The sequence below is a fragment of the Heterocephalus glaber genome, unplaced genomic scaffold, assembly GCF_053883595.1.
Source record: "Heterocephalus glaber isolate CG9 unplaced genomic scaffold, H.glaber_assembly_v1.0 deba00001733, whole genome shotgun sequence".
In the NCBI taxonomy this organism is placed as follows: domain Eukaryota; kingdom Metazoa; phylum Chordata; class Mammalia; order Rodentia; family Bathyergidae; genus Heterocephalus; species Heterocephalus glaber.
In genome coordinates this window covers 18,555,001-18,665,371 of record NW_028258444.1, presented here as the reverse complement: position 1 = coordinate 18,665,371, position 110,371 = coordinate 18,555,001, and the positions used below count along the sequence as shown (strand labels likewise).

General features: G+C 39.7%; 1 protein-coding gene across 14 annotated transcripts; it reads right to left on the bottom strand.

The window, feature by feature from the left end:
• Positions 1 to 274: 274 nt before the first annotated feature.
• Positions 275 to 94,565, bottom strand: Spats2 (spermatogenesis associated serine rich 2). 14 transcript variants are annotated; one of them, XM_087200125.1, is made up of 15 exons: positions 94,187 to 94,564; positions 59,523 to 59,678; positions 58,408 to 58,670; positions 57,717 to 57,771; positions 44,343 to 44,422; positions 37,909 to 38,017; positions 36,530 to 36,579; positions 33,385 to 33,646; positions 32,030 to 32,209; positions 29,374 to 29,509; positions 16,857 to 16,915; positions 7,529 to 7,638; positions 4,439 to 4,541; positions 2,583 to 2,797; positions 275 to 1,351 (listed from the first exon to the last, which is right to left on the bottom strand). In XM_087200125.1, the coding sequence occupies exons 5-15, from the start codon at positions 44,352 to 44,354 to the stop codon at positions 1,043 to 1,045; spliced, it is 1,545 nt and encodes a 514-aa protein (XP_087056251.1). In that variant the 5' UTR covers positions 44,355 to 44,422; positions 57,717 to 57,771; positions 58,408 to 58,670; positions 59,523 to 59,678; positions 94,187 to 94,564; the 3' UTR covers positions 275 to 1,042. The 14 variants fall into 14 exon arrangements, with proteins under 14 accessions (XP_087056251.1, XP_087056254.1, XP_087056252.1 ...); XM_087200128.1 differs by lacking the exon at positions 94,187 to 94,564 and adding an exon at positions 46,471 to 46,539 and having other exon boundaries at positions 59,523 to 62,541; XM_087200126.1 differs by lacking the exon at positions 59,523 to 59,678.
• Positions 94,566 to 110,371: the final 15,806 nt, after the last annotated feature.

Genomic DNA, 110,371 nt, shown 5'->3' with positions numbered 1-110,371 from the left:
CTCATTTAAGCACAGAACAGGCTGTCCAACAGACTTCTACCTCATGAGGCCCGGAGAATAACAGATAATGAAATGAAGTCACTTGCTGCTGTGAAACAAATGTGGGAATATTTATACAGTTATTTTTATTTATTCATCTATAAAGACTGCAGCAATTTTTGATGGATAACATCTTAGATTAATGCTAATTATATTGCTATAAATTTGGTTCAGAATGAGAACAGGATTCAGGTAAGGGGGCGAACAATAACAACAAAAACTCCAAACACTGAAATAAAGAAATATGTTTTTTATAACTTTTAAAAAACTTTAATTAAATGCTATTTTCCTATAGACTTCCTTAGAGTAGTTTGCAGCCTAAGATGTGGCCTAAGGTTACAGGAAACAAGGTTTTGGACATTTTGAAGAAACTGCAGGTTAAGTTAGGATGCCAAGCAGGAAACTGAAACTCTGATTTAAGTGTCAAATCTCAGACACATTCTAGGACACAGGCAGATGCTCCAATGTTTCCTAGTGTTCTCTTTTTCACCAATTAATATTTCTCTTTTCTGGCTAATCCACTACAATATACAATCCCCTCACTGCCTCTCCTGGTCAAACTGTTGTTTAGAGGGAACCTGGCAAGCATTCATGGCTTCTACTTTTACTAAAAAAGTGACGGGTCTATTTCTGACCCACTCCTCTTGAATCATCCTCAGCAGCAGGGGCTTGTTTGGTGAGGCCTCCTTAGGCAGATGGAAGACCTAGTGCAATGTTGCTTACCCTTGGGAAACCTGGCAACAGTTGCTCCTGATTCCTGGTAGGAAGAACCAATCAGAAACAGTCTATATAACTGGGAAAGGTCAAGGGAAAAAACACCTTCCCCTCCAAAAATGACAAAGAAGAAATAAGGGCAGAAGAAACCAAAAAATATTTAGAATGGCACAAAAGGTGATATACAAAAAATTCTTTTTGTTATTAAACCTAACTTACATATTTCCTAAAGTCCAGTTATCATGTTGAATTTTATGAGGCAGAGGAGCGAGGCCAACTCCAAGTTCTCTCAAGAGTTCACAGCTTTGGGCTGAGAGGTCCTGGGTTTGCGCTGGGGGAGCCCCTTCCTGAACAAGGGTTTAGACAGACTAGGCTCCATGCTGGCTCCAGTTCCACTGGTCCCTGTAGAGTGAGCCTGGCCCCATTCACTACTGTTTCCTGGTGCCTGGGGTAGAACACTCTGATACCTGGAACCAGATGAATACCATGAGCTATTTCTGTAATGACCCACACTGTCATGTCGTTCTTGATTTGTAGAGTCATTGGACTTTCGGCCTTGTGGCCTATAGCCTTGTCCTCGTCTGTTCCCTGGCAATACCTAAGGATAAAAGAACATAATGTTTAAGGTACTCTGGCATTTTGATCTCAGTTTAGTTTATGGATATTCTGAAAGCACAGTCCTAGTATATCAAGTTTGGAACTCAGAATTTTGTCAGCCAATCTGACCTAGCCACTATATCACACTTAATGCATTTTCTACAAATCTTTCCCTAGCTTCACTCCTAGGTTCTTCACTGAAGAGGAGTTTACTTCTCTTTAGACAGGCACAGGAAGAAAGCTAACAAGGAAGACAGAAAATTCTTAGGGCTGTTACAAGATCTTTTTTTTTTTTGGGTACCGGGGATTGAACTCAGGACCTTTTGCTTGCGAGGTAGGTGCCAGAATCACTGAGCTAAATCCCTGGGTCTTTGTTACAAGCTCTTAATTGGACATATATCTTATATGTCTCAATTTTATAAATCATAAGCCATTTGTAAAGATAATGGAACATTTGGAATAATAAAATAAGCATCATTATGGTCTGCTTTGCTATACTGGATGAACCACAGGTTAAATCATGTTTCTGTGACATTTAGTACACTTGGACATCACAATCCAAAAAGCATATGGCTTATGGGATTTCTTTTTTGTCCTTCACTTCCAATGCCAAACCAGTCCTAAAGAATTACTGACAGCACTGAATGCTATTATTCTCCTCCAAAACAAGGAAAAGAAATCACAGATTATTCTTCCACTTTCTAGAGTTTGTTCCCAACCCCTACAAGGTTCACTTTTTCTTCCCCTGGCATATTTGCACTGAGCTTCTAGGGAGTTATGCTTTCAGATGCATGCTGATGAACTCCCAGTGTTTGTCTATCTTGAGATGTGTGCATGACTCTCAGTGTGACTGATTACCAACCAATACTACCTATAAAAGTGAAGATTACTGGGCCAGGGATTTAGCTCAGTGGTACCACCACCTGCCTCACAAGTGCAAGGTTCTGAGTTTGATTCCCGGTACAAAAAAAAAAAAAAAAAAGGTGAAGATTACTGCCAACATAAGAAAATTGGCAGTTCTTGGCAGTTCTTGGCTACAGGAAGGCTAAACTGTCTGGTGCTTCAGAGTATTGTATTGAATGCTTTCTCAGGAACTACTTGGCACTAGAGGGATGCAAAATAGGTATGGAACAGGAATAAAGAGGGGAAGGTAATACTGAGCTATAAGTACTTAAACTTTGACAATCAGGTGCCTTTTCTCTCTCACATGTTCAGTGTGGAAGCCAGATTACCTCCCGATGAGGCTGGCAGGGCCGGCTGCCAGAGTTTGCTGTAGCTGCAGGAGCTTCTCCTGGTGCAGAATTTCTCTTGTTAGCACTGGAAAGGCTGGAAGCAGAGGCACAGGTGGAAGAGGAAGCAGCAGAAGCATCACTTGGGCCACTCAAGGACACAGATACAACTGAGCTACATCGGGATCTGGTCGAATAGCTGTTTTTTGGGTGGGACACTGAAACAGAAATATGAGGAATATGTAATCATATGCTGGAAAAACAGTGGAAAAAGTTTTCTCTATTTTTCCATTTCACAGTGAGCAATTTAAGATAAAGTATTATCTACTTGAATAGTTATAAAGAAAAACCTGTAAAATGGGGGAAGGGAAATCTCCTCCTGCCCTCTTTTTCTGCTCTCTCCAAACTCCCACTGCTTTATAAAGGAATTCTTAGAGACAGGAGAACAATTTAAAATCAAGTTACTCATTCTCTCTTCTACCACCACTGACTAATGACTTCTTGGCATTTCCTACTACAGTACCTAAACTCCTGGCTCTGGCTCCAGCAGCTGAATAAGCCTGGGAACAATAGTACAGGCCATATGTTCAGTTTCCTATGCAAGGAACATTCTAAAGTACAGACTTTGTAAAGAAAGAAAATGATAAACAAATTAAGTCTTTTGCTAAATCTTTTTATTTATTTATTTATTTTTTGGGTACCAGGGGCTGAACTCAGGGCCTTGCACTTGCCAGGCAGGCACTATGCCACTGAGCTAAATCCCCAGCCCTAAATCCTTTTTAAAAAGTTTGAATAATTCAAGGTAAAAATAATCAAGATCAGTTTAATATGAATAGAACTAGTCTTTACAACAAATGTGTATCTTGCCAAATTTCTTTCTGCAAAAATAACCCTAAACCCAAAATATCAATCTAACTGAAAAATACTAATATTTTCAATTCAAATGTCAGAATTCAGTGGTTTAAAACTACTCCCCAGACTTTTTTGTTGGCTTCAAGCCTGGACTAATGATGAGTTTACAATCAGGGTCCTAAGGCTAACATTTCACTTAAATTTTACTTTATTTTATTTTTTGTAGTGTGGGTATCTAACCCAGGGCTTCACATATGTAGGCCTATGCTCTGAGCTACATAACCCCTGGTCCAACATTTCACTTTTACATGAGATAGAACAGTGGAGCTGAGCTCAGAGCATGGTTGACCACAAATTCTCACTCTGAGACACCACACCCTCCCCCATCTTTAATGCTATTATTTAAAAGCCCACCAGCCAGATGCAGTGGTACATGCCTATAATCTCAGCAGTCTGGTAGGCTAAAGCCGGAAGATTACAAGTTCAAACCCAGCCTGGGTAACTTAGCAAGTCTCTTTCTCAAAATTAAAAGTTAAAAAAGGACTGGGGATATAGCTCACTGTGAAGGCCTGGAGTTCAATCCTCAGTATCACAAATACACAAACACATACATGGGGCAAAGACACAGACACACAAACGCACATGCACATACAAAAAAAAGGACTATTATGTGCCAGGCAAGGTAAGTATTATCTCTTATCTCCATTTAAAGAGAGTAAAGTGAGGTTCCAAGATATCAGTGTCCAGGAAGGATTCAAACTTGGTCTGATTCCAGAGTCCCATGTTCTTTAAACTATATATCATAACCACTCAACTCAGCAGAGAATAGTAGAAAAAGAGAATTTTATACGAAAAGGAGCTTGGTAAATATCCTCAGAGTTTAAAGTACACTCAGAGTTGCTTTTCATAAAAACAGACAAGAGGCACTGAGAAGCTCAGAGGAGAGGCACATCAGTCGCTCATTAACAGTGGATGGCTGCATGGCCCAGAACCTCTCACCACCTCACCTTGTCCAAAGGAATCAATGCTCTTCTTCAGAGTCTCCACATCACAGGTAAACCGAGCTACTCGTCCCAGATCCTCATCATATTTACGTTCGCTAACAAAGTGCTGGAGAAAAAGCAAATAAATGTCTCCAGGTTAGACAAACACTGTACAGTGAAAGTACAACTTACTTTATACAGGTGAAGCTTTTTTTTTTTTTTTCGGGGGGGTGGGTGTGGGGTCTTGCTATGTAGTTCAGGTTGGCTTTGAACTCACTATCTAGCCTGCACTGGCCACAAACTTGCTGCCTCTGCCTCCTGAGTACATGGATTAAAGGTGTGTGCCACCACAACAGGCCTAAAAACAGCATTACGTATTTTCAAGTTTCTTTTTTCTACTGCTTCCAAGTTTACTAAGTGACTGTCACATTACCAATGCTGAGTGATCAAACAAATTCACTCATTTTCTCAAGGGCCCAAAGATAAGTTTGGAAATATTATGGAATGGTACATGATGGTCAAAGCCCAGCAGGTATAACTAGAAACTGTAAGAAAGGCAAAAGGAGAGAAAGTTTATAGTAGCAAACCAGCCTCCCACTATTGGCTATTCTCCATATTGTTGCATTTTATACAGAAGCAGGGGCGGCAAGATGTTCATAAGCTATGACAATGATCCCATTTAGATAGCTGATTTGGCGTTATTCAATAGGAACTTCTTTAGGAAACTCACTTCATGTCTATCAAGTAGAATTTCATAGTCTTTGAAATAGGAACAATTTCATGAGATGAAAAATTATTCATGTGAAAAGTCAACTTTGCAAACAAGAAGAGTATATGCTGCAAGTGATTTAATCCTTTTAAGCAGAGTGAGTTGAGAAGTAATCAAACCCTTGGGTCAAAAGCTATACTACAGAAATTGTGGAACTAGAAATATGTCAGGAATAAAGCGCTTCTGGGATCTATTTCAATAAACAATGCCTAAGGTAGTTTGGAATCATTTTTCAGATGAATCAAATAGAAAAGTTAAGGGCCTAGATATAATTTGGAAGAACTGAACTGCTCAGAGCAGTCCTCTTAACTGGGGGTGGTGTACTCCCACACTGAATGTATCAGAATCCTTGGGATGCATCCAGAAACGCTGACAGGGAAAGGGGAGAAAATTATCTCCAGGCCTTGAAGTTCTAAAGCTTCTGAGTATACTGAGGCTATGAAAGCACAAGAACTGCTTATAACAGCCTTCAGACATGTAATATCAGTCTGAGATTAATTCTGAAACAAATTCTAGGATTTGTTGAGCCAAAGACATAATAAGAGTGATGGAAATAAAAAAAAAAAAAAAAAAAAGAGAGAGTGACGGAAATAAAATGATCTGGAAATAAGACATTTAAATTGCACAGCACCCACTTTAGTATGCTGAAAACATGGGAGAAAAACAGATCCTTAGTCAGCCTGCAGAAATATTTCTAGCAGCTTTTCAGTCACGTAGGAAGGAAAACAGATGAAGCCTATGAGAGCCAGAATTCTCATCTAATTCCAAAGGGGTTTCCGGTTTCTCCCAGATAGTTGAATGAGACCAACTGTCATTAATAGGAGGAAGACAGTCTATAAAATTTTGTAATACAGTTTTTTTTTTTTTTGTAATACAGTTTTAATTAAACGGGAAATGGTAATTTAAAATTAGTGTTGTTTGGCATGGTGGTGCACACCTGTAATCCCAGTATTCAGAAGGCTGTGCAGGAGGACTGCTGTGAATTTGAGACCAGACTGGGCTACATAGTGAATTCAAGGCCAGCTTGAACTATATAGCAAGAACTTGTGTCAAAAACAAACAAATAAACAAAATTTCTTTTCTCCTTAGAATCTATTTTACCCCAGTAGATTCTAAAGGGAAGGAGTGAGAGGACAGTAAAACTCAAGAGGTTTGTATTGCACACTGGCTCAGTGACAAGGACCCCTGAAAGATTCTAGGTGATTTTTCACCTATGTTTATTTTTAAAAAGCTATTTGAAGTCTTTGTAGCAGTGTTCCTCTCAAATCTGGCCATAAAGCATATGTATTCAGAAAGATCAGAAGCCAAGGGCTCAGGGGTAGAAAAGGCCAACTCCTCTTGTTAATACAGTTTATGAACAATTACTTACACCTCCAGTGTCTATAACTATCCATTAATACCCCAACATCTTGGGTTCACATGTTTAGTCTCAGTGACATTGTTCTTTTTATAAGAATTTTAAAGGTATAAATGTAAGCTAGACATGGTGTGTACTCCTGTAATCCCAGCACACTCTGAGAGGCTGAGGCAGGAGTTTCAGTGAAAACTGACAACTTAATGACTTTAACAAGACCATATCTCAAAAAAAAAAAAATTAAAAAAAGGGACAGGGATGTAGACAGTGTGAAAACCCTGGGTTCAATCTCCAGTACTGCAATAAATAAATAAATTTAAATAAATAGTATGAATGTTAAATCCCAGTAATCTTTATAGATTATATCTCAAATTGTTAATTTTTCCTATAAAAAAAGAAAAACCCCAACCAAAGAATTATAGCATATGCCTGTAATGCCAGCACTTCAGAGGCTGAAGCAGGTGGATCACTGCAAGTTCAAGGCCAGCCTGAACTACATACTGGGACCCTGTCTCACCCCACACCAAAGAATTACAGTATTTACCCTAAAAACATAGGGAGGTTTGAAGCAGGTTATTATAGCGTGAGGAACAGAGGTGTGGGAAGGGTGGAGTAGTGGTAAAGTGGATGGAGAGAATCAGGTTAAAAGTTATACAGAAATCCAAGCAACATATGGTGGCAGCTTGATCATGATGTGCTGGTGGAGATGAAGAGAAAAGGTCAGAACTGAGCTGTAGGAGGAGGTCAAATGGACAAGGTCTACTGATAGATTTAATGTGGGAAATGGAGAAATGTCCTAAGGTTTTCAGCTTGGACAACTGGACAGATGACAGTACCACTTATAGAAAGAAAAGGAACCTGGAAGAGGGCCAGGTTTGGAAAGGAAAGATCATGAGTTCGATATATTACATATGGCCATGAATTATGGAGTTTTGCTACTTTACTTTAGTCCCTGAGGGTGAGAAGAAAGGCAGAGAGAAGGAAGTTCTACCTTTATATCAGCTCTGAGCTCAACCAATTGCTCCTCTGACATTCGCACAGCCACATCGGTCATCTTCTTTAGAAGCTCTGCTTTCTTTTGTCGGCTGAGTAAAATGTCCACTGTAGAGGAAAAAATATGCATCTTATGTTGCTACTAAATAGGATAAAGAAAAACTAGAAGTCTAACCCTTATAGTATCTGTTTGGATACCCAAGGATTTAGTTGACCATCCATCCAGAAAATGAAAATACCAAAAGCCCAGTTTCCACCTTCTGGAGGGTCTCTGAAGGCAGTTTTTATGAATCACAAAGACTCATAAATCATTTGCCATTTTTATTTATTCTCAGTCAAAAACATTTTATCAGGAAGCGTAGAAATTAAGAGAGGAATATGTGCACATGGTAAAAATTCATCTGGAATAAATGGGTATAAAATGAAATGAAGTGTCCCTCCTACTTCTGATTTTGTGGCCACTCCTCAGAGGGAACCACTGTTACTAATTTCTTACACAAACTTCACTTTCAATATTGATCAGTTTTTTGTTGCTGGGACAAAATACCTGACATACACAGGAGGAAGGGTTTATTTTGGCTCAGTTTCAGAGGTTTCAATCCACAGTCAGCTGGCCCAAGATAGAACATCATGGTGGAAAGGTGTGGTAAACAAAAGCTGTGGACCTCATGATAGGCAGGAAGCAGAGCACAGAGGAACCAGAGAGGAAGGGACCAGTGTCCCCAAGGTTACAACCTCACCGCCTCCACAGCCACCTCTACAGAAGTGTGCTTAGATGTCTCTCAAGCCAATCAAGTTGACAATCAAGGTTAACTATCACATTATCTATGTATATCCCACATACTGTTCATCTCTCTCTTTTCTCTCCCTCCTCATGAGTCGATCAAATACAGGATTCTTACTTTACTTTAGTTTTTTTCTTGAGACAGGGTCTCACTTTGCAGTGCAGGCTGGCCCTGAACTCCCAGAAACTCTCCTGCATCAGCTTCCCAAGTGTTGGGATTACAGGCATGCAGCACCATCCCTGGCCTTCTTTTACTTCAGTTATTTTTACTCCTATCTTGACGTTCACTCCTTATTCATACATCTGGATCACCTTTATTCAGTAAACTACTCTGTGGACACAGTACAGGTGTTTATCACATTCCCTAATGATGGATATTAGATTATTACATTCTGTGTATGTGTATGTATATGTTTCATTTTACTCCCCAGGTTGGTCTCCAAGTCCTGAACTCAAGTGATTCTCCCACCTCAGCCTCTCCAGTGTTGGAACTACACGAATGCACCGCCATTCCTGGCTTATTACACCCTTTAAAAATAACCTTCTCTGGCATGCTACCTGATGTAGTACTCAGCTATGCCCATGGTAGACATCAGAAAAGAAAAAGATCTCCTGTAGGCAATCAGCAAAAGAAATACTCCTAGGAAGCAGAACCAGGGGCTATAAGATGAATCACCCAATGAATCTTTATCACCAAATCAGACTCTGCTATTCCTGTTCAGCAGGATTTGATCACCGCTTTTCCAAGTGAAATTTTTACTTAGAATTATTCTCTTCTTTCTTCACCTGGAGGTAGGGGCATTTAACCACAACATTTACTCACAACATGAAACCTGATGAAAGATCTGAAGTTACTCAGAAGACTTGGCCTTTGAGCCCAATAAACTAACTAGATGAGACTTTGCAGATGCTGCCATTTAGAAGAAGGTAGGTATGTTCTCATTTTAGAAAGAAGAGAGATACTGAGTAACTGAAGGGGAGGACTGTAGCAAAAACTTGTTAGTTGACATTCTCCTTTTCTTCCCATCAGAAGTCCAATGTTGCCAGGTACTAATGTGCTTAGTAAAAACCCGCATTTTCTATAGATAGGTCATGTGTTCAACCACTGGGATATAAGCAGAACTCACAGGGCAGGAGGTTACAGGAAACCTCTTTTCAAGGAGTATTACTTAGCAAGTATGTAAGATTTTGCCCTTTGACTGAAGCCTTCCCAGTTAGCTTTTCACCAGAAGCACATTAAGGATGGCTGAATACAAGGACAGAGGAAGCTGGGATCCTAATTCATCTCAGAGATGTCTTAGGCTGAGGATTTAGCTCAGTGGTTTCGTCCTCTGCTGCGCAAGCGCAAGGACCCGAGTTCGATCCCCGGTACCAAAAAAAAAAAAAAAAAATCTCAGAGATGTCTTACCAAGCTTTGGATCTTTTCACTTTTCACCTCTAAATAAACACATTTATTTAGGCCCCTCTGTTGCATGCACTCAAACTCATCCTCTAACTGATAAAGATAGAAGCCTATATACTACTGAGAAATTAGCCAAATTTACGTTGGAAAAATCAAAATTTTCAGAGCTTCATGGGGTATTAAAAAGCTGAGTTCAGGGGCCGGGGATTTAGCTCAGTGGTTTTGCCGCCTAATGCACAAGTGCAAGAACCTGAGTTTGATCCCGGGTACCAAAAAAAAAAAAAGCTGAGGTTGGGCCGGGGATTTAGCTCAGTGGCATCACCGCCTGCCTCGCAAGCGCAAGGTCCTGAGTTCGATCCCTGGTACCACAAAAAAAAAAAAAAAAAAAAAAAAAGCTGAGTTTGCTCAGTAAGTTTGCTTAGCCCACCTGCTACACATATGCCACATATGGGTTGCCCGTACCTATGTCGGGTTAACTAATCAGGCCACACTTTCCCAGTAAGTCAGGGACATGCCTACAAAAGTTTCTTACCACCAAAGTCCAACAGCTACAGCTGCCGGCTACTGGTCTAGTTCCCAAGATAAAAACCTATTTGCTATTTGGATCAACTTCAGTTTTTCTTAGCTCCAGCATCATGAGATTTTATGATGAAATTAAGGAAGTGTGTTGAGTAAAGATTTCTGCAAAGTAATCAGATAACTTAAAAGACTTACTTATATGATACTGGAAAAATCACATTTTTACCAAACAACAAGTATTTTTAAAGTGAGATGTGGTGGTACACATCTGTAATCCCAGCACTCAGGAGGCTGAGACAGGAAGATCTCTGTGAGTTCAAGGGCAGCCTGGGTTACATAGTGAGTAAAAACCAGCCTGTATTACACAGTGAGAACCTGTCTAAAAAAAAAAAAAAAAAAGAAAATTAAAAAGGAGGAAGAAGAGGAGAAGGAAGAAGAAAAGAGGAAAAGGAGGAGGAGGAGGAGGAGGATGGGAAGAAGTATCTTCATTTATGAAAAAAAGTTTCTTCTTTCAGATAAGACTTCCCTAGATTGCTTACAATGTCTTTTTACTGGTATATTTTACATATACATAATGATAACACTCATCATAGGGAATTGGTACCTGTACATGATATATCTTGCTTCTTTTTTTCCCATTCCCCTCTCCTCCCTTCAACCCCTCTTCCCTTATTTACAAAAACTTTACTTCCATTTTTTTCCTTCTATTTTCTTTTCTTGTCCCTTCTTTCCTTTCCCCCTTCCTCCTCCCTTGTTCCCCTTCCAATCTGAGTATTTTCTTCTCATTTCCCAATATTTATTATACATTTTGGTCCTTATTTACACTTTTGATTTCTCACACCAGAGAAACAATGCAGTATTTAAACATGCGTGTCCAATTTATCTCACTTAAGAGTGTGGTCTCAAGGTGCATCCATTTAACTAGAAATGTCTCAAGCTTATTCTTCTATATGGCAAAGTAGTACTCCATTGTATTAAAAAAACCACATCTTTATCCTTCAACGATTGATGGGCATTTGGGCTGTTTCCAAGATTTAGCTATAATAACTGTGCCGCTATAAACATGGGTGTGGATATACAGCTGTGTATTGGTGCTTTTAATACTTTCGGGAAGATCAGGTTGCCTACAATTTAATATATACATTCCTATTATTACCTAATTCAGAACTTTGTTTTTTTTTGTTTGTAGAAGAATCTTCACTAAGTGTCTGTAATCTCTTAACCTAGCCTTTTTTTTTTTTTTTTGGTACCAGGGATTGAACTCAGGACCTTGCGCTTTCGAGGCAGGCGCCAGAACCACCGAGCTAAATCCCCGGCCCTCCCCACTTTTTGGTTTTTTGAGAGAGGGTTTCACTTTGTAGTGCAGGTTGGCCTTGAATTCATGGCGATCTTCCTGCTCAGCATCCTGAGTACTGGGACTACAGGTGTATACCACCATGCCCAACTCCTAGCCTATTATTTCTATTCTTACCAATTTAAGGGCAGGTGAAAAGAAGCTGTCTACCTCAAAGGGTTGATATGAAGATCATATATGAATGTGTATGAAAAAACTCTGAACAATGAAGTACTATGAACATGAAGATAACTTAATAAAATGCTAATGTGTAACGAAGATCCACCTTCTTCATAGTATTTCGAAAGGAGTTACTGCATTGTATCACTAAAGACCAGCATTTTCAGGGAGAAAGGACATAAAGAAATAAAACTGATGAAGTCCGGTAAAACTCTGTAGCTCTGAAGACTGGCCACGTGTTGATAACTAGTTGAAGCCAATGAAAGCTCATATCAGCCTATTTGAAATGTTTGGAATTTTATATAAAAGATAAATTAAAAAAAAACCTCCTCAAAAATGAAGACTATAGGGCCAGGGATTTAGCTTAGTGGTTTCACCGCCTGGTGCGCAAGCGCAAGAACCTGAGTTCGATCCCTAGTACAAAAAAAAAAAAAAAAAAAAAAAAGACTGCATTCTTACTAGGTTTAGTTTACTTGATGCTTCATTTTCAAAAAATAGCTGAACCTATCAAATTTAGAAATTGCAAGATATACTGCTCAATGTAAATGCAATCTCCCCTATGAATTAAACTTACAATAGGCCACAATGAACTCAGCTCAGAGCTTCCAAGCTGTCTTTCTGGCCATGACCACAGGCACAAATGATTTAACTGAGTTATCATCTCAACCTGGCCTATTATTTCTATCCGTATCAATTTAAGGGTAGGTTAAAAGAAATAACCTTCTTAATTCTAAATCTGGCATTCAATATAGGAAGATAAAACTTGCTACCGAAAAACCCTGTCTATGACACGGTTCAAGTTGCAGCTGGTATTTTTCATGTAGCTGCATACATTTAACCTAACAATTAACAGAAATAATGAGTATTAGATATCGGGTTCTTCCATAGAAAACCCCATAACTCACCCAAGTTAGATTCCAGTCCTCCAGACTAAGCTTTCAAGGACCTTTGGTCATGATGCCCTAAACTCTCACTTCACTGCCTTTTCCCTTACTCGCTGATTACAGACACTGAGTGAAGACGAAGTACAAATAGAAAACAAAGAAAGTTCTGAGTTAGGCAATGACAAGAATGTATATATTCAACTGTAGGCAACCTGGTGAAGTCTTACCTGATTATGGTAAAGGTTTTTTGGCTATCCAGACAGAAAAAAAGCCCCAGTAGAACTGTTTAATCAGCAGCTGGGCATGGTCACGCACACCTGTAACCCCAGCACTTGGAAGGCTAAGGAAGGAGGACTGCTTTGAGTTCAAGGCCGGCCTGAACTACACAGTGAGACAGTGTCAAAAAACCCCAACAAACTGTTTAATCTGTGGAGGGAAAAACAAAATAAAACGAGACTCAGCCAGGCCTGGCAGGGCACAGCTGATCCCGATTATTTGGGAGACAGAGGCAGGAGGATCACAAGCTTGAGGCTAGCCTGATTTAACTTAGTGAGACTTCTCAAACAAAATTAAAAGGGCTGGGCTGGTGATGTAAAAGCATTTCACTAATAGCACTTAGTGGCAGAGTGCTTACTAGCATGTTTGAGGCCCTGGGTTAAATACCCAGCAATGTAAAAACAAACAAACAAACAAACAAACAACAAAATCAACAAAATCCAAGCACTTGTAGGATACTTTATTTTCCTAAGGTTGATAGTTTGGTGTCAGACACCAGGAGGCAATCTCTTAGGTTGAACTCTATATTCAAAATATTTTTGAAATATTAAAAAAAATTTTTGTTTAGGGGCCAGGGATTTAGCTCAGTGGTTCCAGCATCTGGCTTGCAAGTGCAAGGTCCCGAGTTTGATCCCCGGTACCAAAAAAAAAAAAAAATTGTGCGTGTGTGTGTGCTGGGGATTGAACTCAGGACTTTGCACTTGCGAGGTAGGTGGTGGCACCACTGAGCTAAATTCCAGCCCTGAAATATTAAAATTTTAAAGGGCCAGGGATTTAGCTCAGTGGTGCTGCTGCCTGCCTCACAAGTGCAAGGTCCTGAGTTTGATCTCTGGAACCAAAAAAAAAAAAATTTAAAAATATTTTAAAAACAGATTTTTATAAAATTTTCTCCTGGAATGACTCAAATGCCAGCACAATATAGATGCTCAAAACTGACTAACTAAGCCTAGCGTGGTAGTGTACACCTGTAATCCCCATACTCTGAAAGGGTGAGCCCAGGGGATTCTAAATTTGAGCCAGCCTAAGCAATAAGTAACTTAATGAAATGCTGTCTCAAAATACAGAATAATCCAACATCTATTTATGATTAAAAAAAACCCCTCTGAAATGGAGAAAACTTGAAAGTTCCTCTAAAATTGGGAATAACACAAGGAAGTCCACTATATCGCTCCTGTTTAATATTGTACTTGGAACTTCAGCAAGAGCAATCAGGCAAGAGAAAGAAATAAAAGGAATATATACAGGAAAGGAAGAAGTCAAGCTATCCTTATTTGTGAATGACATGATCCTTTATATAGAGGGCCCCAAAATTCCAGCAAGACTACTAGATATAATAAACAAATTAAGTAGGCAGCAGGATATGAAAAAGCAACATACAAAAATCAACAGTGTTTCTGTACCCCAATAATGAACCCATTGAGAAAGAAATTAGGAAAACAATACTATTCATAATAGCTTCAAGAAAAATTAAATACCGCCAGGTGTGGTGGCACATGCCTATAATTCCAGAACTCAGGAGGCTGAGGCAGGAGGACTGCTGTGAGTTTGAGGCCAACCTGGGATACCCTGTCTCAAAAAAAACCCACCTGAGCAATTGGTCTAACAAAAGAAATGAAAGATCACTATAATGAAAAGTATAGTACTCTAAAAAAAGGAGGTGAAAGGCAATAGAAGAGAAGGATATCAGAAAATGGAAGATATTAACTTTTCCTGCATAGGCAGAACCAATATTGTCAAAACAGCCATACTTCCAAAACTGATACATAGATTTAATGAAATCCCAATCAAAATACCAACAGCCTTCCTCACAGAACTACAAAAAACAATCCTAAAATCATACAGAACCAGAAGAGACCCAGAATAGCAAAAATAATACTGGGAAACAAGAGCAAAGCAGGAGGCATCACAATTCCAGACTTCAAGTTATATTACAAAGCTACGGTGACAAAAACAGCATGGTACTGGCACAAAAACAGCCATGTGGATCAGTGGAACAAAATACAGAATTCAGAAACAAGCCTAGGCATTTAGTTATGTGATCTTTGACAAAGAGAACAAAAATATACACTGGAGGAAAGATAGCCTCTTCAAATGATGCTGGAAAAACTGGCTATCCACATGCAGAAGATTGAATTTAGACCCTCTATCTTTTAGCTTCTACTAAACTAAAATCAAAATGGATCAAAGATCTAAATGTTAAAATGAAAATCTGCTGGAAGATAAAATAAGTAAAATTCTTTCTGGATGTGGTCGTGCACATCATCATTCAGGAGGCTGAGGAAGGAGGATCACCATAAATTTGAGGTCAGCCTGGGCTACATAGTGAATTCAAGGCCAGCCTGAACTACATAGAGAGACCCTGTCTCAAAAAAAAAAAAAAAAGTTAAAACTCTTGAAGACAGGCAACATGGGCAAGGACATTCTGAACAGAACCCAACTGCACAAGAAATAATATCAAGAATCAACAGATGGAATCATATAAAATTAAAAAGCTTTTGCATAGCAAAGGAAGCAACCAACAGAGTGAAGAGATATCTTATCGAATGGGAAGAAAATTTTGCCAGCTACACTTGGACAGAGGATTAACATCTAGAATAATATAAAGAGCTCAAAAAAATTAAATCCCTTGGGCCAGGGATTTAGCTCAGTGGTGCCACCACCTGTCTCAAAAGTGCAAGGTCTAGTATCAAAAAGAAAAAAAAAATCAAATAAGAACAAATGGTTGAACATGGTGTCACACACCTGTAATTCCAGCATTTGGGGGACTGAGGCAGAAGGATTTGCCTTGAGTTTGAGATCAGTCTGGGCTACAAAGTGAGTTCAAGGCCAGCCTGAACTACATAGCTCCTGTCTCAAAAAAAAAAAAAAAAAAGTTGGAAAGGCTGTAGGGTAGAAATCAGTATGGAAATTCCTCAAAAACTAAAAATTGAAATTCCATTTAACCTAGCAATTCTACTTCTAGGTATCTTTCCAAAAGAGTTAAAGATATCATATTACAATGATACATGCACACCCATGTTTACGGCATAATTCATAAAAGCTAAATCTTGGAAGTAAACTCTATGTCCATCAGATGAATGGATGACAAAACTGGGGGTATTTATACATAATAGGGTACTATTCTGCTATAAAGAAGCTTAAATCTGAGTCATTTGGATGAAAATGGAAATATCCTGAGACCATAACGTTAAGTGAAATATGTCAGACACAACAGTTTAATTTTTTGTTTTGTTTTTTGTTTTTTTGGTACCGGGGATCGAACTCGGGTCCTTGTGGCTTGCATAGCAGGCGGCTAAACCACTGAGCTAAATCGCCGGCCCAATTTTTTGTTTTTTTTAAAGAAAAATCTCACTCTGTACTTCAGGCTGGCCTTGAACTCATTATGTATTCCAGGCTGGCCTCAAAACTGTGGCAAAATTGCAGTGATGCCAGTGATGCCTCAGCCTCCCAGGTGCTGGGATTATAGGCATGTACCACCACACCCAACCAAAAGCTTAAATATTGAATAGTTTCTGTTATATGAGAAACCCAAAGTACAAATAGAGAGCAAAATAAAAGACAGACAATAGGAAACAAGGAGATAGACCTTTTTGGAAATGGGAAAGGGGCCAAAAAAATGGAGGAAAAGGAGAGGAAGGGGATAAAAAGAATTAAGATACTTTATGTACAAGTAACAACTCCCTATGATGAATGCAATCCTTATGTAATGCAAATATGTCCAAATAAAAATTGAAACAAAACAAATAAACAAAAGAGCTGGGGATGTAGCTCAGTGCAAAGGCCCTGGGCTCAATCCCCAGTATGGCAAAGAAAAAAAAAAAGACTAAATATACATATAAATTCTTATAGTAGTATTCATACTGGGCTTCTGTTAAAAAGGGCTGGGAGGCAGGAATCTACTATTTATATAACAGCTAATTCCTTTAATTAAAGAACAAATTATCTTACTTGCTTCAGTTTTCACTTTGTCCATTTCAGCCAGCAATGCCACTTCTCGATCCATTAAACTGGAAAAAGATGACAAAGGAAAAAATTTTTAATCAGAAATTCCAACATATTCGATCCCCAGTACCAAAAAACAAAAAGAAATTCCAACGTAAAAATAGCACATTATTGGGCCTGGGATTTAGCTCAATGGTGCCGCTGCCTGCCTCCCAAGTGCAAGGTCCCAAGTTTGATCTCCGGTACCAAAACGAAATAATTAAAAATAGTACATTATTAAAAGTGAAAGAAGATTGGTGAATTTGTTCACTAAACACATACTACAAAGTAACGCTATGGATCACATGAAAATTCTGATGTCTTACTTTCAACATGGACTATTTTAGGGATTTCCAATAAAATTAGACCCAATTCCTCTTTATTGCTATGTATTACATAAACCAGTTGCTAGAAGTCCAAGAGTTGAGAACCAGTAGATGGCAGCAGCAAGCTACAAAATGTTTCTTAGTTTTGCTAAACCAAGTCCTTGTGAAAATTACTTTTCCACATAGGTAGTCACATACTTAGTACATTTTGGTTTCTAAAATTTGGCAATTTTGCTTATAATAAATTTTATCAGAAAATATCCCTGATAGGGTAGTGACGGTGAACTTTTTAGGGCTTTCAATAATAACAAAAAGCCAGCTGTGGCGTGGGTGCCATAGGTTCACCACCACTGTGCTAGGGCATATTTATCCATGATTAGGATTTGTGTATCTTCAACAGCTAATCATAGTTGCATCAAGTTAGAAAAGAGTCAAAGCTGATTTCTTCTTTTTTTTTTTACAAAGCTGATATCTGATAAACATTTAATATTCATCTGGAAAGAATGGAATCAGAAGTTGTTGGTAGGGTGTACAGAAAAACATTAAATGGGAAATCAGAACGTTTTCTAGTGCAAATGTAAATGATTTGTAGGTAAAGCTTTTTCTGTGTCCTTATAAAAAGGCCCACAATCTTCAATGCATACAAAGATAGCTGGCAACCTTAGTATGAATTCTCTGGATGCAAATAATTTTCCTGGGTGATGTGAGAAAAATATCTAAAAGTCTGATATCTATACAAACATGAAATATTTCCACTTTCTTTAAATTATGAGTTCATTCTGATTTCTCCTTTTGAATGGAACTATTATCACAGTGTTAACAAAAATCCACTCTTGCTTCTGGTTGTAAAAGCAATTATACACACATATTAACACCAATTCAATTTAGCTCAGTATGTAGTTATGTTAGTAGTAGTAAATACAAACACTACAGTATGAAACATACAAAAATACGTAAGGCAGGGTCATTTCCTCAAGGAGCAAAATTCTTTCTAGAGAAGTGCCAGAGAACACAGTATTGATAATCATTATGCATGGCATTAATAAAGACTTGTAATAAACAAATTTCACTGGTATGTTAATCCAAAAGCATCAGAATGGAGAAAAGACACAACTATTGTGGGGTAGCCATACTTTGCTAAGAAAGTATTCCCAAACCTTGCCAATATTTTGCTCCAAGAACTCTAGCAGCATTTGGAATACCTAAAAGGAAAAACAAAAGCACAACTGAGATAGGAGCTGCCAGGCCTACAGTTTTACATTACTTCTCTTCTGTTGCCAAGTCATTTGAAGATGTGTCCACCAGATGACAAATTCTTTGTCTCCGACAAAGCTTGTAAAATATTAAAAGACTTCAACAAATACACACTTAAGCTGTTTGCTGCTTACAATCTTTATTATTCTTTTTTTTTGGTACTGGGGATCAAACTCGGGTCCTTGCACTTGCGCAACAGGCGGCAAAACCACTGAGCTAAATCCCCGGCCCCTTACAATCTTTATTATAAAAAGTGGCATATCACATGAGCTGTTCAGCAAGTAAATTCTGCATAAATACAATCACATTTTTGTGACATATGAGCTAATTTGTTATGACTCTTTTTCCCTGTGAGAATGAAAAAGTAGCATCTATATCAAACTTGTGCTTCTTGACTGACTTATAAGTGATCACAAGAAACTCATAGGGCAGTGCGTAGGCAACATATGAGCCCTCCATTAAAAATAGTTTACATTTCTACACTAAAGATGAATAAAAGCAATAACCATTCTATTTCTGCTTGTCATGTTGCTATCTACCATGATGTTGGCCCAGCATTAAATAGAGGACCTCCTGGTTAACTGGGGGTGTTGGGATATTTTCTCTGTGAAAAGCTTGGTCAGTATTTATAATTTTCCACTACAATTTTCACAGGTCTTTAAAACACAAAAATGAAGGGCCAGGGATTTAGTTCAGTGGTTCTGTTGCCTGCCTCAAAAGCCCAAGGTTCCGAGTTCAATTTCAGATACCAAAAAGAAAAAAAAAGCTGGGGATTTGGCTCAGTGGTTCCATCATATGCCTCACAAGTGCAAGATCCTGAGTTCGATCCCCGGTACAAAAAAACCCCCACAAAAATGAATAAATGTTCAAATGTGATAATGACATTTTTTTGTTTTGTTCTACAGTACTGATGATTGAGCCCATGGCCTTTACAATGAGCTATATCCCCAGCTTTTTAAATTTTAAGACAGGGTCTTGCAAAGTCCCTAAATTTTCCAGGCTGAGTTTGAACTTGTGATCCTCCCAACTTCAGCCTACCAGAGTGCTGGGATTAAGGCAAGCACCATCATGCCTGGCTAAATGTAATAATAACTCTTAATAAAAAATATAACATTGCTGGGCATGGTGGCATATGTCTGTAATTCCAGCACTCAGGAGACTGAGGCGGGAGTATCACTTTGAGTTCAAGGCCAACCTGAAGTACACAGCAAGATCTTGTCTCAAAAACAAACAAACAAACAAACAACAACAACAAAAATATATATATTAGTGTACACCTGTAATTCCAGCTACTTGAGAGGCTGAGGCAGGAAGATCACAAGTTTGAAGCCAGCCTAGGCAACTTAGCAAGAACCTGCCTCAAAAATGAAAAAAATAGGGCCGGGGATTTAGCTCAGTGGTCCCGCTGCCTGCCTTGCAAGTGCAAAGACCCAAGTTCGATCCCCGGTACCAAAAAACAAACAAACAAACAAACAAAAAAATAGGGGCCAGGGATTTAGCACAGTGGTACTGTGCCTGCCTTGAAAGCCCAAGGTCCTGAGTTCAATCCCTGATACCAAAATGAAAAAAAAAAAAAAGAAAGAAAGAAAAAAATAAGAGGTGTGGGATATAGCTTAGAGGCCTCTAGGTTCAGTCTGCAGTACTTCAAGGAAAAAAAAAAGCATACTGAATTAATACTTTTGTGGTTGTATAGCAGTGCGACCTGTTATTACGGTTATTTGTTGTTGCTTGTTTTTTGTTTTTATTTTTTTGAGACAGGGTCTTGCTATGTAGTTCAGGCTGACTTTGAACTCACTATGTAGCCCAGGCTGGCTTTGAACTTGTGGCAATCCTCCTGCCTCAGCCTCCTGAGTGCTGGGATCACAGGGATGAGCCACCACAGCCAACCATTGTTTTGGTCTTTGAGACATGGTCTCACTATGTTGTTCAGGCCGGCCTTGACTCACTGCAATCCTCCTGTCTCAGCCTCCCAAGTGCTAAGATTATGGGTGTGCACCACCATTACAGGCTGGTCATCTGTACTAATAAAGCAAAGCATTCAGGGATGACACCTCATCATGTCTTCCAATTTCAAACTGTTCCACCAAAACACACACACACACACACACACACACACAGAGCAAATACATACAGCAAAAAAAAAAAAAAAAAAAAAAAAAAAGTACCTGTGGTTTGAAATAATAGTTTTTTGTGGTTTTTTTTTTTTTGGTATCGGGGATTGAACTCAGGACCTTGGGCTTTCAAGGCAAGCCGTGGAACCACTGAGCTAAATCCTTGGTCCTGAAGTAATAGTTTTGAAATGTGGTAAATGCAAACACACTCCAATAACACAGGGAACTAAGCTTCTCTGAGACTTTTCCTGAATGGCAATATGCCACAATAAACGTGATAGACCGGATTGTGAAATTGCTAATAAAATTCACTTGATATCTCTGTGAACGTATTTGGAAAGATACTAGGTCTTACGAAGCCTGGGTTTTGTAGTGTAGAGAATTTCTGTATCCTTCCTATATCATGAAAGTGGCTTTAGGATGACTAGTCACCGTTACAAGGGAGAAAGACTGGTACTGAATGGTCTATTTCTTTTCCTTCTTATAAGGACGACTTCTTACCATCCTTAGATTTGCCCAAGTTTTTCTAAAGCTTCTGGATAATTTAGTTGTTCAGATTAGCTGTTATCACAACATTATCATTCACATCTCAAAGACATATTGTGCTCCTATCATTTGAAACAAGCCCTTTAATTAATATATCTAACACACAGCTACTGACTTTGATTCTAGCTCCTGCCTTCAGCAATTCCTTGATGCCAAAAAATTTTTAATTACCATGTTTATGGTTATTGCATTAGAAAAATAATATATTAGAGTGGAAATCCAACTCTGGCAATTTCATAGTCAATTTTTTTTTTTTTTTTGTACCAGGGATCGAACTCGGGTCCTTGCGTTTGCGCAGCACGCAGCCAATCCACTGAACTAAATCCCCGGCCCCATAGTCAATTATTTTAAGGGATAATATTCTAAAATACTCAATAATGCTCAGAAAGTATTTGTACTTGATTTTATTTGCTCAAAATCTAAAACGTATTTATTCTAATTCCATTAGCCAATCAAGGCAGAAATTCAAGCAAAGGCAATGCAAACACTTTTTTCCTTTGAAGAGTCTTTTTCCCATACAAAGCAACTATCCCAAAGTTTTCCAATAGCTTTATTTATTTAATTTATTTACTTATTCATTCTTTTTTTGGCTTTTTGAGACAGGGCCTTGCTACGTAGCACAGGCTGGTCTCAAACTTGTGGCAATCCTTCTGCCTCAGCCTCCTGAGTGCTGGTATTATTGGCATGCGCCACCACGCCCAGTTCCAATAGCTTTTAGTAGCAGAAAATTAATGATATGTCATGTGTCTGTAAGAGTATGTACTCCTAACACCTTGACCTTGTTTGGAGCATAGTATACCATCTCAACTCAAAGTAAAAACAAAAAACACTATTTAGCTGGGCAATTTAGTGACTTTCTCAGATTCTGTCTCAAAATTTAAACCAAAACCCCACCATTTGAGTGGCCAGATGAGCCAACCAACTATAGCACAAGTAAAATGAAAGAACTAGTTTATTAAATCAAATTTGAACACTATGAAAATTCTGATGGGTCTTTCTTTGTATAGAGTCCCTTTACAAAGTAAGTGGACATGTGATTCCTTAAGAGTCTGAAACAGCTTTTTGTTTTTGTTTTTTTTAAATTAAGTTTATTGGTACATTTTAGGTATACAGTACAGTTACATTCATCATTGGGATCTTATACCTTTACATGATATATCTTGGTTTTTATTTTTAGTTTTTGTTTTTTGAGACATGAGTCTCGCTATGTAGCCCATTTTCAATCTGAGATCTTCCTTCAGCCTTCCACGTGCTGAGACTGAAGGGCCCACCACCATGCCTGGCCTGAAATAGCTTTTAGGAAGTTAAAATATAAACTAGGATGTGTGGGTGGATGGGGCGAGATACAGAGAATTTAACCACTTAATAGTTTATCCCAAGTGTCACTCAGGTAGGGGATTTGTTTACCTACTGACTATACTGAGCAGTATCAAAAGTTTTAAGATATACCACACACAGAAAAATTAATTCAGAACCTTTGAACTGAGCTACATCCTCAGCCCTTTTTAAGAATAATTATTTATTTTGAAAGCCAGGTGTGGTGACACATGCCTGTGATCCCAGCACTCAGGAGGCTGAGGCAAGAGGACTGCCATGAGTTCGAGGCTAGCCTAGGCTACAGTAAGTTCAAGGCCAGCTTGCACTAAAAAGTGAGACCCTGTCTCAACAAACAAACAACAAAAAAGTTATTTTGAAGTAGGATCTCACTAAGTTGCCTAGAATGGGCTCAAATTTGCAATCCTCCTGCCTCAGCCTCCCAGAGTGATAAGTTTACAGGTGAATGCCACCAGGCCTGGCCAAAATATAATCCATGGTTCTTATGATAGGTCCTTAAAGGGGAAACTTTTTTGTGTGTTCTTTTTCAATGGTCAAGAGTATCTCAATTCTAAATAATTCTAAGAGATCATATGACTTTGAGGATATTTTATAATCTGTTGAGGAAAAAAAAGAACTGGTAGCAATCAATCTGTATAACCTACTGAGCAGTACACTGTTAGGTTTCTAAGCAGCAAGGGAAGATGGTTGGAATGTTAAGCCCACATGGTATACGACTGACCAGAGATTCTCATTTGAAATCATGACTTGTTTTTTGAATCTTCTCTTTGGAAATGATACTCATGTGTAAAGCTCCAGAGACAGGGGAGACACCGGGAGACTAGGAAAGTAAAGACTGCAGAATAAAGCGAACAACGGATGCCTGGTGGGACACAGAAAACAGAAGAATAGTGGAATAGTGTCACTTAGTACCAGGAATGACTTCAGCAACAGAAAAAATAAAAATCATGTGTGTCACAGTGGAAGAACTATATCATTTTTATTTCTTTTTCCTTTTGTTTTTAGACAGGGTCTCACTATGTACTTCAGACTGGCCTTGAACTCAAGGCGATCCTCCTGCCTCAGCCATCCAAGTGCTGGGATTACAGGTGAGCGCCACCATGCCCCTCTCTTTCTCTCTCTCTTTCTCCCTCCCTCTCCTTCCTTCCTTCTTTTTAAGAGAGAATAATGTAATCTTTAGAGAAAGAAAAACAAAATTCACATTCCTCCATCAAATGCTCTCATTCTACCTTTCTACCTGAGTCTGACTTTATTCCTCACTTCTTCGAATCATCGCCCCTTAGCTCTAGCTCAGCTATATGAAGCCCCTCCAGGTCTATGCTCTATGTTTTTGCTTCTGTCTGTGAAATGCAGTGTTCTACCCTTACCCTCACTGGCAATGGAAAGTCCATGCTTATTCAAGCCTTGATAATGCTTCATTTCTTCCAAAAAAATTTTTTAAATTAAACTCATCCAACAGTGCCCTTGCTCTTACTGTTTCCTATATAATTAAAAAAAAATTTTTTATTTTTTTGAGACAGAGTCTTGCTATGTAGCCCATGCTGGCCTCGAACTCATAACGATCCTCCTGCCTCAGCCTCTCAAGTGTTGGGATTACAGGTGTGTGCTACCATGCCAGTCTCCTATAATTTTGAGAGACAGTCTCATGCTATCCTGTAGTCTCAGCCTCTTATGTTACCTCACCACGTCAAGTCCCCTTAGTCTGAGTCCATTCCCCACTACTAAGATCTGACCTAAAAATACCTCAATCACAGGTCACATCAAATTGTGATTCAAAAAGTGATTTATGGGCCCGGGGATTTAGCTCAGTGGTTCCAGAGCCTGCCTTGAAAGCGCAAGGTCCCAAGTTTGATCCCCAGTACCAAAAAAAAAAAAAGTGATTTATGACCTTCTCAATTACAAAATCAAAATAATATTGAATTTTTGGATGGTATATTCCTTCTTAAACTTTCATTTTGATTTTTTTTTTTTTGGTACTGGGGATCGAACTCAGGACCTCAAGCTTGCCAGGCAGGTACGGTGCCGCTGAGCCATATCCCCAGCCCCCTCTTTAAAAATATTTTTAAGACAGGGTCTCACTATGTAGTTCTGGCTGGACTTGAACTCACTACGTAACTCAGGCTGGCCTGGAACTTGTGGTAGTCCTCCTGCTTCAGCCTCCTGAGTGCTGGGATCACGGGTGTGTGCACAACACATGGGTAATGAATTTTAAAAACTGAACGAAAGAAAAGTACAATTTAGCTGAGCAGGTAGCACACACCCGTAATCCCAGCTACTCAGCTCAGGAGGCTGAGGCAGGAGGATCCAAAGCTTGAAGCCAGACTGGGCAATTTAGTGAGATCCTGTCTCAAAATAAAATTTAAAATAGGCTGTTGAGCCGGGCATTTAGCTCAGTGGTTCAGCTGCCTGCCTCGAAAGCACAAGGTCCCCAGTTCGGTCCCCGGTACCAAAAAAAAAACAAAACAAAAAAAAACCCAGCCAGTAAAATATGCTGTTGCTACCCACCTTCCAGACCCCCTTCTGTCTCCTAGAAGCTTTCTTTCTCTCAATAAATTCTTAATACTCTTAAAAACAAAAATGCTAGGGCCAGAGAATTAGCTCGGTGGTTGCACCACCGGCCTCTAAAGCACCAGGTTCCCCAAGTTCAATCACTGGTACCAAAATAAATAAATAAAAATGCTGGAGCCAGGTGTGGTGGCACACACCTGTAATTCTAGTACTTGGGAGGCTGAGGCAGGAGATCACTGTGAGTTTGACGCCAGCCTGGCTTACACAGTGAGTTTAAGGCCAGCCTGAACTACACAGCGAGACCTTGTCTCAAAAACAAATAAACAAACAAAACTAAAATGGGCTAGAAATGCAGCTCAATGGAGTACTTGCCTAGCATGTATAAGGCCCTGAGTTTCAGCCCCAAAAAGGGGATGGGGGATATCTGGACAGAGTATTCTTATAGTTTTAATTTTATTGAACTTAAAAAATACTTTCACAGGCCCACCCCTCATCTAGCCCTGTTTCCTAATGACTAAGTTTCTTTCCTCTCACAGTGGGGTTTCTCCATTATACAGCCTTTCAGCTAAGGAAGAAATAACATGTGACATTGACCAACTGTCTCAAGCCTTTCCAACCTTCAGTAAGCAGAGTGAACCTTCAAGGAGGTACAAGATAAGACCATCAGTTACTGCGTGGTGGCACACGCCTGTATTCTCAGCACTCAGGAGGCTGAGGCAGGAGGATCACTGTGAGTTCAAGGCCAGCCTGGGCTGCACAGCAAGACCCTGTCTCAAAAAACCAAAACACATAGGTTTCAAATATTGTGTCTGCAACATAAGATGTCATGTTAGGTAAACCACTTAAGACTCAAATCCCTTGGTGTGACAGAATAAAAAATACTTTATAAGAAAGAAACCAAGACAAACAAATCAGATAATATGTTCAGTTTTCTTCATATTATTTTCACACATGGCTGAAAGTTACATTTTATTTATTTAAGGGTTAAATTTTAAATTAAAGGGGCCGGGGATTTAGCTCAGTGGTTCTGGCGCCTGCCTTGCAAGTGCAAGATCCCAAGTTCGATCCCCGGTACCAAAAAAAAAAAAAAAAAAAAAAAAATTTTAAATTAAAGGACCTCAAGAATTATGGAGGCAAGTTAATAGAAATAAGATTATAGGGGGGGTCGGGGATGTAGCTCAGTGGTGCTGCCGGCTGCCTCAAAAGTGCAAGGTCCTGAGTTCAAACCCCAGTACCAAAAAAAAAAGATCACCAAGGTACTAAACATTCAAAAACTGAATAATCTGGAACTACAGCATTATGTACATTTTTTTTTTTTTTTTGGTACCGGGGATTGAACTCAGGTCCTTGCGCTTACGCATCAGGCGGCAAAACCACTGAGGTAAATCCCCAGCCCATTATGTACATTTTTGATAATGCTTTATCATATTTTTTTTTTCCTGGTACTGGGGATTGAACTCAGGACCTTGTGCTTGTGAGGCAGGGGTGGTGCCACTGAACTAAATCCCCTCCCCTTTATCATAGTCTGTTGTGTGTTTTTTTTGGTAACGAGGATCGAACTTGGGACCTTGCGCTTGTGAGGCAGGCACCGGAACCACTGAGCTAAATCCCCAGCCCTATCATAGTCTTTTATTTCTATGCTTTTTAGATATTTTTGGGGAATACTTTGGTTGCTAAAATGATCTGAGTTTTCAACATCTCTATATAGCCTCTAAACTTATGAAATTGAAAGCCTTTGGTAAGACTACTGAGTGTTTAACATTAAAAGCAGTCCTGCTTGGTGGCACACACCTAGAATCCCAGCACTTGGGAGGCTGAAGCAGGAGGATCACTACAAGTTCAAGGCCAGCCTGAACTACACAGTATTCATAGCTTCATATTCTACTCCATATCTCATCTCCTTTACAGTCTTTTTTTTCTTTTTTTTGGTACCAGGGATCGAACTCAGGACCTTGCACTTGCAAGGCAGGCAGCAGAACCACTGAGCTAAATCCCTGGCCCTACAGCTTTAAATTTAAGTCAACTAATAGCTCCAAGATTGTAAAGCACACAAGTATTATCAACAAAAAACTTAGGTCTAGAGATGATTATTTACTAAGTCATCAATAAGAATAGAGTTTTAGTTCATACATTAGAAAGCTTCTAAATATGCCTTCCATCAGATATAGGTCCGCTTAGATTTGGCATCAAAATAAAAGGAGTCACCCACATAATTTCCCAAGTGCCCTGCCAGGAGTAATATAATCCTATTGTTTCCCATCTGTTAGAAGTATCTGCTTTTCTTTCATACTGTAAAGACCACAAAAAAATGGCTTTCTAAGTGACATTAGCTCCAAGCTCTGGTTTAGTGCCAAACAGAGTTAGTTCACTTGTCAGTTATGTCTTGAAGTAGCAACTACAAGGAACGCTGAAATAAGGTAGTTAAAAAAACCCAGTCAGCCAGAGAAAAGGGCATTACACCAAGTGCAGGTAGTCTCTCCTCAAGTTAAATTGACCCTGTTGTTACACCTGCTAATCAATACTAAATACACAGTTCCCAGGCAGGAAACCATTTCATTTGTCACTTATTGAAGGAGGTTCCTCCTGGCTGGGTTCCAAGTCAGAAAGAACTCACAGATCTCTTCCGGAACTGTTTCCTGGTTCAGGCTTATTCTGAACTGGATCCTGTGGTTAAGAAATCATTAAGCTGAACAATTGTGGGGCTCAAAGGCCTATCAAGGCAAAGGTGTGATAACCTATACTTAGCTTTTTATTTTCCAGATATGGCAACGGTATCCGATACAAGAATCCAGTCCACACAGGGCATGGTAATCCCAGCACTCTGAGGCAGGAGGATTGCCTTGAGCTCGAGGCCAGTCTGGGCTACATAGTGAGTTCAAGGCCAGCCTGCACTACAAAGCAAGATCCTATCTCAACACTCGCCACCCGGCCCCCAAATACAGAAAATAAAACATTCATTAAGTACATAGCTATAAAATCAGAAAAATGAGGGGCTGGCAATTTAGCTCAGTAGTTCCACCACCTGCCTCGAAAACGCAAGGTCCTGAGAGTTTGATCCCCAGTACCAAAAAAAAAAAAATTGGAAAGGTAAAATGCAGGGTTCAGGACAAGACACGTAAACTACTAGATGCATTATCTACTCTAAAATGTACTTTTTGGTTATGCTGATTTAACTTTCTGGAGGTGTTATTTCATCTTCATGACTTCACTCCTCCAATTCCAGAGACCAGGAAAACAGATATGACCTGAACACTTCCTCTGTCTGGCCTTCTTGTTTGCACACAGTACCTAGACTAAGCTTGTGAACAGAAACACGGCTGGACATGATCTAAGCAAGTCCACAGACAAGCAGCAAGAAAATGGATGGGTAGTTGGGAGGATGAACAGGTCTCCCTATTTTTAAACACTTCCTCTCGTATTTCAGATGTAGGCAGTTCTCACAGATAAATAGAATGGACAATCCTAAAATACTTAAGTCAACCTAGTTGCTTGTCTTCCTGTCATTATGATTAATTTGGTCCTAAAGTCTCTGCCATTTTCAAAAACAAATCCCTTATAAAATGCAAATATTCCCCAGAAAGGAACTGTGTCTTATATATACATATAAAACCTTAATAGTTAATTTAAAACAGCTTTGGTGTCCTAGAAAACATTAGCATGCATTTCTCCCCCCTAAAAGATTCTACAATCAAATACATTTGAGAAATAGCATGGTATTTCTGTTGTAATCACAATGCACATCAGCATTCAAGACATTCATGGGTGCGCGCGTGGGCGCACACGCGCACACACACACACACACACACACACACACACACACGGCACTGAGAAATCTAGTAGTAAAATTTTTTTTTAAGAGTATTTTCAAACAACCTTTTTAACTACTAAACTCGTTTCCCCTACAAAATACATATTAATATATCTAGAGAAATGAGTATTCTAAAGAACACAGTTTGAAAAAAGCAGTTAAAACAAATCAATGATTAGTAATAAGGCACAGAAGAGATCACTGAGGTGAAGTTTATTAAGGACAAAAGGAGTTAATAAAACAAAGAGGTCTTCTCTATTTTATAATTTTTGTTCAGACATCATGTCATTTGTTACACTCTTGGTTTAAAAACCTGAGGTAAGTGCATGCAATGTACTCTACAATTATTTGCCCCTTTCCAAACAATACTAACCTCAGGCCCATTTCTAGAGTGATATGAGTTCTCTTTACAACTCATTACCACACTGTGACCAAAAGGAGAATTAAGCAGAATGACAAATGTATCACAGGATTTTAAATTCTCTCCCCAGTACGTAGAATAGTTAGGAGTTAGAAATTAAAGAGTCTGGTGAATGGCTAACCATCTTTATAAATGGTCATTTTATGTTAATGATATCAAATGCAACTTAACTTACCAACTCTGCAATTCAGCAAAAGCTTGCTTCATTTTCTTAATGGACGCATCCATCTCTTCTTTAACTACAACTCGATACCGTGCAAGAGATACTGTGCAGCGTTGAAGGTCTTTTACAGATTTTTCAATATTGGAACCTGGGAAGGCAAACCCAAAGATTATTAAATAAAGGAACATATGTAAGTAAAAGTTAGGTCTGAACATATGAGACAAATAACATGTGGTCTAAGAATGTGTCCTAAACGATCTCCCTCCTCAACAAAAAACCCTTATTTTTCATAGATTAAAAAAAAAGTGGGCCAGGGTCTTAGCTCAGTGTCACCGCGGCTGCCTGGCAAGTGCAAGGTCCTGAGTTCCATTCCTGGTACCAAAGGAAATAAAAATAAAAGTATCCTAAGCCAGGTGTGGTGGTGCATGCCTATAATCACAGTACTCTGGGAGGCTGTACAGTAGAAGAATCTCAAGTCTGAGCCTAGTCTAGTAAACATAACAACTAATGAAATCCTTTCTCAAAAAAAACCAGAAAAAGGGCTGGAGATGTGGCTGAATGTGAAAGCCCTATGTTCAACCCCTAGAAGACAAAAATAAAAACCTATCTTGGTCAAGATGAAGTAACAAGAGTAGGCTTTATCCTCCTATCTTACACACAAGTAAGATACACGAAACACTGGTTTTCAGGCAATGGACAAAAGGTAGTACCTTCCTCCCTAAAAAAACAGAAACAAATGTCAGGCATGGTGGCTCACACCTGTAATCCCAGCATTTGGGAGGCTGAGGCAGGAGGATAGCTCTCTGCAAAGGCCAGCCTAAAGTACATAGTGAGACCTTGTCTCAAAGTGAAAAACAGACAAATAAGGCAGAAAACATGGCCCATAATGAGGAGAAAAAGTCAATAGAAACAGATGCAAAAATGACAAGATGATGGAAGAAGAAAAAGATATTAAACAGCTCTTAATAATCAGATATCATATTCAGCGGAAAACAGAAACATGTTAGACAGAATCAGGAATGGTATTTTTAAAAAATCTCAACTGAATAAATATCTAGAGATTAAAAAACAATGTCTATGGGCCAGGAATTTAGCTCAGTGGTGCCGCACTTGGCTTACAAGCACATGGCCCTGAGTTCAATCCCCAGTACCAAAAAAAAAAAAAAAGAAAAAGAAATGTCTGATAAAAAATAAACTGGATAGAATTAACAGCAGACTAGAAACTGTTTAAAAAAAATGTAATGAATATGAATACAGCAATTTTAGAAACTATTCAAAATAAAACAGAGAAAAAACCCTAAATAGGTACCAAATAACAGGATTTCACAGAGTAATTCACTATGTGGACATTATAAAATTAAAAAGTTGTCTTTCTATTATGCACTTGAAACACTGTATGTGGGGAAGCTAGCTTTGTAGAAAAAGAGGAAATATATTTACCCACCGAACTTATTTTAAGCAGTTTCTGAGAATTCTAACTTTTCTATTCACCAGTGCCAAAGTTACATTAAGCTGACTGTTGGAATCATGAATCTAAAAAGTTTATAAATGTGCTACGATATATATTTTCAACTTAAGTAATAAATTTTTAGAGGTGGGGCCTCACTGTATTCCCCAGGCTGGCCCCAAACTCCTGGGGTCAAGCAATACTCCTGCTTCAATCTTTCAAGCAGCTGGGACTAATGCTCACGACATCATGCCCAGCTTTATCTTTTAAATTTTTCTTCATTCCCACTTGATTTCATTTGGAATGTACCAAAAACCTTTAAAGCCTTGTGCCTATATATCTTATTTTTGCTTGCATGGATAGTCTCAGACTTGCTATTCTGCACAAGCTAAGGACTATTATAAAGATGAAAAAGGGGAATTTCACTAATTACAATTTAGCTCATGTGGCATAACTAATTCAGTAAGGAGCTACAGGTTACAAGTGTCCTTTACATTTCTGTTTCATTTTGTTTACTTTAGTGGACCACCATGCTTCAATGTGTAAAACTCAGAAGGGCTATTACTTCTAATTATTATTATTACTTAAATGATTACAATAGTTAAAAATAAGCAGAGAGTGACCACTAGTTGATGCTAACTACGTAAGAGAAAATGATCTTGTTAAAAGAGTCAGTCAGATATCACTAAGAACATGAAGTGACAAAGTGTAGTGAAAATATTTCTTTGGAGTGTCATGTCAGATATGAAGATCTTTGACTTGTTGAGTAATCCAGGAGATAAAAATGAAGGAAATATTTTGATCCATGGTACCAAAAAAAAAAAAGGAAATAGCAGAAAAATGTTGCAATAAAGCAAAGAAAACAGGTTAATATTAGCTAAGTCATCCTGGCAGTTAAGTTTGTCTATAAATCACATAGAAGGTCCCTGTTCTTCTAAAAAGATGGTATAACATCTGAACATTTTATTTACTTATTTATTTGGTACCGGGGATCGAACTTGGGACCTCGCGCTTGCGAAGCAGACCTCAAAACCACTGAGCTAAATCCCCAGCCCCTTGAACCACATTTAAACTCCAGCTGCATACATGGAGGCAGAAAGTGTTGCAGAGTTACAGTCTGGAAAATAGGAAAAGTATTACTTGGTGCGCTTCTGAAACCTCATCTATGGGCTAGCCAAAACCAGATTTTTTCATTCTCTCATAGGTGGGACCTTGCATTACCTAGTTTTTTATTGGTAGATGATAGTGGAACATCCTCCATTCCCAGATTTGAAAAGTGAGGTCCCGCAGTGGATCTTGACAGAGATTTGGCAGCCTTCTTGCAGTGCTGAACATTCCGAATAGAGTAGGTAATCAAAGACTTGGGCTCAAAGTCAGAGACACCATTCTCCAGCACAGATCCTGTCCAAGAAAAAGTCCAGAGTTTTAGAGCCTAATGTAGGATTAAGTCAGTCAAGCAGTCTTAAGTATGCAAAGCAAGCAGGTAAAAACGTTTTAGGCAAATCCATGACTCTTAAAAGTTTGTGAGCAAAATCAATTGACAAAATAGAACAAAGATCAGAATCAGCTGGGTGTGATTATCAGCAGCTTCTGGCTTAATCCTAAGAGGCACTCAGGATGAAGAAAAGCAGCTGTAGCCAACCTAGTTAAGACAAGAAGTAACACTCTGCAGCTCCATAGCTGGAGAGTCAATATCACCAACTTCAGTAAATTACATTGAGGAAAAAGAATTTTATATTGTCTCAGGGAAGGAAAAATTTTAAAAGCTTTAGGGAGGGCCAGGGGATTTAGCTCAGTGGTGCCACTCCCTGCCTTGCAGGTGCAAGGTCCCCAGTTTGATTCCCGGTAACAAAAAAAAAAAAAGAGAAGGTTAGCCCAGAAAAAAAAAACCATGAAAGCCATTGGCTACCGTTGGGGTCTGTGTAGGTGCAATATTTTTTCCTCTAGGGTGTGTGTGTGTGTGAATCAGTAAAAGAAATTCTAAAAAGCACAGCAGAATTTACATTGACACTACATTTATAAAGCTAGGAACTGCAAGGCAGGGGAAGTTGGATTAGCAAGTAAGTAATTTTCAAAAAGAGATTTCCAATATTTTCCCAACACTCAACAAAATGGCTGACAAAACGTACTAGATATGTGAATATACAACAATTATGGATCTTAACTCTTGACTAGAAAACAAAAATCTTCATCATTTTCCTAAATAAGTAGAAAAGATAGTCTTTGTCTGCTTTCTCTACAAGCTACTCTGCTATTAGGTTAGAAATTTTTTCATATGATTGGAGCTGAAATATGAGATGAGAAGAACTGTATTTTTCTAGGCCTTTGATAAGCATAACCTGCTACTCTTCTACACAAAAGATAACAAAAACTAGTAAAAGACCAATTACATTTAATTTACTGATTGCTTTCTCAAACAGGAGGTGTTTTTATTTCTCACCTGAATGTAATTTTTTTTTTTTTTTTGGTACCAAGGCTTGAACTCAGGACCTTGCCCTTGCAAGGAAGGCATACCACTGAGCTAAATCCCCACTCCGCCTGAATGTAACTTTTGAAAAACCTGCTAATAAATTTACCTGTTCTATCCAGTGTATTTGGTGCAGACAACTCAGGATCTTCTGATTCTCTGGCCTCCATTGAACGTGTTTCCAAACCTTCACTGAGTGAGTCCACAGACTCAGCATCATTGATGACACCATTGACGTGATAACCATTAACGCCACCTTTCTCTGAGGAAGGTGCAGACTGCTCCTCTCGAATGGAAACAGATTTACTGGAATCTGGGACACTGTTTCTTGTTTCTGCTCCAGGTTTTGGTTTGCTTTTCTTCTTTTTGTTCTAAAGTTGAAAAGAAGAAAAAGAAAAAGCAGACCCTCCCACAACACAATCCAAAGAGTTAAGCAACTCTGGCTACCAAAAGGCAATCAATGCTACTAATTTCTCATATATTCTTTCCAGAAATTGAATATATTTTTATATATGTTGATCCATTACCTAAAATAAAATTTTACTACGTAAAACCCTTTGGATAAGCTCATAATATAATTAAATATACTACACTTCCTCATGGCAAAAGCCTACCTTAAGCAAAATGGAAAGATAAATTACAAAATGTGGGGAAAAAAATGTGGAAAAAACATGTAATTTGTATTGAAATAAAAGAGCTCTAACAAAAAGCCAAGAAATTGGCTTGCCTGGCAAGCTCGAGGTCCTGAGTTCAATGCCCTGGTACTAAAAAAAAAAGCCAAGTAACAATAGAAATGATATAGGGTGTAAACATATGAAATGAAGCATAACCCCTAAGAGACATACATATTAAAACTATACTGCAATATCATTTTTCATCTATTAGATTAGCAAAAATAAAGTATAACAGCACTGTAGAGTTGAGGATACAGAGAATTTTCATATACCAGCAGGGGTGGCAATCTAGTAATAATTATCAAAATTATAAAGGCACATACGTTTTGGCCAGCAATTTTACTTCTAAGAATTTATCCTAGGTGAGGCTAACATGTTCAAAATTATATATCAGTTTTCTTTTTATATCAGGTTATTTATTGCAGTATTGTTATTAAAAGCAAAGGATTAGAAACAACCCAAGGTTTGACCAATGGGGAACTGGTTAAGTAAGTTATGGTACATCCAGATAGCAGGATGATTATGTCCATAACAAAAAAATTCATTAGACTTTATATCAAAATATGAAATAAGCTCGATATAATACATCCGAAAACAATATGCTTATATGCATAAAATATCCTGGAAGACCCATAAAAAATTTGTAACACTGTTTGCCTTTGGGGTAGGGAATCAAATAGCTGAAGAATAGGGATAAGATGAAGATGTTTCAGTGTATTAATATTTGTACCTGTGAATTTTGAGCCGCATGAATATATTACCTATGAAAATAGTAAAAAAAAAATTTTTTTTTGTTTTGTTTTGTTCTTGAGACAGGGTCTTGCTATGCAATTCAGGCTGGCCTTGAACCCACTATGTAGCCCAGGCTGGCCTTGAACTCATGGTGATTCTCCTGCCTCAACCTCCTAAGTGCTGGATTTATAGGTGTATTCCACCATGCCCAGCAAAAAACCAATAAAATTAAAGCAAACAAACAAGCTTTTGTTTGGTCAATTCACAGCTCTATAGGCAATACTTAATTGTATTCCTAAGGCTAGACAGGTGTAACTGAATCAATTCCCCTCCCCAAATTTTTTCAGTGATTCTATCTAGCAGGAGTACACTAGTGAACTTGAAATACAATCTCTTCTACAAAGTTCTCATCTTGCTCTTAAATATTTTCTCCCATGTGAACTGGCACTAATAATTTATCATCCTGGGCCTATAAATTAAAACAGTGATGTTTTCTAGAACACTCACAGCCAACCATGTTTATTGAAAGCAGTGGTAAATTAAAGAAACACGCAAAGTTACGGGTACAGACAGCTTCAGGACAAGCTCAGAGTATTGGGTACCTCTTGAAAAATTCTGAAGGGTTACCTAAGGCCAAGCCTGGCTTGATGAAGCCCTGACAGTACTGCTTATGAAGTGATTTTGAGTCATCAAGAAAGCATTTCACGGGCCGGGGATTTAGCTCAGTGGTTTCTTGATCCCCGGTACCAAAAAAAAGAAAAAAAAAAAAAAGAAAGCAAGCATTTCAGGAGTCCAGCACTAAACTAATGCAGGAAAATAATACCCCAAATAGGTTTCATAGAGATACTGATTAAAATCCACACTTTAAGCTTTTCCTAAAGGGCCTACATTTAGGATACAGAGCGGTGGGAAGAATACTAAAACTAGCTAGTATCCTTTGGGGAAACATCTTGAATTTTTTTGTTTTTTTTGAGACAGGGTCTCACTAAGTAGTTCAGGCTAGATGTAGCCCAGGTTGGCCTTGAAGTTGCAGCGATCATCCCACCTCAGCCTCTTGAGTGCTGGGATTACAGGAGTGTGCCACCACACCTGGCCTGTATCTTGGTTTTAAGTGGATAAAGAGAAAAGACCAAGAATTATATGTTAGGCATTATATTAAGTACTTTTTCAATTTTAGAGATGAGTAAACCAAGGAACACCAAGGTTAAACAATACTGCAGGTCATAAAGCCATTATACAGTGGAACAAGATAGAAATCTAGCTTTGACCCTCTCCAACTCAACTGCCTTTCCCTTAACTGCAGCAGCAGACCCCTCTGCAAAAGCACTTAATAGCGCTAATAGCAAAACCCCTCTTTAGGCTTTAAGTCAAAGTTCGTTAATATTAGAGATCATGGGCCAGGGATTTAGCTCAGTGGTTTCGCTGCCTGCTTCGCAGGCACAAGGTCCCAAATTCTATCCCTGGTATCAATAAAATAAGAGAGAGAGAGAGAGATCATAACACCGTTGTCTAACCCAAAAATCTGAGTGTTTTAGCTGATGGATGATGTGAATACTGTTGAAAACTGATGAGTTTCTCTGAAGCAGCTCTGCATTCCTCCACATGCTCTCTTATTTCAACCCCTATCTAGTATCCTCTCAGCAAAAAGTTACTGTTTCCTGCCTTCAATCACAGGGAAGAAACTGGGTGGTGCTCAGTACTAGCTGCATTTTAATGACAAAGATGTTTTAGCCAGATGAACTGAAGATATTTACGTAAACATTTTCTTTCAAATATTTTTTGTGGAGCCTACATTTTTAAACTAATATGAACATCAATATCATGCTCTTAAATTTAATTTATTTTTACCTTTTTCTTGCCTGTTACTGTCCATTCTTTGAGTACTTCACTGGCACTACCTGTAAGAGAAACCAATTACAGATTTTCTCTCCTACACGTCAAGCAGGAATTAATGTCCCTGCTTTTTATAAATACCTGAGAATTTCCAAAGTTCCTAATGAGAAAATTTAAAGATCATGTCTCTGAAGTAATGTGATGAGATAATCACATCATGCTTTCCTTTCAGAATACTTGCCTATTTAAATCCCTTTCTCCATGTAATATCTCCAGTGACTTCTTCCAAGAAGAGACTAATGTAGTCTGGCCATTTTGAAGATTCTTTACACTGTAGTCCAAATACAAAGATGACTGGCTTCTGCCCAAGTGTGCCATCCACTTCCGTCCAGGTTCTACACCACCTCGGCTACACTGATTTGGAGATAGCTGTATACTCCACCAAACCCATAACATTATTATTATTTTTTTTTTTTGGTACTGGTTATCAAACTCTGGACCTTGCGCTTGCGAGGCAGACGGCAGGACCTCTGAGCTAAATCCCAGGCCCAAACTCATAACATTATAAAGAAAACAGATAAAAGTGAAGAAAAACCTTACAGTATTCAGACCTGCTTATCCTGCATTTGCAAATTCAGAAAACTGAAAATGGAGATCTAACTTGACATTACTGTTCAATGATAAAATAGCTTCAAGTAACTTTTTCTCAAACAAATTATTTGGAAAGAGATCTGTATGACACTCCTCAGCTCTATGAATGTGAAGCTTGGGTAAGCCTATCATTCTTCTATATGAACATACAGTGAAACACGTTTTGAGTCACTTGCCAGAGCCAAACTGAATGACAGTACAGTTTGCAAGAGAATGTTGAGTTCTTAAATTTGTCATCTGTTGCTGGGGCACTAAATCACTCCTTTGTTATGAAGAGTCACTTAAATTTTTATTCAACTCAACTCCAATTACATTGGACACATGATTTCTTCTTAAATACCAGTAGAGAATATTTTGTGTTAAATTCTTAGTTTGTGTTTTCTTAGTTTGTTTCTTATTCCTGATATCACACAACTTATGAATGAATTGCTTCCAGGCCAAAAGTGGTATCTTACATTAACAAAATGTCAGGGTATGATATTTATCATAGGGTCTGCTATATCATCTGTGAAACGCTGCACTACTGAGCGTTCTAAAAGGCCAAAGTAACTTCTATTGAACAAACAAATTTATTAAAAACGAGCTAAGAGCTTTGTCTCACAAAACACCTTTGAGAAGTTGGGTGAGCGGGCAACCTACTTTCCGGTCCCTCTTCTGTCTCTCTTAGACAGAAGCTTTCCTCCTCTCAATAAATTTTTCCTCTTAACAAAAACAAAACAAAACAAAATAAGTGCTAAGATTACCTTCCATGAATGCTTGTACTGTTCTGTCCACACAATTATCAAAGTGCTGCAGAACCAGGATGATTTCATTGTTGCTCTTGTTGGGAACTATTGCACGCACTGCATTTATCTGGAAAAGATGACAGGATCGTTTAATTGTAACATCAGTAGGTCACTAGGTAGTTGAAGTGTATTACAGAGAATAACAAAAATGACACTTCACTTTTAATATTATTCTTCCGTGTTAGTGACAGTACATACGACTATCTCACTGGAAATAAAAATAGATGAATGATAACAGCACATGAAAAATTAATTTCAAAACTTAGGCAGAACATTTTTAGAAACAGAAGGTATGTACTAGATTTCATATAAAAAAGAATTAATTTAGGTACCAGGTATTAATTTAGCATCATTTCCTCACTTTAAGCATGCTGTAGGAAAGAAAGGGTGGCATGTTTAATGAAACACCAACTAAAACAACTTAGAATCTTATATAGCATTTCTCAAAACATTTTTACATCACTTTATAATAACTCTACAAAGAATTTACAGAGATAATCTGAATTGTTATTAACTACTTCAGGCATACAAAACACAATAAACACACTATCTTGTCTCTTCACGGTAGCCTACCCTACACCATAAGGTGTTTGGTTTTTAATTTTTCTTTTTTCCTACTTTTAATACCAAACTTACTCTGCAGAGCTGCTTTTTTCCTACCTTTGGTAAATGTGAAACTTTGCCACTGTTAAAAAAAACCACAACATATACTAGGCGACACCCAGTTTAATAAAATATCCCTTCTCTCTCTAGAGATCTCCATCCTAAATTTGGTGTTAACTTCAATACATGCTTGCATTTTTAAGATCATTGTGTATCTATAATCTATGCTGTTATTTTATAAGTATCATCTTATCATACGTTTATTTTCAATTTGCTTTTATCACACAGCATTTGTAGAATTTTTTCCAGGTTGATTTTTTTTTTTGAGACAAGTTCTCGCTATGTAGTTCAGGTCTCAAACTCACAGCAATCCTCCTGCCTCAGCCTCCTGAATACTGGGATTTCAGGTATGTGCCACTATGCCTGGCCTTTTCCATGTTGAGAAATACATCTCTTATTCATTTATTTGAAGTGACACAGTATTTCCATTGTATGATATATTTAACTTATTCTTTCTCTTGTTGATGGACATTAACATTGTTTCTAATGTGTGGCTTTTTGGTAACAATGCTGTACTAAATGTTATGCTTCTTTGCCGCTGAATCATTAGTTTCTAAAATAATATTTAGAACACTATAGATACACAATTTTTAAAAACTGGGTCTTCTCTTTTTTAAATTTATTTTTATTTTTTGGTACTGGGGATCCAACTCGGGTCCTTGTGCTTGCGCAGCAGGCAGCGAAACCACTGAGCTAAATCCCCGGCCCAAAACTGGGTCTTCTGTACAACCACTAGTAGAATCCTGAATACTAGGACACTACCACTTCATTAGGTAATGCCATCTTGTTCTCTAAAATAGATACAGCAATTCTGTCAGATTTATTCCTAAGATATTTTCTATTTCTTTAACTTAAAAATATAAACTTTATAATGGGGGGTTAATGGTAGATCCCTATAATCTCAGCATTTTGAGAGGCTAAGGCAGGAGGATTGTAATTTTGAGCTCAGCCTGGGCAACTTATCAAAACCTCCTCTCAAAATAAATAAAGAAGGGCTAAGGGTGTAGCTCAATGCAAATGCCCTGGGCTCAATCCCTAGTACCAGGAAAAAAAATATCCACCAAAGAAAAGGTGAACTTTATAATAATTGCCTATCATTTTCATTTTTATATGCCTATTTCATATCTAGTAATTGATGAATTCTTATTAGTCCTATTAATTTGTTGCTTTCCTGGATTTTTCTATGTAGATAATTGTACTTTCTATAAAAGCATTTTCCTTCTTTTCTACAAATAACAGCTTTTTCCTTCTTTTCCAACTCATAATTTTTATTTCTTATCTTACTGCACAACGTGTAATTGTTTATTCTCAGAGGTCTTGGTTCGTTTTCGTGGAGAATGGTAGTTAGAAACTAAGATCTAGGTGCCAGATACGCTTATTGCTACTAGGGAGTCATTGTTTCTAGATTCTTTCAGTAGATATAACTAAGAGACTTTTTGTTGAATCATGAGTTCACATTGACATACTCAATTTCAATGTAATATTAAAAGGCCTTTTTGATCTAACTGTAAATGCAGATCTCTTTTAAATAAAGCTTTAGCTTCTAAAGCATTAAGTTATATACTGATTTCCTTTACCATATGTTATTCATAAGACTACTACTAAGAATACAACATAATATTATTGCTAATGATAAAACCACTGAATAAAATTGTTACATTGGGATCAAACCCAAGACCTTGTGCATACTAGGCAAGGAGCATACCATTGAGGTGTATCCCAGCCCACAATTCTGTTTATCACTCTCAACAAGTATAATAAGAGCAAGGTGTGGTGCCACATGCCTGTAACCCCAGCAATCTAGAGGCTGAAGACAGGAGGACCGCTGAGAGTTCAAGGCCAGCCTGGGCTATATAGTGAGTTCAAGGCCAGCTTGAATTATAAAGCAAGACCTTTTCTCAAAAAAACAAAAACCATGAATAGTAAGAATATTGTACTTAAAAGTCAGTAGGGGCCGTGTCAGTTGGAGTCAGAGTGTGTGGGGGAAATCATTGAGTTCCGCATCCTGAAGCTGAATGGCTGGACCACAGAGACTGAGTCTACCTGTCACATCTAGGTCCAGCCTGTAGTCCACCAACAGCTTATCCCCTGCAGAGCTCATTGGCATTATTCAGGCCACAGTGGATGGTCAGCCACACCTGCAGGAAATGCTAGAGAGCCAATGAGTGGATGGCAATGGAAGCCCCCTTAGATCAAATGTCCAAGTTTTTTTTTTGTTGCTGTTGTTGGTTTTTTCCCCATTAAGTTTATTGGTACATTTTAGGTATACAATACAGTTATATTCATTGTTGGGATCTTGTACCTTTACATGATGTATCTTGGTTCTTATTTTCCCCCCATTCCTCTACCCTCCCTTCACCCCCCTCCACTCTTCCCTGTTTACAAAGACTTTGTTTCCATTTTTTCCTTTTCTCATATATTTTCTTTTTTTTGGTACTGGGGATTGAACTTGGGACCTTGCACTTGTGAGGCAGGTGGCAGAACCACTGAGCTAAATCCCCGGCCCTCAATTTTTTCTTTTCCCTTCTTTCCTTTCCCCTACCCTTCCTACTTCCCCTACTCCTTTAGACCTTTTCACATTATCAATTATACCATTTGAACTTTACACTTTTAGTTTTTCACACCAGAAAAGTGTTCGGTATTTACACGTGTGTCCTATTTATTTCACTTAAGAGTATGGCCTCAATGTATATCCATTTAGCTATAAATGTCTCTAGTTTCTCATTCTTTATGGCTGAGTAGTACTCCATTTTATAGAAATACCACATCTTCTTTATCCAGTCTCCAGTTGATGGGCAATTGGGCTGTTCCCAAGTTTTAGCTATAACAAATTGTGTCACTATAAACATGGGTGCACATATATCCCCGTGGTATGATTCTTTTAATTCTTTTTTTGGTACCAGAGATCAAACTTGGGACCTTGCATTTGCAAGGCAGGCGGTGGAACCACTGAGCTAAATCCCCGGCGATTCTTTTAATTCTTTTGGGAAGATACCCAGCAGAGGGATAGCTGAGTCAAATGGGACCTCTATTCCTAGTGTTTTGGCTTTTTTTTTTTGGTACCGGGGATCGAACTCGGAACTTTGCGCTTTCGAGGCAGGTGGTGAAACCACTGAGCTAAATCCCCGGCCAAATCCTAGTTTTTTGAGGTATCTCCATATTGGTTTCCACAGTGGTTGCACCAGTCAGTGTTCCCACCAACAAGGTTCCTTTCTCCCCACAACCCCGCCAGCATTTGTTATTGGTTGATTTCTTGATAGCAGTCATTCTTTCTGGGGTGAGGTGGAATCTCAGGGTTCTTTTCATCTGCATCTCTCGAATGACCAGTGATGTTGAACATTTTTTCATGTATTTATTTGCTGCTTTTACTTCTTATCTGAGAAATGTCTGTTCATTTCAGATGCCTATTTTTGAATCGGGTCTTTATATTTGGGGGGTCTGATTTTTTTTTTCAGTTCTTTATATATTCTAGATAGTAGACCTTTATCTGAGGAACAGATGGTAAAAAATCTTTCCCACAATGTAGGTTATCTCTTAGCTCTGTTGGTGGTTTCTCTTGCAGTGAAGAAGCTTTTTAATAAGATGAGATCCCAGTTGTTGATTCTTTGTGCAAGTTCCTATGCTACTGAGGATTTGTTCATAAAGTCTATGGGCCGGGGATTTAGCTCAGTGGTTTCGCCGCCCGCGGCACAAGTGCAAGGACCCAAGTTCAATCTCTGGTACCAAAAAAAAAAAGTCTTTTCCTATGCCAATGTCTTCGAGAGTTCTACCTAACTTATCTTCCAGCAAGTTTAGTGTTTCTGTTTTAGTATTTAGATCTTTAATCCACTTCGATTTTAGTTTAGTGCTTGGTGAAAGATAGGGTCTAGTTTTAATCTTTGGTAGGTTGAAATCCAGTTTTTCCAACACCATTTATTGAAGAGGCTATCTATCCTCCAGTGAGGATGGTTGGCTCCTCTGTCAAAGCTGAGTATGTCTGTAGTTGTTTCTGCATCTTCTAATCTATTCCACTGATCCTCTGGTCTGTTTCTTTGCCAGTACCATGCTGTTCTTATCACAGTGGCTTTGTAGTATAGTTTCTTTTCTTTTCTTTCTTTCTTTTTTTTTTTTTTGTAGTATAGTTTCAAGTTGGGGATTATAATACCCCATCCTGTTTCTGTTGTCTAGAATTGCTTTTGCTATTCTAGGTCTCTTCTGGTTCCAAATGAATTTTTGGATTGTTTTCTCTAGTTCTGCGAAATATACTGTTGAGATTTCAATTGGAATTGCATTGAATCTGTATAGCAGTCAAACGTCAAGTTTTAAAGTCACACTCCCAGGCCAGTGCCAGTACGTGGGCTTGCCAGTGGTGGATTACTTCAAGCAGTGGATTAATCTGCAAAAGGCTTTTGGCTTCACCATGGGCTGTGGCCCAAGAATGCACTTCTAGCCATGACAGGCCAGGCCCACAGTGACATCGATGGCTGCAAAAACACTGCCAACATCATGAAGACTCTCGAATATCAAGGCAACATTTTCAAGTAGCCATAAAGCCATTCTGAAAGCCAAGGATGGGATATGACAGGACACAGTAGCTGCTGGGTCCAGCCCAGAATCCTCCTCTCCCTCACCAGATGGGAAAAAGGAGAGTGGCACAGCCTTGCGTTCAGAGCATTCCCCAGCTGCCCTATGGACTTGTGTCCGAACAAGGGCTTGGCTATCTGGCCCCTCTGGAGCAGATACTTTGTGCGCTCAGCCCATAGATCTCAGCCCAGGATTAGCCCCTCCTATTTGGGCCTGGGCTAAAGGGACCCTGACACTCACTGCCTCCTTCCCCATATACAGATTTCTGTGGGGGCCACCAAGCCCCCTGTACCCTTTCCCACCCATAGTGTATGGAGTGTGGAGCCCCCAGGGCTCAAAGATAGATTAGGCCCCACCTTGTTTTTACCACCAACCCTGCTATGAGCATGCCACTGAATAAAGTTGGGAGGTGAGGAGGAAAAGAAGTCAGTGGGATTTTCTTGTTCATTATTTCTCTGAAGGTAAAATATTTTTTAAATCTTATTTTCTTTTTGGTACCGGAGATCGAACTCAGGGCCTTGCACTTTCAAGGCAGGCAACAGAACCACTGAGCTAAATCCCCAGCCCCTTAAAACTCTTGACCTGACATAAAGCCTGTTCCAGTATTCTTTTTTTAGCTATAGGGACCCATTATATAGTTCAGGTAAGCCTTGAACTAGGATGCCCTCGAACTCTTTGTGATCCTCTTGCCTTAGCCTCCTGAGTACGGAGATCACCACACCTGGCATAAGACCTGTCCAATCCTTTCCCCAGGACAAACCCTGGGCCTTCTGGTCCTCTGTGGTAAAGCTACTGAGACTCATTTGCTACTGAGACTGGCATTGTCACCCCGTTTCAGTTGCCATTCTAGTTTTCAGTCCCATCTGTATTTTTGGACCTATGGATTTCCTTTACCTTTTATGTTCAGTTAGGCATTTAAAATGATACATGGTATTTTTCTTTTCTTGTTTGATTTTTTGGGGGGTTTTTTTGAGACAGGGTCTTGTTCTGTAGTCCAGGCTGGCTTTGAACTTCTGGCGATTCTCCTGCCTCAGCCTCCCAAGTGCTGGGAAAACAGGTGTGTGCCACTGCATCCCTGGTTCATAATGAGTTTGTAACAGCTACTGATTAGTTTCCTAAATTTTCCTATGACATTCAAGATTGTTATCTACAGTAACTAATCTTACCTTCTCTTTCATGTTCTCAAAAACTCCTCCTTGGGCCAGTACAGTATTGGACTGCAAATCAAAAATGAATCCTGATGAATCTGAAAGAATGAGAAAGGATAAATATATTCAACACAATACACAATTAAAAGCATGCCTGCTTTTCTCTCATAAAACAATTAATAATGACTTGGTTGTTACTGAGAAGTTCTATTTTCTGGATAATTTACAACTACATTTTGAGTTAAAATTATAAAATTTTATTTTAATATAAAGTATACTTTCTGAGGAAAACAATAAATGTATCACTTATATTAAACCTGTATTAGACTGTCCTGTAATCCTTGATATTTTTGTTACTTATCCTACTTTATTTTAAAAGGCCCTCTAGAAATGTTGCAAGTAAATAGCTCCCCACGGTAAAATTTAACACAGAAGAATCTGAAAATGTTGAGTAGAGATGGACATTTCTGTAACATTAATAATCATAACACATGAAAGTAATTTCCATCTTCTAGGCTGCACCCCACACATTCTTAAGACTATGAACTCCATGATAACCTTCATTTGTGGCTCTAATATAATCTCAGTTTACATTAAGGAAATTAAAACTCAAGAAACAAATGAAACTCTTCTCAAGAAGTGATGTAGACAAAACAAAACAAAACCTCTGGTGAGTCTACATTATGGGAAAATTTGGTTCAATGTGATTACTTACAAAATATAAATCTCTGTACTTTCTTTTCTTTTCTCAGTTCTTATACAGAAGCTACCTATACATTTCACCAGTTTTCACCTATTAATGTGTGATCAGTACACTACCTCAACTTTTAATACTCCACAACTTTCTTTTAATCCAATGAGGTGCGATCCCAAAAAATGGTTAGAGTGATTTTCAATTTCTGATGTGTATACTTATCATTTGGGGAATCTTATGCTAAAATGTGGGCTATGATTCAACAGTTTTACTCCTACATATCAACATTAAAAATCTAAGAACCTGCTCTTGTTACCCTTGCTGCCTTGTGTGTACTACCTGTTTCTGTTCTGCAATACTTCTTTGCCATCCCACCTTAGAGCCAGCTGATTATGGACTGAAACCTCTATGAACTGTAAGCCAAAGAAACCCCTTCCCCTCTAACTTTGGGTGTCAGGTATTTTGTCTCAGCAATGAGAGAAAAGTAACAAACACAGAAATTTGGTACCAGAGAAGTGGGGTCGGTCATTGCTGTGACATTACCTGGCCAAAAAAGTTTAGTAACACACAAGGCCCTGGTTCAATCCTTAATACCACCAAAAAAATTAAATAATTAGCAGAGCTAAAATTGTGAATGTCACACCTGGTGAGAAAGCACAGGCAGGAAAAACCATTCAACCCCTTGGTTCCATGAAGCCCTAGTACATCCTCACCGCTGCTACCCACACTACCTCTGCTCCCTGACTCTTCAAGACAGTGACACCTCGGACCAACACCTGGCAACCACTTCCCCTTTTAAGTCTTTGACCCCCCCCCAGCTGATTCCTTTTCAGACTCAGCACACTCTCACCCCAGTGAGAAATAAAGCCTAGCTGCTCACCCAAAGCCCGCCCAGTTGGTCTCTAATACATACATCTCTAATACAGTGAACATACAGTAAGGCTCTCTGAAGTCCTGAGTTATTTCAGATGATTATTCTTTAGATTTCTCTACATAGAAAGGCCTGTCCCCCGTCAGCCTACTTACATTAGACAAAAGTGTAGAGGGGAGCCAGGCATGGCAGCAGAAACTTATAATCCCAGAACTCTGGGAGGCTGACAGACAGGAATATCACCAAGTTCCAGTCCAGCCTGGGCAACTTAATACCTTAGCAAGAATTTCTCAAAATAAAAAAGGGGGTGTGGCACTGGGGATGTAGCTCAATGTGAAAGCCCTGAGTTTAATTTGAGAATTGCCAAACAAGACAAAATTTTAAAAAATGAGAGGACTCAATCTACACATGGAGTAAGTCTATGTACCTTCATGAGGCTAGTGAATTTATATCTTTGAATTCAGCAATTAAAAATCTATGATTTTAAATTCCTTAGACCCTTTTTCACTAAGACAGATGATGGCACATTATTCCCTCTGACAGATTAGGAGAAAGATGAATTATAATCTCTCCCAAAATACCTTCTTTTATGTTGATGAGAAAATCAGTTGTGCTATTACTTCTTGTCCAAACTTCCACACTAAGTCCTACTGCAGAATCAAGAAAGGAATCCAAGTTTGATGTTATACATTAATACTCATCAAATATAGTCTCAAGTTGTCATTTTTAAATAGTACTTTGGGATATCACCTTGCTTCTAAGATCTCAGATTCTTGCTCTAACTCACTGATATTCCCTATCAGACATAAAGTTGGGTAACGATATTATTCACATTTTACCAGAGGCTAACACGGGCCAAAAGGGGTAATAGCCAATTAAATACAAGTAAAGCCCAGTGATGAGGAAGCCTAAATGTCTAGATATCTTGACAAATGTGATTATCACTGGTTATATTTTCTCTATATCATCTTGCTCTTACAATATTAAAAAGTAAGTTCAATCTCCGGTACCAAAAAAAAAAGAAAGAGTAAATGAAAGAGTAGAGCCAAATCAAGAGCCAATTCTTGCAGAAGTAATACTTGTAAACAATTGAACAATCTGAAATTCTCCTTTAGACTGAACACATCCAATACTTACTTGACTATAAAAGCGATCAATTTCTTGGAATTTTTTTTCTTAAACCAACTTGGAATAATCCATATTAAATCATTAATAAAATCACAAGTACAGTTATTTCTTCATGTACAATAATGGGAAATACAGGAACCAGGATTATACTGCATAAAAATGACTATAAGGAAAAGAAAGTTACTGTTGGAAGAACTACTAGCAAATGTCTGGACTGCACGCAGAACTTTAAAACTAAAGATGTCACCAATTTTAATTACTAGGTGGTCATTCTCTTCCTCCAATTTACCATTTAAACATGAAGGAAATTAATCGGTGAGTTAAATAAGCTATTAAGAGCAAAAAGAGTGTATAAATAATGGAGACTCAGCTCAAAGGGGAGCAAGTAAGAGACGGGAAATTTAGAATGACACAATGCCAAAGTGCCATTTTTTAAGCCTTCTAAGCCTGTTCTAATAATACTACTATAACCTCCACCTCTGCTGCCAATTGTAAAACACAAGTACTCTCAGTAGGTTATATTACAGACTTAGTCTCATCGACTAGTCTTTCTACCCATCTTGATGACCACTCTGATTCACATGTTCAGAAAATATCTGCATTTCAGATAGTGACACATATCTGCACATAGTGACCAGTCTGCTAAATAGGTCTTTGTTATGGCTTGTGTCTAGATGTTCCCCCAAAGTCTCATAGAGTCATAGGTGGGGCTTTTTCAGATGTGGTGGATCTAGAGTGTATGATGCTAGGCTTAAGGGTATGTAATTACAAAATCAGTCCACTGACTGGTTTGGCACCTGCCCTAATTCCAGAAACCTAGATAGAATATAAAAGGGGCAGAAAAGAGCTGCTAAGGTCACTTAATTTGCTGCTTGCAACTTCTGTCTTCTGTGAGCCGTGAACTGTTTCTCCTCTGTGATGCCCTCTGCCATGCCACCCTGCCTTGGAGCCAGCCAATTATGAACTGAAACCCCTACAAACTGTGAGCTAAATACACCTTTTCTCCCTTAACTTTGGGTGTCTGGCCTTTTCGCTCAGCAACAAGAAAGGTAACTAAGACAGTCTTCAATGAAAGAAGACAGCCTTTTAGTTGCCTGTTATTTCTGCTGACTGCAGACTTTTTGTTCAGACAGAACAAAAATTCAGGCTGGCCTTGAATTCACTATGTACCCCAGGCTGGCCTCAAACTCATGGCAATTCTCCTGCCTCAGCCTCCCAAGTGCTGGGATTACAGGTGTGTACCACCATGCCCAGTTGTATGTAGTCTTAACAGCTGATTTTTTCTTTACTTTCCTCCTTTGCTTCATCAACTACATTCTGAAGGACGCTGTTCCTCACCTTGTAAGACAAAGCACTTAAACACGGGAGGTCTCCAAACTTATAGAATAAGTTCAGTTTTTCAGGTAGAGCTTGATGGAATTAGGGTGTTTACTAAGGAAACAGATAAGCAATTAAATCCTATCTTACTCTCTTCAACTGATTTTCCCAAGTTTCCAGGATGCATAACAGAATAAGCTTTTATTTTTTAAGTTGCAAGAAATCTTGAGGGTCTTAACTGTTGAAAAGGTTTAGCCAGGGATTTAGTTTGGTGGCACTGTGTCTGCCTTGCAAGCACAAGGTCCTGAGTTCATTTCCTGGTACCAAAAACAAAAAAGAAAGAAAAGATTTGCTTTTCCCAATAATAATTCTGTCAGTTCCTCCAAAGCTGTGACTGGGCAGGAAAGTTAGTCTACTTTTCACAAACTTTCTCAGTAATATCCTCTAGAGAACAGACTGAAAGCAACAATACTGATTTCAATGTCTATCCTTCTGTCTCAATGCCATCTCTCATTAGTCTGGAGTTAGTTCTTCAACATATGAGACAAATTGAAAAGTTTTTTAAAAAGTCTTTACTACTCCTCACTGCCCTTCAGATTCTCAAGAATCCTACTAGCTATAGCAAGACAGAAATTCAATGCAGTAAGCCCCAAAATTAAAACTTTTAAGACAGGTATGAAAGCCGATGCCTGCAATACCAGTTCCATGGGAGATTGAAGAAAGAAGATGCTAAGTTTGAGTTTAGGCTGAGCAACTCAGCAAGACAGTCTCAAAGTAAAAAGGCCTAGAGATGAGCTCAGTGGTAGAGTGCTTGCCTAGGATGTGGGAGGCTCTGGAGTCCTATCCCCACACTGCGGAATGCAGGAAGGAAAGAAGAAAGTCAAAAACTTTTGGGGACTGTGCTATTAAAAGTCAAACAAATTTTTTTTTTTTGGTACTGAAGATCAAACTCAGGACCTTGTGCTTGTGAGGCAGGTGCAGCAAAATTGAGCTAAATCTCCGCCCCTAAACAAATCTTGAATTACTAAGATCAGTACAAAATAAATTCCTGAACATTTGGACAGTGAAGCTTAAGAAATGTACAAATTTTAAAACACTGGGGCTGGGTTTGAAGGTGCATGCCCATAATTCTAGCACTCAGGAGGCTGAGGCAGGTGGACTGCCATGAGTTCAAGGCCAGCCTAAACACATAGCAAGACCTTGTCTCAAAATAATGATAATAGGCTGGGGATTTAGCTCAGTGGTTCCGCCACTTGCCCTGTAAGCGCAAGGACCTGAGTTCGATCCCCGGTACCAAAAAAAGAGAAGATAATGTTAATAAATAAAAATAAAGTAAAAAAATAAAAACTGTCTTATTTCCTACATGGTACCACTAATTGCAGTTTAGGTACACGAGAAATTCTGTGCTTTAGATGTTCCTTTTGCCACTGTAAAATGGTAAATGCTTTTCCTCTCCATTCATCCTGTCCCCCTTTCATCAAAGTATAGAAATGATAGGTAAATCCTAATCAAATGTTCTGTCTCCAACCTTTTTCATAAAACTATACCACTTTGGGCCGGAGATTTAGCTCAGTGGTTTCGTCGCCTGCTGCACAAGCGCAAGGACCCAAGTTCGATCTCCGGTACCAAAACAAACAAACAAACAAACAAAAAAACTATACCACTGAAAAATCTGTTACTTTTCACTCATTAACCTTCACACAAATGAGAATTAAATCTGTCAGCTTCTTCTTAAACTGACTTATGGATCAATAATCTACTTCATTTCTAAATATTTCTAGTTGTTACAATTCTGACAAAGTAGGTCTAAGGGCTGTGCTTGAGAAGAGATTGCTTAATAATACATTTACATCAGCCCATTCTGGCCTGATGAAAAGTCATTTAAAAAAATAATAAAGTTATAAAATATAACGGATTTATAGTGCACACATATAAAATAGTACAACTTGACAATTTTCCACTAACCAAACATCCAGCTATTACCTCCAGGTTAAGAACTAAAATCCTATTAGCACTCCAGAAACCTTCTTCATGTCCTCCTCAATAGCCACTGCAACCCATTCCCCACAGGTAACCATGCTCCAGACTCTCACTTCCTTTCTTTACAGAGACACCACTTAAACCACGTTATTCTTATATGTTAGGGTTTATTTTTACCCTTACCTATAAAACAAATAATTCTGTATATATTTTCTTTTTGGTATATGATTTATTTTGCTCAACATTGTGTTGTAAGACACATACATTCTTGCAAGTAAAAGTAGTTTGTTCACTTTCACTGCTGAATATTTCATTGAAGTCTGAGGCAGGAGGATCACCAGGAGTTCGAGACCAGCCTGGGCAACATAGTGAATTCAAGCCCAACCTGAATTACATAGTCAGACCCTATCCAAAAAACCAAACACCATTAGCTGGGTATGGTGGCACACACTTGTAACCCCAACAGTTGGGAGGGTAAGACAGGAGGATCACCATGAGTTCAAAGCCAGCCTGGACTAAATAGCGAGTTCTTCCTAGTTTTGTCCCTTGCTCTACAACCTTTAAAGCAAATAAAATCTCCACATATGAATAGATCTGATCCTAAGCTCTCTGTTCCATTTGTTCATATTTTCAGTTTATGGTAACAGTGGCACTGCATCTGCCTGGCAAATGCAAGGTACTGAGTTCAATCCCTGGTAGCGGGGGAAAAAAAAAAAAGAATTACTTTGTCAAAGTTGTACCTCCAAGAAAGGAGGTTTCATAATGAATGCATTAACCTGTACATCAATTTGGGAGAACAGTTATCTTCAAAATAGCAAATCCTTGCCAGACATGGTGGCACATGCCTGTAATCCTAGCACTCGGGAGCTGAGGAAGGAGGATGAATTCGTGAGTTCAAGGCCAGCCTGAAATACAAAGCAAGACCTTGTCTCAGAGAAAAAAAAAAAAGCCCTCCAATCCATGAATGTTATATCCTTCTATTTAAGTGTTCATTCATTTCTTTCAGTTCTATCAATTTCCAGTGATGTTCTTATACATCCTCTATTGAGTTTATTCTATTTTATACTTTCAGTATAATTTATAAATGGCACCTGTTTTTAAATTTCCTAACTACTGACTGCTCACACAAACAGGTGACTGCTCTCTGTAGAATGATCTAATTATTATCCAATAATACAACACTTAAAATTACTAAGGTTTCCAGAAAAAAATTTTTTTAAATTACTAAAGTTTCTTTCTAGATTCTTTTGAACTTTTTTTTTTTGGTACTGGGGGTCGAACTCCAGTCCTTGCGCTTGCACAGCAGGCGGCAAAACCACTGAGCTAAATCCCTGGCCCTCTTTTGAACTTTTTAATATAATCTACAAAAAAATTCTGCAGCAAACACAAACACAATAATGAAATGAGAGCTTTTCTTTGAGATCAGGAAATAAGAAAAAAATTCTTTGTGTATTACTTTTATTCAACTGGAGTTCTTAGCCACTATAGTAAAGTAAGGAAAAGGAAAACAAATTATAAATAAAATTCCATAATTCACAGATTCTTTCTTTTATGCTACATTTTTAGAACATAAAATACTAAAAATTATTGAAATTTAATTTGTTTTTTCCCTAACTTCTTTAGGCAGATACTTAAAGACATGGAGAGAGGGCAAGGAAGGGATGAAAGGACTTAAGATGTATTATGTACATGGACTGATCAAGGAATGTAAACACTATGTACTACAAGCCTGTACTAATTTTTTTAAATGTCCATAATCTTTTGTTTTCTTTTCTCTTTCTCTCACGTGAAGCCTAATTCTCTTTCCCTTGAGAGTGGGATCTACGTAATGACTTGCTCTTAGGGAACAGAATGTGGCAGAAGTCACTGTGTCAGTTTGAAGATTAGATCATACAATGACACTGTGCTTTCTTCTTTGCTATCTCTTGTAAGAAAGAGAGACAGACGGTCTATTTTCATTTATCTGTGGATGTAAATTTACTGACCAATCCAGACAGTTAAGGCAGTTACTTTGAGCCTAACCAAAGAATGACCCCTACTCAGAAAGTCCCAGACAAGATGTTAGAACTAGGTATTGATAAGCAAGCGACATTCCACAACCAAAGGAATGCACAGAGAAGGTAGGGTTTACCAAAAAACTAAGATGGCAATTAAGAAGACTGTACCCCCAACTTCACACAATGAGGGAAGGGACCTTTCCAGCTAAGGGGATAAAAGCCACTGCCTATTTGAATCAGACGTGTCTGTTTCTGCACAATCACTGTTAAAGTTTCACTTCTGCAGTACTTCCCATCTCTGAGTCCATACTTTGGAGGTGTAGACTGTGAGCTTTCCCACACTCTTAGACTGTTCTCTCTGAGGAAGCTAGCTGCTGGGTCATAAAGAAACTCAAACGCCTTTATGAAGAGAGTCCCACAACAAGGAATTGAGGCCTTCACCCAAGAGCTATGTTGAGGACAACATCTTGGAAGCAGAGTGTTAAACTAGTCAAACTTTCAGATAACTGCAGCTTGGCCAACATCTTGCTTACAAGAAGAAGATCCCAGGAAGGCCAGGGATTTAGCTTAGCGGCACTGCACCTGCCTGGCAAGCACAAGGTCCTGAGTTCGATCCCCAGTACCAAAAAGAACAAAAAGAAGCTCTCAGGAGCTGGGCATGGTGGCACACAACTGCAATAATCCCAGCACTCAGGAGGCTGGGCCACAAGGATCACTACAAGTTTGAGGCCAGCCTGGCCTACATAGTGAGTTCAAGGAGAGCCTAAACTACATAGCTAAGCTACTCCTAAATTCTTGCCCACAGATATTGTGAGATGAGAAATGTTTGTAGTTTTAGTCACAAAGTGGGGGGGTGATACGTAATTCTTTTTCTGGTTGTACCTCCTTCTGGACTAAAGTTTTCAGGAGGACATGTCCCACACTGCCACTTCTTCAATGCTTAACATAGTACTTGGCATGTACTATACAATCAAAAATTGTGTAGCTAGAAATAAGTAGGAAGACAGATCTTTTTCAAATGAGAAGGGGGTCAAGAGATGGATGGAAGAGGGAAGGAGAAAAGGTAAGGGGAAAAAAAGGAAATTAAGATGTATTACGTGCATGTATGGACTTCCCACAAGGAATGTAAACATTATGTACTAATAAAAATAAATAAACCTTCAAAACAAAACAAAACAAAGATACTCAGAGCCAGATGTAGTGATACATGCCTAAAATCCTAGTACTGTAGGAGGCTCAGGCAGGAGGATCTCAAGTTCAAGGGCAGCAACTGAGTGGAGCTCAGTACAAAATCCCTGGGTTTAATCCCAGGTACTACAAAAAAGAAAATAAACAAAAACCACTGTGCTCAGTGATTTCCAGTCTTTCTTCTTTTCTTTTTTTGGTACTGGTAATTGAACTCAGGATTTTGCACTTGCCAGGCAGCCACAGCACTAATAAGCTACATGCCCAGCATTCTTTCTAATTTATACATTTAAAGGTAAAATTTCCCTGTAAGCATGGTTTTAATTATATTCTATAAGTTTTTAACTATACTTGATTATTCTGCTTATTTTCTAATTTTCATTTTTTTCTAATTTTCACTTTTGTTTTAATCCAACAGTTATTTAGAAGAAAGTACATGTGTGTGTGTCTGTGTGTATTTTTTCTTTTTCTCCAGTGTCAGCTACAGTGGAAAATTCAATAGAGAAACTTGAAGCTTTGCTAGTATGAACTTGGGGACTTGATTAGGTGCATGATAAAACAAGAAATCCTGAAAAAACAACAACAACAACAAAAAAGAAATCCTGGAAATGAGAGTGCCACAGAAAGGACACAGAGGCAATCCCTAAAAACTAGACTAAAAACAAAACTATATTTTAAACAATGCAGAAATATTAGTGACTATACAAATGAAGGATAAAGACTCCTCAGTTTTAAATCCAGACAAATGGGCAGTTAATATATTACCTAAATTATCCACAGAAAGACAGGGAGGGTGGGACTCATATATACAAAAACATTCAAATACCATAGAAACTAATTCTGAGGGCCCAGTTGGTAGATTTAATAAGGGCATCAAACAACTTATATAACTATGTTCAAAGAATTAAAGGAAACTTTTTTTTAAGGAGTAAAGATTTGTTTTCACTCACAGTTTCAGAGGTAAGCAGGCTCTGGTGCTTTTAGGCTTGGGAGAAGGCAGAAACACTATGGCAGAAGGGTGTTGGGAGAACGTTGCTCACTCAAGGCAGCCAGGAAGCACAGAGGGGGAAAGAGTGGACAGGACCAGGGACAAAAGATACCTTCAAGGTCCCCAGGGACCTAGTTCCTCCAACTGAACCACACCTTTTGTTTCCATGACCTCCCAACAGCTGTCATGATCTCACCAATGCATGAGCCCAATGATGAAATCAGATGTCATGATGTAATCACCTACTGAAAGACCCTGCCTCTGAGCATGTAAGAATTTGGGAGGAAAAAAAGTAAACTATTTCAAACAATTAAAAGAAATTAGTTTAAAAAAAAATATGGTCCTGACTCAACAAATATACAATCATTCTCCACCAAAGAGAATTTGCTTAACAGTCCAACAGTGGCAACAGTGGGCAGCTCTCTAGAGCCTGGGTGGTCTAATCGTTCATATAACTTATTAATTAATTACGTAAAAATATTTCTGTAGTAATCCCAATAGAGAAATTACTAAAAAAACAAAACAACACAAAATAAATTATAATTGAAGATACAATCTCCCACAAATGAATAATTTACTAGATAGACTTAACAGCAAATCTGAAATGCTGACAGAAGAATCAGTGAACTTAAAAAAAGATCAAAAAAGAAAAATTAATAGAGCCTTCAGCCACTTGTAGGATTTCAAAAAAGTGAAGAAATGAAAAGAGCTAGAAAAACTTTTTTGAAGAAATAAAGGCCAAAGTTTGATGAAATTCATAAGAGAACCATACCAAGATGGATCATAGTCAACTGCTAAAGACAGATACAAAGACAAAATACTGACCAGAGAAAAATGACTCATTATAAGCAGGGAAACAATAATATGACATATTCAGTGGAATGGCATACTCTATCTGCTAAAAGAAAAATTTGTCAATGAAAAGTTCTATATCCAGCAAAGCTATCCTTTAAAAATGAAGATGAGGGCCGGGGATTTAGCTCAGTGGTTCCACCTTCTGCCTCGCAAGCGCAAGGTCCCGAGTTCGATCTCCAGTACCAAAAAAAATGAAGATGAAATGAACACATTTCAGTAAACAAAAGCTGAAAGAATGCACTGCTGTCAGCCTTTCCCATGAGATGGAAATTCTTTAAGCCAAAAACAAATTAAAAAAAGAAAGAAAGAAAACAAATAAAACCAGACCACAACTCAAATTCAGAGGAAGGAATCAAGAGCACCCAAAATGGTAAATATTTGAGTAAATATAAAAAGACTCCTTTTTTCTCCTAATTTCTTGCAAAGCATACATTGTTTAAAGGAATAGGTATGACACTATTTTTGAGTTTATAACGTAATTTTGTTTGTTTGTGGAGACAAGGTCTTGCTATATATTCCATGCTGGCCTTGAACTCACAGCGATCCTCCTGCCTCACCCTCCCAAATGCTGGAATTACAGGCATGAACCACTGTGCCTGGCACTTAGATTTAATATATATAAAAAATAACAGTACAAGAGGGGGAAGAAACTAGGATATACTGGAACAAAATTGCTATGTTTTACCAGAATTAAGTCAGTATTGGCTTGAACTAGACTGTGATAACTGGACTGTGACTGGGAGGCTGAGGCAGAAGGGTCCAATGTTTAGGCAATTTAGCCACCTGGTGAGACCCTGTTTCAAAAATTTTTAAAAAGGGGATAGAGATGTACCTTGGCTCAACAGCTCTGGGTTTAATGTCCATCACTGGGAACTGGGAATGGGGATGAAGGGGTTGTAAGTAAATGTACTTATATTTACAGTAATAACCCCAAATGAAACAATCCAAATGAATAGCAACTGATGAGTAGATAAACAAAATATGATTATGATCATAATACTTAGTAGTAAAAAGAAGCAAACTACTGTTATATCCGGTAATATGGAGAAATTTCAAAAAAATTATACTGAAAGAATACACACATAAAAACTGTATTAAGCTGAGTATATGATATTTCTAAAAAAGACAAAAATAGATTAAAAAGATCAATGTTTGCCTGGGTCTATAGTAGGGAACAAGAATCAGTCACAAACTGAAAGAATTTGGGATAACGAGGGAAGTATTTTATTAATTTTTTAGGAAATTATTTTAAAATAGGATTGTGGTACCACAGGTGGTGACGCAGGCTGGTAATCCCAGCACTTGGGAGGCTGAGGCAGGAGGATCACCATGAGTTTAAGGCCAGCATGGTCTCTACATACTGAGAGCCTATCTCAAAACACCAACTGTGATGATGGTTACAGAACTGTAAAAATTTACTAAGAATAACTATATATCTATAATGAGCAAATTTTACAATATTTTAAAAAATTTTTACAATATTTAAATTATAACTCAAAATTACTCTAAAAAGGGAGTAGATACTGAAGTAATGTCAAATGACTATAAAAATCTGTAAACGCTTTCTATTCCCATATATTCTTCCATTTCACAGACACCTGGTCTATGGAACACATTCTGAAAAGCAATACTCTGATCTGATTTCTGCTATGTGTTGGGTAAGAGGCTATCAGCAATAAATAGTTAAAATTGACTTCCTTTACGCCATTCAAGTTTAACTCCAGTAAATATTTCATTAAGGACTTTACAGATACTACTGACAAAAAGAATGGAAACATGATCTGTGGCTAAATAAAAACATAAGTTCGGGGCCGGGGATTTAGCTCAGTGGTTCCACCATCTGCCTTGTAAGCGCAAGGTTCAAAGTTTGATCCCCCGTACCAAAAAAAAAAAAAAAAAAAAATCCTTACGGAATGGCTATAAATGAGATACTAACAGAACAAAAATCAGCATATTGCTCTTTCCCCCCCAGTACTGAGGACTGAACCCAGCATCTTCACACTGAGTTACATTACAGTTCTTATTTTATTTTACTTAAAGGAAATTTTAATTTAGCTTATGCCTTTATATCTTTATTTTGAGACATCACACCTGGCACAGAGAAGTTTTGAACTGCCAAGTCCAAACTGAAAGTATTTCCTTCATATTAAAATGCAAGACCTTGCCGGGGATTTAGTTTAGTGGCGCCATGTCTGCCTTGCAAGCACAAGGTCCAAAGGTCTTGAGTTTGATCCCCAGTACCACAAAAAAATAAATAAATAAAAGTAAGATCTGGACTGAACATGTTTATTTTGAATTATATGGGTACTGACTTCAACTGAACGAGATAACAAAGTCAGGATAACTAGTCATTCTTTAATTAATATATTCTACTTACATGAAATAGTTCCAGTGCTACTGTTAAATCTCTCAAATTTTTGCAGCTAGGAAACCTGAAAAAGAGATTTTACACAGCCCTGTTGTCCTTCCCCTCATTATAACTACTCTTGATATTTCCTGACTCCTTGTACTTCATATCATACTTAAGTTAGAGTAACAATCCAGGAAGGAAAGCTAAAGAAGGAAACAAAAACTGAAAGCATTCAATCTTACTTCATTTCCCTTTTTTAGAATACAGAACATCCTGAAGAAAATCATCTTCTATCCCCTAACACATGTTCCCTAACACATGTTGTCTCCAAATATGCAGCATCAGGTTGCATTTGGCTTTCCTGTAAGTTATTACAATTCAATAAATTTATAATAATAGAAAAGCAAGCCGGATGTGGTAGTGCATGCCTGTAATCCCAGCACTCGGGTGGCTGAGGCAGGAGGACTGCTGTGAGTTCAAGGTCAGCCTGAACTACATAGTGAGACCCTGTCTCTCCCTGTCTCTCCCTGAGACAGACACACACACACACGAATACTAATAAATGTATAGACAGAAAGGAGATGTTTGCCACTTTTTTGGGGGGGGGCGCGCAAATCTGAGGTCTTGTACATGCTAGGCAAGTATTCTACCACAAATTATATCCTCAGCCCACTACAACTATTCTTTTAACAATTTATGCCCACATATATAATCTTACCCTTCTGGCTTTGTTTCCTAGACATTGCAGTTTCTTTTACCTAACAAAAAATATGGAAGAAAAGTATCTTTTTGTCTTTTCTGGGTTCTGAAAGTATATCTGATTTAAAAGTTGGCAACAGAAATTTGTAGCTGAAAGCAGTAAATGTGAAATCCTGACGGTTCAAAATTCTGCTTGCTAGCTGTTAATCTCTGCTCCTTTGCTTTTATCAACTTCTTGTCAGGATGTATCACTGCAGTCATGTCTCTTTTTCCTGGGAGATTCTGGAGGGAAAAACACAAATACACACATTCACTTTTACAATTACTACAACTATCTGTGTGAAATATCTAGGTAACATACATGTTTTACTTTGAATTTCTCTATGTAAAACTAGTTTTAAAAAACACTGTAGGAAGAATATAGCTACTAAAAACATTCTTTTATTTTGTTTTTGAGACAGGATATTGCTATATAGTTCAGGCTGGCCTTGAACTCACTATGTTGCACAGGCTGGCCTCCAACTCACAGTGATCTCCCTGCCTCAGCCTTCCAAGTACTGGGATTATAGGCGTGTGCCACCACTATTGGCTCAAAGCAGCTTTTCCAAATTGTAAAGATACAAACCTGTTTTTGTTTTGTTTTGTTTGTTTTTAAGTATTGAACCCAGGGTTTTATACATGCTAGGCAAGAGCTCTCTACTATTAAGCTACATTCCCAGTGCCCCACCCTTTTTTAAAAATGGGGACTTCCTGTCTCCCAGGCTGGCCTTGAATTTGCAACCAGCCTGGCTTACCATCTCAAGTAGCTGGGATTACAAGTGGGTACTCCCATTCTTGGCCTATTTTTCTCTGTATCACTAAACATTTTAAAGGTATATGCCCAGGAATTCTGGGTAAAGAAAGTCTGATAAGGATCATAAAGCTCACAAGCTAGAAAATAATTAATAAATATTTAAATATTAAAGCAGACTGTAAAATTAAAGAAAAACTGGAAAACATTAACTAATAAGAAGTCAGAAATAGGGGGCCGGGGATTTAGCTCAGTGGTTCTGGCGCTTGCCTTGCAAGCACAAGGTCCAGAGTTGGATCCCCAGTATCAAAAAAGAAAAAAAAGAAATAGGGCCGGGGATTTACCTCAGTGGTTCAGCCACCTGCCTCGCAAGTGCAAGGACCCAAGTTCGATCCCCGGTACCAAAAAAAAAAAAATTCTTCCAAAGCTGTTTTGGGCTGGGGATTTAGCTCAGTGGTTCCGCCACCTGCCTCACAGGAGCAAGGTCCCAAGTTCGATCCCTGGTCCAAAAATAGATAAAAATGGGATTTTTTTTTTTTTTAAAGAAATAGCAAGAAATCGATAAACACAGATGAAAATAGAACGAATACAATGAAGAAAAGCCTTCAGAAGAAAAAAAGAGATTAAAACAATTACAATACTGGAATACAAAAAATGAAAAAATCACTCAAATTAATATTGAGACTCAAATAATAAGGCTAAATAAAAGGAAGACAAAAAGCATTCACAAATATGTATATAGGAAAATTCCCTTGAAATAAGAAAAGATCTCAGTCTGTTCACTCCCTACTACCTCTAACCTATTAAAAAAACAATTTGTTCTACCTTTAAAATACACCCAGACGTGTGTTGGGAGCAATGCTACATAATTCTACGGAAAAATCATTTGGTTAGCCTAGTTCTCTTGCCTACAGCCCAGCTACAGAATAACTCCAGTTTGGCCTCTGGTCACAACTGAGACTTCAGTGATCCAGTAATGCTGTGATTCTCCAGGACAAGAAACATCCTGGGAGAACAAACATCTGCTCAGTTCCTCATTGTTCTTGGACTGATTAACATCTTGTTTGCCGGAGATGTACTGAACTCTCTGCAAGCCTTCCGTTACACCTTGTTTATCCCAATGTGAACTGTTGAACTCTCTGCAAGTCATTTGTTACATTTGTTTCTCCTGATGTACTGAATAAACGGTGTGGTAAGCTGGGGGCTTTGTCTTTGCTGCCCAGAGCAGCACTGATCAGACCCAAAGCTCAGCTTCTTCTCGGTCTCATTTTTCTACCTTTCCTGTAATTCGCCGTGTGCTGCCGTGGCTCGCAGGAGACCAGGACTCACTGCAGAGGTTCTGGTAACGTCCCCTTCCCCTGTCCCCTACAGACGTGGGCCACTTCACCTCCACTGCTACCACTCTGTTTAAATCACAAACATCTTGCACACATAATCAGAATGGTAAGAGCCTATAACTGGCATCCTGAGTCTTCTACCTGACACCTGTAGCTTCTATTTCACTATTGCAGCTATTTAAAATTGTAAGACAGGGGCAGGGGATTTAGCTCAGTTGTTCCGCCACCTGCCTTGCAAGCGCAAAGTCCCAAGTTCGATCCCTGGTACCAAAAAATAAAAGAAATAATAAAATTGTAAGACAGATTATCTCTGACACTACTGGTTCAGGCCCATTTCACTAAAAAGAAAAGCGAAAAAGTCCTTAGAGCAGCCCTCATGGTCCTATCTATTCAGGTGCCCTGCCCCTATTTCGGACAGCTCGGATTGCATGTCCTACTACCTTTCTCTGAGTTCACGTATTCTACTGGAGACATGCCAGCCTCTTTATTATCCCTTTTATACTCTAGATATGTATGAAACATCCTTAAGGTGCTCCCTCTCCCAAGAATGTTCTTCCTGTAGATAGCGACATGGAAAACTTCCTCATCTCCTTCAGATTTTTTTCAAATGTTACCATCTCTGTTGTTATTCACTAGAATCTATTGAACTTGGGGTTAGAATAGTGGGTGTATGTGGCATTATTACCTGGGGCTGTTCCCTTTAAACACTCTCAGGTTAGTGGGAAAGGTAGTTCCACTGAGGTGGGGAAAGCCATGAAAACCAGCAGCTTCCACCACAGAGGGAGCTCATTTGGCATGAAGCAAAGCACAGAAAACCCCCACATTCATCGCAGTGTCAGTAAGAGCTTATATTTTTGGCAACAAGCAAGACCAAGGATCCATCAGCCTGAGGTTGCTGTCATAGTGCAAGCAATGAACCAGGAAATGAGACAGAAATCTAAAGGGCAAATCTGGAAATGAAACTCTGAGGAACCTCGCTAAGTGTTCCACACATCAGGATGGAGATACTGCAGAAAGTCAGACATCTCTGGCTGACCACAAGCTTGCATACAAGAAAAGATATGAGGGCCCAATGGTGAAAAAGTTAGGGTTAGTGCACTATGGCCAGGTCAAACCCAGCCCTGATTTTTGTTTTATTCTAACAAAGATAGGCTCACTGGTTTATGTGTTGTATAGTTTATGGCTGTTTTTGCACTAGGACAGTAAAAATGAGCAGGTGCAACTCAGACCACATGGACCAAAAACCCTAAAATATTTTCTATATGGCCCTTTCCAGAAAAAGTCCATCAAACCCTATGATATGCTATAAGAAATCATCAATAAATTTAAAATGATTAAAATCATACAAGTAGGTTCTCCAGTAACAACAGAATTTTTAAAAACTCCAAAGCAGAGAAGAAGTATGACAAATCTCCAAGTACTTATCTCAAAATTAAATCACATACTTTAAAATAACCGACAGATCAAAGAAAAAGATCACAGGGCTGGGGATTTAGCTCAGTGGTTCCACTGCCTGCCTCAAAAGTGCAAGGTCCCAAGTTTGATCCCCAGTACCAAAAAAAAAAATCACAAAGTAAATTAGAAAATAGTTTTGAACTGAATGAAATTAAATGCAAAACATCAAAATGTATGAGATATAACTAAAACGGTGTTTTAAACACTTATAGCAGAAAAGAAGAAAAATATTAAATCTATAGTCTGAACTAATTTAAGAAGTTGGACATGGTGGAACACACCTGTAATCCTAGCTACTCAGGAGGTTAAGGTAGGAGTATCACATGCTCCAGATCACCCTGGACAAATTAGATCCTGTCTCAAAACAAAAAGGACTGTAGCTGTAGCTAAGTTGTAGAGTACTTCCCTAGTATCTGTCAAGGCCCTGGGTTCAATCCCCTGTACAAAAAAAAAAAAAAAAAAAGAAATCCTTTCACACAAAGACAAGCACAAGGTCAGATAGCATCCATTAATTGTTTTTTTCTTTGGTACTGGGGATCAAACTCGGGTCCTCCCCGGCCCCATCCATCCAATATTTAAAGAAGATATAATATTAATTTTCCTAAAACTTGCAGAAAACAGAAGAACAATACCTGATTAATTCCATGAGGACTGTATAGTAGGCAGAATTCCAAAGCTATCTCTTCAAGGTTCCTGTCCCCTAGTTATTCATTCAAACATAATCTAAGTACTGCTGTGCAAGGACTTAGCAAATGTAATTAAGGTCACATTCCTTAACGAGATTAGCCTGGGGTATCCAGGTGGGCCCAATCTAATCACATGAACACTACACTACAAAGGGAGAAATTTCTCTGGCTGGAGTTAAGAATCATGTATCAGAAATATGGAAGAGAAAGTCAGGGAAATTTGAAACTGGAAAGAAATCTAACCTGCTATTGGCTTTCAAGGAGCCACAAGGCCAGGGAATGCAGACAGCCTTAGAAGCTGCAAATAACCCCAGGCTAGTAGCCAGTAAAGAAATAGAAACCTCAAGTCCTACAACTGCACGGAAGTGAATTCAGCCAACACCTTGACTAAGCCTGAAAGTGAGTTCTCCTTTAGAGCCTCCTAAAAGGAACAAAATGCTGCCAACAACTTGATTTCAGCCTTGTGAGATTAATCGGAGAAAGAACCAGCTGAACCAAATATCAAATCTGATCCACCAAAACTGAATAAACAGTGTAGTTTCAGTAAATGGTGTAGTTTTAGTAAATGGCGTTGCTCTTAAGTCATTAAGTTTGTAATAATGTTATAGCAGCAACAGAAAATTAATACAGCCCAATTACCCTGATACTGAAAACAAAGGCATCACAAGAAAATAGTCCTCATAAAAATATAAATGTAAAATTCACTAATAAAATAATAGCAAATCAAATTCAGTGACACATTCTGACACAGTGTAACTTATCCCAGAAATCCAAGCTTGGTCTAACTTCCAAAAAACACTTAATGTAATATACCATATCCATAAAATAAATGACAAAAGCCACAGGCTCAGCTCAGTGAAAACATATTAAAACCATTTCACTAAGCCCCTATATCCATTCATGGTAACAATTCTCAAACTAACAATGGAAATGGTCTTACATTTATAAAGTCCACAACCTATGACAAACCTACAACAGATACCATATTTAATAATGAAAAACTAAATATTCCCCCCCTTGTATCAGGAAAAAAAATAAGGTCAACCTTCACCGCTTGTTTTCAACAATGTACTGAAGGGTCTTGCCAGAGCAATAAGGAAAAAGATAAGTCATGGAGATTGAAAAGGAAGAAAATGTCCTTATTCAAAGATGTCAGGACCCATGTATAGCAACTGCTAGGAAATCCAAAGACAGACAGACAGACAGACAGACAGACACACACACACACACACACACACACACCTGTTAGGATGAATAAACTAGCAAGGTTAAAGAATAAAACTAGTACACAAAAATCCATAATCAATTGTATTACCATATACTAGCAATAAGCAATACAAAAATAAAATCAGCAAAAAGCATTCACAATACTTAGGAAGAGACCAGGCATGGTAGTACATGCCTGTAATCCCAACTCTCAGGAGGCAGAGACAAGAGGACTGCCAGGAGTGAGGCCAGCCTACAAAAGTGAGACTGTCTCAAAAAAAACAAAACAAAAAAACCTCTGAAGAATAAATAACAGACATACAAGACTCATACACTAAAAATTACAAAACACTGATGAAAAAAACTAAAGATCTCAATAAACTGAGACACATTCCATGTCCATGAATTGGAATACTCCTGTTCTTTCCAATCTAATCTATAAATTCATGCACACTCTACTAAAATTCCAACAAGCATTTTTGTAGAAACTGCCAAACTATCCTAAAATTCACATGGAAATGCAAGAAACTAGAACAGTGCAAACAATTTTACACTACATCAACAATTACTATAAAGCCATAGTCATGTAGTCAGTGAGGTATATACTAAGGCACAAGGACAAGCATTTAGATCAATGACAGTCCAGCAAGATGTGTGCCTACAGTCCCAGCTACTGAGATGGGTAGCATGCCCAGTAAAATGATCAATTTTGTGTTGTATATTCTAACACAATTTAAAAATGTCAGCAGGACGTGATGGCCAACAACTGTAATCTCAGGACCCAGAAGGCTGAGGCAGGAGGATTGCCACAAGTTCCAGGCCAGCCATGGCTACATAGTGAGTTCAAGGCCAGACTGACCTATATAGTGAGACCCTGTTCTCTAAAAAAGTCTTAATTCACTTAAAATTAATCTAAGACCTAAAATGTAACAGCTAAATTGGGCAAAGTGGCACATGCCCGTAATCCCACCACTTGGGAGGCAGAGGCAGGAGGATCACCACAAGTTTGAGGCCAGCCTGGGCTGTATAGTGAGTTCAGGCTCACCCTGAACTACAAAGGGAGATCCTGCCTCAAAAAACAACAAAAAAAGTAATAGCTAACACCATGTACAACTCTTAGAACGAACGCAATGGCATAAATCTTTGTAATCATGATTAAAGATTGGATGGCACTTGGCAGCAGCACCATGTTTTTCTTTAATCACACCTCATAAAGACACAAAAGAGAACTTCCAGAACTGCTTCAGAAAGTGCCAAGACCAGTGAGTGTGTTCAAAGCTAAGGAAAGTGTTCTGAGTGAGATTAATGGCAGTACATCTTTTACTGTTATCAATTTTTTATTTAAACACATATTTTTATCACCTCTTATATAATGCCAAAAATGCAGGCAAAATTTTGATAGATTTCATCAAAATTAAAAACTTTTATACTTCAAAGGGAAGCATCAAGAAAGTAAAAATAATCAACAGAATCCCAGCTACTTGGGAGACTGAGACAGGAGGATGGCAAGTTCAAGGCTAGGCTAGGCAACTTAGCAAGACCCTGACCCAAACAAAATAAAAAGGTCTGGGGATGTAGCTCAGTGGTACAGTGCTTGTCTAGCATGAGTTAGCTCCCCAGTAATGAAAAAAAAAAAATCAACAAAATAGAGAGAAATGAATCAGATCAGGGACGTAACTAGAATATACAAAATATCTTTAGAATTTCAGTGATAGACAATCCAGTTTTTAAATGGGCAATGCCATCATCAGATATTTTTAGCCAGGCGTGCTGGCCCATGCCTATAATCCCAGCTGAGGCAAAAGGATTGCCATGAGTTCAAGGCCAGCCTGAGGTACATAGAGAGACCCTAGTGAAAACCAATATATATATATATTGGTTTTATATATATATAACTTCTGGAAAGAAGATGTGCAAATGGCCAATATACATATGATATATGTGTAACATTCTAGTCATTTGGGAAACACCCAAACAAAAATAAGATACCACTTCAAGTCATCTAAGATGGCTATAACTTTTTAAATATTTTTTTAAAAAGACTAAAAAGCCAGTGGTGGCACACAACTGTAATCCCAGCACTCGTGAAGCTGAGACAGAAGGATCACCAAGAGTTCAAGGCCAGCCTGAGCTACATAGTAGTGCAAGACCAACCTGAACTATACAGCAAGACTCTGTCTCAAAAAAAACATTATAATGTTAGAATATGAAGAAATTAGAAGACTCGTATATTGCTGGTGGGAATGTAAAATGGTACAATCACTGTGGAAAACTTTGACAATTCCTCAAAAATCCAGACACAAAATTGCAAAATGACCCAGCAATTCTACTCCTAGGTATACAGTATATCCAAAAGAACTGAAAACAGAAAGCCAGATACGTGTGCACGAATGTTCACAGCAACATTATTCAGGTGGAAACAACAAAAGTCTATCAACAGATGAATAATTAAAATGTGACACAGATGCATACACAAGAATAGTCAACCATGAGTGGAATAAAGTTCTGATGCATGCTACATCATGGATGCACCCCAAATATATACTAAGTGAAATAAGTCAAGTACAAGAAGACAAATACTGTATTTCATTTATGTGAAATATGCAGTAGTGGTGAATCTATGGCATGCGTGCCACAGCTGGCTGTTATCACTGAAAGCTCTAAAAGGTTTGCTATCACTGATCTATGGGATGTAAAAAGAATTAAGATGTATTATGTACATGTACCAACTCTCCATGATGAATATAATTATTATGTACTGCAAGTATATATTAATAAAAATTTTTAAATACCTAGAATAGTCAAATTCACTGAGACAGAAAGTAGATTAGAAATTACTGGGTCACAGGGGAAGGCAGAATGGGTAGACCTGGTTTCTGTCTGAAGATATTAAAAGGTTTTGCAAGTAGATAGTGATGCTGGCTATACAACACTGTTAATGTAATTACTGCCACTGGATTTACTACACACTTAAAAAATTTGTTTTAAACCAGGCATGGTGGTGCATGCCTGTAATCCCAGCACTCAGAAGGCTGAGCCTTGAGGACTGCTGTGGGAGGACAGCCTGGGCTACAAAGTAAGTTCAAGGCCAGTCTGAACTACATAGTGAGACCCTGTCTCAAAAAAGAATTTGTTCTCACAAGCGCAAGGACCCAAGTTTGATCCCCGGTACCAGTACCAAAAAAAAAAAAATTTGTTTTGTTTTGTTGGTGGTACTGGGATTGAAGTGAAGACCTTGATAAAGCTAGGCAGGCACTCTACCACTAAGCTAAACTCCCAGCCCCAAAAGGACAAATTTTATCTTATAAATATTTTATTATAGTCACAAAAGAAGGAAAAGAGTAACACTACAAAATAAAAGTATGAAGTCTGAAAAAAAGGTGAATGGATTTGGAAAGAAGGTATTGATAAGAAGATTGAGTAGAGTTGTGAAAGTAAGTCAGATTGTTATAAATGAAGAAGTAAAGAATAAGTACACTGTTGTTTCAAAAAGTTTACATTAGGGTCCACTGCCTGCCTTGCAAGCGCAAGGTCCCCAGTTCGATCCCCAGTACAAAAAAAAAAAAAAAAGGTAGTGAAAGATTGAAGATAAGAAAGAGATATTTGATAAATTATGGTACTTGAGAAAGCAATCTGATAAATAGCAGATTTTTAAAAACATGAAATGATTAACTTATGAAAGAAGTGCTATAACTTAAAAATAAGTACTAATCTAAGCAAAAGTTGAGGAGGGTTTGAGCCAGGAAAAGTAGCAATAAAAATTTAACAGAAAAGATATACGCCATATTACAACTATACTACCTTTTTACTGCAGCAAAATATCTGAGAAAAACAACTTAATGGAGGAAAGACTTATACAGGGAGGCAGAAACAACACAGTGGAGGGGAATAGTGTTGGAAAGCTGCTCACCTCATGGCAGCCAGAAAAGAGAGGAACACAAGGAGGGGGAAGGGTCAGCCAGTAAGAAGAAAGGTCTGGAAACAAGATTTCGTCCCTAAGACATAGTCCCTAACATACAGTCTAGCCTACATCGGTCCACTCCCTTCAACTAGTCCCCACCTCCTAAGTTCCAATCACCTCCCAATACTATCAAATTATGACTCTATCAACAGATTAATCCACTGACAACATTAGAGCCCTTATGACTCAATCATCATTTTCCAAAAGTCCCACTTCTGATATTGATGCACTGAGGACCAAGCATGCAACACATGAGCCTTTTGGGGGACATTTTAGATTCAAATTGTTAGGCAAGTAGTTAGACACTACCAGGCCTGAGAGAAAAAGAAGATTCAAATTAGCGGATTTGACTGAGCAGTCATAGTTAAATGAATAAAGACACTTATAATCATTTGTTAGGTCTCAGGCCCCAAAACAGCCCAATGGAACACAATGATATTTTAAGGTTAGATACTGTGCACATTCTTTTCAGTTTGAGGTGTCTATTTCCAAATAGGACATACAGCAGTCAGGCCTAAAAGGCCTAGGCTCAATGGTATTAGACAGGGGAACATTCTTTCAAGATCCTCCGAGCTTGGTCTGAGACCTGATTTGGATGAAAACTTTTTATTTATAAATTTCTTTTGTAATGTTTTACACGATCAAGGCCCTTGAGGGAACACTGACCATCTGAAAAGAACACAGAAGACACGTTGCAATTCCAAAGTCGCCTCTAAGAAAAGTGCTAATAAGCATCATAATCACCATACTGCAGTTCCCTGAACCCCAGGAGTAACTCTTGGGTATATAGAAGATAGCCAAACTCCATCTTGGTGGAGATGCCTACATGGCACTGCCTATCTTCTTGCTTCAAGGCTGAAATCTCAACATCTGCTTTATAAGAAACTCTGCTTGGGCCAGGGATTTAGCTCAGTGGTTCCGCCTCCTGCCTTGCAAGCACAAGGTCCCGAGTTCGATCCAGCTGCCTATGTTTCTGGACTGAATTCTTTCATTGAAGACACAAAGAACCAAGGACCAAGAGCTGCTTCTACACAGAGTTAGGACACAACTTCCCTGTGACACAAACACTAACAGTATTGAACTAGAATTAGAAAACCAAAATATTATTTATTACATACCTTAAATAATTTAATATCTATAAATGTACTTAGAATAGAATAGTACTTGGTACACGGTAATACTAAGCTTTTTTGCGGCGGGGGGGGGGGGGCGTCTTTTTTTTTTTGTACCGGGGATCAAACTTGGGACCTTGCACTTTCGAGGCAGGCGGCGAAACCACCGAGCTAAATCCCCAGCCCTCTCCAGGCCTTTTTGGTTTCTTTTTTTTTTTTTTTTTTGGTACCAGGGATTGAACTCGGGTCTTTGCGCTTGCGCAGCAGGCGGCAAAACCACTGAGCTAAATCCCCGGCCCCCTTTTTGGTTTCTTGAGATAGGGTCTTGCTATGTAGTTCAGGCTGGCCTTGAATTCACTATGTAGCCCAGGCTGGCCTCAAATTTATGGCAATCCTCCTGCCTCTGGTATGCTGGTATTACAAGTGTGCACAATGATGCATTTATTAAATACATTTTTAAAAATAAAACTGTGTCAGGCATGGTGGTTCACAAGTGTAAACTCAGCTACTCAGGAGGCTGGTGGAGAAAGATAGCCAAGTTTGAGGCCTGCTTGGACAATTTAATAAAGCCCTAGCTCAAAATCTAATAAAGAGGTGGTAGTGCTGGGGATGTAGCTCAATGGTACAGTGCTTGCTTAGCATGCCAGAAACTGCATTTAATCCCGGAACTGCACCCCCCTCCCCAAGAGTGAGATATTTACCACATAAGGAATTAGTGAAAAGAGCTATGTTTGCTATTTTAAATTTTTCAGTTTCTCAGAAGAAACACATGATTATCCATGTGAAGTTGTGGAGGGAAGCCAAGAAGCAGACAACTGCTTTTTTGTTACTGTTGTAAGCCTATTTTTATTTATTTATTTATTTATTTTTGAGACAGAGTCTCACTATGTAGTTCAGGCTGGCCTCAAACTCATGGAGATCCTCTGGCCTCAGCCACCTGAATGCTGGGATTCCAGGTGTGCGCCACCATACCTGGCAAGCCTGTTTGATTTTAAAAACTCATGAACATATATTTTCAGATTTTAAAATATTCTAACCTATTTTATGCAAATTAAAAACTATACATTTTTTTTTACCCTCAGACTAGCAAATAGCAAACATCCAAAATGATGAGTATACATACTGGTAACAAGGGTGTGGAAAAAAGATCATCTATAAGCAAGGATGTAATGGGGGAGGGAAATGGAGTTCCATTGTTTCTCAGGGTGCTGTGGAATTCCTGGGCTCAAATGATCCTCCTTCCTCAGCCTCTTGAATAACTAGGATTACTACAGCTGTACACTACTGCACTTACTCAGAATGTAAATTTGTACAATACCTATAGAAGACAATGGGGGGGGGATTTAGCTCAGTGGTTCCGATCCCTGTCTCACAAGCTCAAGGACCCAAGTTCAATCCCTGTACCAAAAAAAAAAAAGAGGGAAAAAAAGACAATGAGGAAAAAAACAAAAGAAGACAATGAGAAAAAAAAGGAAGACAATGAGAAAGTAGTTATCAAAATTAAAAATGTAACCTGGGAGTGGTGACACACACCTATAATCACAGCTACTTATAGGAGGCTGATACAGGAAGATGGAAAGTATCAGGCCAGTCCAGGCAATTTAGCAAGACTCTGTCTCAAAATAAAGATAGGGCCAGGTGTGGTAGTACACAACTGTAATCCCAGCACTCAGGAGGCTGAGGCAGGGGTATCACTGTGAGTTTGAGGTCAGCCTGAACTCCATACCGAGACTGTCTCAAAAAAACAAACAAACACATTATAAGAAGAAAATCAGAAGCCATATGATGTCACAACTCCTCTTTAGTGCCAAAGACACAAGACTCAACTTGCTCAGCATTAGTGAGCAACAGCAACTCTAAGTATGGGAATAAGGGGAGCTCAAACAAATCAGAACAGGAATACAATTCTGTTTCACAGCTAGCCCAAGCTGTAGAATTGTCTGTTCCCTCCTCCTCATGCAGTTGGCTGTAGCACAAACCCAACAAGTCAAATTATTCTCAACTGCGTGCTGTATACCACTCCTAGTTATCTGATTCTTTTTTCTGTTTGGTTTTTTTGTTTTGTTTTGAGACAGGGTCTCACTATGTAGCCCAGGCTGGCCTCGAACTAACAGAACTAACAGCGATCCTCAACCTCAGCCTCCCAAGTGCTGGGATCACAGGTGTGAGCCACCACCCTGGCTCCTAGATATCTGATTCTATGGAATTTGTGTTCTTCGTGGTACTTGAGCTATTTTATAACTCTGTAGGTTGTAGGAAACAAGTACCAATGCAAAGAATTCCTGTCAGTATTTGTCTCAGTTACTTTTCTCTCCTTCTTGAGACAAAATACCCAACACCCAAAGTTAAAGGAGGAAAAGTTTATTTAGCTCACAGTTTCTAGAGATTTTAGTCCATAATTTACTGGCTTCAAGGCAGGGCGGCACATGGCAGAAGGGCAACAGTTCATGGCAGCTAACACAAGGTAGCAAAACAACAAGGGGAAAAAGAGGGGGAGGGGACACCTTAACAGCATCTTTCTGCCCCTTTTATCTTATCCAGACTACCAGGATAAGTGGTAAATCAGTTGACTGCTTTAGTAATCACACACTTTAGATTCAGCTACCTCTGAAAAAGCCCTATGACTGCATGAGGCTTTGGAGGGAAATCTAGATACAAACCATAATAATATTCAGGTAAATAAATACAAGAAGGAAGAGCATGGAAGGAGTAATGATTTTCCCTGTCAAAAAGCCAATATTGAATCAATTAGAAAGTTTGAGGGCCAGGGATTTAGCTCAGTGGTTTCGCCACCTGCTGCGCAAGCGCAAGGACCTGAGTTCAATCCCCGGTACCAAAAAATAAATAAATGAATAAAAATGTACTTTGAATTTTCCTTTAACATCTTACTATTTCTCTCATTGATGAATGAAATAACATCTTTCACATGTGATCATATTTGTATGAAAATCACAATTTTGCTTACTTCTTACCCTTTAACAATGAATATCATGTAATATGAGTTAGATACCATAAAAAATGAAAATTTTAATCCAAAAGCTCAAGGGAAAGAAATACTCTTTTACACCTATCTATTTAAGGAAAACCTCTCTTGCTGTCTCAGCAACAAGGGAAAAGTAACTAAGACAAATATGGACAGGAATTCTTTGCATTGCTACTAGTTTCCTAGTAGCAAAACTTATGCCTTGTCTCTTCCCAATTCCAAAATGTAAGGACTCTAGGAAGTACATTGTTGAAGTTGGTCATTCATGAAAGAACGTATAACCTCACAATTCTTTGAAATAGTATGTCTGTTTTTTCTTTGATGTACAGTATATATAAGACACTGTCTCATGAATACCAACTTCATAATTTCAGAAATGCTTAGAATCTTTTGTCTAAACCATCAGTAAAATAGGTGGTACAGCAACAAATGTTTTTTCGGGCCGGGGATTTAGCTCAGTGGCACCACAGCAGCCTTAAAAGCCCAAAGTCCTGAGTTCAATCCCCCCACACACACACCCCACAGGGGATGTTTTTTCTAATCCAAAAGATTTTTGCCAGTTTACATCTGTAAAATCATGAAAATACATTTTCTGTTTTCAAATAGTTGTATACGTCAGATGAAAGGCCAGAATGATTAAATATCTTAAGCAAATTTAATTAAACATATATACACAGTTTAAAGAAGCCCAAACCAGAAATCTATATCTGAACTAAGCATTAAATCACCAACATACTTTAAATTCATTAACACAGAAAGGAAAGAGCAAATCAATGCTCAGACCTTTAGGGTTTCTAAGGCCCAAATTAAAACTATCTCTAATACTACTAGTCTCTATAGACTTACTGCTTCCACAAGGCAGCTTTTTTCCTTATGCAGGATCAAACTAATCCCTAGACACTCTCAGAAAGGAAGGATAAAATCAAGATGTACCAAAAATCTTTACACTCAGCATTCACTGAGATCCTTCTAACCTACCCTCAAGGCTGTAACACATGTCAGAAAAATATTGCTCTAGTAATTATTTTGCCCAAAAATGAACACAGCACTTTAGATGGAAAATAATTTGCTGTACGTGTCATTCATAAACCCATGCTACTCTAATTCTTAAAATGCATAATGCATGCAGCACATCATCCATTAAATATCCTAAAAGTTTTTACCTACCTGAACTTATTTAAGTAATACTAACACATTTAAGAGCATGAAAAGTTAACTCTTTATTCTCCCCATCTCTACACCTTTCAAACCACTGAAGAACCTTTCTGGTGGTAATCTCTGTCAGGTGGAAGGGAAGAAGAATGCAGATAAAACTGAAATAGAGGGCCAGGGATTTACCTCAGTGGCACCATGCTTGCCTTGCAAGTGCAAGGTCCTGAGTTTGATCCCCAGTACCAAATAAATAAATAAATAAAATAAATAAATTTGACCCTATTAAAAAAAAAACCAAACTGAAATACACAGAATGCTAATTCCAAAACATTCTCCAAACTGGAATTTAAATTAACAACAAGAGGTCTTCATCCATTTTTCAGTAATTCAAGAAAGGTATCTAAACCAGGCATGGTGGCACATACCTATAATCCCAGCACTCAAGAGGCTGAGGCAGGAGGATTGCTGTTCGAGGCCAGCCTAGACTACATAGTGAGTTCAAGGCCAGCCTGAACTACAAAAGGAGACCTTGTCTCAAAAAACACAAAAACAAAAGCAAATTAAGAAAAGTATCTATACTCTTCCTTTTTGAGAGTATAACTTACTGCAAAACTTTCTTATCTGGGCTATGTGCAGCAGTGACACACACCTATAGATAGCTACTTGAGGCTGAGGCAGGATGGCAAATTCTAGGCTAACCTGAGCAACTTGGTGAGACCGTGTCTCAAAACAAAATCAAAAGGGATGAGAATGTAGCTCAGCACTCTTTGAGTTCAATTCCCAGTACTGCCAACAATGACAACAACAACAACATCAAAAAGTTATTTTCTGACTCTTGTCATGGTCTTTATACCACCACAAATTAGCATGGGTTTATAAGAATTCTATCAAGGACCAGGGATGTAGCTCAGCGGCACTGTGTCTGCCTGGTAAGCACAAGGTCCTGAGTTTGATTCCTGGTACAAAAAAAAAGGAATTCTATCAAAATTTAGTCAAAGAATTTTTCATATACCAAGTGAAAAATTACTTGAGTCCTTTAAAATAAAAGTTAATAGAAAGTCAGGCATGGTGGCTCAGCTCTATGGAAAATCGCAAAGTTCGAACCCAGGTGGGCAACTTAGCAACTTACCAAGGCCGTGTCTCCAAATAAATCAAAAATGGGAAAGAGGGCTGAGGATTTAGCTCAGTGGCACTGTGCTTGCCTCGCAAGCGTAAGGTCCTGAGTTCAATTCCCGATACCAGAAAAAAAAGGGGGGTGAGGTGGGCCTGGGGATGTTGCTCAGTGCAAAGGTACCAGGTTCATCTCCCTGTATCACAAAAAACTAAAACCAAAACCAAATCAAACCAGGATTTTTCCTCTACCCCAATGTTGAATAATCAGGATATCAAGAGAAGAGGGAAATAGGGCCGGGGATTTAGCTCAGTGGTTTCGCCGACTGCTGCGCAAGTGCAAGGACCCAAGTTCGATCCCCGGTACCAAAAAAAAAAAAAAAAAACCAAGAGAAGAGGGAAATGGTTAAATACAGGCATTTCTTCTTGCTAGAGGTAGGAAGAGTAGTATGGCAGGCAGTCACTAGGACAGCAACTTCCTATTCACTAAGCTGTCATCTTTTTTCAGGTCACAGAGAATTTGGGTTGAATTTTTCATGATGCATAAATCCAGAAACAAAAGTAAAGAAGAAATAGAAAACAGAATGTCAAGAACTCAAAACATAATAGTCTCTACAAACACAAATCATAAAACACCTCTAATTTTCTGAATATTTTACCTCCACAGCCAGATCACCATACAAGGCAATCGAGCAGTTCTGGAGACCCTTCCCTAATCCCATTTAGAGTCTCCTATAAGCCACATGACCATATACTCTACAGTCCCCAAACCTGAATTGAGAAAGCTAACTAACCTGATTCAACTGCCACGTGTGAATGACAAACAGGCACACATACTCTAACCTTTGCAAAATATTACTGGAATCGAATCAAACAAATCTGTAAATGGTACAATTTTTAAGTTTCTTTTTCCTCTTTTAGATAGAAACACTATTGGGCCTACTCTCACATAAAAAGAAAAAGCCAATCCCAACCTCCCAGGTCCTGTCTCCTGAAGAAAAGGGGGTTTTGTCCCTGTAACATCTTCTTCCACAGCTCTTAACAAATTCACTCTTGAACATTAAATGAGGGGTGATCTCTTTTCTTCCTGCCCAGTGAAAAGGAAAGAAAAACCTTCTAGCTTCCAAAACTTGACAGATGTGAGGTACTTTGTGTTTTAAAACTTGTTTGCCAATTCTCTGATCCTTCTCCCACCAAAAGGTAGAATCAGGGCCAGGGATTTAGCTCAGTGGTTCCACCGCCTGCCTCGCAAGTGCAAGGTCCCGAGTTCGATCGTCGGTACCAAAAAACAAAACAAAACAAAACAAAACAAAAAGGTAGAATCTATTTTTCCAACAAAAAAAAAGGAACATTAAACATTGCAAGCTAAGTCATACAAGGTGATAAAACTTCTGCTGGATGCTCTCTCAGGTGCCTCAGTCAGGTGTGTTTTTTTGGCAATCTGGAATCCTGGATCACCAAGTAAGATAATCAGTGAGGCCGCAGAGCATTAGAGAAATGTCCAGGTGCAGCAGCTGCTTCTCAACCCCACCACCAGACACCTGAAGTCCTTTGACATGATCAATCCAGACCCAGCTATCATCTGCTCCAACTTCCTAAGAAACCCCAAGGAGGAACCCTTCCAAATGATTCTAGCTCTAGCTATCATTTGATGGAACCCTGGTGTGAAACCTAACAAAGAACCTTGCTAAGTTCAAAGAGCAGACAAATAGAAAAGGGTTTTTTAAAAAATTTTTATTTTATTAGTATATGTTTGCAATGCATGAATTTTACATTCATCTTGGCAAGTAAGTACATGCATGTAAGAGTTTGTTTCTTTTTTTTGGAAGGTCTTTAAAATTTTACATTAATAATATGGGATGATATGCCACACGGCAACAGATATTCAAAACAGATTTTGATATAAAGAGATTGCTGCCATAATAAAAAAGTTAAAATATTTCGCTTTGGGACTGGCAGCAAAAGAAAGCAAGAGCCTTGAGAGTACTAGCCAAGACCTAAGGGAACTTGAAACTGCTAGCAAAAGCCTGGAGGATCTGGACATAGTGGTTCATGTTTGTAATTCTAGCTACTTGGCTGATGCAGGATAGAGATCAGCAGTGGCAACTTAGTGAGACTCTATCTCAAAACTATGAATGAATGAAAGGAGCTGGATGAAGCTCAGTGGTGGAACACCCCTGGGGTTCAATCCCCAGCACTGCAAAAAGGAAAAAAGAGAAGGAGGGAGGGAAGGAGGGAGAGAGAGAGGCAGGCAGGCATGCACCAAGGAAGCAGAAAGACTTCTGAAAATAGATCACCAAACTACAGTCTGCAGGCAAAATTCAAACTGCTGTCCTTTTTCTTTTCTGGTACCAGGGATCGAACTTGGGTCCTTCTGCTTGCGAGGCGGGCAGTGGAACCACTGAGCTAAATCCCTGGCTCCCAGCTGTCTATTTTTGTAAGTAACATTTTATGGGACACAGCCACAACCATTAGTTCACATATTGTCTAAGTATGCCAAAAATCACACAGCCCAAAAAAGTCTTTCATATTTATTATCTGACCCTTTACAGAAAAAGATTGCTGACTCCTAGCTTAAAAAGAAAATTAAGACAGGTATGATGGCACATGCCTGTAATCCTGGCTCTATAGGAGGTTGAGGCAGGAGGATTGCCACAAGTTCAAGCCTACCTCGAGCAACTTGGTGAGACAGTTTCAAAGTAAAATAAAGGCCAGGCGATTTAGCTCAGTGGCACCACGCCTGCCTCGAAAGCACAAGGTCCTGAGTTCGATCCCCAATACCACAAAAAAAAGTAAGTCAAAGTAAAAACATAAAAAAGGGGCCAGGGATTTAGCTCAGTGGTTCTGGCACCTGCCTCGAAAGCACAAGGTCCCGAGTTCGATCTCCGGTACCAAAAAAATAAATAATTAATTAACTGAAAAGGCTAGAGATGTAGCTCAATGCAGAGAGAGAGAGAAAGAGAGAGAATGACAAAAATGTTACTAGAACCAAGGGAAAAATTTTACTGGGTAAAAGTAGAAGACAAAAAACAGAACCATGAACTGATGAACTATATAAGATTTCCAGGAAAGAATTTCAAGTGTCAAATTGGTTTCTTTTTTTTTTTTTTGGTACCAGGGATCGAACTCAGGTCCTTGTGCCTGCAGGGCAGGGGCCGGAACCACTGAGCTAAATCCCCGGCTCTCAAATTGGTTTCTTTAACTGTGTATAAGTACAGACATAGAAAGATGAGCTAAAGACGGAAAAATTTTCAAGCAAAATAGAGCAAATATAAACAAGCAAGGACTTGCTAATGCAAAAATAAAACTTTCTTATTCCCAGCCTCCCTATATAGCAAACACTTATCAAATTAAGATACACTCTCTGAGGGCTAGGGATTTAGCTCAATGGCACTGAGCCTGCGCACAAGCTCAAGGTCCTGAGTTCGATCCCCAGTACCAAAAAAAATCCCAAGATATGCTCTCTGAACCAGGCATGGTGGCACACATCTATAATTCCAACACAGGAGGATGACCATGAGTTCAAGGCTGGTGTAAACTACATAGTGAGAGTACGCCTCAAGAAAGAAACAGACAGCACAGACAGACAGACTCTCTGGACAAAGATCAAACCTAAGGCAGTGTCAGAGAAATGACCTAATGATTACTTAGACCAAAGGTCACCATACATTTTCTGCAAAGGGCTAAATATTTTGCACACATTCTTTTTTTATAACCCTTTAAGAAGGTAAAAACAGTCGGGGATTTAGTTCAGTGGTTTCACCTCCTGCTGCGCAAGCGCAAGGACCTGAGTTCAATCCCCAATACCAAAAAAAAAAAGTAAAAACAAACCTCAATGGCCATAGTCTGCCTGCCCTACTTTAGCCTACAAAGAGATTTATCAGATGCTGCTTCACAGGTCCCTTTCAAACAAACTAAAAGGCTTTCTAAACCACAAGTCTCATAGAGATTCTCAGCAGAGAAGGAACTGCACATTGTATCAGTGCATAAGTGTAGCTTCTAAAAGACTGAAAACCACTACTCCTCCATAAGACTCACAGGAGCTGGGCATGGTGGCACATATCTGTAATCCCAGCATTGGGGAGGCTGAGGCAAGAGAATCACTTTGAGTTCCAGGCCAGCCTGGGCTACATAGGCAGTACGTCTGAACCCTAGGGTAATATTACATAACTAGTAATACACACATTGGGTTTCAGAATTGCTATGGACTACTGTGTTCCTTCCATTTTTCTTTTACTTTGTTTTTTGGCAGAACTGTCTATAGCACTCATCTTCTATCTGTCCACTGTTGCACAGTGGTGGGCTGCAGAGACGGTAAAAAACTTGTCTCTTCAGTTCAAAGGTGTTCAGAGTGAAAGCAGTGGTATTCAGTAACCCTATCTAAGTAGCCTTATCTACACCTGTATCTCAGCAAGGTCCTGGGCCTCAAACCTAAACCTGATGCTGGATAAGCCTTTGAGGGCCTTGAGAAGGGGTAAGCGTATTTTGCAAAAGAGAGAAATGTAAGTAATTTGTAACCAGAGAGCAGACTGAGGCAGCCCTTTGACATTTATCCCAGCAAGAGATGGGATAGTTCTTCTTCGTATATGGGCTGGCCTTAGCGACTCACTTCAAATAAATAAAATACAGAGGAAATGACAATTTGATACTAAAACCAGTTCATAAGACAGTTTTCTTCTGGCTCTCACACTCAGAACAAGTGCTTTTGGAGCCCTAACCCTCAACGTAAGAAGTCTGGCCACAAAGAAGTCCCTATGCTGGGAAGACTACACAGAGACATAAAGGATCTAAGATATTCCAGCTATTTGGACTTCCAGACTGCAGTGCCAGACATATAAGTCTAAAAGGAAGTCTTTGAGATAACTCCAGGATCAGACACCATCAGGCTGTAAAGGACAGACAGCCTGAGCAACAATCAGTTGAGCCCAGTCTCCCCTAGAACCATAAAGGTTTTAAGCACAAAGTCTGGAGTCATTTTGTTCCTTGGTATAATGACTTTCAGCTAAAATGGTCTCCAAAAGCCTGTGTTCAGTGGTAAGGCTTTTGGTAGGTGACTGGATCACGAAGGCTCTAACTCCATGGATGTCCATGAAGGACCCTAGTTAGCAAGACAGACTCCATATTGCTGCTTGACCCACCTGCCTGCCCTTTAGATGAACTCAGAAGGAGGAAGCTTAAAAACCTCCTCCCCTTAGAAAGTCTCTTTAGAAATAACAATTAATCAACTATTGTTTCACAAATGTTCTAACAGCAGGACGTTCTGCTTCTGTACCTTTTGCTTGCTTTACTAGTTCTATCCCATAGGGGGCCCTAGGAACTGTTGGCCTCAAAGGTGTGTAAAACATGTTTGTCAACCCCCAGTTGAGGGTCAAGTCCAATGCTCAGCTCTGGTCCTGGCCAGTAATAAACTCCTATGTGGATTTAATATCGGTCTCTGGTTGGTTCTCTCTCACTGGGTGTAACAGTCCATAGATGAGATTATTCATTTGATGCCATTATTGGAAGGTGAAGGAAACTTAGGACATGGGACCTAGCTGAAAGGAATGGGTCATGGCAGCATATCCTGGTATCTTGTCCCCAGCCGTTGCTTCTCTGGGATGAGAGGGCTCTCTGTTTCTAACTCTCTGTTTCTGTCTCTATCTCTCTCTCTGTTCCTGAGTGCCATGAAGTGAGCAGCTTTCTTCTACCATACCCCTCTGCCATGTTTCTGTCTCACCACAGACATAAAAGCAATGGAGTCAAGCTGGGCATGGTGGCACACACCTGTAATCTCACTACCTGGGAAGCTGAGGCAGGAGGGTCACCATGATTTCAAGGCCAGCCTGAACTGCATAATGAGACCTTGTCTCCAAAAAACAAAACAAAACCCAACAATGGGGAAAATAACCATGGAATGAAACCATGAACCTAAATTAATCTTTCTTCAAGTTGTTTTTTGCAGGTATTTTGTCACAACAGTGAAAAATTCACATACTTAGCAACAGATAACTGCCAACAACACATCTGGAAGATTTCATTCTAAGACATGGAGGCTAAACATAGCTTGCCTTGATATATCTCCAAACAATTAACATCAAATAATAGCTCCATGGTTACCCACTTCTTTTTCCTCCAGCTGAATGTCTGGCTTGACCATAGTAAAAGATATATATATATTTGTTTTGGGGGTTTTTTTTTTGGTACCGGGGATTGAACTCGGGTCCTTGTGCTTGCACAGCAGGCAGCAAAACCACTAAGCTAAATCCCTGGCCCTAAAGATATATATATATATTTTGTTTTGTTTTTATTCATTAAGTTTACTGGCACATTTTAAGTGTACAATACCATGACATTTATCATTTGGAATTTGTACCTTTACATGATTTTCTTGGTTATTTTTTTCCCCATTCCCCTGCCCTCCCTTCAATCCCTCCACCCCTCCCTATTTACAAAGACTTTGTTTCCTTATTTTTTTGTACCTGAGAGTGAACTCAGGACCTTGTGCTTATAAGGCAGGCACAGTGCCACTGAGCTAAATCCCCAGCCGTTTTTTCCTTTTCTCATATTTTTTTTTGGTACCGGGGATTGAACTCGGGACCTTGCGCTTGTGAGGAAGGCGCAGGAACCACTGAGCTAAGTGCCCAGCCCCATCTATTATACATTTTGATCCTTACTTACTCTTTCAGTTTCTCTCACCAGAGAAAATATTCGGTATTTACACGTGTCCTATTTATTTCATTTTAGAGTATGGCTGAGTAGTACTCCATTTTATATTTTAAAAACCACATCTTTTTTCAGTCTCTAGTTGATGGGCAATTGGGCTGTCTCCAAGTTTTAGCTATTACAAACTGTGCCACTATAAATATGGGTAGTAAAAGATATTTTTATGACTTGTTTAACATTTATTTAGGGCCGGGAATTTAGCTCAGTGGTTTCACCGCCTGCTGCGCAAGCGCAGGGACCCAAGTTTGATCCCTAGTACCAAAAAAATTAAAAATAAATAAATAAATATAAAATAAACAATAACATTTATCCAATTACAGTGACGACTATCAGCTTCAAAATTTATGCCAATCTAAGTGTTTGAAGTCACTTCTAATTATTTACATACACAGTCAATGATCACCTGCTTACTAGTCCTATTTTTCCCTTTTTTTTCCCCCCCAGTACTAGGGATCGAACTCAGGACCTTGTGCTTGCCAGCCAGGCGTGGCACCACTGAACTACATCCCTGGGCCCTCAAATACTTTTTAAATTATGAGGTAACTTGAATTCCACAGTCATGCTACCTCCTCTACATCAATATGTAGTGTTTTAAAATATGGTTATACCTGCCGAACTAAAATAATCATAGCTAGCATACAGTAACTTACTAAATTAATTATTGGCAGGGAATTTAACGTTCTAGCTCTCTTAAAATAAAAAACTGGAATTTGATTTTCACAGATTATTAACATAGGTAAGTCCAACTTCTGTAGGGAAACTAAAACAGCTGAGCCAAAAATTAATTGGCCCCAGCCGAGTGGCAGAAGGCCTTCTGGAAGAAAAATAGTAAGGGGGCCTGAGGTTAAGGAAACTTCCTTCTGGAAGGGTAATTACTTTCTCCATTGTATAAGTATGTTTAACTACACATTTTTAGGGAAAAGGCCGTAATCCTCTAAGCCACCAAATAACTAAAACAGTCTACATTATTCAACAGTGGTTTAATTAACCTTTTTTCACTTTTTCCTAGACTATCAATGTTTAACTGTTCTAGCAAGTACTAAGAGGAAAAAAATCAAATACAGTCATAATTAGTTTAAGGAAATTTAAAATATACATTCTGCCTTACGTATGATTCTTTGAATATTAAGAATACAGATACCCAAGTCTATTCTATAAAGAAAACTTTTAAAAAGATTTTATATAACAGCCAGGAGTGGTGGCATCCACCTGTAATCCCAGCATTTGGAGGCTGAGGCAGGAGGAATACCCTGAGTTCGAGGCCAGCCTGGAATACATAGTGACTTCAGGGTCAGCCTACACTACAAAATGAGACCTGGTCTCAAAAAAAAAAAAGAGATTTTATATTACATTAGGTGAATAACTAAACAGAAAGAAAAGGTCAGTGTACAAAAGTCATCTGATTTTAACTGACAGTCTAAGCTCTGGCTCTTGAGAGCAGAAAGTCTTCCAATCCAAAGGGAGCAGTTCTCTCTGCTCACAAAACAAAGCGTTAGGCCTTACCTAATTCTGAAATAAGTAAACATCAAAACCCACAACTACCTGGGCCAGGGATTTAGCTTAGTGGCACCATGCCTACCTTACAACAACAAGGTCCTGAGTTCAATCTCCAATACAAAAAAAAAAAAAAAAAAAAAAATCCCACAACTACCTAATTATGCCTTTCTTAGTCCTTCAATAACACTAACTTTGGGGTGGGGATTTAGCTCAGTGGTTCCACTGCCTGTCTTGAAACTGCAAGGTCCTGAGTTGGATCGCCGGTACCAAAAAAAGAAAAAATAAATAACACTAACTTCAAGTGCCAGATACACATTAAACACACTGAACTTAGTCACATTAAAGAATAAATATTTAAGGGGTGGGGCTGTTATCTCAATGGCAAATGCACACTCTTTGCATGTGCAAGGTCCAACTATATTCCCAGCACTCCACTGTAGAGAAATGCAAAAGGGCAAGATGGCAGTGTTTCGGGGCAGGCTGTGAAAGAAGGGCGTTTGGGATGCAGTGGGTTCTGTGTCAACAGAGCTCCAGCGCAAGAGCATCTTCCATTTCCCCAAAATGTAAAGAACTTCTACAGCCAAGGTCAATACTGGCCAGTGAGAATAATTCATATAACCACGATTGTTCCGGGCACATGACCACTATTGTGTATTTTGATCTATAAATGTGGACTGCCATGAGGGCTAGGAGAGACTAAGCACCCAAGGACTGCTGTGAGAAGCGTGGAGCTAGGGGACTGAGGACAGCCATTCGAGTGTTCAAGGCTGAGCACCTAAGAATAAGGATGTTTAATCCAGTCCACAGTCCTGTGTCTCGTCTTGGGGCTGTCTGAATCTCAAGTGAACCTCTTCAGTCCGAACTGGTGACAAGACACTCACACTTACCAAAAAATCATTTGATAGGCCTGAACCCTTCCACAAGAAAAAATGTTTATAAACTAATTATAATACAGCACAGTGGAAGAAAATGTTAAATTCAAAAAAATTTTTTTGATCTCTGTATCAAAGGGATATGGGTATTTTACTTACCACTGTAATTTTCAGCACCCCATACAGGGACCTTAAACGCCTTAGTGAGCACTCAAAATTTTGCATAAATAAGTAGATGTTTTGCTTTTATCTCCCATGTAAGAAACTTGCGTTCTAGTTTTTTGGGGTTTTTTGCGGGGGGAGACAGGGTCTTAGGGCTATGTAGTTGAGACTGGCCTTGAACTCACTATGTAGCCTGGACTGGTCTCAAACTTGTAGCAATTCTACCTCAGCCTTCCAAGCACTGGGACTACAGAAGTGTGCCACCATGCCCAGCCTCCAGTTCTATTTCATCAGAAACTAGCTACTTAGCCCTGGGCAGGTTATTTGATCTCTTAAGCTTTAATTTCTATAATACAACATAAAGTGAGAATAGGTGAGACTTGGAAGATTAGCTAGTAAGGCTCATGAAGGCAAAGAACCTTGTCTTATTCGCCTCAGTATCCCACTGTCAAACACAGTAGTTACAGTATATTTGGATATCTACTGAACAAAACTTGTTCCAGTCCTGATTCTATAATTCTTCACCACTTGCTTAAATTACTTTTCTAAGCAGACAGAGATTTAAAAGTCCTCTATATTGAGCTGCTAGTAAAGAGCTTTTAAAATTAAAATACTTCTAATATTGTCTCCGCCTCTCCGCACAGGTACTTTTTATGACAATGATACCAGCGGTCTAGACACAGGTGCTTTTTCCCCAAGTACTAAAGACTGAATCCAGGGCCTTCACATTGAGCTACTTGCCCAGCATGTTGTTTTTTATTGTTGTTGTTGGGTTTTATTTTTTTGAGACTGTCTTGCCAAGTCGCTACACTGCCCAGGCTTGGCTTGAACTTGCCATCTTCCAGCCTCAGCTCAGCCTCCCAAAGTACTGAAGTTACAAATGTGTGCCACCATGCCCAGCTTTTTTTTTGAGGTCTCACTGTGTAGTCTGGCCTTGAACTCATTACATAGCCCAGGCTGGCCTACAGCAATCCTCCTGCCTCAGCCTCCCAAGTGCTGGGATTACAGTCATGGGCCACCATGCCTAACCTAAATCTAAAGATTTTTTTAAAAAAGATCTGGACACAGAAAGGATGGCCAGAAGTAGTGCAATTTTCCAGATTCTTCTGAGTTGGATTTTTGCAGTTTGTTTCTATTCTGCTTGAAACAATGTAGCTGGAATTTCAGGTTAATCCATTTGTAATGGAAAATGTATTACTGGGGCAGGGATTTAACTCAGTGGTTTCGGCAGCTGCCTCCCAGGTGCAAGGTCCTGTGTTCCATCTCATACCAAAACAAAAACAAGGTGGTCGGGGAGAGGGGTGCCACACACCCATAACCCCAGCACTTGGGAGGCTGAAAGGAGGTGGGTGTCCCAGTTAAATTCATCCACTCCCAATGGGCATGGTGTGCACACCTGTAATCCCAACACTCTGGGAAATTGAGGAAGGAGGATCACAAGTTTGAACCCAGCCTGGGCAACTCAGCACCGAGAAAGACCCTGTCTCAAAATAAAAAATAATGGGCCGGGGATTTAGCTCAGTGGTTTCGCCGCCTGTTGCACAAACGCAAGGACCCTAGTTTGATCCCCAGTACCAAAAAAAAAAAAAAAAAAGAAAGAAAGAAAAAGAAAAAATAAAAAGGGCTGAGGATGTAGCTCAGTGGCGCCATGCCTGCCTGGCAAGCGCAAGGTCCTGAGTTTGACCCCAGTAACAGAAAAAAAATTAATTTAAAAAAAAAAAAGGTCTGGGATGTAGCTCAGTGCAAAGGCCCTAGATTCAGTCCCCAGTACTATACTACCCAAAACTTGCAGGTGGTAAAAAAGACAAGGAAAGACTCAGAAATTGTGAAACTCGATAAAATTAAAGAGAACTTATACCAGAAGAACAGAATCCTAGACTGTGTCTAGGAACTTTTTATAACATTTGTGGGAAAATGGGAAATCCAAACAAAGTATAATTTAACAATACTGTAAATGCACTACGGTCATGAAAGACATTAACATTAGGAAAAACTAGGGGAAAGCTACACGGAAGATCTCTGTGCTATCTTTATGCTTCTATAACTCTAAAATTATTTCAAAAGAATTTTTTTGCTGGGGATTTAGCTCAGTGGTTCCGCCATCTGCCCTGAAGCGCAAGGGCCTAAGTTTGATCCCCAGTACCCAAATATAAAAGTAAGAATTTTTTTAAAAAATCATTTGGGAGGCCAGGGATTTAGCTCAGTGGCACTGCGCCTGCCTCACAAGCACAAGGTCATGAGTTCAATCCCCATACCAAAAAAAAAAAAAATCATTTCAGCAGTACTCAAGAAAATTTTTAGAAGAACATATCTTCATACCCACCAGCCTAGAAAAATATTCATACATGTCCAAGGGGAAGTATATAAAAATGTGGTGAAGGTAGCATTATTAGGAACACACCAGATAAAAAACATGTGAACAATGATTTATTTATTTTTGGTACCAGGGATCGAACTCAGGACCTTGCACTTTCCAGGCAGGCAGCAGAACCACTGAGTTAAATCCCCAGCCCCACATGAACATTCATTAATTGGATAATGGTTAAATAAAATGGCATATGTCGGGCTGGGAATTTAGCTCAGTGGTTCTGCTGCCTGCCTTGAAAGCACAAGGACCCAAGTTCAATCCCAGGAACCTAAAATAAAATAAAATAAAATGGCATATGTGCAGGCAGGATGGCGCACATTTGTAATGCCAACATTTGAGAGGCTGAGGCAGGACTGCCATAAATTCAAGGCCAGCCTGAACTACAAAGGGAGACCCTATCTCAAAATATAATAATAAAATGGCATATGAATATTATGGAATGAACACCATCAGACAATAAAGTAGCTCTGTATTACTATGAAAATGTCTCCAAAATATATATATTAAGAAGAGAAAGCTGGGTATTTAGCTCAGTGGTGCCACACCTGGCTCGCAACCACAAGGTCCTGAGTTCGATGCCTGGTACAAAAAAAAAGAACAAAAACTTACCCTGATATATATAAAATATAGTAAAATAGGGCCGGGAATTTAGCTCAGTGGTGCCGCCACCTGCCTCAAAAGCGCAAGGTCCTAAGTTTGATGCCCGGTAGCAAAAAAAAAAAAAAAAAAAGGGTAAAATAATAATAGAAATCTGGAGGTATAACTGAGTGATCGAGCAACAGGTTCAATCCCCAACAATGGGGGTAAATAAATAAAAAATAAAAATAATGACACTTACGTGGTCATGTAAATATAAGTAAAACAAAATTAAAATGTACACACTAGGTTTATACAAGGTTACCTTTGGAAAGAGGATTGTTTTGTTTTATTTGCAGTACAGAGAATTGAATCCAGAGGTACTCAACCGGAGTTTCATCTCAGCACTTTTTATTTGATACAAGGTCTCACTAAATTGCCTAGGATGGCCATGGACTTGTTATCCTCCTGCCTCAGCCTCCTAAGTAGAGGCATGCACCACCATGCCCAGTGGGGAGAGTGGACATGGAGAGGGAGGTGTTGTTTGGGAAGGGCTAGAATTAGGGATCAAGGTAAAGGAAGCTTTTGCTTTTCATTTTATATATTTCTACAATGCTTGAACTTTTTTCAATATTCATAAATTATTTTCTAATAAAATCTGAGAAAAAGAAGCATCTCTTTTTTATTTTGGTTTTAAGGGTTTTTTTTTTTTTTTTGAGACAGGGTCTCAGCTTTGTAATTCAGGCTGGCCTCGGGACAACCTTCCTGCCTCAGCCTCCCACAGGCTGGGTGCCACTACGCCCAGTAAACATTTCATACAGTATAAAAACTCTGGAGGTGGGGCTATAGTTCAATGGAAGAGTGCTTGTTTAGCACACACAAGGCCACTGATTCAATTCTCAGAACTGCAAAACAATAATAAAATAATAGGGCCAGGGATTTAGCTCAGTGGTTTCCCGCCTGCTGCCCAAGCACAAAGACCCGAGTTCGATCCCCAGTACCAAAAAAAACCACAAAACAAACAAAATAATAATAATAATAAAGAGTGACTGATTTTGGTATGACCAAAGACTATATCTGGAATATAAGAGAAAGTACTATCAGTGACTGCCTTTGAGAAAGTGGGGATACTGTTTTCATCATTTACTTCTATCCTGTTCAATTTTTTAAATACATGCATTGCTTTAAAAACAATTAATGCATATTTTTAAGTCTTGGAGCTGGGTATGGTGGGACATGCTTATAATCCCAGCATTCAGGAGGCTGAGGCAGGAAGATCACTGCAAGTTCGGGGCCAGCCTGGGATACACAAGTGAGTTCAAAGGCAACCTAAACTGCATAACCAGACCCTGTCTCAAAAAAAAAAAAAGTACTCTTGGATAAGTGCTATTAAAGTGCATAATAAATTTACAAGCCAAAACAAGGAGTATTTGCATCAGCATGAGGAGACACAAATCAGCTCAGAAGGCACAGCAGGCAGGGTTCACAGAATGGGGACAAGCACAGGGCCTCTCAAAAGGCAGCAGAGTTCTGGAGAACGCTGCAGAGTATGGGGCAGAGGGCTTTTAAGAGGGATTTGAAAGTCACCAGTTCCAGAATACACACAAGTGTACTTCTCACCCCTTATTCCAAGAAAATAACCAAATTTAGCCAAGCCAGGCATGGTTGCACACTCCTGTAATCCCAGCACCCCCGGGAGGCTGAGGCAGGAGGACAGCCACAAGTTCAAGGCCAGCCTGGACTACATAATGAGACCCTAGCTAAAAAAAAAAATTGCATACGGCTTTCTGAATGCTCTGCTTAAAACTAGTACCCTTGGGCCTGGGATTTAGCTTAGTGGTGCCACAGCCTGCCTTGCAAACTCAAGGTCCTGAGTTTGATCCCTAGTACCAAAAAAAACAAAACAAAACTAATACCTTTCTCTAAACCATGACATGATGAAATGAGCATGTCTACCTACATATAAACCTGGCAGAAAATATTCATTAATTCAAGATAGTACAATCCCAACTACAAGGTGAAATTCTAAATTAATAATTACTTGAATCTCCTGTCCTCATCTGTCTTCTTCTGACCACACCATAAATCTAAGTGACAATAAACATAAAAACAGGGGCCAGGGATTTAGCTCAGTGGTTCCACCGCCCGCCTTGAAAGAGCAAGGTCCTGAGTTCCATCCCAGGTACCAAAAAAACCGGCAAGCACAAGGTCCTGAGTTCAATCCCCAGTTCCAAAAAAAACAAAAAACAAAAAAACAAAAACTGGGAGGGAGGTTTTTTGAGACAGGGTCTCGTTAAATAGTTCAGGTTCGTTTTGAACTATGTAGCCCACGCGGGCCTCCAATTCATGAAAATCACCAGGGATTTAGCTCAGTGGTGCCACCTGCCTCGAAAGCACAAGGTCCTGAGTTCAATCCAGTACCAAAAAATGATAATCCTTCTTAAGGGCCATGTATGGTGGGATATGCATATATACCTATAATCCCAGTACCTGGGAGGCTGGAAGGCTGAGGGAGGAGGATCACTGAAGGTTAGAGGCCAGACTGGGCTACATAGTGAGTTCAAGGCCAGCCTGAACTACACAGAGAAACCCTGTTAAAAAAAACAACTCCTTCTCTGTCCCAATAGTGTTTGGCCTATTTCCAAAGAGGAACTTACACTCCACAACTAGTAATCACATGGTCCTGCTAATTAAGTACAAATCCTCTTCTTACTAGCAAGCCAGGGTTGTTCTTTAGGGTTTGTTTGGGCCAGTAAAAAAAGAAACCTCATATAAGGGGGGGAAAAAAACTTATATAAGAGCTGGAGATATAGCTCCCTGGCAAGTGCAAGGTCCTGAGTTCAATCCCCAGTACCGAAAAAACAAAACAAAAAACTCATATAACTCCTGGAAGTCCCCAAGACCTCCAAACTTGTGCCCAAACACAAATCAGTCATTGGTCGTTGGTCACAGAAGCTGTCTCTAAGCTAATGGCTATGTTAGCTAACTACTACCTTTAGGCCACCAGAATGTTTTAAGGGCTGAAAGCCTCTACTGTGTGGAGAAGATGGTGCATATTTCAGGAACCCACACATAAGACTGCCATGGTGTATGTGAACAGGGAGAGTGAATACTGACTGGTCTCTGGCCAATCCTTACCATCCAGCACCTAAAGATAAAGTATTTTCAAATCTTGAAAAATATTTCAGATCCACCAAATACGATGCCACCCGTGATCCCAGCAGTCTGGAGGCTGAGGCAAGAGGATCACTGTGACTTCCCCAGCCTGGGCAACACAGTGAGTTCAAGACCAGCCAGAAACACATAGTTCTGTCCATGTACTGCAGGCACTTGTTATAAATATTTAGAGCATACAAGACTGGATGTGCTGGCATGTGCCTGTAATCCCAGCACTCCAACACTCAGGCGGCTGAGGCAGGAGAACTGCTCTGAGTACAAGGCCAGCCTAAACTACACAGCAAGATCCTGTCTCAAAACACCAAAAAGATAAAAATCATACCGGGCTGGGGATTTAGCTCAGTGATTTCGCCACCCGCTGTGCAAGCACAAGGACCAGAGTTGGATCCCTGGTACCAAAAAAACCAAAACAAACAAACAAACAAAAAGATGAAAATCATACAACAGGCACTCAAACTTTTTAAAAGTAAATGAAGAAAAGATACACACAGTAAGCAGTAACCAGCAGCTCACACAAGTTAAAAAAAATTTTTTTTTGTACAAGGGATCGAACTCAGGACCTTGCATTTGGGAGGCAGGCGCAGTTCCACTAAGCTAAATCTCTGGCCCTAAAATATTTTTAGATGAAAAAGCAGGACTTGGGGAATAGCTCAAAGGTAAAGTGCTTGCCTTGCATGAGTAAGGCCCTTGGTTTGATTTCCTAGCACAGCAAAAAAACAAAAATTAAAAACCCTGAATTCCAACCAAAGGCAGCAAAGTATGCTGAAAATGCTTTCTACAACCGACATTTTTCAGACATTCTAAAGACAATCATCCACATTTGCACCTGAAAGACCTGTATGTCACAAATGGTACCTTCCACACGGATACAAGAAAACTGAGTAAAACATTTATTTTTGAGCCATTTCTACAACAGGCGTCATTCTAATAATATAGGAAGTAAAAAAAAATAATACAGGAAGTCAGTTGAGGAAGCACCATCCTTCATACATATGACCAAGTGCTACCTTTAGGTGAACATGTAATAAAATGACCATTTTAAAGTAACCATGCTGCCCCCAAAAATTAAACACAGAATTTCCACATAATACAGTAATTCCATGTTGTGTATATACCCTAAAAACTGAAAGCAGAGACCAGGGATTTAGCTCAGTGGTTCCGCTGCCTGCCTCACAAGCACAAGGTCCTCAGTTCAATCCCAGGTACAAAAAAAAAAAAAAAAAAAGTAAAAAAAAAACAAAACTGAAGGCAGGAACTCCAACAGATTTTGTACATCAATGTTCAAAACAGCATTACAGGGCCGGGGATTTAGCTCAGTGGTTTCACTGCCTACTGTGCAAGCGCAAGGACCGGAGTTCGATCCCCAGTAACAAAAAACAAAGAATTTTTCAAAGCAGCATTATTCACAATAGTCAAAAAGTGGGAAGCACCTTAAATGTACATTGAGGATGCATGGATAAACAAAGTGACAAAATGTGTACCCTGGCCCAGTGGTGTGTACACGTAAGACCCAGCTACTCACAGGAGGCTGAGGCGGGAGGATCACTTGATCCCAACAGTTTGGGACCAGCCTGAGAAACATACTGAGACCTTATCTTAGGAAAAAGAAAAGAGACGCAGCCAGACTGTCAGACTAATATAATGTTTTACTTCTAAAAGAGAAGCGAAGTGGATCCAAGACTGATCTTTAATTCCCAACTTTAATATGGTGGCTATATAGTGGGAAACTTCTGAGCAACAATTTCAAAAATAGTACTACATTCAATCTTCCTTCATTGCCATTAAGTGACTTTGTGAAAGTTACCTAGCCTTTCTGAGCCTCACCTGAGAAATGGGGATAATATAACTATTTTCTTTCTTTATTTTTTGGTACCAGGGATCAAACTCCAGTCCTTGTGCTTGCACAGCAGGCGGCAAAACCACTGAGCTAAATCCCCGGCCCCAATATAACTATTTTCTAACACACATATACATCTATCTCACACAGGCCAATGCCTAGATACAGAAAATCTCAAAAAAAGAAAATTCCTTCCCCTTCTGCCATTCCCTAGAATCTGCAGCCTGATCTGCCTCCAGGGGTTGATGTTTCCGCCAGTAACCTGTGGCTCCTCCCTCAGGCCCCAGCTGTTTCTCCCCCCTTCTAGTTTCATTCTTGGTTTCTAAGAGGATCAGGCCTATATTTAGAGGTAATGCCAGTATCAACTGTGGACTCAACAGGTGCTTGGAGAGCACTTGAACACTGAGCAGTTTTCAATTGTTTTCCAGAGTTAATTAATTGGTTTTGGCTCCACGACCAGCTGTCTAGACTTCTACAAGACTGACACGTATGCATAGTGCTTCAGCAGTACACTAAACAGAAAATCAAGTGTGATCACAAGACAAACCCTGAGTAAGACGTTTAGCCTTATCAGGTCCCAAAAGCTTTGCTAAATTACAAGAACAATAAAGTTTCCATAAACTCTACAAGTACTGCCTACTGATCCAATCTTTATCAAAATTAATGGTGTATCAGACCCAAGTTTCAACTAGGTCAACCAGGGATGTAGCTCAGTGGCACCGTGCCTGCCTCCAAAGCACAAGGTCCTGAGTTCCATCCCTGATACCAAAATAAAAAGAAAATCAGACAGGATTTAAAGAAGGCATTTGGCAAACTCAGGCTGGATCCAGCTGTTATCCACTAGCTCTGTGCCCTGAATTGTTTAACTTCTTAATTTACAAAAAGAGAACAATTATGAGGATTAAATTAAATGAGATAATGCATACAAAAAGTCTTGGCACCTTGCCTAACCCACTGAAAGAGGTCAATAAGGAACCACATCACAGGGCCCAGGATTTAGCTCAATGGTGCAGGCACCTGCCGCACAAGGTTCCAAGTTCGATCCCCGGTACCAAAAATAAATAAATAAATAAAAAATTTTTTAAAAGAACCACATCACAGCAGGTTGTGGTGGCGCACCTGTAATCCCAGCACTTGGGAGGCTGAGACAGGACAGCCCCAAGCTCGAGGCCAGCCTGGGCTACATACATAATCAGTTCAAAATCAGCTAGAACTACATGGCAAGAAGACCCTGCCTCAAAAAAAAGGGGAGGGGGGGGATTTAGCTCAGTGGTGCTGCCGCCTGCCTCTAAAACAAAAGATCCCGAATTTGATCCCCGGTACCCAAAAAAAAAAAAAAAAACCCACATCAACTCTAAGGACACTGCACTCGCTCTTGCTTTGTTCAGTTCTTATAAGTACAATGTACAATCTAGAACATTATATTTAGATTTTTAGAAAGTAACTTAAAAGTCGACAGGGATTTAGCTCAGTGGTTCCACCGCCTGTCACTCAAACGCAAGGACCTGAGTTCGATCCCCGGTACCAAAAAAAAAAAAAGTACATAGAAAGAAGCCTAAAGCTACCATCAGAGAGACAAAACTGAAAAATATACTGATAAATGCACAGAAATCTAAGATGAGTCAGCAAAATTTATGCCCAATAAATAAGCTTAACACAGACTATTTATGAGCACACAATGGTAACTACAATTTCAAAATCAGCAATATTCTATTTAGCACCATCCCAAATTTGGTCTGGAAATACAAGTATTTAAAAAATGCAAAGATAATAACCCTAGAAATACTTCCCCACAATATTCCCTAATCACCTAGGTCAAGCTGGCAGGTATGAGGCAGCCTGATGATTTGTAGTCATCAAGAAACAATTTCCTTGAGGCAGAACTTCAACTCTTTCTCAAGCATAAAACCAATAAAAACCTACCTAGACATTTCTCAGGGAGAATTGCAACTCCAACAAAGTAAAGATAACTTACATTTTATCAAGGCGATTCATCACTTTTTGGTCCAGCTGAAAATAATCTCTGGGTTCTTCCTAAAACACCCTGAACTCTGCATCACCACTGACCTAACTCAAAGCAAGGTATTTTTGGTGAGCTGTCCTCTCCTGTTTCATTAAATACAGTAACTTGCTCATCAGCGGAAAATAATTATAGGTCCGTTCTGAGAAAAGACCCACTTTCTCAAAGAACCCAATCATCTTGGATAAATTAGAGAAGATATTCCACTAGTCAGTCTACCTACCCTACACTCTCTGGCTCGCCCATCTGCTTTAACTCAAACCCAAATCCTACTTCTCTGCCTCTTGGCGTTGTTTTCTACTTCCACTTCTCTCTCAATTATAAGAATGCCCTTCTTTCCTTATCTTCAAATCCCATTATTGCCCTCAAAATCCTAAGGACCTGAGACACCCAAACAGATGACCTCACGCATCCCCATTTCATTGTACTTCACATCCCAAACGAATTCTTTTCGATCTTGCTCGTTTCCTAAAATCCAACAACCCACACACGCTCACACCAGAGTCGTCGTCGTCGTCGTCGTCGTCCCCCCCCGCCCCGCCACCGCTCCATTGTTTCCCTGGCCTATTTCTTCTGGAAACTCCCCAACTCGGACCCGTGTGCACGCCCGCCTTGCTAACCCCAGAAACCCTTGACCCTCTGAGCGCTCCCGGCCCCAAAGGGCTCACGTTCCCCTCCTCTGTCCCCCAACCCTCAACAACTGCCCCCCCATTTTCCCCGCTGGAGCCCGCCCTCCACCTCCGTGCCCCTCTCAGCGACGAAAACCCCTTTTTCGCCCAGCACACCCAGCCTCACCTAGCCCAGGGCCCGCAATCGCTGCGTGTCCGCGCCCCCCCCCCCCGCCCCAGTTCCGGGCTCCGCGTCCCGGACGCTCCCAAGTCCGAGAAGAGGAAAGGGAGATCTTCCGCCTCCTTCTCGGCTTCTGGAGCCGCTGCAGTCGCCGCTGCGCCCCTCCCCCAGCTCCCTCAGGGCCAGACACCGCCCCGCCTCCGCCTCCTTCCCAGCTTTCCTAGTCAGTCGGGTGGCAGTCAAGGAACCGCGGCCGAAACTGTGGGCGCTGAGAAGCAGCCGATCCGCACCGACCCTCGCCGGATTCGGGCTGTTCGCCCCGCCCCGAAGCCCTCCCGGGCGCGTGCGCGCCAACCAGCCAGAGCGTAGGGCACGTGCTCGCGCCAGCGCGAACCCGGGGCGCCGAGCTCGAGGCAGTTACAGCCAACCGGCGCGCGAGCGAGGATCAAGCGCGAGGCTGCCCACGCGCCAGACACCTTCGAGTGGAAGGCGCGGGGCGGGAGGCGGGCTGTAGCCGGTCCAGTTACCGCTCCTCTCAGGCGCTCGGCTAGCGCGCCTGCGTTGTGGGATCTCGGGCGTTGCCGAATGTTGGGAATTACCGAAAGTCTAGAAGAGTGGGACACACTAAATGGTAGGCGGTACTGGTGGGACGCGCTCTCTGGTTGGAGTACCGAACCTCCCAAGGCCAGCAGTGAGGCGGGCCGGGGCGGGCTGGGCTGAGGAAATAGCGCCTGCCAGAGCGGAGGGCCGAGCTGCAACTGACGGAAAGAGCCGAAACTCCCCCGGAGGCGAACGAAGGTGGGGGCGGGGACCTCACGAGCGGCTTCTGCGCCACGTCACCGTTTGGGGTCTCTCAGACCGCCCTCCACTGAGCTGCTCACGATGACGCCCCGAAGACTATGCCTCTCCCTTTCGCCACCTTCCAGACCCAAGTTTTGCTCCAGAAGGTTCTTTTCAAAGCTACCAGTTTGGGCCGCAGGTTTATCTCAGTGGCGCCAGCGCCTGCCTGGCAAGCGCAAGGTCCTGAGTTCGACCTGGGTTCCGCAAAAAACAAAACAAAACAAAACAAAAAAACGCAAGCAAAGCCATCAACTTCGGGAAACGCAGAACCTCCGGGGAATACTGGAGGCGGACGCACGGCCGACGAAGAGGATGCGCTGGCCAGCCCCAGAATAAGTTCGTCTCGGGGGCAAGCTGAGAGTTCTCTGCCCAGTCGGGGTTCGCCAGACGCACTGCCCAAACCGTTCGACTTGGTGAAGGACTTCTGATCGCCCAGCTGTCGGCTTCCCTCTGTGCCGCTGATCCCTCCGTCTTCATAGATTCCCAACCTCCAGCATCCCCAGAGCCGAACCACCTCTACTGTCTGTGCCTGTGGGAGGCGCTCGCCTTACAGTCCACTGGTCGGTGTCCGTTGGGAGGCGCTGAAGGCTGAGATTCAGTCTGCATTGAAAAGATGCATTAGAGTCTGTCCCCACCAGACCTTTTGAGGCCAACCAATGGGGCTGTGAAAAGGCACCAAGAAGCCCTAGAGTGTATAAATGGGTAGACACCACAGACACAGTGTAGTTTTATTTTTCACGTTTTGTTATTTCAGTCACAGTGCATGTAATAGAGTAGTAGTACAGTAGATATATACCGAGCCATCTGATCTTTGTGGTTCTTAACTTTGCATGCAATAGGGAGAGGGTCAAAATTTGGAGCCCATTGACCCTGATTCTACTCCAACATTTTTTTTTTTTTTTTTGGTCAAAACCTCACTTAGTTCAGGCTGGCCTTGAACTCATGTAGTCCAGGCAGGCCTTAAACTCACGGAGAGCCACCTGCTTCAGCCTGCCAAGTGCTGGGACTACAGATGTGTTAGCACACCCAGATCCAATAGTTTAACAGATCTGAAGAAACAAGGGCAGCACATTGTGGTTCATACCTGTAATCTCAGTACTTAGGTGATTTAGGCAGGACGATCACAAGTTCAAGACTAGCCTAGATTTGGTGACATCTAGTCTCAAAAATGTCTTGGGATATAGCTCAGTGGTAAAGTGCCCCTGGATCCATTCCTCAGTACCTGAAAAGGAAAGGAGGGGGTAAGGGAGAGAAAGGGAAGCAAAAAACAAAGTCATCAGCCAGCCAGTTAGTTATGGTAGTAGACCAGGTGTCTGCTTACTAGTGGATCTTCTTTCAAAGACTCAAATAGAAACCATCCATTGAAATATCTGCTCTCATTCCACCTTGCCCCAGAAAGAATGGCTGCTATCAAGAAATCAACCAATAACAAATGCTGGCGGGGGTGTGGGGAGAAAGGAACCCTTCTCCATTGCTGGAGGGAGTGCAGACTGGTGCGACCACTATGGAAATCAGTATGGAGATACCTCAAAGAGCTAGGACCAGAGGTTCCATTTGACCCAGCTATTCCCCTGCTGGGTATCTTCCCAAAAGAATTAAAAGAATCATACCACAGAGATATATGTGCACCCATGTTTATAGCGGCAGTTTGTAATAGCTAAAGCTTGGAAACAGCTGAAGTGCCCATCAACTGGAAACTGGATAAAGAAGATGTGGGGTTTTTTTATAAAGTGGAGTACTACTCAGCCATAAAGAATGAGAAACGAGTCATTTATAGCAAAATGGATGCATATTGAGGCCATACTCTTAAGTGAAATAAATAGGACACACGTGTAAATACCGAATAGTTTCTCTAGTATGAGAAACTGAAAGTGTAAATAAGGGTTAAAATGATTAAAATGAATAATTGATAATTTGAAATAGGAAGAAAAGTCCAAAGGGGTTGGGGTGGTGGGAGGGGAAGGGGAAAGGAAAGAAGGGAAAGGAAAAATTATGAGAAAAGAAAAAAAATGGAAATGAAGTCTATGTAAATAGGGAAGGGTGGAGGGGGTGAAGGGCGCACAGGTAATGGGGAAAAAATAAGAACTAAGATACATCATGTACAGGTACAAGCACCCAATGATAAATGTAAACATATTGTATACCTAAAATGTACCAATAAAATAACTTAAGAATAAAAAAAAGAGAAAAGTATCTGCTCCCTTTTCATTCACTAAATTGATGTAAGTGCCCAGTAAGTGATAGGTATTGTTCTAGGCATTAGGTTACTTAACAAGAATAAAACAAGATAATCAGCTACTAAATAATTATAAGCTACTAATTACAATAACGTGATAAGTGCTTATGCAAAAAAAAGTACAAAGTGATAGAGGAACAAAGCAATGAGTGACTAATTTTTCCATAATTCCCCTTCTTAGCAATGCAGAATGTGAGCAGGATGATATGACCCTTGTTAATAAAGATCCTGGGGCCAGGGATTTAGCTTAGTGATACCACTGCCTGCCTCACAAGCACAAGGTCCTGAGTTTGATCCCTGGATGGAAAAAGATCCTGTTTCATAATAACTAGTTTCACACACCTAAAGTCTCTCAGGAAATGGTTTGCTTATGGAACCTGCTGTAAAATCAATGCAGGTTCTTTGGATACCAAATAAAGTCCCCATTCTTTTTTTTTTTTCTTTGTACCAGGGATTGAATTCCGGTCCTTGCGCTTGCGCAGCAGGCGACAAAACCACTGAGCTAAATCCCTGGCCCCCTAAAGTCCCCATTCTTTTTTTTTTTTTTTTGGTACTGGGGATTGAATTTGGGTCCTTGTGCTTGCGCAGCAGGTGGCGAAACCACTGAGCTAAATCCCCAGCCCAAGTCCCCATTCTTGACAACTCTAGTGTGTTGGAGAAGTCATGATGCCTCTGCTAAGAGATCTTGGTCTAACGAGAGAAATATATGTAGATAGCCCATTCAAAGAGAAGTGAAAAAGAAGCCATGCTTATTGATGCAAGCCTGTAATCTCAGCACTGGGGAAGCTGAGGCAGGAGGATCACTCTGAGTTCAAGATCAGCCTGAACTACATAGTAAGGAAGTAAAAGAGAAGGGAAGTAGATTAAGGTGCACATTTTGGCCTAACCTTTGCACACTAGTGAAATATCACTGGATGGCTGGATAGCCAAAGTATTTAAAATGAATAATATGTGCTTTATGATTGTATTTTAAAGCCAGTAAAGAAAAGCCTTTGGGGCCAAGGATTTAGCTCAGTGGTTCCAGCACCTGCTTCGAAAACGCAAGGTCCTGAGTTTGATCCCCGGTACCAAAAAAAAAAGAAAAGCCTTTCACACACTCACTGGAAGGCTAGATATGTAGCTCAGTAGTAAAGCCTTTACTTAGCAGATAGGAGATCTTGGGTTTGATCCCCAGCACCATAATACAAACAAATCACTGGAAATCTAATAAGATGGAGAAAATTTTATTTAATAGATTTCCTCCAAAAGAGCATTCTAAGTGTAGTTGGGAGGAACATTTTTCTAAATCCTCACCTTGAAGTGGCAATAGAGGTAGCCTCAAAGACATCTGCCCTCTAAAGAGGGAAAGTTGCATAAAGCATGTCTTGCTGACCAGAGTTAACAAGAGGGGTACTGCAATTCGTGGCCCATTTTCACCCTTTTTCCAGGTAGCACTCAACCTCACTAAAAGGGCATTAAACAAATGTTTCAGAAATACTTTTTTTCGGGGTGTGATGGTGCATGCCTGTGATCCCAGCACTCAAGAGGCTGAGGTAGGAGGATTGCCACAAGTTCGAGGCCAGCCTGGACTACATGTGAGGCCTTGTCTCAAAAAAAAGAAAAAAAACACTTTTTTTTGGCCTGCCTTTGTCACATTTTTGTTTTGTGGGGGTCTGAATACTGGGGGGGTTAGACTCAAGGCCTTTGCACTGAGCTACATCTCCAGCCCCTCTTTAATTTTTTATTTTAGAAAAGGTCAGGCCAGGGATTTAGCTCAGTGGTTTCACCACTTCCTGTGCAAGCGCAAGGACCCAAGTTTGATCCCAGGTACCAAAAAAAAAAAAAAGGGTCTTGCTAAATCACTAAGCTGAACTAAAACTTGTAATTCCCAGCCTCCCAGAGTACTAGGATCACAAGCCTATGCCACCACACCCAGCTTGCCACTGTTCTTTATATTACATATACATTTTCCATTGTATATGTTTTACTTCATAACTTCATAATAAAATGAATTGGATCATTGCTTGCCTTGAAATAATCATGAATTGTTTGAAGTCCTTCTATAAATTATATTGGAAAAAATGCAACATATATTTGTGATCTACTCCCAAGAAAACACAAAAATAACCAAATTTCTGAAATTATTACAGTGGCTATTAAAGATTTAAAGGGCTGGGGATTTAGCTCAGTGGTTTCGGTGCCTGCCTTGCAAGCATAAGGTCCTGAGTTCGATCTCCGGTACCAAAAATAAATAAATAAATAAATAAATAATAAAGGTTTAAAAAGGAAAATAAAATCACTTTAAGATATCATCCAGGGAGGGTCTGGGTGTGTAGCTCATTTGTAAAGTGCTTGCCTAGCATGTTGAAAGCCCTGAGTTTGATCGCAAGCATCACAAAATATAAATAAATAATAAAAATAAAATAGCATCTATATATTTCAGTTCAGTCTTCAGGGAATTAATTTATCCCAGGTTATCTAATGACCAAGTGCCAGAATTAGAATTAAAGAGAAGTTGAGCCAGGGATTTAGCTTAGTGGTTCTGCTGTCTGCTCACAAGTGCAAGGTCCCAAGTTTGATCTCTGGTACAAAAAAAAAAAAAAAAATACGGCGCCTGTCTCATAAGCAAAAGGTCCTGAGTTCGATTGCCAGTACCAAAAAAACCCCAAAAAACTAAAGAGAAGTCATGCTGAGCATGGTAATGCATGCCTGTAATCCCAGCACTCGGGAGTCTAAGGCAGGAGAATCACTGTGAGTTCAAGGCCACCCTCAACTACATAGCAAGACTCTCAAAAAAAAAAAAAAAAATCATGACATGGTTTTCACTTTGACAGATATAATCTGCAGGTTTTAACCTAACCTAATTTGATATTTTAAATATCTCCTTGAGATGAGTGCTTTTTCAGTGGGTGGGTTGGTTGGTTGGTTGGTTGTTGGTTGTTGGCCGTATCAGGGATTGAACCCAGGGCCTTCATATAGAGCTATATCCTCAGCCCTTTTATTTATTTTTATTATTATTATTTTGAGACAGGGTGTCACTAAATGGCTAAATTGCCCGAACTGGGCTTCAACTTGCAACCCTTCTGCCTCAGTCTACCAGAGTGCTGGGATTAAAGGTGCATGTTCCCTTTCTCCTTTTATTGGTTTACTTGTTTGTTTTAAATTTTGAGACATATTCTCACTAAGTCACTAAATTACACAGGCTGGCCTCAAACCTGCAATCTTCCTGCATCAGCCTCTTCAGTAGCTGGGATTACAGGTGTATGCCACCATATACCTGTTCTAGTGTTTTTGTTTTGAGTTGACATTTTATTTATTTTTTAATTTTTATTTTTTTGGTACCGGGGATCAAACTCAGAACCTTGTGCTTGAAAGGCAGGCACAGTACCGCGGAGCTAAATCCCGGCCCTGGCCCCGATATTTTATATTTTAAATGATTACTAGATTCCATGTTGCTTTTTGGCTTGTTTGTTTGGGGTTTTTTTGACTTTTGTTTTTTTGTTTGTTTTTTGAGACAAGGTCTCCCTTTGTAGTTCAGGCTGGCAGTGAACTCACTATGTAGCCCAGGCTGGCCTCGAACTCCCAGTGATCCTCCTGCCTCTCCCTCCCGACTGCAGGGATTACAGGCATGCTCCACCACACCTGGCTTCTAGGCTTGTTTGTTTTGAGGGTTTTTTGTGGGGTTTTTTTTTGGTGGTACTGAAGATTGAATCCAGGGCCTTCACATTGAGACAGGGTTTTACTAATACTGCTAAATTGCCCAGGCTGGGCTTGAACTTTCAGTCCTCCCATCTCAGCCACCCAGAGTAGGAGGATCATAGGTATGGCTACCAGGCCTTGGCAGCAGGGACTATTTTACGTATAGGGTTCTATTTCTCCTTTTGTCTATACTACCCAATACCTAAGAATATTCACTTTGGCAAACTGTGTCTCAAAAAATTAGTTTCATGGGATACTGAATAGATATTATCTGAGAAAACTACTGCAAGTCCAAATAAGTTTGGGAAAAGCTGGTTAAAATCAAGTTAAACTGGTTTCTTTGGTTCCCAAAGCATTTGAAATGGTAATATACTATACTTTGTTCATGTTGAAGGGAACATACTATACATTTGAAATGGGAATATACTATACTTTGTTCATGTTGAAGGCTATACAGTGTGAAGCTTCACCCAGGGAACAACTCCCCACCCTGGGGTTTTTTTTTTTTACAAGATTAAATTCTTTTTTTTTTTTTTTTTTTTTTTTTTTTTGAGACAGGGTCTCACTGTATAGTTTAGGGTGTAGTCTCCTGATAAATTCTTTTCACAGCCAGTCAATAATTAAGCAATGGGGGCCAGGGATTTAGCTCAGTGGTTTCGCCACCTGCTGCACAAGCGCAAGGACCCAAGTTCGATCCCCGGTACCAAAAAAACAAAAAAGAGGAAATAATTAAGCAATGGGCCCGGGATTTAGCTCAGTAGTTCCGCTGCCTGCCTCGAAAGCGAAAGGTCCTAAGTTCAATCCCCAGTACCAAAAAAAAAAAAAAAAAAAAAGCAATAATTAAGTGGTTTGATTAGGCTAGCAGTTACCATTTTACAGATAACAAAACTGAGGTCCATGCCCGGTGTGGTGGTACACACCTATAATCTTAGCACTTAGGTGGCTGAGGCAGGAAGTCAACCTGGGCTACATAGTGAGTTCAAAACCAAGCTGGACTACATAGTGAGACAACAAAGCAAAACAAAACCAAAATAAAAGAAAACAAAAAACAAAACACTGAGATCATGAGATATGAACTTGCTGGGCATGGTGGCCCATGCCTGTACATCTCAGCACTCTGGAGGCTGAGGCAGGAGGATAGCTGTGAGTTCAAGGGCAGCCTGAACTGCATACCTAGACCCTGTCTCAAAAAGTACAAAACATAACAGATATTGGGAAATGGGAAGAAAATGTTCAAATGGGAAGGGGAACAAGGGAGGAGGGAAGGGGACAGAAAAGAAGGGACAAGGAAAAATAAGTGAAAATAGAAGGAAAAAATGGAAACAACAAAAAAGGAAGGAAAAATGGAAACAAAGCTTTTGTGCATAGGGAGGGGAAGGGGTAAGAGGGGAGGGGGGCATGGGGAATAAAGAGGCACGATGTACCATGTACAGGTGCAAATTCCCTATGATGAGTGTTATCATTATGTATGCCTAAAATGTACCAATAAATGTTGTGCTATTAAAAAATACAAAAAAAGAAAACAAAACCAAAAACCAAACAACAACAAAACCAAAGACATGGACTTGTGTATCAGATGGAAGGCTTTTGTTTGTTTTGTTTTGTTTTTTTGGTACCGGGGATCAAACTCTGGACCTTTTGATTGGAAGGGAGGCAGCGGAAACACTGAACTAAATCCCTGGCCTGACTTGTGTACCAGATGTTAAGAGATAGAGTAGCTGGATGTGGTGGTGTATGGCTGAGATCCCAGCACTGGAGGCTGAGACAGGAGGATCACTGAGGCAGGAGGATTGCTGTGAGTTTGAAGCCAGACTGGGCTACATAGCGACTTCAGAGCCAGCCTTAACTATAAAGTGAGACCCTGTCTAAAAAAAAAAAAAAAAAAAAGTAGGGCCGGGGATTTAGCTCAGCGGTTTTGCTGCTTGCTGCGCAAACACAAGGACCAGAGTTTGATCCCCGGTACCAAAAAAAAAAAGTAAGAGAGATGGAAACAGCCTTAGAGTAGCCTTGAACTCAAAAGTTCAAGTTTTACCTTACAAAATTATTGTCAGTCTCAGAACCAAAACTCAAATCTTTAGCATTCAGTTCAGTATGAGTGCCTTGCAGGTTCATTAGAAAATTTCAATTTGCTCTTCAGTGAATTTGTTCCTATGTGTAAGAAATATAATTAATATTGCTTTACACAGATCTCAGTTTCATTTCTGACATTGCCAATAATTTCGTGATGTAACATGTCAGTGGTAAATCCTAACATGGAATTTTAGCATATCCATTCATTTATACATTCTGTCATCATTTTTAAAAATTTAATGATGCCAGGGCTGGGGATTTAGCTCAGTGGTTCTGCTGCCTGCTGTGCAAATGCAAGGACCCGAGTTCAATCCCAGGTACCAAAAAAAAAAAAAAAAAGAAAGAAAAAGAAAGTTTGTGTGATTGAGTAATTTAAAAATGTTTTTGGGCCGGGGATTTAGCTCAGTGGTTCTGCCACCTGCTACACAAACACAAGGACCTGAGTTCGATCCCTGGTACAAAAAAAAAAATTTAATGATGCCTAACTTCTATAAAATGCTTTATAATTTAAAGTGCTCTCAATACATTGTCTCATTTGATTGTCCCAATACCCCTTTTTTTTGGGGGGGGTACCAGGGATCGAACTCAGGTCCTTGCTCTTGCTCAGCAGGCGGCGGAAACCACTGAGCTAAATCTCTAGCCCTCCCTTTTTTTTTTGATACCAGGGATCAAACTCAAGTCCTTGGCTTGCACAGCAGGCAGCAAAACCACTGAACTAAATCCCCAGCCCCCAATATCCTTTTGACTCAGGCATCATTATTGCCAAATTAACACGTGAGTAAACTAAAACCCAAAATTAAATTATTCAGGGCCAGGGAAGCAGCTCAGTCCCACCGTGCCTGCCTGGCAAGCACAAGGTCCTAAGTTTGATCGCTGGTTCCAAAAAAATTTTAAAAATAAATAATAATAATAACTCATCCAAAGTCATACTTTTTTTTTTTTTGAGACTGGGTCTCGCTATGTGGTTCAGGCTGGCCTTGAATTCACTGTGTAGACCAGGCTGGGCTTAAATTTGTGGCAATCCTCCTGTCTCAGCCTCCTGAGTGCTGGGATTACAAGAGTACATCACCACATTCAGCCCAAGCCCATACATTTAATAAATATCCTGTTACTTGCATTGAGAAGAGATAGTCCCTGCCCTCAAGAAGCTTTAGTATAGTTAAGAGAGAAGACTTCCCATCATAAGGCACAGAACAGTTACATGTAAGAAAATGCTTGATAGAAGAATACAAACCAAATAAAAACACTAAAGGAATTCACAGGGGAAAGATTATTGGAGGTGGAATTAATCAGTGAATGTATCATTTAGGGATAAACCTTAAACTGAATCATTAAAGATGTGTAAAGATTTGGATTAGCAGAAATAAAGAACTATAGGAAAGAAGAGTGACATCAGCAAAGGCTGAACATCAAAAACAAAAAAAGGGCCAGGGATTTAGCTCAGTGGTTTCGCCACCTGCTGCGCAGGTGCAAGGACCCGAGTTTGATCCCCAGTACCAAAAAAACACCCCAAAAACCACACTGTTGGGCCAGGCATGGTGGTGCACACCTGTAACCCCAGCACTTGGGAGACAAGCCACCCTGGGCTACATAGAGAGATCAAGACCAGCCTGAACTACACAGAAGGACCCTGACTCAAGAAAAAAAAAAAAAAAAAGGAAGAAACACTATTGGGAAAAAAATGGAATTTGAGTTGGGTGCAGTGGCCACAAACTGGTAATTCCAGCACTCTGTAGGCTGAAGCAGGAGGATCTCTGTGGGTTTGAGACCCTGTCTCAAAATTAAAAAAAAAAAAAAAAAGAATTGGAGTGAAGGGAGATGGGTCTGAAATTATCAATCCTCTTAGCTAGTCAAGAAGAGTTTTCTGGGCCGGGGATTTAGCTCAGTGGTTCCAGTGCTTGCCTTGCAAGCACAAGGACCCGAGTTCAATCCCCAGTACAAAAAAATAAATAAAATCAAGAAGAGTTTTCTGCTAAGAGGCCATGAATTTCCTAGTCACTGAATATAAAGTAGTCTAACACCCCATGCCTGTGTTGAGCAGTTATTTGCTTTCAAACACAAATTACACTGAAATGCAGTAAATTTATACTCTCTCCTATGGGATCCAGGAAGGAAAGGGAGGGAAAAGCAGAAGTCAAGTCCAAACTAGGGGATATGGATACAGAAAGAGGGGAGAGTAGCAGGATCCTTGCTGCTGACCAAATAGGCCACCCAGAGTCTCCTGAGCAGAATGTAGCTCTCATCTACCCAAGCCTTTGACACTCTGTTCCTGGTACTCATTCTCGGGATAGGGGCCTAACACTGACAGGAGGAAAACTACCCTTTCAGGTGGTGCCCACATGCTAGTTCAGCCACTGCCTGGCAGAAGTTTTCCTCATAATCTTTCTTGGCCTGGAAATAGGACCAAGGACAGGCACGATTTGGGTTAAAATTTCTCCCTTCCAACTTTTCTGTATAAGACACTGCTTTATTCTGTTGAAATTTATCAGTGAGGTTTCAACCTGCAAAGTTCAAACTCTTTGCTTAGAGCTATAATAGTTTGTAAGTAAGCAGATGAACTGTAGAAAGCTTGTATGAGTAGTGGGGAGAACCAAGAGAATTGGGGAGAAAGGGAGAAAGAAAGCACAGAGACAAACTATCAAAATGAAATCTCACTCAGCTGGAACTATGCATAAATTTTCTACTTTTCCTGGTACCAAAAAAAAAAAAGAACAAATTTTCTACTTTTATCATGCAAGACACACCTTAGCAAAGACAAAACAACATATCCAACCAATAAAACAGTTGGATGTGGTGGTGCATGCCTGCAACCCCAGCATTTAGGAGGCTGAGGCAGGAGAATCACTGAGAGTTCCAGGCCAACCTGAGCTGCACAGTGAGTCCAAGGCCAGCCTGAACTATATATGAAACCCTGTCTACAAACAAACAAGCAAAAACCAGTTGCAGTGCCTACAAGAAAGAGATAGCAGAAATATGAAGTAAACAAGAGGAAAAAAAGAAAAAAGAAAAATCAGCTTTTCAGCATATGAGCTTCAAGAGCCCCAGCAGTGGTATGGGGATGTGTTCATGTAAAGTTCTAACATGCAGTAGACTGCCTCAGATTCCCCTACAGATCAGATGACAATGGAGAAACACGCTTTCCTTATAGCTTGCCTTGAATAATATCCCCAAATCAGCTTCACAGTTGGCTCTTTCCTTCTCAACAAAAGAGAAGAGCCAGCCCTCCTAACGAACCTGTGAAGATGTCACTATAGGACTAGACACAGTGAAGGCTGTGGGGAGATTCCTGTTTTACCCTTGTGACAACCCTATAGCACCATCTGCAGTTTCTAGCTCAGACCACAATAAACCCAGACCTCCAGCAATTTTAAAGACCCATTGGTTTTCATTTGTTTTGAGACAAAGTCCCACTACTAGCCAAGGCTGGCCTTGAATTTGAGATCCTCCTGTCTCAGCCTGGTGAGCAGTTGGGATTACAGGTTTGCCCCACCACACTTGGCTAGGATCACCTACTGTTAAAGAAAAAAAGATCCAGCACTCTGGGAGGCAGAGGCAGGGAGGATCTTGAGTTTGAGGCCAGGCTGGGAAATTTAGTGAGAACTTGTCTTAAAATAAAGAATAAAAAAGGACTAGGATATAGACCAGTGAAAAGACTCTAGATTTAATACCTGGGGAGTGGGTGTGGGGCTGGGACATATCAAATTCAAGTCAAACTTGGTACTGTGTTTCATGCCTGTAAGGTATAATCCCAGTTACTCAGCAGGAGACAGAATCAGGAGGATCAAAAACTGGAGGCCAGCCCAGATGACTTATGAGACCTGGGCTCAAAATAAAAAGGAAAAGAGATATAGCTCAGTGGTAGAATGCCCTGGGCTCAATTCCCATGGGGGAAAAGGGGGTATAAATTGAAGTCAGAGAGTCCCCAAAAGCTTCCTGGGCCTTAGAGTAGATGCAAATACACCTTGAAGACACAGGGCCTAAGAAGCTGGTTGTGGTGACACAGGCCTGTAATTACAGGCAGCACTCTCCAAGTCTGAGGGAGAAGGATCACAAGTCTAAGACTAGCCTGGGCAACTTAACAAGTTGAAGGCCAGTTTGGACTACATAGTGAGACCCGGTCTCAAAAACAAAAACAAAAACAGTTCCTAGGAAAAGATCCAAGGGCCCCAGTTGTATAAGCTCAATGAGTAACACTTACATAGCAACAACAACAACAACAACAAGCTAATAAATTCTTAGGCTATTTGATTTAAAGGATGATATACTGTCTAGACCTTGAAAACTTAATAGCCCCACAGTACCCTGTTCTGTCTGAATACACTGAGAATTGCATTTAGTTCTGGGCACCACAATTTAAAAGCAGTATTGACAAGAGCTGTAAAAATGTTCATACCCTTTGACCTAGTAATCCTTCCCATGGGAATTTGTTCTAAGGAAATAATTCAAGAGAATAGATGAATTAGAGGTATAAAGATATTGATGCAACATTCTTTACAACAACTATATTAACTGTACATACATATAAATGTCTCTCAAAAAGGAAATATTATAATGAGTTACTTAAAAATAAAATATACTGATGCATGCTCCAACATGGATGAAACTTGAAAATATTACGCTCAGGCTGGGGATTTAGCTCAGTGGTCTTGCTGCCTGCTATGCAAGCTCAAGGACCTGAGTTCAATCCCTGGTACCAAAAAAAAAAAAAGAAAAGAAAATATTATGCTAAGTGAAATAAGCAAGACACAAAGGGCAACATCTCATATGATCTCATTTATATAAAATGTCCAGGATGAACCAGGCATGGTGGTGCACTACTGTAATTCAAGCACTCAGGACACTGAGGCAGTGAGGGTAGTGAGTTTGAGGCCAGCCTGAGCAACTTAACAACTTTGTCTCCAAAAAAAATCCATAAAATAAAATAAAATATCCAGGATAGGCAAATCCATAGAGACAGAAAGCAGATTAGTGGGTTGAGGAGACAATAAAGAGTGGCTGTTAATGAATGAGGAGCAGTAAAAACATTCTGGAACTAGAGTGGTGTTGGCTGTACAGGCTTGTGAATAGACTAAAAACCACTGAACTGTATACTGGGAAAGCAGGCTTTTGGGGCTAGGCATGGTGGCACATGCCTGTAATCCCAGTTTCTCTCAAGAGGCTAAGTCAAGTTTAAAACATGCCTCAGCAATTTAGTGAGACCATGTTTCAAAATAAAATAATAAAAAGGCCTAGAAGTGTAGCTCAGAGGGAGAGCATTTGCCTAGCAGAAAAAAAAAAAGTATAGATCCTTTTTTTTTTTTTTTAAGACAGGGTCTCCCCATGTACTCCAGGTTGCCCTTGAACTCACTATGTAGCCTGGGCTGGCCTTGAACTCATGGCAAGCCTCCTGCCTCAGCTTCCCAAGTGCTGAGATTACAGGGGTGTATAACCACTCCCAGCTAGAGGAATTTTCTAGTGTCTGAATTAATGTATATAATAATGAAATCATTGTAGTAACACATGAAAGTGTTTGTTGATTGATAAGCATTTTTATTTTTTATTTTTTGGTATGGGGGATTGATAAGCATTTTTCCATATTACTATAAAGACATCATTCTGAGTGGCCAGAAAATATATAAAATGGTATCCTTGCTATGATTCAATCATGTAAAATTATTTATGAATGAGGAATAGAACACAAATAATTGAAAACAAACATGTCTGGGGATTTAGCTCAGTGGCACCCTGCCTGCCCTGGTACCAAAAAAAAAAAGATTCCAGAAAACAAAGAGTGTGATGCAGGTGAATTTTGGGGAGCGAGTGGTCATTATATTGTTATTCAAGCAATTAAATATTTTGTTTTAGAACCAAGTTTCTTGAGAAGCAGAGGCAGGAGGATCACTTGAGCCCCGAAGTACAAGACCAGCTGGGCAACATAGACTTTGTCTTAAAAAAAAAAAAAAAAATTGGTTTCATCTGATTTTCTTCCTAAAACAATGTCCACAAGAGGGCAGCCAGAATATGATAAATCAAAAACCATTTCACATATGCTTCAGCTGAAAAAATGACAGAGTCCAGTGTTGAAAGCAATCTATCTATTTATTTATTTATTTAGCAATGCTGAGGATCAAATTCAGGGCCTTGCATAAGCTAGGCAAGCACTGAGCTACGCCTTCAACCTTGAAAGCAATCTTCAAGGTCATCTAAGTCCACCTGCCTCAGTTACAATGAAGAAACTGAGGCTGTACAAAAGGCAAAAGTAGGCCAGCATGGTGATGCACACCTATAGTGTTAGCACTCTGGAAGGCTGAGGCAGGAGGATCACTGTGAGTTCAGGTCAGCCTGCACTACACAGTGAGTTCAAGGGAGCCTAAACTACATAGCAAGACCCTGACTCAAAAAAAAAAGGGTTTTATTTATTAAATAAGAAACAAAAAGGGTCAGGCCAGGGATTTAGCTCAGTGGTGCCGTGCCTGCCTCACAAGGGCAAGGTCCTGAGCTTGATCCCCAGTACCTCAAAAAAAAAATAGAAAATAATAAAATAATAGAGTAAAATAAAAAGGGCCAAGGTTGTAACTTAGTATGGAGGCCCTGGGTTCCACCCCAATACTGCAAAAACAAACAAGCTATCAGAGGCAGAAGTATTTGATCCCCAGTGTAGGGGGTCATGATTATTTTACCATTGTTTCTCTTGTTTTTGATTGTTTGCTTGGTTGGTTGGTTTTTTGAGACAGGGTCTTGCAATGTCGTTCAGGTTGGCCTTGAACTCACTATGTAGCCCAGGCTGCCCCTGAACTCACAGCAATCCTCCTACCTCAGCCTCCTGAGCACTGGGATTACAGGCATGTGCCACAACACCTGGATTTTTTTTTTGGTACTGGGGATCGAACTCAGGACCTCGTACTTTCCAGGCAGGGGCTGTGCCACTGAGTTACATCCTTGCCCCAACACCTGACTTTGTTTTGGTTTTTTAATTCAGGGTCACACTATGTGGTCCAGGCTGGTCTTGAACACATGGTAATCCTCTTGCCTCAGCCCCCTCAGTGCCACCAGGCCTGGGTCATTGTTTCTTTTTTTTTTTTTGGTACCAGGGATCAAGCTCCGGACCTTGTGCTTGCAAGGCAGGTGCAGTGCCACTGAGCTAAATCCCAGGCCCCCGCCACATTGTTTCTTTAAAGGCCGCGTTGCAGCTGAGTGATGTATGCAATAGAACATTAACTTTCCACCTACAGGCTCTGCACAAGAACTACACACTCTTCACTAGATCATCTGTTTGTTTGCCATGTTTTAGAGAATACCATTTCTTACCCTATCCCAATATAACATCAATTTTAGTATACATGCTGATGGGCCGGTGATTTAGCTCAGTGGTTTTGTTGCCTGCCGCG

Bases quoted from the DNA above. Each gene is read 5' to 3' on its own strand.
- Spats2 (XM_087200120.1), bottom strand. From the start codon at position 58,432: ATGTCTAGGAAACAAAGCCAGAAGG. The intron at 33,647-36,529 runs GTAAAAATAAAT...TTTCAACTTTAG, and splicing joins CAGTAACAGGCAAGAAAAAG to AACAAAAAGAAGAAAAGCAA. The intron at 29,510-32,029 runs GTAATGCAAGGT...TTGCCTTCCCAG, and splicing joins ATCTACCAATAAAAAACTAG to GTTCCAATATTGAAAAATCT.